This window comes from Dendropsophus ebraccatus, chromosome 1, assembly GCF_027789765.1.
Source record: "Dendropsophus ebraccatus isolate aDenEbr1 chromosome 1, aDenEbr1.pat, whole genome shotgun sequence".
NCBI classification, from domain to species: domain Eukaryota; kingdom Metazoa; phylum Chordata; class Amphibia; order Anura; family Hylidae; genus Dendropsophus; species Dendropsophus ebraccatus.
In genome coordinates, this window is record NC_091454.1 from 5099387 (window position 1) to 5243565 (window position 144179).

Here is a 144179-nt window from a genome sequence, read left to right on the forward strand (position 1 = left end):
GTGGATGGTGGGATAATAGAGACTGTTACACACGTGGATGGTGGGATAATAGAGACTGTTGTACACATGTTACTAGTGGATGGTGGGATAATAGAGACTGTTACACACGTTAGTGGATGGTGGGATAATAGAGACTGTTACACACGTTAGTAGTGGATGGTGGGATAATAGAGACTGTTGTACATGTTACTAGTGGATGGTGGGATAATAGAGACTGTTGTACACGTTTGTGGATGGTGGGATAATAGAGACTGTTGTACACGTTAGTAGTGGATGGTGGGATAATAGAGACTGTTGTACACGTTAGTGGATGGTGAGATAATAGAGACTGTTGTACACGTTAGTGGATGGTGGGATAATAGAGACTGTTGTACACGTTTGTGGATGGTGGGATAATAGAGACTGTTGTACACGTTAGTAGTGGATGGTGGGATAATAGAGACTGTTGTACACGTTAGTGGATGGTGGGATAATAGAGACTGTTGTACACGTTAGTGGATGGTGGGATAATAGAGACTGTTGTACACGTTAGTACTGGATGGTGGGATAATAGAGACTGTTGTACACGTTAGTAGTGGATGGTGGGATAATAGAGACTGTTGTACACGTTAGTAGTGGATGGTGGGATAATAGAGACTGTTGTACACGTTAGTGGATGGTGGGATAATAGAGACTGTTGTACATGTTAGTGGATGGTGGGATAATAGAGACTGTTGTACACGTTAGTGGATGGTGGGATAATAGAGACTGTTGTACACGTTTGTGGATGGTGGGATAATAGAGACTGTTGTACACGTTAGTAGTGGATGGTGGGATAATAGAGACTGTTGTACACGTTAGTGGATGGTGGGATAATAGAGACTGTCGTACACGTTAGTGGATGGTGGGATAATAGAGACTGTTGTACACGTTTGTGGATGGTGGGATAATAGAGACTGTTGTACACGTTAGTAGTGGATGGTGGGATAATAGAGACTGTTGTACACGTTAGTGGATGGTGGGATAATAGAGACTGTCGTACACGTTAGTGGATGGTGGGATAATAGAGACTGTTGTACACGTTAGTAGTGGATGGTGGGATAATAGAGACTGTTGTACACGTTAGTAGTGGATGGTGGGATAATAGAGACTGTTGTACACGTTAGTAGTGGATGGTGGGATAATAGAGACTGTTGTACATGTTAGTGGATGGTGGGATAATAGAGACTGTTGTACACGTTAGTGGATGGTGGGATAATAGAGACTGTTGTACACGTTAGTGGATGGTGGGATAATAGAGACTGTCGTACACGTTAGTGGATGGTGGGATAATAGAGACTGTTGTACACGTTTGTGGATGGTGGGATAATAGAGACTGTTGTACACGTTAGTAGTGGATGGTGGGATAATAGAGACTGTTGTACACGTTAGTGGATGGTGGGATAATAGAGACTGTCGTACACGTTAGTGGATGGTGGGATAATAGAGACTGTTGTACACGTTAGTAGTGGATGGTGGGATAATAGAGACTGTTGTACACGTTAGTAGTGGATGGTGGGATAATAGAGACTGTTGTACACGTTAGTAGTGGATAGTGGGATAATAGAGACTGTTGTACATGTTAGTGGATGGTGGGATAATAGAGACTGTTGTACACGTTAGTGGATGGTTGGATAATAGAGACTGTTGTACACGTTAGTGGATGGTGGGATAATAGAGACTGTTGTACACACACCCTTTGCACACTTGAACGGTTGGGAACTGGCACTGAAAGTCTCTTTCTTGCACTTGCTTGTTGTTCTTTCCTTTGCAGCTACATGAATATAGGAAGATAAAGTTCATTGAAACGCGGTACCGCATGCTATCTGTTACATCTCGTGGGTTTATCCGCTTGTTGTTTTGTTTTGTTACCTTTGTTGCAGTAGTTCTGCCATCGGTGGCTTTTTGTTTCCTTTTGTCTACATGTTACCATAGTGATGACTATGACGCCATTTTGGTGCCAGTAGTGCGGTAGTAATGTGTGTCAGTAAGTTATCTGGCCCCGTTCTCCCCCTTCCCACCCACGACTGGGTCACTTGTAGTTATACACAAAAGCTCGGTGTGACAATATGGAGACTTTGAACCAGGACCCAGCTCGATAGAAGAAACCTCTCATGGAGACTGTCGCAGAACGCAGTCATTTATTAGCTCCATATGTAACGCAGAGACTTCCTCAGGTGCGAATATCATTGAGTCTATGGGATGGGCGGAATCCACTTAAAGTCTTTGCGTGTATTTCGTAGTGGGAACATCCCCTTAAAATATTAAATGTTTCTTATCCTAGCGTCACCGTATACACCAAGGTAATGTCACAGAAACGTACTAAGCAATATTACATAGGACAACCGACAGAACCCCCCCCCCTCCGATCATGTGACCACCGTCTCTATACTCCCCTCATTATACATAAGGGGGTCTATATATCTTTAACCCTCCATTTTCCAGCTTTTACTAGAAGGCGCGGACTTGGCTGCTGTTCGTACAGGTTGCTGATATCTCATACATATGCAGTAGGGTGGATTCCAGGGTCACTACCTGCCTGTGCACATGGCGGCCACGCTACAGCTTCTCTCCCAGAGGCCTGTGCACATGGCGGCATCACTACAGCTTCTCTGCCAGAGGCCTGTGCACATGGCGGCTACACTACAGCTTCTCTCCCAGAGGCCTGTGCACATGGCGGCCACACTACAGCTTCTCTCCCAGAGGCCTGTGCACATGGCGGCTACACTACAGCTTCTCTGCCAGAGGCCTGTGCACATGGCGGCACCACTACAGCTTCTCTGCCAGAGGCCTGTGCACATGGCGGCCACACTACAGCTTCTCTGCCAGAGGCCTGTGCACATGGCGGCACCACTACAGCTTCTCTGCCAGAGGCCTGTGCACATGGCGGCACCACTACAGCTTCTCTGCCAGAGGCCTGTGCACATGGTGGCCACACTACAACTTCTCTGCTAGAGGCCTGTGCACATGGCGGCTACACTACAGCTTCTCTGCCAGAGGCCTGTGCACATGGCGGCTACACTACAGCTTCTCTGCCAGAGGCCTGTGCACATGGCGGCTACACTACAGCTTCTCTGCCAGAGGCCTGTGCACATGGCGGCTACACTACAGCTTCTCTGCCAGAGGCCTGTGCACATGGCGGCACCACTACAGCTTCTCTGCCAGAGGCCTGTGCACATGGCGGCACCACTACAGCTTCTCTGCCAGAGGCCTGTGCACATGGCGGCCACACTACAGCTTCTCTCCTAGAGGCCTGTGCACATGGCGGCCACGCTACAGCTTCTCTCCCAGAGGCCTGTGCACATGGCGGCACCACTACAGCTTCTCTGCTAGAGGCCTGTGCACATGGCGGCTACACTACAGCTTCTCTCCCAGAGGCCTGTGCACATGGCGGCTACACTACAGCTTCTCTCCCAGAGGCCTGTGCACATGGCGGCACCACTACAGCTTCTCTGCTAGAGGCCTGTGCACATGGCGGCTCCACTACTGCTTCTCTGCCAGACGCTTGTGCACATGGCGGCCACACTACAGCTTCTCTGCCAGACGCCTGTGCACATGGCGGCTCCACTACTGCTTCTCTGCCAGACGCCTGAGCTTCCAGGATATTGTAATACACACTACAGATCTAGGATCCTATAGGTTATTCTTATGGTTACTGATATTTATAATACTCCCCTGATGAACGTAAGAGGAATTATCTACAGTGGATCATCAACCTGATGGGACATACCAGCTACTGTCAGGCCCCGCCCCCCTGACTCCCACTGTTCCTGGTAGATGAGTGGGCAGCATGAAACCCCTGGACGGAGAATACCCAGCATGCATCACACCGCACTGCAGTATCATATTACACAATGGCATCTTCTCATTTACTGTAACTTCTCTTTCCATTTCTTATATCCCTCATATAACTCCGTCCTGTTCCTCTTTCTTGATTTTCAGCTCCCTGTCCTCCATTCCTGCGCGATACATGAGGCAGTATGAGCGCTGCCCGTATACTCCGAAACAATGGACTCCATCCTTACAGGGAGGTAAACAGCGGTGAGGAGCGGCAGCACTAAACCTAATGAAAATAGAAGAACAGGCGTCTATAGGGAATTCTTTACTGTATGACAAGAACTGGCAGTCTTTTGTTTTTTTTTAGACAATTCACAGAATCCCTTTAAGAGCTCACAGAGCATTAATCGTACAGATCAGGGATCAAACATGTTACTATATTAGCAAAGAGAGTATACAAGATCCAAAGACATGATGGCGGCCTGGGCCGGATGGAGAAGATGAGGAAAGTGGATGAAGAGGAGACTGTGACCTCTGACCGCGGCTGATCAGCGCCATAGTCATTTACAGGGTCCACAGATACGCAGCCGCCACCTTTATTCCTTATGAGGCCATGCTGGGAGTTGTAGTGTCACACACTTTAACCAGACAGGTATATTTATAAGGGTAGCAGTTATATCCTGCTGTGCGCTATACGGCTTATATGTCATGTGTGGGAATTTAATGTGTCGCTAGGACAAGGCCGGAAGCCTGTCATCCCTTATAACCACTGTGCCTTATGTTGCCCATAGCAACCAATCAGATTGTGTTTTCTTCCTTCTAGTGCAGGCTAGAAAGTGAAAGCAGTGATATGATTGGCTGAAGCAGAGCCATAACAACCAGTCTTTCCTAGTGTGGTCACGTTGCTACCCGCAACCAGTGGTTCACCCTGGTGACAGTCACCGACCGGACACATTGTCACTCCATTTGTATTTATTTGCTGTACAGTTCAGGTTGAGGACCCTGAAAAAGAGCAGTGATTGGTTGCTAAGGACCCATAGTAACCAGTTTCTGGTAAGGGTTGGAAAATGAAAGCAGTGATATGATTGGTTGTTCCACAATGTGATCACTATGCCCTCTAATTGATTAATATAACAGCTACATCCAGAGGGCGGGGCTAGACAACTTGTCATGTGATTTCCTCACACCCATAAATGAGGAGAAAACATACAATAAAGACTTTAAAAATTTATTAAAATGTTTCAACAACAAGAAAGATGTCTCCCCGTCCCCTCCAGGTTGGTGTAAAGTACAAAACTATTTTTCTATTGGTGTAAAATTCGACAAATGTTAATGGAGAAGAAAATGTCTTTAACCTGAGTGTCCTCATATCCTACACGGGGCGGACATGTTGTGGCTGAACCAATCAGATGGGCGGGAATGAGTGACATCACTGTGGCTCTCTATGACATCATGACCCTAATTGCGCTGATATCTTACATCCATGCTTTGCCATCTACGACCAGACTGGTTGGTTTTTCTTACAACATGGCCGACCTCACACAAGACATTGGCAACGGAAATACAAGAGCACATTACGGCCGCACATAAACACAAAGGAGAATATAGAGAGCGGGGGTGAAACATGGAGCCGATGGCGTCGGACGTTCATCTCCTCGGCTGCTGCACATCAATGGGAAGCATAGGGCAAAATGGAAAACTGCTTCACATTTCCTTGTGGCATAGCGGGTGGTCGGTGGTCACACCTGCAAGAAATAAGTGATTATAATAATTTAAATGAACACTCCCCTTACAGGGAATCTGTAAGCATGATATTATAGAGCAGGAGGAGCTGAGCAGATTGATATATATCACTGTGGGGTAAGAGTCAGTATAGTTGTCTGTTACTAATTACAATCTGAGCTTTTCATGCTAAGGAGTCCAGTAGGCGGTCCTATTACTGGGTGACACCGCCCACTGGACTCCAAAGAATATTAAAAGCAGGGATTTCATTAAATAATCTACAAGTTATACTGACTCTTTCCCCACAATCTGCTCAGCTCCGCCTGCTCTCTAACATGGTGCCGATAGACTACAGCGCATCTTCACTGTGACCGATTCAATTTAAGGACGCAGATAATTTTTGTTTTAGGGTTTTCATTTCTTGATTTTGTCAATGCCGTGATATGTGGGGGAATCCAATTGTATTTTTAATGTTGTTCTTAGAGGGTGGAGCACCCCTTTAACCCTACTCCCCTGCTCTGTAATTGGTTCATTAGGACCCCCCCTGCACTCACCTATCTGCTCAGCTGCTGTACATATGCAAAGTAGTTCCTATTGATGACGTTCAGGGTGGTGGTGAAGCAGCTCTGCAGTAGATTGGGGACGCTGCAGCCAACTTTGCTGGCTAAGGTCATGGTTATGGCCAGCGTGGACTTCTCCAGGTCCATCCCGGGGGGGAGGTTCACCAGTAAACTATTGACGGCATCCTTAAAGCGCTGAAAAGTAAATCCAGGTACAAAAGTTCATTACTAGGTAAGAGTATGGGGGCCATATTTATTAAAGAATAGCGGCAACATATTCCGCCTCGCTGTACACAGCTTGTCATCACTCAGATCAGTTCCAATCTAAAGTGCAGGCGGTAAGATGGAGGCCAGGCATTGCTCCGCCTCCCGCGGTTTGTCACCTCCCCCCTCACAGCGGCATGTTATACGTACGTCCTCCGTCAGCGTCTCGCTTAGAATATCGTGCACTAAACTTTCCACAACTTCTGGTTTGATTCTCCCTTCTTGTTGGAAGCGGTCACCCATCTCTGCCAACTGGACGCCAATCCTGCGGCACAGCTCCTCATCCACAACAGGCTGCGGGCCTGCGAAGGTGAACGGACCATTCAATATTGTGGGCACAGAGGGGGCCTAATACTATATAAGGGCTACTGGCCTGAGGAGGAGAACGGACCTTTCAGTACTGTGGGCACAGAGGGGCCTAATACTATATAAGGGCTGCGGGCCTGAGGAGGTGAACGGACATTCAGTATTGTGGGCACAGAGGGGCCTAATACTATATAAGGGGCCAGGGCCTGAGGAGGTGAATGGACCATTCAGTATTGTGGGCACAGAGGGGCCTAATACTATATAAGGGCTGCAGGCCTAAGGAGGTGAATGGACCACTCAGTATTGTGCGTACATAGGGGCCTAATACTATATAAGGGCTGAAGGCCTGAGGAGGTGAACGGACCATTCAGTATTGTGGGCACAGAGGGGCCTAATACTATATAAGGGCTGCAGGCCTGAGGAGGTGAATGGACCACTCAGTATTGTGGGCACAGAGGGGCCTAATACTATATAAGGGCTGCAGGCCTAAGGAGGTGAATGGACCACTCAGTATTGTGCGTACATAGGGGCCTAATACTATATAAGGGCTGAAGGCCTGAGGAGGTGAACGGACCATTCAGTATTGTGGGCACAGAGGGGCCTAATACTATATAAGGGCTGCAGGCCTGAGGAGGTGAATGGACCACTCAGTATTGTGCGCACAGAGGGGCCTAATACTATATAAGGGCTGAAGGCCTGAGGAGGTGAATGGACCACTCAGTATTGTGGGCACAGAGGGGCCTAATACTATATAAGGGCTGCGGGCCTGAGGAGGTGAATGGACCACTCAGTATTGTGCGCACAGAGGGGCCTAATACTATATAAGGGCTGCGGGCCTGCAAATGGTAAATAGACCAAGCGGAACTATACAATATTTTGGCAGTTTGGTTGTAGTTAGCGTAGGCCGTCAACGCTGTCCATATCACTGTGTATCAATATTCCGCTAAGTGGAGCCAGCAGGGACTACAGCACAACCGCTCATTGGCTTCTGTGCGGTCACATTGTCCATTACATGTGCAGGACAGTGCGGATCTACCATATCCACAGAAGGGGGAGACATAGTGAAGAGCTGTAAACAATATATACCCCTCTTATATGTAGATAAGACCCTACCCCGACTTTTCTCTCTGTCTCCCCCCTCCCTTCTGAGACAGCTGATGTAAACAAGTCCCTGGCAGGCTGTATCTGCAACATTGTAGCATCTTTGTAATGCTGGGAGGGTTAATCACAGTGACTTAATCAGCAACTTGACCTTAGAATAATCCTCCTAGCATTACAAAGAAGATTTAATGTTGCAGATACAGCCAGGGACTTGTTTACATCAGCCGTCTCAAAAGGGAGGGGAGACAGAGAAAAGATCACATTTTTGTGTCTTCAGCAGAAAGCAGCAGCTCAGAACTGGGGAAGGAGGCTAAATTGATAATAAAAGGTATGGAAGGAATTGTTAGTCTCACCATGGACTGCAACATATCAAACGTTATGTTTGAGTGGAATACCCCTTTAAGTATACAGTATTATCATACATGGAACCTTGTCTGATAGGTGTATTGGCTAAAGAGTGGGGGTGGGGTCCTCCTGTCTGATACATCAGCGCAGGGAGAACGTCTTCTTTCTCCTAATCTACATTCTTACCTCCATCTGTCTCAAGATAAATAGAACGGGCTACAGATTCATGGCTGTCCGTCTCCAGATCATGACCGAGTGACTGCTTAATAGACCGGAGCTCAGCCTTAAACTCCACATCCACAGATTTCTGACACTCCAAGAAGGCGACAAAGATCAGTTCTGTATTCATCCTTATAAGAAGGGACCTGAGGGAGGAACAATAGTGACACATACTATAGTAACCGATCTATAGGGAGCAGTATTATAGTAGTTATATTCCTGTATATAGGAGCAGTATTATAGTAGTTATATCCCTGTATATAGGAGCAGTATTATAGTAGTTATATTCCTGTATATAGGGGGCAGTATTATAGTAGTTATATTCCTGTATATAGGGGGCAGTATTATAGTAGTTATATCCTTGTATATAGGTGCAGTATTATAGTAGTTATATTCCTGTATATAGGGGCAGTATTATAGTAGTTATATTCCTGTATATAGGAGCAGTATTATAGTAGTATATTCCTGTATATAGGGGGCAGTATTATAGTAGTATATCCCTGTATATAGGAGCAGTATTATAGTAGTTATATACGAACTGGAGAGAATGGAACCGCTGCACATCCCATCTATGGCTGATACTAATGCCGCTAGGCCTATATTAAAAATCAACACCAGAGTGTCTGTATATGAATTGAATTGATTTGGGTCTGGTCCTGTGACATTGGGGTTGCAGGGCCGTTCCATGGCCTCCCTTTCCTGCACGTGCACGCTTTGCGGGGTTGGCGGTCGCTGACCGACACGGTGTGGAGTTAGTGTACGGACCCGTGTGGACCAGAGGACCTGCGCGGTGGTACACGGGGCAATATGGCTTGATCAATTCATATACAGACACTCTGGTGTTTATTTTTAATATAGGCCTAGCGGCATTAGTATCAGCCATAGATGGGATGTGCAGCCGTTCCTTTCTCTCCAGTTCGTGTATTATAGTAGTTATATTACTGTATATAGGAGCAGTATTATAGTAGTTATATTCCTGTATATAGGAGCAGTATTATGGTAGTTATATTCTTGTATATAGGAGCAGTATGATAGTAGTTATATCCCTGTATATAGGGGGCAGTATTATGGTAGTTATATTCCTGTATATAGGAGCAGTATTATAGTAGTTATATCCCTGTATATAGGGGCAGTATTATAGTAGTTATATCCCTGTATATAGGAGCAGTATTATAGTAGTTATATCCCTGTATATAGGAGCAGTATTATAGTAGTATATTCCTGTATATAGGAGCAGTATTATAGTAGTTATATTCCTGTATATAGGAGCAGTATTATAGTAGTTATATTCCTGTATATAGGAAGCAGTATTATAGTAGTTATATTCCTGTATATAGGAAGCAGTATTATAGTAGTATATTCCTGTATATAGGAGCAGTATTATAGTAGTTATATTCCTGTATATAGGAGCAGTATTATAGTAGTTATATTCCTGTATATAGGAGCAGTATTATAGTAGTTATATTCCTGTATATAGGGAGCAGTATTATAGTAGTATATCCCTGTATATAGGGGCAGTATTATAGTAGTTATATTCCTGTATATAGGAGCAGTATTATAGTAGTTATATTCCTGTATATAGGGAGCAGTATTATAGTAGTTATATTCCTGTATATAGGGAGCAGTGTTATAGTAGTTATATTCCTGTATATAGGAGCAGTATTATAGTAGTTATATTCCTGTATATAGGAGCAGTATATAGGAGCAGTATTGTAGTAGTATATCCCTGTATATAGGAGCAGTATTATAGTAGTTATATTCCTGTATATAGGGGGCAGTATTATAGTAGTTATATTCCTGTATAGGAGCAGTATTATAGTAGGTATATTCCTGTATATAGGAGCTGTATTATAGCAGTTATATTCCTGTATATAGGAGCAGTATTATAGTAGTTATATTCCTGTATATAGGAGCAGTATTATAGTAGTTATATTCCTGTATATAGGAGGGCAGAAATATAATATTTATGATATTTTTAACAGACTTTTCCCAGCCTCCCTCCTGATGATGATGATGTATGAATTTCCTAGCTGTGGCTCAGGTACTTATCCATTGTATACATGTGATATCTGGGGGGTTATTCAGGGATTTTTTCTATCTGAATAATATGATGATTATTTATACACTATCTGGCTTTGTGGTCTGTTATGTGGAAGTAACTTGTACCAACGTCTTGTGGAGATCTGCCAAACCAGTCAGAGGGGGGAAAGAACTAGAGATACAATTACACAAAATCAATGGCAGACAGAATGAATAATGTTTTTCAACTAGGACACTTAAGACTTTGCAAATAAAATGGTGTGTGTGCCCCTTTAAAAGCAGATTATCACATGACAATATCATAATATATCTGCTAAATGCTCCATCTGCCAAAGAGGTCACATCTTTAAGGGTCCTACATCCATATGGAGAAGAGAGGTCCCCAGACCCATCTACCACCAATGCAAAGCAGCCCCCCCCCCCCCTAGGTGCCATGTATTATACCGTGATGGAGGATGAGGGGGTTATTATATACAGTATAATGACCTGTTGTATGGAGAAGCACCGTTACCTCCAGCAGCTTGTTCTCTCTCTCTGTATATGTATGTGTGTGTGTGTGTGTGTGTGTGTGTGTATATATATTTATTTAATTTTTTTTTTTTTTTTATTTAGTGATGTCACAGTCCTCCACACACATATATATATATTCAGTGATGTCATGGGTCTGTGGGGACCAGGAAATACCCAGAACACACGAGGGACAGAAGCTGCTGCTCAGGGATCTTCTCCCAAACCGACACATTATACAGAGGACCGAGAGATTATATCTCATCATGTGTGATACTGCCTGCTGAGCTGTGTATCTAATCCTATCCGGTGTGATACTGACTGCTGAGCTGTGTATCTAATCCTATCCTCTGTGATACTGACTGCTGAGCTGTGTATCTAATCATATCCGGTGTGATACTGACTGCTGAGCTGTGTATCTAATCATATCCAGTGTGATACTGACTGCTGAGCTGTGTATCTAATCCTATCCTCTGTGATACTGACTGCTGAGCTGTGTATCTAATCCTATCCTCTGTGATACTGACTGCTGAGCTGTGTATCTAATCATATCCTGTGTGATACTGCCTGCTGAGCTGTGTATCTAATCCTATCCTCTGTGATACTGACTGCTGAGCTGTGTATCTAATCATATCCAGTGTGATACTGACTGCTGAGCTGTGTATCTAATCCTATCCTGTGTGATACTGTCTGCTGAGCTGTGTATCTAATCCTATCCTCTGTGATACTGACTGCTGAGCTGTGTATCTAATCATATCCGGTGTGATACTGACTGCTGAGCTGTGTATCTAATCCTATCCTCTGTGATACTGCCTGCTGAGCTGTGTATCTAATCATATCCAGTGTGATACTGACTGCCGAGCTGTGTATCCAATTCCATCATCATGTGTGATACTGACTGCTGAGCTGTGTATCTAATCCTCAGACTCAGGGAAGATTTGAGTTCTGTAATGTGTCGGAGGTCAGAGGGACCCCAATATACAGCGGCATCACAGGTATATATATACACACACACACACACACACACACACAAACACACACATATACACACATACACATATACACACACACACACATATACACATACACACACACATACATACACACACACATACATACACATACACACACACACATACATACACATACACACACACACATACATACACACACACATACATACACATACACACACACACACACACACACACATATATACACACACACACACACACACACACATACATACATACACACACACACACACACACACACACACACACATCTATCGGTCACCCGCAGCCCCCAGCCAGGACCCCTCTGCGGAGACATCAGTCATTCGGCTCTGCTGCCTCTGTGCCCCCCGGTCCGGACCCTCATAGACCCTGAGACCCCCGTGGCCGCCCGGAGAGCTGAGTGTGAGGCCGGGGAGTGAGAGGGAGACACGTACCTGCAGCAGCCCCGCTCCTCTCTATTCTTCCTTCCTTATTGTCCTCCTCCTCCTCCTGTACAGCACGCCCCCGCCACGCCCCCTCCCTGTACAGCACGCCCCACAGGCTTAGATACAGCGGATACCATTACATGTACACCATACAGTATCACACACCCCAGGCTTAGATACAGCAGATACCATTACATGTACACCATACAGTATCACACACCCCAGGCTTAGATACAGCAGATACCATTACATGTACACCATACAGTATCACACACCCCAGGCTTAGATACAGCAGATACCATTACATGTACACCATACAGTATCACACACCCCAGGCTTAGATACAGCGCATACCATTATTTATAAACCATACAGTATCACACACCCCAGGCTTAGATACAGCGGATACCATTACATGTACACCATACAGTATCACACACCCCAGGCTTAGATACAGCGCATACCATTATTTATAAACCATACAGTATCACACACCCCAGGCTTAGATACAGCGGATACCATTACATGTACATCATACAGTATCACACACCACAGGCTTAGATACAGCGGATACCAGGATTAGATGCAAAGGTCAGCCGGCAGCACCACACAAGATAGGATTAGATACACAGCACAGCCGGCAGTATCACACAGGATAGGATTAGATACACAGCTCAGCAGACAGTATCACACAGGATAGGATTAGATACACAGCACAGCCGGCAGTATCACACAGGATAGGATTAGATACACAGCTCAGCCGGCAGTATCACACGGAATAGGATTAGATACACAGCTCAGCCGGCAGTATCACACAGGATAGGATTAGATACACATCACAGCCGGCAGTATCACACAGGATAGGATTAGATACACAGCACAGCCGGCAGTATCACACAGGATAGGATTAGATACACAGCTCAGCCGGCAGTATCACACGGGATAGGATTAGATACACAGCACAGCCGACAGTATCACACGGGATAGGATTAGATACACAGCACAGCCGACAGTATCACACAGGATAGGATTAGATACACAGCTCAGCCGACAGTATCGCACGGGATAGGATTAGATACACAGCTCAGCAGACAGTATCACACAGGATAGGATTAGATACACAGCTCAGCAGACAGTATCACACCGGATAGGATTAGATACACAGCTCAGCCGGCAGTATCACACGGGATAGGATTAGATACACAGCTCAGCAGACAGTATCACACGGGATAGGATTAGATACACAGCTCAGCCGGCAGTATCACACGGGATAGGATTAGATACACAGCTCAGCAGACAGTATCACACGGGATAGGATTAGATACACAGCTCAGCCGGCAGTATCACACGGGATAGGATTAGATACACAGCTCAGCAGACAGTATCAGGGTACAAACCCACACACCATATACGCAGCAGATTAGATCTAAATAACTGAACACAGCCTCAAATCTGCTGCGTATACGGTGTGTGGGTTTGTATTCTCACACAGGATAGGATTAGATACACAGCACAGCCGGCAGTATCACACGGGATAGGATTAGATACACAGTATCACGGGGTTTGCTGTGTTCCTGTAACCTCCAGTGATGTCTGCCTGACAACCAGCCAGATAGGCCCCGCCCACTGGAGCTGGAGAACGGGTTGTACAGGCCAGGGCTGCAGGGGCACAGCGGGCGGTTCATACCTTCTATCTATATGGGGAACAGGGAGCTGGTGCTGTGACGTCATCTCCTCCGCAACAGATATATATATATATATATATATATATATATATACATACACCCGGTATACAGTGACCTCACCGAGCTGCAGACTATTACACCCCTGATCTCTCCTCCTCATACATAGTGATATATCCTGCAGACTATTACATCCCTGTCCTCTCCTTCTCCTGATACAGTGATATATACCCTGCAGACTATTACACCGCTGACCTCTCCTCCTGTTACATAGTGATATATCCTGCAGACTATTACACCCCTGCCCTCTCCTCCTCCTGATACATAGTGATATATCCTGCAGACTATTACACCCCTGTCCTCTCCTCCTCCTCCTGATATATAGTGATATATCCTGCAGACTATTACACCCCTGTCCTCTCCTCCTCCTCCTCCTGATATATAGTGATATATCCTGCAGACTATTACACCCCTGTCCTCTCCTCCTCCTCCTGATATAAAGTGATATATCCTGCAGACTATTACACCCCTGTCCTCTCCTCCTCCTCCTGATATATAGTGATATATCCTGCAGACTATTACACCCCTCTTGCTGAATGTCACTCTCCTCCTCAGGTGTCAGCCAGGTTTCCCCATATACAGGTCACCGGGGTCAGAAGAGGATTGTGCAACCCCACTCACCCTTCCCTGCAGTGACGTCACTATACCCCCACCCCACGAAAGAGAAAGTGAAAGAGACCGTGTAACATCCACGTGTGACATCTGCACCTGACGGGACCTTCCAGCAGCCGGGAGGATGGCGGCTTCTTCATTGTGTAATAATTCCTTACAGGAACTGGTGTCCCCAATCTATTACTCTCTGGTATCAGCCATGTCAGGCTGGGGGGGGGGGGGTGACTGTAGGACAGGTATATACAATCTATTACTCTCTGGTATCAGCCATGTCAGGCTGGGGGGGGAGGTGACTGTAGGACAGGTATATACAATCTATTACTCTCTGGTATCAGCCATGTCAGGCTGGGGGGGGGAGGTGACTGTAGGACAGGTATATACAATCTATTACTCTCTGGTATCAGCCATGTCAGGCTGGGGGGGGGAGGTGACAGCTGATTCCTCTCCTGGTCAGGTGTGGTGGTGCAGGTGGAGCTCTCTGCTGCTGGGATCGCTCTGAGTCTGGTGCCTGAGGCCTGCTCCCTTCTGCCTGGGGGGAGTGGGCTTTGGGATGCAGGAGGAAGGCGAGTCCCAGGCTTCTGTTTCCCGGGGTAGGCCGGCGGGGACGGATGGTGCACAGCAACTGGCCTATTCGGAGGGGGTACGGAGATCTGGCGGGGGTCGCAGTGATGCTTCCTCTGCCCCCCCTCTGGTTTCTAGCTATAGCCGGGAGGCTGTGCTGGAGGTGAAGGACTGGGGTGTGAGGAGCCCTGAGGAGACGACTGATGTTTATGGATCCAGAATTGCTTATTTTATCAAGACATATGAACTGAATGGCAAAGAACTGTGCAAACTGCGTGCGGAGTTGAGATGCGCCCGAGTCCAGGTGAATACAGCATCTGGGCGTAAGCGCACGGATGCCAACAAGGTCATAATGAGACTGAAGTCTGAGATCAATATGTTGGAGAAGGAAAATATGGATATTCAGAGGAACAGCGGGCCCTTCCAGGAGAAGCTGCTGAACCAGGCCAGGTTTGACCAGATGAACAAGGGGTTAAGCCAGAGTGACTACATGGAGAGAGCGGAGGAGGCCGAGGCTCCTGATGTGACCCAGGGGTCCCAGAGTGGGATCTGCCCCGGACAGCCCTCAGCTCCAGGACCCAGAGGCCTAGACGGTGACGGCAGCGACCCAGGAGGGGACCTGATGGCAGCCATCATACAGATGGAATCTCCGGTGCGGGTGGTTGGACCAGAAAGGGGTGAGTCGACATTTAATGCACCCCTTTCCCCAGCTCCACCTAGTAGGTGCCCTGTGGTGGGCTCTCAGCAGGGGATGAGCGGTGGGCAGAGTATGAAGGTTCCCTCAGTAACATCACATGATGCTGTTTCGGCTTGTGGTAGCAGTAAGAGTGTCAGGGCGATTATGGCTGTGAAGCCGGACATTGTTGGGAAGGTTGGCGGCCCAGCGGGTGGCTGCATGTCTCTGGCATCGGGGGGCCACAGCAAATCGGACAAGGTTAAGGCTGTGGACCCTGTGTCAGAGATTAGGAGCAAGGGCGCAGGTGAGCGGTGCCACGGGGTGCCGGGCGGTAATGCAGGCTCTGCGGTGGGGTCTGCTGTCGGGGTGTCACCTGTGGTGGTTTCTAGTGGGGGAACCGTGTCGGCTGCTGGGACAGGTGGCACCTCGGCAGAAATAATAAAACCGGCCACAGCTGGACTGGCAAATGCTGCCGCTAAGGCAATGAAAGCCCTTAAAGTGACTGCTCCCACATCCACTGGGACCATGCAAGAGACTAAACATGCTGCTGATGGTGGGACAACATCCGGATAAACTACAGCTGTAAAGATGGCGACGAGTCATGTGACCCATGAGGTGGAGGGGGTTCCTGGCGAGAAGTTGAAGCCTGCTGCTGTTACAGCGGTGGACGGAGACTTGCCAGGTTCTCCCGGTGAAGCTGAGGTCACTCCTATCGGTGACTGCATTAACCTGTCTGTGCTTTCTGGTCCAGGACTGAATGGTGGTGTGAATGGTGGAGAGGGAGCGAGGGAGGATGGGGAAGATGATGAGAGGATGGATGTTGGGGATCGGAGGATGAGTGGAGGGGGCGGATGCATGGTTCCTGTGGAGAGAGATGCTGGTGTGGTTGGTCCGTCTGAACCCCCGGCAGCGGCGGTGAGGAGCTATGCGAGTGTTGCTGCCGGGGCACGTAGGCTGTATGAGAGAGCTGCACCCCCTGGTCCTGGGAATAGTGACATCCAAAGGCGCTTCTTGGAGGCCTTGCGGAGGGGGGATAGATCTATCACTGTAGAGGGTAGAGAGGTAGAGCTGTCTTTCTGGATAGAGAGGCATGGCTTAGCCGCCTTCCGAGAGCAAAGGAGCGGGGAGGAGTCATGGTCACTCCCCACAGCCGGGTCCGGGGTGGCCAGGAGGAATGTGGTCCGTCTTAGGTGGAGGGGCAATGATCCCTGTCCTAATAGAACTAAAGTAGTGGAGCTCCTCCTCAAGATGGATTTCAGGGCTAATGACATCTTTGCCCTGATACATCCTCATGGTTCCCCGATTTTCGATGTCAGTTTTGTCCGGGCTGAAGGGCTTGAGCTTTTTTGGTCTCGGTACGAGCTGGCAAAGATAGAACCCGAATGGAGAGACTTTGCTGTCCAAGCAGTCTCCCGTCAGAACAACATCAAGAAAGTGACGGTATTAACATGTAACGAATCTCTTTCTTGCATAGACATCATGACCTGGATTGGGCGTTACGGAGAGGTGGTCAACATTCCCCAGAAGAACAGGGATGAGTTTGGTATCTGGTCGGGGGCCTGGACCTTCATGGTCAAGTTGAAGGTTTCAGGTAATTCTGTCACCCACATTCTCTCTTCCACTTTCTTGGGGAGGGACAGGATTCTGGTCTTCTACCAGGGGCAGCCGAAGTTCTGCCATAGGTGCGGTGACCCGACACACTTTAGTGCACAGTGTAAGGTGCAGAAATGCGCCCTGTGTGGAGGGATAGGACATCTTGCTGCAGCCTGTGGGGACATTCGTTGCAGCCTGTGTGGTGATCTCTGTCACCCTTTCAGCTGCTGTCCGGTCTCCTTTGCCAATGCGGTCCAAACTTCAGTTGGGGTTAGCCGTGAGGCTGACCCTACTGGAGAGGGTACCAGCAGAGGCAGGGAGGCTACTGGTCCAGGGAAAAGAAAATTAACACCATCCAAGCTGAAGCGTATGGAGACACGCCAGAGGCAAAGGGAGGGGGAACCTCAGGTGGCAGCTGAGGAGGTTCCTGTACCTGAGCCTGAGGTGGTGGATATTGCTGAGGACCTGAGGGACAGTGAGTTGGAGGAGGAGTCCAGGAGACTGAATAGAGAGGAGGAGAGGGCCACTACTGCAACCTCCTCTCCCGCAGAGAGTCTGGATGAGGAAAGCAAACAGTGGCTAGAGAATAAGAGAAGATCGGGTGCCAGAAAAAAGAGAAAGAGGGTGAGAAAGAAGGAGTCTTCTTCCCTTGAGTGGGATCATTCCGTTCCCCTCACCCTTGTCCAGATACCAGCGGAAGGACCTACTGGCTCCCCTCTGGTAGGCTGCCCTAACCGGTACCGGGCCCTCAGGGATATTTCCTCCTCTAATGAGGGGGCTGGGGAGTCGGTGCCGGTGTCTGAAGTGAGGTCTCTGAGAGGTGTCAGGTCTTCCTCTCAGGTAACGGGGGGAGGACTTGTCTCAGGACCATGTGGTGTGCAGCGGGTGACTTGTGTGGAGGAGGGAACACGCCCTGTAAATATGGATGTGTCTGTGTGCTTGAAAAGGGGGAAGGAAGGAAAGTCTGATGAAGACATTAAGCACAAGGAAGGGGGAGGGGAAAAAGAGGGCTGTCAAGCTTGATCACCCATGATGGCGGCACCCTCCCCGTTGACTCTGGCGAGTATTAACGTCGCCAGCATAAAGTCAGATACGGCAAGATTTATGGCCTTTGATTTTCTCGGTCGAATACAGGCGGACATTTTCTTTTTGAAAGAGACCAGACTTACAGATCTAGCAACTATACATAAGGCGAAGCGTGAGTGGAGGCATGGCCCCTCTCACTGGTCTCTTGCGGCCGAGCCGTATAGCAAGGTGGCGGTTCTTTTTAATACCGCACAGGTTGAATGCAGATGCTTAATCGAGCTAGAAATGGGGAGATGTCTGGTATTAGACGTCCTCATGAGGGGACAAGAGCTGCGCCTCATAAACATCTACGGTCCACAAACAAAATGGGACCGCAAAAGTCTCTTTATGAGGATTAAGCCTCTACTTTTTACTAGCCAGCAGGTCATCTTTGGAGGGGACTTTAATACTGTAACAAGGTCCCGAGATAGAGGAGGCTCCAGAGATCGGCTAGGTTATGATAGCGCCACTCTGAACAGCATAGCCAGTGAGACTCGTCTGGTGGATGTCCACATCTGACATACTCCAGACCACAGTGGGTTCACCTATTTTAGGGGTAGAGAGGTCAGGTCTAGGATAGATAGGTTTTTTGTTAAGGAGGAGGAGGCCGTCTCTTCACCTCTACAGGTGGTGGGAGGTAGAATTCTCCGATCACTGTTTGATTGTTTTCTTTGAATGTTTCAGAGACCCCCAGGATGGGAAGGGGATTGTGGAAGCTGAATTAGTCTCTCCTGGAGGTCGAGGAAATCAGACAATCCTTTGAGGAGTTTCTGCAGAGCCAGGTACCATTGCTGGACTTATGCAGCACTAAGTCAGAGTGGTGGGAGATGTTCAAAAAACGGGCGGCGAAATTCTTCCGCCAGACCGCAAACCTTAGGAGTCTGAATAGGGATTGCCTCTATCGGGCACTAAGGAGGAAACTCGACTGGAGGTGACTGAGAGGAGATCTCCAGAGTGAAGTCTTTGCTGAAGACGTGCCAGTATGATAGACACATGTCTTTGGTCTTCGAAAGGGATTTCTGGAAGTACCGCTTGCCCGACCCTTGTCGAAGCTGTAAGACGTCAGTGGATTGTAAGTTTGTGTCAGGCCTGGTCGATAGTACAGGATCTCTAAACAAGTCCAGATCAGGGATATTGGAGGTCATCAGAGCTTTCTACTCGCATCTCTTAGGAAAGAGGGATCTTGATCGAGGCAAGTCGTCGGCTTTCCAGGCTAAAGTCATTTCCTAGTCAGGAGTAGACCCCTCTCAATGTTTTGAGAGAAGAGGAAGTCAGGCTGGCAACTGAGAGGCTCGCCCTCAAAAAGTCACCAGGGCCGGATGGCTTAACGTCCGAAGATCTTTAAGGACGCTTTGGTACCCCTCTTGACTGAGGTAATTGAGTGTCTCTCCTCGGGCACTCTGCAGAGGTCGATGAGGAGGTCGGCTCTGAGCATCCTGTCAAAGGGTAAAGCCCCGTCCCACATTGAGAATTGGCGTCCCATAGCGCTTCTCAATGTGGACAGAAAGATCCTGGCAAAAGTGCTATTCAACAGGTTCACCCCAGTTCCTTTCCGGGGTCTCAGCACTGTTCTGTTCCCGGTCGTAGCACTTTTAGTGCTGTGCTTGGTGTCTGCGAGGCCGTGGAGCAGGGTAGGGCTGGTCACTGGAAGGGGTTTCTACTGTCCTTGGACCAAGCAAAGGCTTTTGATCGGGCTGATCAATAGTACCTCTGGTCTACTCTTTTGAAATAGGGTCTGCTGAGGGGGGTTCGTGGATTGGCTGACAACATTGTACGCAGGAACTGAGACTTTTCCATTGGTGACCGGTTGGGTGGGCCGCCCTTTTGGGGTGGAGTCTGGTGTGTGTCAGGGCTGTCCTTTAAACCCTCTGCTTTATTGGTTTGCCATCGACCCCCTTCCTCTGAAGGATAGAGGGTGGACCGTTGGCGGGGGTGAGGATGGACCTGGCGGTGCCGGATTCTGCCTTGAGGGCAGTGGCGTACGCCGATGACGTCTCCATTTTTCTATCCTCCTAGGGGGAGACTGAGTGGGTGATGTCTGAGGTGGATTGCTACTCTGAGGCATCTGGGTCTAAAATCAACCGTGACAAGTGCAAAAGTCTTTGGTTGGGAGGGGAAGACCCTTAGTTTTGTCTCCCGGACACCCTCCCTGTGCCCCAAGAATCTGCAAAAATTCTGGGCATCGAATTTGGTCCCGGGGATTACCCCACACGGGAGAGCAGACTGGAAGATGTCTCCAAAAGAGTGGAACAGTGGAAAGGTTGGTCTTTGACCTTTAGGGAAAGGGTCTTCTTGATCAAGTCTTTCTTGCTCCTGTTGTTAATCTACTTGGGCAGTGTGAGCCTTTTGCCGGAACCCCTCTGGACGCGGGTCTACGGTCTGTTCTTCCTAATGTTGTGGGGGAACAGGCTTAACCTAGTTAAAAGGGAGGTCACTTACCGCATGAGGAGACTAGGCGGGATGGGTATGGTCAACCCGGTGGTGTTTTTAATGAACACCTTTTTAAAGACCAATGTTGCGAACCTCTGGAAAGAGAGGGCTCCTCTGTGGGTAGTCCCTTGCAGGAAATGGTTTCAGCCTTTCTTCCAGGAATGGGAGATAGGCGGTCAAGTGAAGGATCTTCGCACGCCACACGGGCATCTCCCAACTTATGCTGCACTGGTTCTGAAGGTCATCGGGCGGTGGGGGCTGGGAATGTGGGAGGTGAGAACTCTCCCAAGGAAAATCCTCGATAAGAGGGTCTTACTGAGCCATTTCCAGAAACCATTGGCCCTCAAGGATTGCCCAGGTGGGGATCAAGGGATTGGGTTGTCACTTAAAATTTACCCAGGATCCCCTTAATGTTTTGCATATGTAGGTATAGAGGGATTGGGGAGGTGGAGGTTTATAGTTTTTGTTTATTATAGATCTTTAAAAAAAAAAAAAAAGTTGTTTGGTTATTTTTTATTATTTTCATGTCTGTCTTTGCTTCCTGTAGTCGGTTATGGAAATTGCTGGACAGTTCTGAAGAATATTTAGCTTATTTGGATTTTGTTATTTATTCTGTTGGTTATTTTTTTTGTATTTTATTATGTACATGTCTGAGTATTTGGCTGTATATAATGTGTGTATATATGTGACTGTGTGGTATTCTAGACTAGACAGGGTTATATGTATAGGATCTGTATATGCCGGAATAGGCTCATATTTCTTTTATGTATTTCTGTTATTTCATTTGTTTATGATTTATTGTTATGGTTATTATGACGGTTTATGTGCTGTATTTTTGATATAAAATAAGAGTTACAATCTGTATACAACCTCCTATTACGTGTTAAGTCATTTACACCGAAAAAGTAAAACAGGAAGTGTTGTCATGGGGACAGAAGTGAAGCTATCACTCACACTAGGACAGTCAGGCCTTCCATATTGTAATGTGGTATCAGGAAATCAGACAGGAGACTGAGGTATCGCTTCTGAACCTTTATATATAAAACAGCAAAACTTTTTCAAGTATTAAAAAAATAAGTTAATTGACAAAAAAAAAAACCAAAGTGATAACAGTGTCTGCGCAAATTCTCAGGGCGATAAGACAGCACCCAGTGACTGTGCTACAGGAAGGAGAGGAGCCTGACCACACCCACCCGGGCACCGAGGCAGAGGGGCACCCAAATGGGTCACTACCACCACCATCATCTCATCCCCCTACAAGACAAATGTGAACAGAAGCTCCGGGCCGCTTGGGGGTCGTGCAGAGCAGCAGGTGTCATGGCTTCCCAATGTGGTATGACAAGTCTATAGCAGAAGATGATGTATATGATCAAGGTGCAGAGAGGGCAGGATCCATAATCCCATCTCTTCTATTGGTTATTGTACAATTCCAGGCAGGCATTATGGCAGGACGGCCATGGTATCTGTAATTCATCACTGCACGTTAGGAATCTCAGCTATACAGGGCACCAGTCCTGGCACACGCCTTATTGTGCTATATGCCCAGTGTATGGCAGTGAGGGGCTCCTCAGGTCATACACAGAGTATAATGGATTATATCCTCCATGATAAGGAGAAACATCAGCAGAAGTGAAGCTACGCGGGCGATTCCCTTACGTCCCATCGCAATGTATTATCGCCCCTATAACCAGGGAATATTTTTATGAAAAGAAACAAAGGTTAACCCCTCCTAGAGTAAGTATATAAGGTCGGCCTCCTGCACGGTGCTGTTGCTCTCTCCTGGGTGCCACCATTTTCATGTAGTCATAGGCGTCCTGGAAGTTGGGAGGCCACTAATAGTCAGCCATTATGCTAATATTGAGACTACAGGGCATAGATTGTCCCATACTTAAGACGACTGGTTGATTTTGGCTAACACTCAGAATCTTCTTTTGTTTCATATGAACTCCATCATGGGCATCCCTTCAACTCAGATGGTTAGTCAACGAGGACATAATCGGAATCTGCTCCTTCCACAATAAAGACTTTTTTTTGAGGTTCATCAGACACTCCAATGAGAAGTAATATCTAATTCCACAAAGGTTGATGCACATCCCAAAGGAGAGCTCAATATCTCATTACTCCACCTCGGGTATGTTAAAAAAGTTCATGAGGGTTTTGGGGCTGCTTTATTCAGAAGTCGTTCATTGGGCCCTTTGGCACATGAGGTATCTCCAAAACGATAATAGTCAAGGACTGTAGAAGAGAAGAAAACCTCTTTGTGTTGTTTCATGGAAAAAAAATAAAGCTTCTAAGCTTTCTATATCTCATTAAATATTGGAGTGTATCAACCTGGCTTATCCTCAGCAGATCTTTTACCAGGGCTGGTTCCACTAGAGCGGTAACCACATGTTGGGCAGAATGTAGTCTGGTTCCCTTAGAACAGATTTGCCAGTCCGCCACTTGGTCTTCTCATTCCACCTTTATTTAACACTATAGACTTTTTGTCCTTCATTCTGCATGGACGACCCTTGCTAGGTTGGTCCTGCCGTGCATCGAAGCCCTCCAATGGGGGGATACTACTTGCTAATTCCCCATACATTGTGATGCCAATGGAACATAAGGGAAGCTTCCATTATAATGTTCATGTGTTTTGCCTGAGACCAATTGGCATCACAAGGCTTCCTCCCTTACGTTATTTCTTACTTTATTATTAGACTATGGAGGTCGTAGGTGTCACCTTATACACTTCCTGTAGGCGGGGTTAACCTTTGTTTTGTTTTTCATTACAATAATCCATCTCAGCATACAGCATAAACTGTGATGCCAATGGGTCTTGGGAAAACACATTATTATAAGGCTAGTTTCCTATGATGCTGCCAACTAACTAGAAAACTCTTAAAGGAGAAGTCCTTTTAAAGCAGGGATGGGAACCTGCGTCCCTTCAGCTGTTAAGAAGCGACAATTCCCATCATACGAAAGCTTCAGCTCTCCAGACATGATTGGAATTGTAGATCTGTAACAGCTGGAGGGCCACATGTTCCCCATTCCCATATCTAACAGCCTTCTACACAGGCTGACGGGCTTAAAGGGGGGGTGTCTGGACTTAGAAAAACATGGCTGCTTTGTTTCAGAAACAGCACCACAGACAAATTGAGGAGAGGGGCGGTACTGTTCCTCTAATCTAATAACCCCTTAAATGTGTCCCTCTTCCCATACACTTACACCCCTATTACACATAGCGCTATGCAGCCCTCTCCACCTGATTACAGAGCTCTGGAACACTTATGTGTTGAGCCACTGCTCGATTGCTTTAGTCTTATCAGGCCTTAAGAGAAGGACTTCCCCTTTAAGAGATCTCATCATTACCATTACATACAGAACCAGTGATGTTACATGAGCCGCCATTAGTCCTCTGCCATCTCCTTCTTGCTCTCTATAGATACTACTTTGTCGGGAAGCTTTGCGATGGTGGCAGTGATCAGTGATGACTGTTATTGCGCCTGAAAACACAAAAACCACTGATGCATTGTACAAAGACAGCAGGTCATCTGGACAAACATCCGCGGCACAATTAATATTCGCTATGTAACATAGTATAAAGGTGTCGAGGCCTCAGAAACGTGAAGACATTCAGTTGTATCATACAATGCAGCAGGCTTATTGGTAAATCGTTAAAAAAAAAAAAATAAAAACGCAACACGATCCACCCCTTTAAGAACAAGACTCATGGCTCTATTGCTCTTGTTGCCACATTTAAACCGACCAATAGGAAACATCGACGTTGGGACACGCCCAGCAATGACAATTAGCATTGGCTGGGACAGACTAGTGGCGACCAATCAGATGTCAGCACTTAAAAAGGTGAAATCAGCCACAAGCGCACAACCCGATCTAATTACACGAGACCCAATGTCACCGAAGTGTCAGGGAAGGAATATTAAAAAGAAAACCTTTGGAGGATGAAATAAAAAGCATGGCTAAAAAACAACCGCCCCATGCAGCGCTGTGACGGAAGACCCTTTAAGAAAACACTGAGGCGTAAAAACTTATTCCGGTGTCCATAGCGCAGGATACAATGGCTTATCTGTGAGACCGGGGTCGTAGTGATCAGGGGAGGGGTCTTCAGATGCTCGTGGAGATCGGGGGAGGGATCGCTTTCCCGTTGACTTCCAATCTGTCTTAAAACAAAACATTAAAACACGCGACAATCCTTTCAAATCTTCTATAGAGAACGAAGGAGCCGGAAAACATAACTGAGGAGCCACCTGGTGGCCAAATACCCCAACTGTGCGTGAGCAATAGATTCTCCGCTGTCAGCGGTGGGGGAGTAGCATGTGGCCCGCGCTCGGCACCACTCTACATGGCAGCGTATTGTAAACCTGAAGAGACTGCAGCTCTGGACTCCTTCTCAGTGACGGACTGTAGACCGAAAAAAAAAAAAAGTCTCTTAGAATGACAAGAACCGCCTTAGTTCTCTGCGGCAACGCACTCTAAAGTGCTGTGCAAGGGTTAAAGGTCATGTAACATCTCCATGGGAGGGACTAGGCAGCTGTGTGCTCACCCCCATGTATAAGACAAAGCACCCCATCACAACCAGGGGTCACCAGACGTGTCAGAGGGGTCACCAGCCTCAGGACCAGTTTAGGTTATAGCCTTTTGATAACATCACTTCCTCCAAGTCCTTATCCTCCTCCTTCTCGCGCAGTCTCTGCTCCTCCAACAGTGCCACCAGTGCATCCCGCTGCTCCACCACGTCCAGCATCTCGTTCAGGATCCGCTTCTCATCTGACAGCTCCTGCTCGCTTTTCAGCTGATCTATGGGGTGAGAAACACAAGTGTGGTCATCTCCGGGGTCACTCTAGGTCACAGGGTGAAGGGTGAAGCCCAGGGGTCATACACGTCCAGGGTTTGGGTCTGGATTACTAGAAACACACATGTACGGAGAAGGCAATGGGAAGAAGACTGGACTATGAGAAGGGGTATGGCCATCACACTCTAGGCTCCGCCTATAATCCAATCAGCAGTGATCATGGCTGGTTATAATCACTCCTGTTTGGGACATTGGGACAGATCAGAGAGGGACAGGCGATCAGCAGTGGGCGTGGCTGGATATAATCACTATATATCACTACAGCTTGTGATACCTCTGACAGATAGGGAAGGGGCGGGGGATCAGTAGTGGGCGTGGCTGGATATAATCACTATAGCTTTTGACATCACGGAAAGATAAGGATGGGGCGGGGGGGATCTGTAGTGGGCGTGGTGGATATAATCATTATATATCACTATAGCTTGTGATAACACTGACAGATAAGGAAGAGGCGGGGGATCTGTAGTGGGCGTGGCTAGATATAATCACTATATATCACTACAACTTGTGATACCACTGACAGATAGGGAAGGGGCGGGGGATCAGTAGTGGGTGTGGCTGCATATAATCACTATAGCTTGTGACATCACTGACAGATAAGGGAGGGGGGGGGGTCAGCAGTGGGCGTGGCTGGATATAATCACTATATATGACTACAGCTTATGACTCACCCTCCACGGCCATCCTCTCCCGCAGCTCCTGCTGTAGGCGGCTCTGCCGATCCTCTAGCTCCAGCTCCCGGGCACTGAGGAGACACAACCAGGCAGGTATCTAAGCCAGCCATCATAGTCTATTACAGGCCCAGCGTTAGGAGTAGATACATGGCTCAGCCAACAGAGCCACACGTGAAGATTACATACAGTGAGATGGAATTTGATGGAATTAGATAGAGATCAGCAGACAGCAACATGCATGACAGGCTTAGCTACACACTTTAGCAGACAGTATCACACAAGATCAGCTTAGATACACAGCTCAGCAGACAGTCACACACATCATAGCACTAGATACATCAGCTCAGCAGACAGTATCACACATGACCGGCTTAGATACAACGTATCATCAGATACCACCACACCACAGGCTTACATCCGAGCACTTACAATATCATGAGCTCGGACTCGTATCGCACCAGCGCGTTCTTCTCCTGCACCAGCCGGAACCATTCCTGCATCAGTTTGGGGTCGTCCTTCTTGCCCATCCCTGTAATAGATACTGAGTGTTATCACCGGGGGTCAGAGACAGGAGGAGACGTGTGATGGAGCAAAAGAAACATGAAGCCAAACATGGGGGGGGCGGTCACAGGCGAGCAGACAGCAGGGGGCGACACTCATCTGAATCCACACTGAACAGCCTGCGGGGCTACTGTCTCCTATCCAACCGGCATCTGGAGGCCTCGCTGACTATACCAGGAGCGCACTGCAGGGGGCGACACTCAGCTGTATCCACACTGCAGAACAGAGGGCAGGACACATCGGGCCTGCGGGGCTCCTGTCTCCTATTTAACCGGCATCAGGAGGCCTCAATGACTCCACCATGTGTGTATGACTGTGGGGCTCCTGAATCTACCAGTGATGGGGGATATGTGTATGATTTGGGGGGTCCTGGAGCTGTGGTCCGATCCTTTGTATTCGGGGTGACAAGCGATCACCAGGAGTCTGGCGCCGGCTTCCTCTCCTCCATACAGGACCATCCAACTGAGATACCATCTTACAATGCTGATCACTGTCCATTACCCGCAGACAGGAAAGTATCCCACCGCCAATGGCTGGAAACCACACAAGACCCTAGAGTCGTCCTCTTCAGATGATCAGTAAGTGTCCCCCAGCCAGGACCCACAGTGATCGGCTGTAATCTGTGAGTAAACCTGGCGGTAAGTGCTCATCTCCCTGCGGCGCCACCACCAGGAGAACCTCAGCATTACACAGCCTCTATTCCTATTGGTGGGCTGTGTGTGTAATGCAGGACAGGTCAGGTCCTCCAGGGATGGAGACGCTCTTGGTAACTTCTCTCCACTATGAGACCCTGAGGCCTCTCCCCTCTCTTCTAGGATATATGGAGGTGTAGGACAACCTCAAGGAGGCAGCAAGTCCACAGCAAAGACAAAGCGACAGCACAGAGAAGCGGAGGAGACCCCCGGCTGGACAATATGGAAGGGTCCAAGCAGATGATGCGTCATGCAGTGTGGCAGCAGCCGGGCAGGCAATGGGTCGGGGGATGGGGATGCCGGTCACATTGATGAATTGTACAGCTGGTGGGGATGTGACAGGGTATAAAGCTACGTTACCTTCGTGGACACAGCAGGGGCAGAAGGAGATAGGTCTGCGGCGTGGAGTCCCCACAATGGGATCAACTTGAGAGAATGACATATGGGGCAAATAGATGGTGGAGGCAGAAACAGAGAGCGGCAGTGGGGGATGGGGGGGGGGGGGGAGGGGGACGGACAAGACAGGGAGAAAGCAGAGAGTACAAAGAAAGTGAGAGCAGGAAACAGCAAGAAGAAAACGTAGGAAAACAGACCCCGCAGCGGGTCACAACATACCGCACCCGCCAATTACCCCCTGCTTGGGTAGGCTGAGGCAGGTCTATATTAGTTACCCCCTGCAGGGCGAGGCAGGGGCATATCTTCCTCTAGTTGCTCCCTGCAGGTGCAGGTCTGCCTCTAGTTACTCCCTGCTGGGGGGAAAGGGGGGCAGGTCTGCCTCTAGTTAGCCCCTCACACTCACAAGTCTATACACATCTTCACTGGCCAAGCAGTGACACCTACAGGCTGCCCAGGGTATGACGGCCTGAACACCCAACACCTCGGGGTCACTGTGAGGATTTGGGGTTTAGAGAAAAAAAAATATATAGAAAATCAAAATTTTTAAGATTTTTTGTTTTCTGAACATTTCCCTCCGCAGAGACCAGGGTGTTGTCAGCCGCTCCGTCAGTTCTAGAATCCCGGTATGAAGACAACATGGCCGCCACGTACCAGATATTATGAACCTGGCTGGATAACACAGCTCTGATACACAACGCCAAACCCTCAGCAGTTATATGAAGTGCCTATCGTGTACTGATACTATAAAGATTATAACCATCCACAGAATCTGATGGGTGGGGGCCGACCACAGGGACCCCTCATCATAAGCAAAGGGGTCCCTCATATGTACACACACACACACTGACCCAGATCCTGTCGATGGGCAATAGACTATAACCTGGGGATCAGTAAGCTCCTGGGCTCCCCCTGGTGGTGGCCGCTGGTAGCAGAATTATAACACTATTTCAGTGCGGAGGATTTGGAGGATTGATCCCTATGTACACGTCCTGTAGCAGCACTGACCTCAGCGGGGGAGGAAAGCAGTAATGATACATATATGTGTATAGGCCGCTCTATATAGATGGGACATACTCTATCCACAGCTCACATAGTGCGACATCCACAGTCTCAGCAACCATGGAGCTCGGGATCAGGAATCACGTTATTACAGTGACACTACAACCCCCCACATCCATGAGGAGATATCTGTGGTGTAGCCACAATATAAAGCAATAGGCCTGGGTGGTAACACTATGCGGTCATGATGATGACAGTCCATACAAATAGATCATCAACAATGTATTACCAGGAGCTGGGGATCATCCCAAGACAATTACACTCACCGGCCACTTTATTAGGTACACCTGTCCAACTGCACGTTACCACTTAATTTCTAATCAGCCAATCACATGGCGGCAACTCAGTGCATTTAGGCATGTAGACATGGTCAAGACAATCTCCTGCAGTTCAAACCGAGCATCAGTATGGGGAAGAAAGGTGATTTGAGGCCTTTGAACGTGGCATGGTTGTTGGTGCCAGAAGGGCTGGTCTCAGTATTTCAGAAACTGCTGATCTACTGGGATTTTCACGCACAACCATCTGTAGGGTTTACAGAGAATGGTCCGAAAAAGAAAAAACATCCAGTGAGCGGCAGTTCTGTGGGCTGAAATGCCTTGTTGATGCCAGAGGTCAGAGGAGAATGGGCAGACTGGTTCCAGCTGATAGAAAGGCAACAGTGACTCAAATAGCCAACCGTTACAGCCAAGGTAGGCCGAAGAGCATCTCTGAGCGCACAGTACGGCCAACTTTGAGGCAGATGGGCTACAGCAGCAGAAGACCACACCGGGTGCCACTCCGCTCAGCTAAGAACAGGAAACTGAGGCTACAATTTGCACAAGCTCATTGAAATTGGACAGTAGAAGATTGGAAAAACGTTGCCTGGTCTGATGAGTCTCGATTTCTGCTGCGACATTCGGATGGTAGGGTCAGAATTTGGAGTCAACAACATGAAAGCATGGATCCATCCTGCCTTGTATCAACGGTTCAGGCTGGTGGTGGTGTCATGGTGTGGGGAATATTTTCTTGGCACTCTTTGGGCCCCTTGGTACCAATTGAGCATGGTTGCAACGCCACAGCCTACCTGAGTATTGTTGCTGACCATGTCCATCCCTTTATGACCACAATGGACCCAACATCTGATGGCTACTTTCAGCAGGATAATGCGCCATGTCATAAAGCTAGAATCATCTCAGACTGGTTTCTTGAACATGACAATGAGGTCACTGTACTCCAATGGCCTCCACAGTCACCAGATCTCAATCCAATAGAGCATCTTTGGGATGTGGTGGAACGGGAGATTGGCATCATGGATGTGCAGCCGACAAATCTGCGGCAACTGTGTGATGTCATCACGTCACTATGGACCAAAATCTCTGAGGAAGCTTCCAGCACCTTGTTGTATCTATGCCACCAAGAATTGAGGCAGTTCTGAAGGCAAAAGGGGGTCCAACCCGTTACTAGCATGGTGTACCTAATAAAGTGGCCGCTGAGTGTATATGGGAACTGGACGGCGCCCACAGATGCCAGCGGACAGGTGTGAGGGTCACAATTATCAGTGAGGAGCAGCTCTCGTGTGTCTCCTCTGACCTGTCCTTATGGCAGGCCACAGACATTCACAGGACGTGTGTAGGTGACTTCTCCCAGATCTCTGTAATGATGGAGTCTGAGCCCCCTCGGACCCATCACAAGTCCTGACAAGGGAAAGGTCCTATAGACTTTATATTACTTCTCACTCAATAGACACACCACATGTTAGGCTTAGATACACCACATGTTAGGCTTAGATACACCTGCTGAGCAAACACTATTAAACAAAATAACCTTAGGTACACTGTAACAGACAGCATGACACATGATAGGATTAGATACACCAGCCGTGAAGACAGTATTATATACAAGTTTAGATACTCAGATATTTCTTGTGATTGTCATAGATAGACAGCTCAGCAGACAGTATTATACATGACTGGCTTAGATACACAGATCAGTGGTGAGTATTACACACGACTGTCTTAGATACACAGCTCAGCAGACAGTAATATACATGACTGGCTTAGATACACAGATCAGTGGTGAGTATTACACACGACTGTCTTAGATACACAGCTCAGCAGACAGTAATATACATGACTGGCTTAGATACACAGATCAGTGGTGAGTATTACACACGACTGTCTTAGATACACAGCTCAGCAGACAGTATTATACATGACTGGCTTAGATACACAGATCAGTGGTGAGTATTACACACGACTGTCTTAGATACACAGCTCAGCACACAGCTCAGCAGACAGTATTATATGACTGGCTTAGATACACATATCAGTGGTATTAGACACGACTGTCATAGATACACAGCTCAGTGGGGAGTATCACATGTGATAGGCTTAGATACACCAGGACATTAGAGCAGGTTATTACACCGGATGCTGCTTTGCTAGCGTTTCTTCTTGGTGTTTCGGGGTTTAGGAGCCGGGGGAGGAAGTCTAGGGTCAGGGGTCGGGGAGGTATAAAAGGAGGGGGCGCAGGTTAGTATCGGGGGTGATTGGGCATACATACCACCCAGGTGCAAATCGATGAGGTCACTGTAATAAGACTCTCCCCAATAGTCTACAATAAGGAATTGTGAAGAGAGTTATTGCATTGACAACACAGAAGGCGACAGAAAGACAGAGAGAGAAAGAGACAGAGAAAGTGAGAGGAGATGGTTAATGTAGTGACAGACAAAGATGGCAGCTGAAGGTGTGAGAGCAGGGACAGCTGTGTGAGAGGTACCAGCAATAGGGAGGTCAGTGATAGCTGGAGGGAGGGTGAGGCTGGCGCGGGCAGGAGGGAGGGTCAGGGTGAGGCTGGCGAGGGAAAGATGGAGGGTCAGGGTGAGGGCAGGAGGGAGGGTCAGGGTGAGGCTGGCAAGGGCAGGAGGGAGGGTGAGGTAGGCAAGGGCAGGTCAGAGGGTCAGGGTGAGGCTGGCAAGGGCAGGACGGAGGGGGTCAGGGTGAGATTGGTGAAGACAGGATAGAGGGTCAGGATGACGCTGGTGAGGGCAGGATGGAGGATCAGGGTGAGGTTGGTGAGGGCAGGATGGAGGATCAGGGTGAGGTTGGTGAGGGCAGGAAAGAGCGTCAGGGTGAGGCAGGCGAGGGCAGGATGGATGTGAGGCTGGTGAGGGCAGTATAAGGCCGGTAAAGGCCGCAATGGAGGTTTATGGGAGTTGGGGGACACAGGGATGATGTAGCAGAGCTCTGGTTATAGTTCCCTATAGTAATTACAGGGAAGTCCAGGAGAGCAGTGTGATCGGAGGCCGAGAAGATGAAGAATAGAAGAGACAGAAGAGGCAGAGGACATCATCATGCATCACAATGTGCAGACAGTACAGATGGAAACACTGCAGCGGGGGGCGCACACCTAGCACCGGGACCCCCTGGTACTATACTGTAACCCCACAGTCACTGTGTATATTATAACATATGGAGGTATAATGTATATCCTGCAGAGTCCTGATTCTTTATAGCTTCAGCTTCTTATCCCAAAGCTCCAAATCCATCACTATAGGAGCTGCTGGGTAGATATCCATACAGCACACACTCGGCTCTGCAATATCTCTCTATGCAGCGCACACTCGGCTCTGCAATATCTCTCTATGCAGCGCACACTCGGCTCTGCAATATCTTTCTATGCAGCGCACACTCGGCTCTGCAATATCTCTCTATGCAGCGCACACTCGGCTCTACAATATCTCTCTATGCAGCGCACACTCGGCTCTGCAATATCTCTCTATGCAGTGCACACTCAGCTCTGCAATATCTCTCTATGCAGCATCTCTGCTATAAATCTGTATGTAGTGGAGGATCTGGAGCTTTGTATGAGAAGCACAGAGCATATGTCTCTGGGAATCCTAGTGATGTGACCATCATGGAGGAGTCGGGTTACATGTTTATAAAGGACAAAAAAAAACAAAATCTGAAAGTCACAGAGTTGAGAAATTACAACAATTATTCACAAACAGAAGTAAAGAGGAGACGCTGTGGCCTGGGAGCAAGAAGGACTGGGCTATATACCCCTCTATAACACACTATACAGGAGCATGAGGCGTCTACAAAACAGTCATACACCTCTCCCCCTGCCTAGGAGCGCCGGCCCGCCTGGCCCCCTGCCTAGGAGCGCCGGCCCGCCTGGCCCCCTGCCTAGGAGCGCCGGCCCGCCTGGCCCCCTGCCTAGGAACGGTCTCGCCCCCTCCGCCCGTGTAGCCCCCTGGATAGTGCAGCCACTACTGACCACAGCCGTTATTAGAGTTATTTCCCATCTTGGCCACTGAAAGCAGTAGCCGCTAATATCCGCTATGGTAATAGCCATAACCGATGTGTACACAGCCCACTCTATATTCCAGGACATAATCGTACATGATGGATAAAAGGGTTTATTAGAGGAGATCCACCTCCCACCACAGGAATCCATTAACCCAAGAGCCGATTGTGTAAGGATGCTCCACAGGATGACGGAACAGGCGCAGCTGGATGTGCTGCAGCGCCACTCGGAGGCCGCCCTGTGTATCTGCAGTCCTGACTGTGAAACACGAACCTGACATTGGTGAAACATGTAACACACTGGGTGAGACACATAGTATAAAGATACGCAGGTTAGCGATTAGGTAAGCAGTATTAGCCCCCCGATTACTGGGACATGATGGGTTCTTGGAGGTCATAGGTCGCCCTATCTCTTCCGTCTGCCAGCTGCTGTGTGTGGGGCACAAAGGACGCTACATCTTACTATATCAGTGTTCACACCAGGGATTCTCAGAACTGAGGAGAGTGAATATACATTATTATACATGGACAACACCGATGATCTGTAAGATGTAAAGATGGAGGAGATTAGCCGGAACGAACAAGCGCCGGGGTGATGCTGTCCGGAAGGGATGACAATACTGTGGTTAGTATACACACTATATCTGCGCTGTGTACATGGGGCGCTGCAGTGTCTGACATTATATACCGTAACAGATGTATAGGACATTACCGGCTTCTCCGCGCAGCGCCTTCTCCACCGCCACACCCCGCTCCTCCAGCTGACGCTGCTTCTCCTCCACCTGTTCCAGCTGACGCTGAATTATCTGCAGGTGACATAACATGGTCAGGGATACAGTGATGCTTCGGCCTGACTTAATGTGACACAAAGCTGAGGATTTGTTACAATGTAAGGGAACAATCCGTGCAGGAGGCGTCGTCTACCGGGGGTGTGCCTCTAGGGAGCATAATCCAGGTGGGCTGTCACCCTTTAGGGGGCATACACTGGGGGGTCACCCTCTAGTGGTGCGTAGTCCGGGGGGGGGGGGGGCGGCACTTCTAGAGGACATCCTCTGGGGGGGGGGTCACCTCTAGGGGGCATCCTCTGGGGGGGGGGGGGGTCACCTCTAGGGGGCATCCTCTGGGGGGGGGGGGGGGGGGGTCACCTCTAGGGGGCATCCTCTGGGGGGGGGGGGGGTCACCTCTAGGGGGCAACCTCTGGGGGGGGGTCACCTCTAGGGGGCATCCTCTGGGGGGGGGGGGGGTCACCTCTAGGGGGCATCCTCTGGGGGGGGGGGGGGTCACCTCTAGGGGGCATCCTCTGGGGGGGGGGGGGGTCACCTCTAGGGGGCATCCTCTGGGGGGGGGGTCACCTCTAGGGGGCATACTCTGGGGGGGGGGTCACCTCTAGGGGGCATCCTCTGGGGGGGGGGTCACCTCTAGGGGGCATCCTCTGGGGGGGTCACCTCTAGGGGGCATCCTCTGGGGGGGTCACCTCTAGGGGGCATCCTCTGGGGGGGTCACCTCTAGGGGGCATCCTCTGGGGGGGTCACCTCTAGGGGGCATCCTCTGGGGGGGTCACCTCTAGGGGGCATCCTCTGGGGGGGTCACCTCTAGGGGGCATCCTCTGGGGGGGTCACCTCTAGGGGGCATCCTCTGGGGGGGTCACCTCTAGGGGGCATCCTCTGGGGGGGTCACCTCTAGGGGGCATCCTCTGGGGGGGTCACCTCTAGGGGGCATCCTCTGGGGGGGTCACCTCTAGGGGGCATCCTCTGGGGGGGTCACCTCTAGGGGGCATCCTCTGGGGGGGTCACCTCTAGGGGGCATCCTCTGGGGGGGTCACCTCTAGGGGGCATACTCTGGGGGGGTCACCTCTAGGGGGCATACTCTGGGGGGGTCACCTCTAGGGGGCATACTCTGGGGGGGTCACCTCTAGGGGGCATACTCTGGGGGGGTCACCTCTAGGGGGCATACTCTGGGGGGGTCACCTCTAGGGGGCATACTCTGGGGGGGTCACCTCTAGGGGGCATACTCTGGGGGGGTCACCTCTAGGGGGCATACTCTGGGGGGGGTCACCTCTAGGGGGCATACTCTGGGGGGGTCACCTCTAGGGGGCATACTCTGGGGGGGTCACCTCTAGGGGGCATACTCTGGGGGGGTCACCCACCTGTGCTCGGTGCAGCCTCTTTAGCTCCTCCTGTTTCGCTTGTCTCCGGGCGGCCTTTTGCACCCTCTTGGTGAGCTTTGCGCTCAGCTCTTCGTCCGTGTAGGTTTTCTGAAGGAAGGAGAAGATGTGAGACCCCCAGCGACAAGATCCCAGGCTCCAAGAAGAGGAGGCTACAACACCAACACCTCTCAACTACTCCACCCCCGCCCCCTCCCTGCCCATTCCACTATGGCCGCCTCACCTTGGTGTCTACAGCATACATGACTTTGGGAAGGATGACACCATCATGCAGGAATAAAGGGGGGAGGTGACCCCAAGAAGCAGGATAGGATTAACCAGTTAGGGACAGAGGAGACAGATGAGCAGCAGAATGATGTCACTACCTTTGATGAATACGATCGTCTGAACGCCAGAGCGTGGGGGACATAGACCGACTGAGACAACACAAACCGCACGGATGGGGGAGGGAAACCAAGCAAATTAATCAAAGTTAAAGCAAATGAAAATTAATCCAGGAAACGATAATTAAACAATAATGATGAGAAAACAAACTAAATACAAGCAACGTCATTGGCTGCCAGGGAGAGTTACAGAGGATTATGGGAAACCTGTCAGACCACACCAGCCGTCCTATGTTGTCCATGTTCTATCGGTATAGGGGAATGCTGGGTAGCATCCAATATGGCCGCCATTAGGGCGTATCACTGTATAACTGGGCATACCAGGAGTCTGGGAAAGCTGGGTGACATAAGAGGACGACTCTGGGACTAGATCACTAATGTCCTACAGATCAGCAGCTGTTGTAAAACTATAAGTCCCAGCATGCCTAACCAGGCGACCTGTCCCGACATGCTTGGAGTTGTAGTTTCACAACAATATAACGTACAAACAGTAATATATAATCTACCACGTCTCCCTGGCAGCACAAAAGCTTATAGAGAAGCGCCCGGTCAATGGAGCCGCGCAGGCCGCCCCCGATACCTGACAGAGGCCACAATGTGTGTATATACTCCTATATCAGCTGCACTGTGTATGCTAAAGACATGGCGGGAGGCAGCATCTATCAGGTGCCAGGAGCAGCACATGGGGCTTTATAGACCTGACTGCTTACCGATATAAAAATCACATATAAAACCAAGGCAGAAAGCAGCCAATCAGATCCCTGCTTATATACCAGCTGGACAATATAACTGCTACAGGCCCACAGCAACCAATCAGATCCCTGTTTATATACCAACTGAACAATATAGCTACAGGCCCATAGCAACCAATCAGATCCTTGCTTATATAGCAGCTGGACAATATAAGACTAATACAGGCCCAAAGCAACCAAAATCACTGATGTCTTCTATCTTGGCCCATAGCAACCAATCAGATCATACCTTATAATCTTGTCTGCGTATTAAAAAGGTGAAAGCAGGGATGAGATAGGTTGCCATTGGCAACGGCTATGTCTGTCCGGCCTTGGTCTTTATATGAGGTGCGCAGTGTTGCCAACTTTAGTCCTTTGGAGGTGAGTGACAATTATAACACTGGCTGGCCTGTTAGAACGTGTCAGTATATTATATAATGATATTGTTATAATGTTTTGTCATTGTTTAGTAGAATTATATATCATTGGCAACTCTGCATATAAAAAACACAAAGTAATGGACTGAGGCGGCAAAACAGAAACTATCTATGCATGTGTGAGTTTATATATTTATGTATGTGCGAGTTTATATATTTATCTATGTGTGAGTTAATATATACAGTGGTACCTTGGTTTAAGAGTAACTTGGATTAAGAGGGTTTTGCAAGAAGAGCTCACAGGTTTTCAAAATAGTGACTTGGTGTAAGAGCATTGCTTTGGTGTAAGAGCTCCCTGTGCTGGGTGGGAGGGGGAGCTAAGGAGGGGCATGGTCTGCATAGTGGGGTCTACAGCCCTGTACTCTGACCCAGGAAGTCTCCCTCAACTTCCAAATCATAGCAGATGCACTTCAGGCTGGGGCTTACATCAGGGGACAGGACTGTGGAGGTAATCTCTTCATAGCTATAATAACCCCTCTCTCCCGGGGACAGAGAGTGCTGCTATATTGTGCCCACATCTGCCCTGCTCATTCCTTCATGCTTCCTACAGTCTCTGACAGCCCTTTCTCAGCCCTGTTTCCCATTCTCTCCATTACTGAACTTACACTCAGGTATACACACTGCTGCTATAATGTGCCTGTACTCACACTCAGGTATACACACTGCTGCTATAATGTGCCTGTACTCACACTCAGGTATACACACTGCTGCTATAATGTGCCTGTACTCACACTCAGGTATACACACTGCTGCTATAATGTGCCTGTACTCACACTCAGGTATACACACTGCTGCTATAATGTGCCTGTACTCACACTCAGGTATACACACTGCTGCTATAATGTGCCTGTACTCACACTCAGGTATACACACTGCTGCTATAATGTGCCTGTACTCACACTCAGGTATACACACTGCTGCTATAATGTGCCTGTACTCACACTCAGGTATACACACCACTGCTATACACACTGCTGCTATAATGTGCCTGCACTCACACTCCGCTATACACACTGCTGCTATAATGTGCCTGTACTCACACTCTGCTATACACACGGCGGCTATAATGTGCCTTTACTCACACTCAGCTATACACACGGCAGCTATAATGTGCCTGCACTCGCACTCAGCTATACACACTGCTGCTATAATGTGCCTTAACTCACACTCAGCTATACACACTGCTGCTATAATGTGCCTGCACTCACACTCAGCTATACACACTGCTGCTATAATGTGCCTGCACTTACACTCAGCCATTCACATTGCTGTGTAGAGAGGTTTCTTTCACTGTCCTCCTGCACAGCTCTGTGATTCTCACTTCCTGATTGGTCAATGCTGAACACACACCCCCTTCCCCATTGCTGTCATGTGACCACACAGACCTCTGACAGCAGCTCTGCTTCTCTATTCTAACCTGTTGTACTATGCTACTGCATTATGGGGATCTGCAGGTCCATCCTGTATCTACAAGCTGCTGCTGCTGTGTTATATACACCACATGCTGATTGCTATACTGTATAGTAACTTATAATATCAAACATCCAGCTGTTTCAAAGATTTTTGGGGGGTGGAACCAATTGTCTGCATATCAGTGATTTCTTATGGGAACATTTGCTTTGGTGTAAGAGTGATTTGGATTACAAGCGAGGTCCTGGAACGAATTATACTCCTAATCCAAGGCAGCACTGTATTTATGTGTGTATATATAATATTACAGACACCTACTCCTCCAGTATACAGAGTATAGCAGCAGGCAATTCACATACAGACGTCTCCATTTTGCCGGCTCGTGATTTACAAGATTAATACAATCAGCTGGTCTGGTAAAATGAACCATTAACAATGCGCCAGGACCTGGCGGCGAGCGGACGGCAGAGCAGACAAGACAACGACAGACTGGGAGGCTAGCTGTGACACAAATAAGCCTAGTACATTACACGAGTAACAAACATGAACATTTCAACCATCGTATACCGGGGAGGGGGATGCGTTACGGCACTGCCACCCAGTTATGGAGCATAAAAGCTGCAAAATATGTTTCTATCATAATTTGCAGCTTTCCCTCATACCAAAAGGGGGCAGGGGGCACTGCCAATGGATCTGTATATAAAATAAGCAATCTACCCCAATAGGTGTGTCCATGCCCCCTGGCTGTGCCATGTGACCTATCAAGATGGTCACCAGGCCTTGGCGCCATCACTAGGGAGTTTCCATTTGTGCAGAACACTGTGGTAAGGAAGGTGGGTTGGAGGACATAGCCCTGGATCTATGGCCTATCCTCAGGAATATGGGAGGAGACTGTCATTTCAGCCTTTACTCACTCAGCGAGAGCTACATACTGTATCTAGTACTATACAATAATAACGTCTCAGCCACGCAGGACACGATACCTCATCTCTATCCACATGGAAACTGGTGTCAAGGTAGCGCTGAGGGACGGAAGGGTCAAGTTATGAGAATAAATTATCGAAGAAAAAAAATTCTGGAGGCTGAAAGTGTGAACCACGTGACCACTTACCTCCCGCTTGGACTTCTGTGAGGACTTTTCCAAGACGTCATCACTAGAAAGATCCGAATCTTCAGAGAAACTCAGGTGACGTCTTAGGGGAAGTTCTAGGAGACATGATTGAGAGGAGAGAAGTGAGAACGGGGGCCTGTACAACGAGATCCACACTTTACAAGGATCAGGAAACCATCATGCGGCCATTACCTGCTCCACGAGCCACATTGGGCACTTTGACCTTCCCGGAGTCCACGGTGTTGGTGCTAGAGGGAGTGCTCGGTGTAGACTTCTCATCTGAAGACTTCTTCTTCTTCTCTTTCTTATAGCCAGAGAAGACAGACTTCCACAGTGACTTAGGTTTGGTGCCATCGTCAGGTTTATCAGACAGCCGGCTTGCCTCCCCTTTTGACTTCTTCTCCTTCTTTCTCGGGGAGAACAATGAAGGCCTCTTCTTGGGTTTTCCACCAGCGGACCCTTCGGAGGAGGTGGCGGAGCCCTCAGCGGCCGGAGGCGAAAGGAAGAGTTCATTGGAAGTCTCCAGTCTGAGCGTGGTAGCCTCAGGTAGAGCTCTGGACTCTGCTAGTTTGGTGGAAGACAAGCCTGACCCCCTATGAGATGCCTGCACTGTCTCCAGCTGCTTCATCTTGGTCAGCTGGTGTGCCATGGCGTCCCTCAAGGCCGCACTTTTCACCGACTTCTCCCTTGCCCTCATCCTCTCCTCAGCCAACTCTTTCACTTCAGGAGTCAACTGTGGAAGAAGCCTTTTCCTATGGTGGCCTCTCTCTAAAGATGGAAGTTCACCATTTTCCTTAGTCAAGGGAAGTCTCTGGAGTTTTGCCCGACTAGTTGGTGGAGTAAAGAACCTCTCCTGGAGGCTGGAGTTATCCGTTCTCTCATCGTAGGTGTCTTCCACATCATCTGCAAAGGGAATCTCATCTACGCTCTCCACGAAGGACTTCCGAACCTCTTCCAGTTTTGGTGGGTGTTGAGGAGGCTCTGGAGATGTCACGTTTGTGGGAGGTTGTTGTAGTGTTGGGATGGATTCGGGTCCATTCTGCCAGGAGGTTAGGCTTCTTTGGAGCGTAGCCGGTTCTTCTCCCTGTGGTGGAGGGGGTGGTGGACTAGAAGGTGGAGTCAGCAGAGCAGAGTCGGAGGTGTTGAAGCTTTCGCTGGCCACAGTTCGTGTATTGGAGTTACTGCCATTCAATCCGAGGCCTGAACTAGTAGACAGGTCCCTCCTTTCACCTTCGGAGCTCTTGAGCTCCTTCTCAGATGGTGATATAGGAGTGAGCGGTGACAGTAGCTCTATGTCCAGTCTATTGGGATTGGTTTTTTTCAGGACATGCTGAACTTTAGGCGTTGGAGACTTTAGATCATCCGGAGTAGTTTTAGACACCGGGGTCTTAGGAGCAGAAGGATTCATGGATGGAAAACTGACCTCCGATGCTCTACTCCGCTCCACCGGTGTCAACCCGAGACTACGTCGAATCTCAGCACTTTTTGACCAAAACTCCTCGATGAGGTCAATGCGTTTCAAAGCCTCTTCTGAACTGGGGCTGGCCAACATATCCGTTTTCCCTGCAGGGCTGGTGAAAGGCAGTTTGGCTAGTGGGGTGGAAGTGATGAGCGGACTTGGCTGTAGACATACGGGAGGCTTGGTGGTGCTGGGGGCAGTGACCCCGTCTGCTGAAGGCAAGGGCTGAGAGCAGATAGGAGAGGTTGGTGACCTAAGAGGGCGAAGCAGAGGTGGTATTGTTGGGGACTTCACAGGAGATGTGGGAGGAACCAGTTCTTGAGTCGGGGTCGGTTGGGAACGGACTGGAGAGACAGGGGTTAAAGGCTTTGGCTCTAATGGAGTTGTTGCTTTACTGCCGGTGTGAGGGATATAAGGTTCAGGGAAGAACCTGATGCTCGGTGACGTCAGCTCCTTTGGAGACAACACTGAAACCTGTAGAGAGAAAACTCTGATCAATCCAAGAACCACTACATCACCTGACCACTTGGAGTGCTTAACCTCCCAATGAAGCTCAGTATCTAAGGGAATAGTTAGGAAACCATGAAACTTTACCCCAGTGACCACTCGCACCTTCTCACTCTCGGCTTTAGGGCTGCAGACGGCCAGGACTGCGGGATCAGGGGTCACTGCGACCGAGCTGGAACCTCTGTCCGACTCTGCAGGAAAACACAAAGTCAAAGTATGTACATCTCTAACAGGATGTTACCATATGGACGTGTATCGGCACAGAGAGGACCCTCCAAATGTGGCCACATTATTACCGTTCTTTAGACTGAGAGCCACGTGTGAGCCCTCACCCTCATCCAGTCTAAGCTTCAGTCTTCCGGACTGTTGAATCCGCTCCTCGGCTTCAGCGTCTGATGGGATGTCGTCATCTGGGTAACAAGATATAACGTGTATAACACATATGCATGTTTCTCCAAAGTGTGTTTTGACTTGCACATGCAGCGCCGTTTGTGTGTTTTTTTCTTTGCATGTACAAGATATAACGTGTGAAAGATAGGAAAGAGAAGGGAGTCCAACCCCCGTTCAGTCTGTGGTGCTTTGTGCATGAACCACTGCCAATCCACACAAGGTCCCTGCTGCTGAAACAGGAGGAGGTGCCCCCCCCATCCCCCCCTATACATCAACTCTGGGCACAGCCATATGTTCTGATTAAGGGGGTGGCAGCTTATAACTCCAAGAACAATAGAATTAGACAACTCAACATGGCGGACCCCTTTCTCCCTTAAGTGCATCTGTCCAGGGAGAGTCGGGGGGGTCTTTATACACAATATACAGAGAGGCGATCCTGCCACCTTCTCTCTAACATGTATGGAGGCCTAAAGAAACATAGAATAGGACAGAACAGGCACAGATACCAGAAGAGACAGCGAGCAGAGACCACGTACCGTCACCAAGATCCGCAGACGTGTTCCCATCACCTCCGGCTCCCGCCTCTGCAAGATCGGTCCCCAGCACCTCCGCCTCGGCCTCTTCATCCTCACAGGCAGCTGAGGGAGCGGGGCAGGAGATGGGAGCGGCGCAGAGACCACCAGGGAAGATAAAGAGAGACGTTAGAGGAGAGGCAGCAGAGACAGAGGAGGCAGCAGAGGAGTCACACACAGCAGGCCGCACACTGGCCTCCGGGTTAGTTCCTGGAAAGTCTCACATTAGTTAGCTCTGCAGACAAGAAGCTGTGGCCATCTCCTGCCAGAGGGGGCGCTGCACAGTAATAGTGTCCACTGCAGCAATGTACGCTGGGGCTTGTAGTCCACCAGCACCTAGTAATACCAAACCTAATCTACAGGAAGTAGTAACAATTCCTTCATACAGTTACTATCCTGCAATTCTTAGGATCTGATCTACATCTCGAGCTCCGCACAGCGGAGCGTCCGTCATCTGTATTTTACCATCAGTGTTATGGACTGACCACAGCCATAATACAGAAGGCAAAACATGAACGCCTGCCTATGGGGGCGGGGCATAAGTCATTGCCATATTGAGAACACTGTGCAACGCTGCCGCCTGCTGGGAGAAAACAGGTAACACATAAAAGCCTATTTAAAGGGTAACTCTTAAAGGGGCTTTTTTTTGCTTTTGAATCAACCAGTGTCAAAGTTATATAGATTTGTAATTTACTTCTATTTAAAAATCTCCAGTCTTCCAGTACTTATCAGCTGCTGTATGTCCTGCGGGAAGTGGTGTATTCTTTCCAGTCTGACACAGTGCTCTCTGCTGCCACCTCTGTCTATGTCAGGAACTGTCCAGAGCTTTGCTCCAGGGATTTGCTGCTGCTCTGGGCAGTTCCTGACATGGACAGAGGTGGCAGCAGAGCGCTGTTCCAGACTGGAGAGAATACACCCCTACCTGCAGAACATACAGCAGCTGATAAGTAATGAAAGACTGGAGATTTTTAATTAGAAGTAAATTACAAACCTATATACCTTTCTGACACCAGTTGATTTGAAAGAAATAGAATTTCGCTAGCGTGCCCCTTTAACTACTGCAGTGCCCCCAATATCCCACTATGACCACTTGACACACATCCTGTGTTCTGGTCACCTTTACTTACAGCACTGAGAGGTGAGATATTGGGTTTTACTACAGAGCAAGTTAATTCTCAGATTTTCAGTGGTTTTAAAGGGGGTTATCCAGGCTTAGAAAAACATGGCTGCTTTCTCCCACAAACAGCGTCATCCCTGTCCTCAGGTTTTTTAGATGAGGTAAATATTGCTGAATTGCAATACTACATATATGCTGGCGGAGGGAGATGGCGCTGTTTTTGTAAGCACTGTGTTTTTCCTTACCCTGGAGATCCTCTTTTGATATGTTGCTGCCCATGGTGTGACTAACAATTCCTTACATGTTTGCTATTATCTATTCAGTCTCCTTCCCCCAGTCCTGAGCTGCTTTCTGCTGAAGACACAAAAATCTCGGTGAGCCTTTCTATGTGTCTCCCCCTCCTCCCTTCTGAGACAGCTGATGTAAACAAGTCCCTGGCAGGCTGTAGCTGCAACTTTGTAGCTTCTTTCTAATGCTGGGTTAATCACAGTGACTTCATCAGCAACTTGACCTCAGCTTAACCCTCCCAGCATTACAAAGAAGCGTTGCAGATACAGCCAGGGACTTGTTTACATTGCTGTCTCAGAAGGGAGGGGAGAGGAGGGGGGAGACAGAGAGAAAAGCTCACACACAGATTTTTATGTCTTCAGCAGAAAGCAGCAGCAGAAATCTGGGGAAAGGAGACTGAATAGATAGATAATAGATAAGTATGGAAGGAATTGTTACAGTCATCACGGGCAGCAATGTATCAAAAGTTATGTTTGAGTGGAATACCCCTTTAAGGTTAGGGCCAAACACAGTCCTGGGTAACAAAGCTGCACATGTTTCTATGTCCCAATGGCGGTCGTCACAGTGACACAGCGCCACATCTGGACACAACCTGTCATGGAGCAGCCCAATCCTTTAGTTTCCTTCTGTAATGTGGCAGACAACGCAGCAAAGGGTTAAAATAAAGCACTAGAATTATAATGAATACAGTGGAGGGGCCCATCAGGTCACTGTCATGTCCTCCACTTGCTGCCAGTGAGTGGAAACATCTCCCGGGGCGTTGATCCACTGTGACAACCCCTCAGCGACGGCCAGACACGACCAGGACGCCCCCAATCACTGACAGCAGGCAGAGCTCTCAATGTCGTATTCAGCCATGTTATCCAGGCTACAAGGCGGCAGATCCAAATTCTCTAACTAGCGTCAGCCGAAGGTGTAGGACGAGACCCCGGCTGGATAATGAATCATCGATAACCAGCGGCCTCTGGTGACAGGAACCATGCGTGGGGGGCAAAATGGCGCAAATCAAGCAAGAGCAGAAAGAGCATGCAGGGCGGGTGGCGGGGCAGCGACCACAGTGCTCTACTACAGGAGGGGGAGCCATCTCCCCCCATCATCTACCTCCGGAGACGCTCTCCAGCCACGCTCTTACAGGATCATGGCGGTGGGAAGGGAGCTGGAGCACTGCGACAAAATGAATAGGGGAAAAAAAAAACATATGAGTATATATGTGTCATGTGACCCGGAGGTATGAGAGGTAGACCTTCTCATCAGGGAGGGAGATGCTGGGACTTGTAGTTCTTGTCGGTGGGTACTCATCACAGTGTTATATGACCTTACCTGCCAACCTACACAAAAAGCTAAAAGGTTAACATGGCGAGTGTTATTGTGTGTCAGGTTCTCCGCGCCGCCAGCAGGAGGCGTTACCTTTAGAAGGAGAAGACGTGCCCACTTCTTCCCCCTCGGTGTTAACCCCTTCCTGCTCTTCCTTAACCTTGTGGACGTGCGTCCAGTGGACGTCCGCTTTAATCTCCATGGGGTCCACGGGGGTGAGCGCCTGCTGCAGCTTCAGGTTTCCGGCTGGACAGAGGCACGAGGAGGATGGAGGAGGCATGAGGTACAGGACAGACAATGAGAACAGAGACAGCAGAGACAGATATATCAAGATAGGCGATAACAGCAGAGGTGACGGCCTCCAGCAAAACTACAACACCCATCATGCCGTCTGGATAGCCAAAGCTCCAACTGTCCAGGAATGATGGGAATTGTAGTTCTGCAGCAGCTGGAGGGCGGCAGGTTGGTATAGAGAGCAGATGCAAGATATAGATATAGAAAGCAGGGTGCAAGGGTTAATATCAGCACCAGCAACCCCACCATCCCTATCACCTACAGAAGACCAGGTGACCACCTTATCCCATCTAACCCTTGTATAATGGATCCAATATGAGGATCTCTGCTTACTGTCAGTGAATGGAAACTCTCCCCAATGTTCATCCTCTTATATATATCATGGATTCGTAACAGTGTGTCAGCACAGGTAAGAGTTATTAGGTCGGACAAGGAAATAAGAACCAATTCACTGACAGCAAGCAGAGATCCGGAACACACCCCACATATTAGATGTCACTCTGTACAGACCAGACACATGAGCACAGGCTATTAGTATATATTGTATACCTGTATATACTGTATACTCCCAGCAATGACTGACACATGCAGTTATAGGGGACTCACTGATTGGCCGAGCATAGGACTCGCAGCTACCTGCAGCGGCCAATCAGATCCCAGCTCCTTGTAGCACATGATCTGAGGTCTCCTGCACTATCCGGGCATCTCCAGAACTACTACTCTTAAACTATATAAGAGCACCCCAACCTGATGAGATAGAACGGCACCATGCAAGACCCCAGCTGCAGGTCATGTGATCGCCTCCCAGGAGGTTATTACCCATCCAGCCTTGGAATTAGCCCATGCAGGGAAAAGATTAATTCCATATCAGAGGCCATGCACACAGGAAGCATCCTGCACCACTGACCGCTCTCAGGGCTCCACATCTCACTGCTGCCCCCTGCTGGACTCTGGCAACACACATGTCGTCTGGTGTCCTACAATGCACTGCAGCAAGCGTGGGATCTCAGCTAAGGTGCTGCAGTGTCAGTGATCACAGAGGAGGCAGGAGATGTGAGCGCAGCTCTGGAGGTGAGCGGAGTAGATGATGACATGGAGCAGTGGTGAGAATGGTTCCCAGTGTTAATAATCCTTGCTGGGAATAAGGGGGGAAGGGAGGCAATATAAAGTGGTGGCAGCGGAGGGATACCTTTAAATGTACCAACTGTGTCTTCATCAGAGATACGCTGAAGCCATAGACCCTGCTGGAGCTCTCTCTCCCAGGGGCAATACTCACCCTCTGCACAAGAGGGCGCAATGGAGTCACCCTCCCCGTCCCCACAGAGAGAGGGAGAGAGATGCAGAGAAAGACAGAGATGAGAGAAGGAAGTCATGAGACAACAGATCCTCGTGCTTCACTCCATGAAGGGGATCCGGAGGGGGGCTCACACACCACCCCCAAATACATGAGACCACTGGCTGTATCCTGTCCAACTCCAGATGTGGGTATACTACAATGTATAGTATGGAGAGACAGCCTGACAGTCATCAGGGGGGTTGTAGTTTCTGTACTCTACTATAACAGCTCCTGGGAAAGTTGGGTGATCAGCAATAAGCACCGAGCTGTCACCCAGCGTCTCCAGGGTCCTAAAGGGCAAATGAACATCTATGTATAAGGCGCTGCTCTCTGGAGGCCATATTGACTGTCATCTCCCACATATAGATAGAAGGACAGAATTAGGGATAAGTCCGGCATTAAACGCTTTATTATATACAATCCCAGGAAACCCTAATAGGGATCATTCGAGAATTACCACACACACCGTCTCCCAACCAAGTCAGAAGACATATACTGTGCTGACTATGAGGGGAGGGGATCTCATGTCTGTCAATGTACTAAATCTATACTGACCTTCACTAGATGCCTCCTCATCTTCATATTCCTCCTCATCTTCCTCCTCTTCACTGACACCAGGCTCCCCAGCATTGATGTCTTCCATCTCATCCGCACTCTTTCCCTTCAGTTTTGCATGAATTTTCACAGCCTCCTTCCAGGGCACACCACCGAGATCAGAGGACGGGAGGAGATCATCACCTTCCTCCTGATCCTCCTCCTCCTCCTCCTCCATCTCAGACTCAGAGCTACTGTAAGGAGGAAAGCCAACACATTTAGCACACTAGTAATAACACAGTTATATCCCAGTAGTATCTAACTGCTATAGTCCTGCTCTCCCCTGTGTGCTCCCACCTGCTGGCGGCCTCCTCTTCCTCCTCTCCTCCTTTATCCAGCAGGCTGCTGAGGTTGTGTTCGGCCAGCGTCTCCTCCGGCACCTCCTCCAGCTCCTCTTTCTGCATGGACACTCTGTAGTTCTCCAGCTCTATCCTCTCGGGGGTGGCTCGCAGTCTCTTGGCTATAGTGTGATCCTCTACACCGTTTATAGTAGGACCTACAAGACAAGAACACAGCGTGGGGTGAAAAGACAGACGGACAGCAGGCGCTCCGGGGGGGATGGATCTGCCTGACATCTATCACCAGGAATCCTTACACCTTGGAATCTGGACGGTTTCCACTAGGTGGCGGTGTAGTTACTGTACGTGCACTCATACTTTGTATGGACTCTATCCATATCCTTAGGACCCCACAGTGTGATGTATGTGCTGTGCTTCTGTATTTACTGCAGCTTCCCCTGGGCTTTCTGTATCTATCTGTATAGTCCTGGACGTCTACATGTGAATCACCACCGCCCGGCAATATTACACTGGAGAAACTGAAATATCCCTTTTTATTACAGTATATAATGTGCAGCGTAAATAAAAATAAAGATAATTCATATAATTTGTGTTTCTGAAGAGAAATAATAATAAATTTAAAATCTTAAAAATGAATTGATTCCAAACCCCTATAATTATTATAAAGCAGTGAGGCGCTGTGCTGCGATCCAGCCAGCAAAGCAAATTCATGTCCAAGAAACACTATAAAAAAAAAAATTGCCAAATTTCTGTACCTTCAAAAGCGATAAGGTTTATTGATGGAGGGGGAGGGGGGGAAGAGGATGTATTTTAATAATGTTGTCCTTGCTGCTGCCCTCTGCAGGTGAACAATGATATAGCATTCTGCACAATGCGGTGTTACTGGCTGGATCATATACTGCCGCCCTCCAGCTGTTGGCAGAACTACAATTCCCATCATGCCTGGACAGCCAGAGCCTTAGCCTGACCTGAGTTGGCACCTGTAGACGCTATACATCTCAGCTGTTACTATAACAAAAGGAGGTGTCCCCAGTTTCTACAGTCACATCCGGAGCTGCACTCCCCCCGGTTTCTGGCTTCTGCGCTGTTCACATTGGGCTCTCTCTAGTAGCGGCAGGAGGAGTAAGGTCAGTGCAGCTTTGGGTGTGAGTGGATTATAACATGTGAATCTTTCCATCAAATGACATAGAGAAGTGAAGCTACACCAAACATTTAAAGTGACGGCGCCCCCGGAAAACAAAAAACTCAGAAACCAGGGGAAAAAATGAAAGCTTTAATTTATTAACTTAAAAAAGTGCAACAGAGAAAAGTGGAGGAACACAACATTACAGAGCATGACACAGGAAGATACGGAGACAGGGCACAAGGGGTGGAGCCTTAGGGGTCACATGACAACAAGGCGCTAAGAGGGGGCTGGGATCCAGTTACATCCTGTACCGTGCTCCAATCACATCCAAAGCTGCATCCACCATTACACTGCCAGGGCATGATGGGAGTCGTAATGACAGCAGCTTTGGAGGTGACTGGAGGACGACATACGATGTAACTAAGGATTAATACAATACAAGAAATGCTAAATATTACACAGTGTAACCCGTGGAGTCATATGGTGCGGCTGCTGTGCTGTGCTGGGGGGGTATAACATTACTGCGATGCTTCGGGGAAGGGGGACTGAGATCCCTCATATCTACAGGGGATCGGCTGTGTTGCTGCGGTTTTATAGCTCACGTAATAGCAGGACATTTATTAGGATTAGGAGTAATGGTGAGTACACCGACATTTAAAGGGATATGCGCCTCACGGTCTTCAGTACCAGCAAGAACACAGAAGAGTCCACGTTACTATGGAGACGGAGGATAGAGGAGGACACTTACATGGTGACAACACAGACAGAATGAAGCACAAGGATTATACAGCCAGTAACACTGATATATACTATTATACTGAGGCCCGCCCATCCTAACAAGTCATAGAAACCTCTGGGTATCCATAGCAACCGCTGAGCGTCACATGACCGCGAGGCAGGACGGATATTTGTAATAAACCTGTAACCCAACCAGGTAAATGAGAGCAAGAACATGGATCCCGCCATATACGTAATATAACACTGTACATCTACAGCATAGTACCAGGATACAATAACTGGTGCCCACCGGGAGCACCGACACCACACACAACCACCATACACACTAAACACCTCAATCCAGTGTCCTACAGCACAATGGCCGCCATCTACAGGGTAATACAGCACAATGGCCGCCATCTACAGGGTAATACAGCACAATGGCCGCCATCTACAGTGTAATACAGCACAATGGCCACCATCTAGAGCGTAATACAGCACAATGGGCGCCATCTACAGTGTAATACAGCACAATGGGCGCCATCTACAGTGTAATACAGCACAATGGGCGCCATCTACAGTGTAATACAGCACAATGGCCGCCATCTACAGGGTAATACAGCACAATGGCCACCATCTACAGTGTAATACAGCACAATGGCCGCCATCTACAGGGTAATACAGCACAATGGCCGCCATCTACAGTGTAATACAGCACAATGGCCGCCATCTACAGGGTAATACAGCACAATGGCCGCCATCTACAGTGTAATACAGCACAATGGCCGCCATCTACAGGGTAATACAGCACAATGGCTGCCCGCCATCTAGAGCGTAATACAGCACAATGGCCGCCATCTACAGGGTAATACAGCACAATGGCCGCCATCTACAGGGTAATACAGCACAATGGCCGCCATCTAGAGCGTAATACAGCACAATGGCCGCCATCTAGAGCGTAATACAGCACAATGGCCGCCATCTACAGGGTAATACAGCACAATGGCCGCCATCTACAGGGTAATACAGCACAATGGCCACCATCTACAGGGTAATACAGCACAATGGCCGCCATCTACAGGGTAATACAGCACAATGGCCACCATCTACAGGGTAATACAGCACAATGGCCACCATCTACAGGGTAATACAGCACAATGGCCACCATCTACAGGGTAATACAGCACAATGGCCGCCATCTACAGGGTAATACAGCACAATGGCCGCCCGCCATCTAGAGCGTAATACAGCACAATGGCCGCCCGCCATCTAGAGCGTAATACAGCATCTCCTGTGTGTACAGAGAACAGGACGGTCAGGAGGCCACCAATCCTAATACTGACAGGATTTCTGCCGCACAACCAGAATATTCTTACAAAAATCTGAATAAAGGGATAGTAGAAATTTTTGTAGAGCTGGCCGGAGAGCCAATAATCAGATGGGAACTACCTGGGCTCTGCATGTTAGGCAATATAACCCGGGTAAGCAGACTGGCAGCCATGACACCCCCTGCCCACCAGCAGAGCTCAGCCGCCCGTCTCAGTACTATTTTTTGCCAATAAAATTCAGCAGATTTCTTGTAACAGAACACACGCTAAAATATATATATATATATAATTTATTTTTATTTATTTTTTTTAATATATATACATACACATAGAATAGCTGTGCATATATATATGATATAGATATATAGATAGAGAGATAGACATATATACACACACAGTTATTCTGGTGACACTAAAAAAACAAAAACTATAAAAAAAGACAATAAAAACCTGCAAAAGGTTCTGCCGATAATGTAACAGGTCATCAAGTATAGATATATAAAATAACACAGGAACGAGGGCCTAACACTATAACAACTACCAGCACATCCTAAACTCTGTACCGATATTTCACAACCAAAGCTTAATCACATTACAACGTAAACCAGTAATTCTTTCAGTGCCCAAAATATGGAGGGAAAAAAAAGTAACAAAAATCTGTGTATAAAAGTATAAATAGAAATTGTGATGAACCGATACTAAAATAGTGCAAAACAAAAATAGTCATTTGTATATTTCAAGTATCAAACTAACAATGTGCCGAGACCAAACTAACGGGACAGCGGCCCCAATACCTGCAACATATAACAGTATAACAGGACAGCGGCCGCCCTCCCTGTAACACATAACAGGACAGCGGCCGCCCTCCCTGTAACAAATAACAGGACAGCGGCCGCCCTCCCTGTAACACATAACAGGACAGCGGCCGCCCTCCCTGTAACAAATAACAGGACAGCGGCCGCCCTCACGGTAACAAATAACAGGACAGCGGCCGCCCTCCCTGTAACACATAACAGGACAGCGGCCGCCCTCCCTGTAACACATAACAGGACAGCGGCCGCCCTCCCTGTAACACATAACAGGACAGCGGCCGCCCTCCCTGTAACACATAACAGGACAGCGGCCGCCCTCCCTGTAACACATAACAGGACAGCGGCCGCCCTCCCTGTAACACATAACAGGACAGCGGCCACCCTCACTGTAACGAATAACAGGACAGCGGCCGCCCTCCCTGTAACAAATAACAGGACAGCGGCCGCCCTCCCTGTAACAAATAACAGGACAGCGGCCGCCCTCACTGTAACAAATAACAGGACAGCGGCCGCCCTCCCTGTAACAAATAACAGGACAGCGGCCGCCCTCACTGTAACAAACAGGGCAGTGGCTGCCCTCACTGTACAATATAATAGCGGCCTGATCTAATAACTTCTCACAGCAGAAACTAAAAAAAAAAAAAAAAACACACCCCACTATCACACTCTATAAAACAGTGTCCCGCCTTTGGTAGTGGCTACAAGGTTACCCGTTCTTCCTTCTAACATCTCAGACAAGAAATAACCGCATTCTCACTACAACTCCCAACATGCGAAGAATAAAATGACAGCAATATAAAACATAAAACAAAGTACTAACCCTGGGCTCAGTGAGGAGATGGTCACATCCCTGCGGCTCATCAGTCTTACTTATATTACCCAACGCCGTAATCATTGGAATTGAATAATAAAATCTATATAAGTGGCTGTTTTGTTCCATTCTTCTCCTCAGGATGTGTGCGCTATTACAAAGTCTGAGCTGCAATACCGTCCAGGGGTGGTGCTGTTTCTAAAAGAAAGCAACTGTGTCTAATTCTGGATAACCCTAAGGTAACCTGTCACCTGGAAGTTCAAGGCTGACCCCACTTTACCCCCTCAATGAACCGCCCAATGCTCACCCCTCCTGCTGTTCCTGCTACCGCTCCAGATGCCGGTCCCATCGCCAGGAAATTGCTGCTGCCTCCTCTTTATGCTCATTATGCCAATAAGCAGAGATGAGTCCGATGTCCATATGAAGTCAGGATGCGTCAGGAACGGCATCCGGAGCGGTAGCAGGACCAGCAGGAGGGGGTTAGCATTGGGCAGTCTATTGAGGGATAGGGTGGGTTCGGCCCTGCACTCCTGGATGACAGGTTCCCTTCAAAAGAAGGATCCACCACCTACACCAATAAAAGATAGAAAGTCTCTTACCGTTCTGTGTCCACAGCTTCTGTGTAAAGCTATGCGTTTCCATGATATCAAGGGACAAGCCCTGTGTAGTCTGAATCTGCAGTCATGCTTTGTGTAACCTGCCCAATGTATAACAGTAATGAAAAGGAGCCTGACTGCAAGGTCTGACTACATGGAGCTTGTCGTCTGTTACCTTGGAGACACACTGTTCTGTACAGGAGCTGGAGACATAGAACAGCAGAAGGTTTTCCTTTTTAGACTATATGACAAGTTGCTTCCTATTTTCCTATAAGATGACTGCCACGTAGTAGAGATGACACCAGGTACAAGTCACATGACTGGACGTGATGTCTATTAATGAACACTATACACAATCACTACAACTCACAGCCCAACAGATCAGCAGGAGAATGAGATATCCCGGGGAATCCCCTCAGGGCACCGGCGACCAGGGAAACTCCCCCAATATCTGCATTAGAATCTCAGACTGGACATAGAGAAAGGGAAGACCAAACACCGTCAGCTGGCACATGAAAAAACAGTCCAATGGGTCTTGGCAGAGCAGACTCTTTACGGAGGACACCAGTCTCGGTAGCCGCCGCGCCAGGGAACACAGGCTCACAGCGCGCCGCAGGAAGGAACTGCGGGTACCTGGAGTCTTCTCTGCAGCAGCAAGGGGCAACATGGGGGCTCGTCCGGGATCTTCAGCATCGGGGGCGTCCTTCCCGGCTCCTTTATTCTCCTGCAGAATCAGAAATATTAATCATTTATGTATATAAAGTATTTGTGTCAGTCGTTACTGTACTTCTGGTATTCTATTCACACACCAGGAGGCTTAGGAGGACGACCGGCCCCAGGGCAAAAATTATATACAGAGATGAAGGGACAGGACTATTATACAGGCAGCTGTATCACTCACCTTGCTGACCTGTGCCGGAGCAGCAGCTCTCTTCCGCTGACTGTAGCCGGAACGTCTGTAACAGTAGTGCGGTTTGCAATAAAATTTCCCTATGGGGGGGGGGGGAAGAGAAAATGTAAAAAAAAATTAAAAACAGCAGAGAAGCCGCATAGAACAAGCGATGCAGAGAGGAATGGGAAGAAATGGGTGAAGCTTTGATGCGGCAGCAGTGTCCAAGCTGTGGGCAGGGTGCAGGGAGCAGGGGGAGAATGGCCTGTCAGCCGGGCATCGTCTGGGCGTAACAATGTGGCAGTGTGTGAAGGAACAAAGAGATGTCAATGTCACATACAGCACAGAGGAGGCAGCGAGGAGTGCGGCTGCTGCTTAACCCCATCAGGAACATTGTCTACCACCCGCAGCAGGCCTTCTCTTTAGTTTCCCCAAGTATGTGTAAGGTGTGCCACCCCTATAGCCCTTACCGTCCTCCAGGTCGTAGGCGTAGCAGGACAGACGCAGGGTGGTATTGCAGTAGTCACATTTAAAGCAGCTCCGATGGAAGAATTTCCCCTCTGCGCTCAGACGCTCCATGACGTACACTCTCCTGTGACAGAAGTAACATACGTCGCTGCCCCCCAGGTTCTGGGGAAATTCTTTCCTGAAGGACCCCTGCATAGAAACAGAGGGCAGGAAAGTGTTAATACGTGGCTCTAACACTTCACTATCCTGTGAGGACATCATCATATAGTGTCAGCAGAGCTCAGGTCTAATTCTCGACTGAACACCAGGGGGCGCTGACGTTAAACAAAACAAACAAAGCAAATTTATCATAGATATTAACAAAACAAAAAAAAAAAAAAAAGTGAAACACTAAAGATAAATGAGTTGTGGTACATATCAGCACGGGAACGCCGCTTACCACTTTCTTCCCAAACAGAGGCTTGGGGGTCTCCTTCCTTTGCAGCTGATTGGCTATCTGCTCAGCCAATGAGCTCACTCCACCTGTATAAAGCTTTATGTATTTCTATAAGGGATAAGAAGGAATCCAACACAAAGAAAAAAACAAAAAGAATGGCAGGTGAGAGGTGAAAGGGCAGAGGTCACACCCACACGGGGGGGGGGGGGGGGCGCAGTGTCAGGGTGAGTGGGGGTCACACACACCGTGCTGAGGGTGATACGGATTAGTAGATGGTATCCATATCCAATCCAATGAGTTGCCAAAACGCTTCCACTCGGTGGTCAAGCATGGAAACCTGGCGCATTCCGGTTACAAGAGTCATGTGACACGGCAGCAGCTCAATCCCTAGGATCCTTATATCCTGCTGTACCTCTTCCCGCGTCTCCAGCGGTTAGCAGCACGTTCATTCCAATACCAACCAGCGTGGTGAAGCAGTATGTGAGTGTGTTCCCTTATATCTGCCATCACCACTAACATGGCGGCAATGGAGGAGACAGTCTGCCTGTGCGGCTCTGTGGCGGCCATCCAGGGTGACCATGACATGCACATGCGGTAAAGCTGTACACACACACAGCACGTCGGGAACACGCTACCTGACGGATTTCATCATATGAAGGGGACAAGGGGCGTTCGGTGGAGCGCAAGGCCATTGAATTCTGCCACTGCTCTACCGGGGAGCGGCAGGCGGGCTCAGAGTCCAGCTGGGGGGTACAGAGAGGTGTCAGCGCCGGACAGGGACAAAGTCAGCGCCAAACTAACCAACTCTGGGGGATGGGAGCAGGATGGGATATCTAGGGGCCACCCTTAGAGTGACTACAGAGGTATACAGCACTCACTAGCACCACCTAGTGGTAGAAATGGAAGCTGACACTGCGTATCTGATAAATGACTGGGGGGCTGCATTTAAAAACATGTCAGTGAATGGGAACCTAAAGGGGTATTCCCATCGGAGACTGTTATTCCCTATCCTGAGGGGCACTGGCTGATTATGGGGTGATCGCTTCCATAGAGAATGAATAGAGCCCATCTTATATACATCCCAATACCAAAAACCTGCCCTGTTACAATGTATCAGGATAGGAGATTTATAGTAAGATCACGCTAACACACTAACAGCTCAGCTGCAGGAAGTTATCAGGTCAGAAGAGGTGATCAGTGAGTGAGAACTGATTTAGAAAGCTGAAGAGAGAGGAAAGCAGGATGCCTCATACTTCCCCATCAGTCCCTTGTTGTGTAATAAAAGGATTTGATGAGGAGAGAGGTGCAGGATGCCTCATACCTCCACATCAGTCTTTTATTGTGTTATAGAAGGTTCTGATGAGGAGAGAGGTGCAGGATGCCTCATACCTCCACATCAGTCTCTTGTTGTGTTATAGAAGGTTCTGATGAGGAGAGAGGTGCGGGATACCGCATACCTCCCCACTGTAGATGAGAGTGTAGATGTAGCCTATCAAACACAAAGCAGTAAGGTGTCATCACTGCAAAGCACACAGGTCACACCCTTGCCATTACCCTCTCTAGGCTGGCACACCTCTCACCACGGAAGCTGGACGACAGCGGGCTCCTCTGTGGATGGGACAGAAAGAGAAATAAAAAGAGCAAACACAACAAAGAGAAAAATCTGTATACAAGAGGAATGATATAGGGTTTTAAAGAGAGGGAGCGGCACCACCGCACACAGGGCAGAGTGCGCCAAACTCCAGATGTGCAGGAAAGCCGTGTGAGTGTACACAGTGCCCAGAGACATCCGCCATATTGGCGTAGGTGGTGACGAATGCGCAGCCGTGGTTAAGAGGTAACGCACCAAGCAGGTGTAAGGCAGGGAGCAGCCATGGCACACCAAGAACCAAACCAGGCAGGCTGGTAATACCGTGCCCGCACCATGACAGCCTCACAGACAAGACCACTGACCCATATTGTGACCCCCAAAATAACCCGTCAGCATCAGCCTGAAAAGTGCGTCCCCTAAGTCCCAACCTGGAAAAATCCATCTCCTTACTAAAGCATGAAAGGGTTAAAGCAGTGACCTTTGGAGCTGCATTCAGCACTCTCCTCACCTCTCAGCTATGTAGTGCTGTGCTGTGGTATCAACACTACAATCACAATGCAATACGGCAGGAGAATTGTGAGCGCAGCTCTGGAGGTGACCGGACTTTATTTGCAGCCAATGAAGGTGAATGAACCATCGCCCGCAGCCGATTGTCGTTCACTGGAGTTGTGGCATCTCAGGTAGCAGCTCATAGGCACGGGACGTGGGTCATTGCCAGGCAGAAGCTGTGAACCCCGGGGGAGGTAACCCCCCAGTCACCTGCAGGTAGGAGCGAGGCCACGTCCCCGTACACAGCGTGATGACCTTTTTAGGGCAGGTCCGGGGAACCTCGGTGGTCCTGGGCTTTATGAATGACGGAGGGGAGAAAGTGCAAGAATGTAACAGAGGATGGTGGACCGTGGGGGAGTACAGCATCTGCAGGAGGGGAGATCCTTAGAGGGGAACTACCTATTTATAATCCCTTTAACTAGAGAGGAGGAAACCAATTATACAAATCCTTAAACCTTGTGATAGCTCTTTACAGCAAAGGAATAGATTAACCCTTCAGTAACTTACAGGTTGAAGGAACAGCAGACAAATTATTGTTTGCCCACTATAATCTATGTAAATTACCAGTCCCCTGGTCCAAGCATGTCCCACCAGCCCCTCCCCCGGCAGAGAGATTGCAGAAGACCCAAAGTAGTACCATAATAATGGGCTCGGCAGCTGTGGTGAACCACATGTCCCAGCATGGGCATGCAGTCTGGGGACACCTTGGCCTGTATAAGGGTCTGTCTGGGGGTGCATGAAGCGGGGTGCACACTCCTATGCGGCTCCTTGTTACCTGTTTCCATTGGGGCTCGGTCTGCCGGAGGGCAGCCTGCTCCAGTAAACGCTGCTGATAGGGCAGGAGGGGTTTCTGGGGGGCATCCAGGAGGGACATGAGGAGGTGACAGAGGAGGAGAGGACATAAAGAGAGGGGAGAAAAGAAAAGACATGAGCAACACAAAAGAGAGTGGAGTAATGGCTGCACAATGTGACTACAGGGTAGTAGAAACCAGTGACATAATCAATGTATCCGACCCTGACAGCCATGATAACATGGAGATCACCAGAGATCCAGCAACGGCCAAAAATCCTGGACTCTCCAGCATGTAATATGGAGGGCCTGAGGACTGGACAGATGGATATAAAAGGGGAGGTCATAGGGGCAGGGTGGTCTGTGCACTCATCGCCCCCATGTCCCAATGTTATGTGATGACTGATCCCTTTAAGTCCCCAAAAAGACAAAAGCATATGCACAAAAAGGTAGCACATCATAATAATACTTTATTGAGACAATAACAAAATATACAGAAAAATACCATAAACTATGCAGGGGTAAAGCAATAAGGGAGACAAACCCCAAACACTACCCTACATTAAAAACACTTAAAATGTCAACATGAGACCCGCCGGCGTACCAGCAAGGTCTAACAACCACTCTGACCCCGGACCATATGGGTTCTAACAAAACTGCCTAAGCAGTATCCCTATGACATATGACATCAAGAAAAATAATTAATATGAACAAAGGGTAGATAAATGAAACGATCACCATGTGCAGTCCAAAAAATAATAAGAAGCGGGTCAGATAGGCAACAGTCACCCCACACGTTCCGCGGCTTCCTCAGGGCTGATCCCTGAGGAAGCCGCTGGGCGGCGGAACGCGTGGGGTGACTGTTGCCTATCTGACCCGCTTCTTATTATTTTTTGGACTGCACTTGGTGATCGTTTCATTTATCTACCCTTTGTTCATATTAATTATTTTTCTTGATGTCATATGTCATAGGGATACTGCTTAGGCAGTTTTGTTAGAACCCATATGGTCCGGGGTCAGAGTGGTTGTTAGACCTTGCTGGTACGCCGGCGGGTCTCATGTTGACATTTTAAGTGTTTTTAATGTAGGGTAGTGTTTGGGGTTTGTCTCCCTTATTGCTTTACCCCTGCATAGTTTATGGTATTTTTCTGTATATTTTGTTATTGTCTCAATAAAGTATTATTATGATGTGCTACCTTTTTGTGCATATGCTTTTGTCTTTTTGGGGAGTTGTCTGTTACTTATATGCATTGGTTTAGCACTCCTTACTTTTAGCGGTGCCCACTATTCCTATATATATATTACTGATCCCTTTAAGTAACTAGAGGCCTCTTTAATCCTTAAACGGTGAAAAAAAAATGTTCCAAATCATCAGGTAGAAAAAAGTTATAAGCTGCTGTACGTCCTGCAGGAAGTGGTGCATTCTTATCATTCTGACACAGTGCTTTCTTCTGCCAACGCGGTCCATGTCAGGAACTGTCCAGAGCAGGAGAGGTTTTCTATGCTGCTGCTCTGGACAGTTCCTGACATGGACAGAGGTGGCAACAGAGAGCACTGTGTCAGACTGATGAGAATGCACCACTTCCTGCAGGACATACAGTAGCTGATAAGTACTGGAAGACTGGAGATTTTCTAATAGAATATAATTTTTTTGTAAAAAAAACTATAAGTGGAATCTGACATCATTATCATGCTGTCCGAGTCACCAGGGCGGTCCCCGTGGCTCTTCTCCACCTATCCTGACTGACAGAGCTCTCCCTGTTTGGGTATAGAGACAGATCTATCAATCAAAGCTTGGGTGGCCTGACGACCCCAGCAGCATGAAAGGGATGACAGGCTCACTAGGACAAGAAAACAAAATGTGATAGCGGTCAAGTGTAACGCTGCCCCCTACCTGTTTCCGCAGTCCAGTGTTTGGGGCCGGCGCATTCTCCTCAAATTTGGCCAGCAGCTGAGTCGCCATGGATTTCACCTTGTTCTGGTTTCCGACAGCAGCATCGATGCGGCGGTCAGTCAGGGCGCTGACTAAGGAGGGTCTCTCCTCCCGCAAGGATCGAGGGCCTTCCTCCTAGGAGTGACAGGGATAAACACTGAGCACGATAACCTTCTCCCGTTCTGTGTACGCAGCTCCTATTATGGGCACTGAACACAATGAAACCTCTACAGAGCCCGTAATGAGGCATGAAGCCATGACACTTACGTCTTCTGATTGGCTGGTCTTCCGTCTCTTGCCCGAGCTGTCCACCTCTTTCTCTTTCTTGTCCTATATAAAGAAATGAGCGAAAGGGAAAGGGTTAACTGAGAGAAAACTGTAGTGACAAGTGGGGGGTTCAGACTCCCAGACCCCATCACTGTGAGCATGTGACTGTCGGCCCTACCTTAGGGGTGCGTTTGCGGGAGATGGTCTGGCCCAGCTTGCTCAGGAAGGAGATGGGGGACTTGGTGCTGGCCAGCAGAGCTGCCTTCTCATCCAGGTTCTGCTCTGCGTCCTCTGTGGATACAACACCATGAATCTGTTCCTCTCTGATACCGATCACAGACATAAGAGACCCCACCCCCAGTCTAGAGCCCCTCTTACCAGAATTGGTGGTCTCCTTGAACATCTCATAGAACTGGCTGAGATACACCACCATGGATAACTTGTCAGGCTCCCCGACAGACGCCATCTCTTTTCCAGTCATGATGGGGGAGATTCCCAGCTCCCGCTCCGCGATATCGAACGCCAGCTGATTGTTCTTCTCTACATTCCTCTCATCCAGTGAGCCAAAGTCTCTGCCAAGGGGGAGGAGCAAAGGAGGTCACATGATCAATATATGTAATGGCGCAGTCAAAACCTGTCCTGACCCAGCCCCTGTTCCCACAGCTGCAGGGTGTGTTACAATGTATCAGCGCAGTATGGACGCACTGCAGGGTGTGTTACAATGTATCGGCGCAGTGTGGACATGCTACAGGGTGTGTTACAATGTATCGGCGCAGTGTGGACGTGCTGCAGGGTGTGTTACAATGTATCGGCGCAGTGTGGACATGCTGCAGGGTGTGTTACAATGTATCGGCGCAGTATGGACATGCTGCAGGGTGTGTTACAATGTATCGGCGCAGTGTGGACATGCTACAGGGTGTGTTACAATGTATCGGCGCAGTGTGGACGTGCTGCAGGGTGTGTTACAATGTATCGGCGCAGTGTGGACATGCTGCAGGGTGTGTTACAATGTATCGGCGCAGTGTGGACATGCTGCAGGGTGTGTTACAATGTATCGGCGCAGTGTGGACATGCTGCAGGGTGTGTTACAAACAGCTGTCTGTGGATGGATACCTTGCTGAAGTGGTTTCCTTGACTGGAGAACGCTTTGGCTTGGTTGTTCCTTCCCGGAGGAAGGTCTGGCTAGTTCACTGACGTCGAGACATGTGATGGTGTCTCTGCAGTGTTCTTTTGCATATTCGATTTCCCAGGGGGCAATGTTCTAGAATACACTGACGTTGAGACACGTGATGGTGTCTCTGCGGTGTTTTGGTTGATCTCCCTGAGGTCAACCAGCGTCCTTTTACAATTTATCGGCGTAGTATGGACATGCTGCAGGGTGTGTTACAATGTATCGGCGCAGTATGGACATGCTGCAGGGTGTGTTACAATGTATGGGTGTAGTGTGGACGTGCTGCAGGGTGTGTTACAATGTATCATATACACACACACACAATGTATGCGTGTGATTATATTATATATATATATATATATATATATATATATATATATATATATATATATATATATATATACACACACACACACACTAGTAGAGCACTTTCGTCGTGCTGCCTCGTATTACCGGACAGGCAGAAATCACTTACAGGAAATAGTGATTCTGATGCCCAGAGGGCAGGGGTGACATGGCAGGTAGGACGCTGGGTTACCCCGCTCCTGGCAGCCATTGTTCAGCTATATTACACCTCTACACATAGTAACAGAAACAACAACACAGAATACGGAGAGTGAAGGAGATGGTGTCACTGTGTTCATTTAACAACCTAGCACAATGTGTCACATGACCCCTTTGTCTCTTACATAAGCTCCGTCCGGTACCGGTGGATGATGGCACACAGGGCTAGGCCGCTTTTCCAGGACATAGTGAGGTCAGTGACACTGACTCCGGCGTAGCCCTCCGTCTGTTTCTGACACCAGCTCAGCAGCTTCCCGGTGCGCGCCACCGACTCTGCGGAGAAGGAAGATGGCGATTATACAGGGAAAGTACACAGGAGTCCTGACAGGGAGGGGAGACTCCAGCACTCACCATTCCGGCCCAGTTTAGGCGTCCTCTGGGCGTTCACTAAATTCCCAATCTCCAGATTGACGTCCTTCATTTCTCCTGAATAGTACAAGTGTCGGACCTGAGGTCAGAGGTCAGAAAACCAGTCAGGGGGGATATGAGGGGAATACAGTTTATGGGGAGTACAGACACTCTGCTACAGAGTATACGGATGTTACCCCCATATCCATACAGTGAGGACACCACAGGGACAGACACCCCCAACCACAGACAGAGCTACAGATCCGGGGAGAACGGGGCTCACCTGGCTCGGCCGCAGGAACTGCAGGTTGACATTGGGGTAGCGGGTTGTGGGGTCAATACTGTAATGACTGAAGTTCTTGCTCACATTTTCTGGTGTTGTCTGAGGAAGTAACCTGTATATACTCTCCCTGAAAGGAGGAGGAACAGCATCATTGAGAACAGTGCCCTACACACCGGCATGCAGAACAGTGAGCGCAGCTCCGGAATATAATACAGGATCAGTAATGTAATGTATGTACACAGTGACCCAACTAGCAGAATAGGGAGTGCAGCTCTGGAGTATAATACAGGAACAGTAATGTATGTACACAGTGACCCCACCAGCAGAATAGTGAGTGCAGCTTTGGGGTATAATACAGGAACAGTAATGTATGTACCCAGTGACCCCACCAGCAGAATAGTGAGTGCAGCTCTGGAGTATAATACAGGATGTAACTCAGGATCAGTACAGGATATATAATGGAATGGTATAATGGAGATGGATAGACTGTTTGATACCTCTCAGCCAGCACTTCTAGAGGACTCGCTCCATGGGCCCAGCTTCGTACCATCCAGGCAGAGTCCATAGCAGCTAGGAAGCCTCGTGCGATGCCGGTTCCCATTGGCCAGAAAGGCTTGTGGATACAATGACATACACGTTACGGGGTATAATACATGAGGCTATTATACATCGATAAAAGTCTGTCTATACATAAAAGGATCTATGAAATCACAGCAGTACGCTGACCTCTAACAGACTGTCGCCGACTAGAGCCACCAGCAGCCGCTGACCATTCCTCTCCCGCACCAGACCGGCATTTTCTGAGGCGTACATGCAGGTGAAGTCAAACATGGCCACGTCCGGCTGCCCGTAATGATTGATGGCAAAATCCAGTGTGGGCAGCTGCTGATGGGTGGAGAAGCGGGCGGCCTCTGTGGCGTAGTTCTGCAGCGCCTCCTGATCCACGTTGGCACGTGACAACAACATCTCTGTGTCTGCGTAATCCTGGGAAGGGGAAGAAGCCAAAGAGGATATGGTGAGAACAAATACAGCCGGGCTGTGCACTGGAGTCACCTATATACAGTATAAGGATACATGTCCTGTCTATTGCAGAGTCTGACCTGTGACCTATCACTGACCTGTATGATGACCCCTTTCTCCAGCAGACTCTGCTTCTTCGCCGTCATGACAAAGTAGTGAGTGTCATCCTTGTAGTAGACGATGTTCTCCAGGTCGATCCCTGTGAGGGCAGAAGAGATCACGGTCATCCAGCTTTATATCTAGGCAATGTGGAGCAGTGACCCCTCAGGACACAGACCTGTCGCCTCTCGCAGCTCCTGGAAAAACTTCTGATTGAAGATGAAGGCGACACCGCTGATCTCCTCCACCTTGGCCTCCGCTGTTGTGTTCCGGTTAATAAAGTTGGCCGTGATGGCGATGGCCAGCTTGCCCCGAAATTCTTTTCTTCGGAAACCTGACAAAAGTGAGAAAGTAAATAGATGAGAGGTGAGAGCCGGTGGCGTACTGTCAGATCCAGCCGTAACCTCAGGGATGCTCACCGGCCAATGTATTCCTCCGGCCGTCTGCGCCAATGATGACATCAAAGTCATACTCTGATACAGTGTGACCTTTGGGGTGGACCTTTGCTCTCCAGCCAGTGCCTGGGAAAACAGGGGGGGGGGGGGGGGGGGGGGGGGGGGGTCAGTGACATCACCGTGTAGTAATGTTAAAGCATTCTGCTTTACTGATTCCGGAGTGTCACTGAACTCCACCGTATATGCCTAATGGAGAACACCCATCTTCAACATGCCCCCCAGTGCCCTCTCACCCATCTACAACATCCAGCCCCTCACCCACCTACAACATGCCCCCAGTGCCCCCCCCCACCCATCTACAACATGCCCCCCCTCACCCACCTACAACATGCCCCCCAGTGCCCCCTTACCCACCCTCAACATGCCCCCAGGGCAACCTTATCCACCTACAACATGCCCCCCTCACCCACCAACATACCCCCTTACCCATCTACTACATGCCCCCCTTGCCTCCTTACCCATCTACATGCCCCCTTATTGCCCCTTACCCACCCCACCAGGTGCTCTGATAACTCACGCTCATTTTCCTGATCCTCAGGAGGCTCCACTAACCCCTGGAACTCGACGTTGACGTGGATCTCGATCCCGAGGATGAGGGAGACCTTCAGAAGGATGAGCTGTAGCTGACGAATACCTAGGATAGAATGGAGAAGCGGGGCCAGTGGTCAGACTGCCACTGAGGTGGGATGTGCCCGGGGGCTTTATGATGCATCTGATGGGGGCAGATCCCAGACCACCAGCACCCACTATATCCCCTCCTCACTCATGCCTGGCTACAAGTTCCAGCTACGACATGAGTGACAGTGGCTGCTGAGACAACAGGGTGCGCCCTCTCCTGGCTGGATCAGGTACTGCGCCCTGTGCTGCCCGAGACTCCAGGATTAAAAATCAAAACAAGCTGAGGAGGAGAGTACGAATGTTTGGACTGGCCGGGATCACACTCCATCTTGCTGCGGATTCCTGAGTGCTTGGCATGGCTGCCGGCCTGTACTGTGAATACTCGCCAGGGAATGTCTGTGCATCTGACACCGCCGGCAGCCATTAACCCCGGAGAGGAATGTAAATCCACACCAAGGAACAAAACAATGAAATGTATACAGCGGGGGCGCAGGGAAAGGTCAGGTGGCTGCCCGGCCACAGCCAGAGACCCCTGGGTAATGAGAATACATATGTTTATATAATGCGTACATTCCCATACATATTACTGCCTGCGTCCTGAGCCGCCCTCTGACATCATTGCCTTAAAGGGTCTAAATCATGGCTGGGAAAGCTAGGCGGCAACCATGATGGCTTCTATATCTCAGACACTGTGGCTTGTTACATCTCATAATCATATATCCTAATATAGGCTGGAAAAGATGGGTGACAACTCCCAGAGAAGATATCGCTATGAAGTTCCTATCGCCTGCAGAGAAATCACATTATGTCATGTGTCAGACGAGAGCCAGCGGATGAAGTCACCGCAACATGTCAGGTGCAGTGTGCAATGTCGGCCACAGCCACTAGATGGCGGCATGTGGGATACTCACTGATGTGATCAATTGCTCCGGCACAGAATTTCCCGTAGAATTTCTTGGCCCCAAGACCACGTAAGTCGTGGATGGTGAACGGCCACAAGTGCAAGACGTTGTTCCTGGAAAAGGCGTCCCTTTTCTCCACCACCACCACCTTAGCCCCGAGGAAGCTGAGCTCAATGGCGGTGCGAAGCCCACAGGGTCCTGCACCGATTATTAGACACTGAAAGAAGACAAGCAGCGTTTATACGGCGACAACGTTAAAATATAAGGGTATAGGGCAAGGCTTGGCTAGATTGGTTCTGAGTGACAAATGAGTTGCCCAGAATAAAAAAAAAAATAGCCGCCCTAAAAGGGGTACTCTAGCAAAAAAAAAATAAAAAAAATGTCAGGTCTTCCAGTACTTACCAGCTGCTGTATGTCCTGCAGAAAGTGGTGTATTCTGTCCATTCTGACACAGTGCTCTCTGCTGCCACCTCTGTCCATGTCAGGAACTGTCCAGAGCAGGAAAGGTTTACTATGGGGATTTGCTGATGCTCTGCACAGTTCCTGACATGGGCAGAGGTGGCAGCAGAGAGCACTGCAGGCCATACAGCAGCTGATAAGTACTGTGAGACTGGAGATTTTAAAATAGAAGTAAATTACGGATCTGCATAACTTTCTAACACCAGTTGATTTGATTAAAAAAAAAAAAAAAAATTGTCGGAGTGCCCCTTCTACAAGACAGAAACCTATCCCACATTTATCAATAGGAATACCCCTTTAAGGGCGGTGTCCCACCTTGGTGTTGCTGCAGGCCTTGCCCTTCTTGTAATCCTTGTGACTCCCCCTCTTGTCCAGCTTCGACCACAGGGCCTTGGCCTTCCAGTAGTTGAGTTTGGACTTGAGCTTGTGGTAGAAGGATCGGTAGTCGCGCGGCTTCAGCTCTAAGTAGTCACATAATTCCTGGAAGCTCTTCAGCGTCCCCTTGCAGGTCGTGGCCTGGACAAAGCGGTCAAACAGGACGTGGGCTTGGTTTGTCTTATCATTGCGGCTGTCCTCCATTGCTCTAGGCTGGGCCGGGACCCACCGTCTTGTCTCTTTCCTGAGGAAGGCTTCTTCAAAGGACCGCCATCTCTAGCCTGAAACACGGAGGAGACAGAGGGTCAGGTGACTTATACAGCAGGTAACCGAAAATACAAGAAAAAGTAAGAACAGATGATGAATGGGGGGGCTGCAGGTAAACCACTATACAACAATATACTGAATAATACAGGACTGTATGATTCTCATTATTCTCACCCCCGGTATTACCTGACCCACACCTAACATCGAAGGCTCAAGGAGGACGACACCAGATCATACAGTCACCTCTCACCCCAGCCTGCCATGGCTGATACCAGAGAGTAATAGATTGTATATACCTGTCCTACAGTCACCTCCCCCCCCAGCCTGACATGGCTGATACCAGAGAGTAATAGATTGTATATACCTGTCCTACAGTCACCTCCCCCCCCAGCCTGACATGGCTGATACCAGAGAGTAATAGATTGTATATACCTGTCCTACAGTCACCTCCCCCCCCCAGCCTGACAAGGCTGATACCAGAGAGTAATAGATTGTATATACCTGTCCTACAGTCACCCCCCCCCAGCCTGACATGGCTGATACCAGAGAGTAATAGATTGTATAAACCTGTCCTACACCTCCCCCCCCAGCCTGACATGGCTGATACCAGAGAGTAATAGATTGTATATACCTGTCCTACAGTCACCTCCCCCCCCCCCAGCCTGACAAGGCTGATACCAGAGAGTAATAGATTGTATATACCTGTCCTACAGTCACCCCCCCCCAGCCTGACATGGCTGATACCAGAGAGTAATAGATTGTATAAACCTGTCCTACAGTCACCTCCCCCCCCCCCCCAGCCTGACAAGGCTGATACCAGAGCATAATAGATTGTATATACCTGTCCTACAGTCACCCCCCCCAGCCTGACATGGCTGATACCAGAGAGTAATAGATTGTATAAACCTGTCCTACAGTCACCCCCCCCCCCCCCCCAGTCTGATAAGGCTGATACCGGAGAGTAACAGACTGTATATAGACGTAGTATTAGAGTAGGGGCAGTGGGGTCAGATATACTTATATCCAGACATATAAGCTCCTTCCTGCAGTCTCGCCTTCCCGTCAGCGTTTCCCAATCTTTGTCGCAATGCCCCCCCCCCCTTGCCGGCCATCTGGGTCATCTATTTCAGCCAGACCATTACCCAACATCCTGAGCAGGAGACGGCATGTCAGGGGTTAATAGTCAGAGCCATTGTGTGAATCCAAGTCATGTGCGTCCCATCAGTTACGGATCCTGATAAACCTCTGATCCCCCGGCGGCGGCTGCAGGATCTGCGGTTACTTTGGCGCAAAATCAGACGTTCTGGAGAAACGTAATTAAAACACAACTCGCTCCTAATAAAACAAGTGGTCCCGTCCTCCCCGGACGCTGCGGTGGTTTTGGCGCGTGTGGCAGTGAGGAGGGGGGGGGGGGTATGTGGAGTCGCGTCCAACGTAAATAGGAGATGGCTGAGCATTGTGTGCAGCCATTATTATTCCTCCAAACAGTTCGCTATCGGCAACGCCGTATCCATGACCCCACGCATTTTACGTTACAATGTAAGACGGATAATATGGACCAGGGTCAGGAGTAACCGTGGTAACAGCGACAAACGTAACCATCACATCCGGATCCAGACCATACCTGGAAACCAGGGGGAAGAGAAGAATTCCCGATCCCTGACTGACCCCGCAGGAAGGGACGCAACCCCTGGGCCCAACTGCAGGAAGCACCAGGATTTCCTCCTTAAAGAGCCAGCAGCCTTATATCTGTGTATTAAATGGGTACTCCAGCAAAAATCCTTTTCTTACAAATTTAACTGGTTATATAGATTTGTAAATTACTTCTATTTAAAAATCTCCAGTCTTCCAGTAGTTATCAGCTGCTGTATGTCCTGCAGGAAGTGGTGTATTCTCTCCAGTCTGACACAGTGCTCTCTGCTGCCACCTCTGTCCATGTCAGGAACTGTCCAGAGCAGGAGAGGTTTTCTATGGGGATTTGCTGCTGCTCTGGACAGTTCTTGACATGGACAGAGGTGGCAGCAGAGAGCACTGTGTCAGACTGGAGAGAATACACCACTTACTGCAGGACATACAGCAGCTGATAAGTACTGCGAGACTGGAGATTTTTAAATTACAAACCGGTATAACTTTCAGACACAAGTTGATTTGAAATAAAAAAATTTTTTTTGCCAGAGTACACCTTTAAGCATGCCACCATCTACTGGTCCCTGTTATCAGCCTTGTCCAGCTGATCGCCACCTTCTCACCAGGTGGCGCTATATGGGACAGATACGACTAAACGCGGCACAGAGCAGCCATATAAGGCAGGTGGTGTTTATGGCTGATGCCAGAGAATAATAGCAGGGGAGACATAAGGTCACGGCGGATAGCGAGTGTGCCCTCAGATTTATATGGGCACAAAGTGTTTCCACTATAAACCTGTACTAGGACTCGGTGCCCCAGAGCAGCGCTCATCAAGAAGACTCATTTTTCCGCTGCTTCTCGGAAAGCTCTGACCTACTTTGCCCCTCAGAGTTATGGGACGTTCAATATTTATACAGGAATGGCTGAGAGAGAGGGTGGAATAATCCCGGACCCCAGAATAGAGTGACAGGACGTCAGATATAGGGGGTCTTACAGCAGAGGATGACCCCCGGACCCCCGCGGCCAGCCCAGCTGTGCGCCAGATTGCGGAGGATTAGATGTGTGACAGGACGGCTCATAGAGAACAGGTGTCTGGCACCACCCCGCGCCAGCTCCGATCATTCCCAAAGCCGCAGACTTACAGTTCATGATCTGCTGATGACCCAGGAGGCAACAAAGGGTTAACATGACAATCCCGGCTCTGCTGAACCTATTTCTAAGCGGAGGCAATAATCCCGGCCTGGAGCATACCGCCATATAGTGACAGGGAGCATTAGCTCCTCAATGCTTTTGTCAAATCAAATGGAAACAGTCAGCAAGTTGCTATATTACCGGCTACACATGGGGGATATAAGAGCGTATCCACACAGCGGGAATCTGCAGACTGCGTGTGAGCGCCGCAGTCACCTGACGTTACCCCAGCGGCGTGCTCACCAGGTAAGGATGTGGCGGCCATTGTTACAGGATCTCAGCAGACTGTGTGGGTGGCAGCGCCTGACAGCTCTCATAATAGAGCTCTGCGCATAGAGATGGCACAACGCGGAGCGCTGCTAAGGGTGATGGCGGGTGAGGATGCCGCACATTACTACTGACAGAGAGGGGGGACCGCCATCCTGCCCCCCTATAATCACATCACAGACAATGACACAGGGGGCCTCCATCCTGCACTGCCCCCCTATATACACATCCCATACAATGACACAGGGGGCCGCCATCCTGCACTGCCCCCCCATATACACATCCCGTCCATTAATATTTATGACTGTCATTACAGAGATTATCAATGATAAATAAAGCAGAGATGCAATCCCAGACACCACCACTGGACAGGTGAGGCGCTGTTCCTGAACGAAGCCGTCATGTTGAAGCCTACACAGGCCTGTCTAGAAATACTCTGTGCTGTGGGAGGATTCTGCCCCCTCTCCCCATGTAATTCAGTATGTGAAATACAACATAGTCTACACACTCCCCCCCCTGAAATGCTCTGTGCTGCTGGGACCACAGAAGCACATGATCTATAATTACCGTCCCCCGGGTCTCGGCTTCCTGCCATCATGTCAGGGTCCCGGGGGGGGGGGGCTTTTTTTCCGCTCTTCAGAGACACCTATGATGAGTACCGCTCACACACACGTAATAACATGGCCGTAGACACAAGTCAGCCACCATGATCCTGTGCGATCATCTCTTCAGCCAGAATAATAAGTCAATAGATAGAATAGAAGAATGTATGAATCCAATATACCACCACAGGACCCCCGGGAGGCGCTGACCTGACACAACCCCTCATCTCCTGACCGCAAACTTCTCCCATATTCCTGTGTAAAAACCGCCAGTCAGCCCCAAATCCTGCACTGTCAGCGTCCTCACCTCACAGCTCCTCACGTATCGTCCTCGGCGCCTGCCTAATGTCCTAACATGGAGCTGGACACCCGGCAGACGAGAAGGGCGGCCATTCAAACGCCCCGAGTGTGAGGTGATCCCAGAAGTGTCCTGGCTCACATCCCTCACACCTTCGGCGGCCATTATTACAAGGCGACAATAGGAGAGAAGCGTTATACAAGTGCGGTATTCTATCAGGTCTCTATGTTTCGCCTCACAAATCACTACAGAAACTCGAAATACACAGCTCTGTAGATATACCGAGCACAGTATTATGTGAGGCGACTACTGGGTTTATATAGTGATTTGTGAGGCGTAATATAATATAATGGTCACCTCACATAGTACCGTGGTCAGTATACCACAGTATGCTATAGTACCGCGCCTAGGGCTGTGGATATTGGGTTTATATAGTGATTTGTGAGGCGTAATATAATATAATGGTCACCTCACATAGTACCGTGGTCAGTATACCACAGTATGCTATAGTACCGCGCCTAGGGCTGTAGATATTGGGTGTCTATAGTGATTTGTGAGGCGTAATGTAATATATTGGTCACCTCACATAGTACCACGCTTAGTATACCTACAGGGCTGTGGATTTTGGGTTTGTATAGTGATTTGTGAGGCGTAATGCATAGTGTGGAATTATATCGGGTCACTATTATATTCTACTACACCTAATAAATCACTATACAAACCCCAAACTACTCTGAAATATCAGTAACCGAACCCTGAGAGGAAACCTAGCAACTATGATCGCCGTAAAGAGGCCTTTCACAGCAACCAATCAGAAAGGAGCTTCCTGCTGTGGAATAATGAGACCAAGAATTTGATTGGTTGTTATGAGCAACACCTCCTGCTCTATATCTTTACTATGGAAAGAGGCAGCCATGTTGTTCCTAGGCCACTATACATTTCTCTCTCTATCTATCTATCTATCTATATATATATACACACACACATACACACATATATATATATATATGTATATATATATATATATATATATATATATATATATATATATATGTGTGTATGTATATATATATATACACATACACATATATATATATATATATATATATATATATATATATATATATATATATATATATATATATATATATATATATATATCTCTATCACTGACATAACATGTATGCTTTACATCCAATCCACATCTAACAGCCAAGGAATCACCCAACAATGGTGACAGTATGGCTAACACTCACGAGTGGCGGTTTTCTTCCCCTCCCATAATAAATGCCGCCATTTATCATAACTAAGCGATTCTAATAAATTTATTTATTCAGATGTCCCATCCAGTATACAGGACACTGCGCTCCTCACACCCCGGCCGTGCCGCCAGACAAAGAGGCATTTATCAGGCCGGATCCCTGTACAGGCCTGCCATTGATGGAGCATCAGATCTCACGGAGGAAAACACACAGGAATCACAGTAATGGAGACGAGAGGCGACGACCGCCGCAATAAACCCTCCATTACTGCGTGAGTGTAATGTGAGATACAATGGAGATCGACAATCATCGGCTCACGGCGCTATAATGTCACTGAGCAGCGGATAGATGTAAACTCTAATGGAGTGTCACCGCGCCAGAGACATGACACCAATGCTGAACAGTGACATCTGTCCTGTCACCTCATCCCAAATCAATATCACAGCAAAGAGGAACACGATACAGGGGATCAAAATACAATGACAGCACCGATAATGGCTGACAACATGACATCTGATTATTAACCCAGTACTGTGTGTAACCCTGGAGATGAGACCACAGATACATACTAGAATATAACTACTGTAATACCGCCCCATATATACAGGAATATAACTACTATAATACTTCCCCTATATACAGGAATATAACTACTATAATACTTCCCCTATATACAGGAATATAACTACTATAATACTTCCCCTATATACAGGAATATAACTACTATAATACGGTTCAGGGAAGAAAGAGTGCTGCACCTCACACCTATGGCTGATACTAGTACCTCTCGGCTGCATAAAAAACATCAGATTTCTGTATGTGAATTGATCAAGCCACACTGCCCCATGTACCGTGTGCAGGTATCTGATACACATGGGTCCCTACACCAAGACCACACTGTGCCAGTCAGTGACCACCACCCCCGCAGGCGTGCACAGTCAGGGAAGGGAGGCCATGGAATGGCCCTGCAATCCCCATGCCACAGGACCAGACCCAAAAATGCCACACCAAAACCCAGCCAGCACCACCGGCGGAGGAAGCTGCCCCCAAACAGCACAAGTCTGGATAAGGTATTGCACTCACCATAGCTATCAAAGATAGAATGGGACAGACAGAAAGGATTAAAACCATGAGCACTCAGGTGTCTCCTGCTAATTGCGGCCATGTGGGTCTCACCAGGAGGAGTGCAAAACACGGAGAAAAGAGAGAAACAAAATACGGTTCAGAGAAGAAGAAGAGTGCTGCACCTCACACCTATGGCTGATACTAGTACCTCTCGGCTGCATAAAAAACATCAGAATTCTGTATGTGAATTGATCAAGTCACACTGCCCCATGTACCGCGTGCAGGTACCTGATACACATGGGTCTCTACACTAAGTTCACACTGTGCCAGTCAGCGACCACCAACCCCTCACCACAACTATAATACTGCCCCTATATACAGAGATATAACTACTATAATACTGCCTCCTATATACATGAAAATAACTACTATAATACTGCTCCCTATATACAAGAATATAACTACTATAATACTGCTCCTATATACAGGAATATACTACTATAATACTGCTCCTATATACAGGAATATAACTACTATAATACTGCTCCTATATAAAGGGATATAACTACTATAATACTGCTCCCTATATACAGGGATATAACTACTATAATACTGCTCCTATATACAGGGATATAACTACTATAATACTGCCCCCTATATACAGGGATATAACTACTATAATACTGCTCCCTATATACAGGAATATAACTACTATAATACAGCTCCTATATACAGGGATATAACTACTATAATACTGCTCCTATACACAGGAATATAACTACTATAATACTGCTCCTATATACAGGGATATAACTACTATAATACTGCTCCTATATACAGGAATATAACTACTATAATACTGCTCCTATATACAGGAATATAACTACTATAATACTGCTCCCTATATACAGGGATATAACTACTATAATACTGCTCCTATATACAGGAATATAACTACTATAATACTACTCCTATATACAGGAATATAACTACTATAATACAGTCTTTATTGATGTATATGGAGACAGTGATCACACAAGTGATGTAGAAAGATCCTGAGATTGCAGATGACTGCAGTGCGGGGCACATAACATCTTGTACACATGTCAGCTGGCATATGTCTCAGCGATGAGCTTGGCCCTCGGGCAGCTTCCTGTGTTCTCCTCCATCCTCTCTGCCCGGTCACAGGGTTTATTTTAGGGCAACGCTGTAATGCGGGGGCCGCCATTCCTGTGTTTGTAAACAGTTGCAGCATTGTTTGCTCACACCCCTCCTCTTGACCCAGTGAGTCTCTTCGGGTTTTATCCAGGGCCCGGGCCTTAGCGCAGCAGTGTGCAAGCCGTAGGCGGTGAGGATAAAGACTGTGAGCGAGAACGGCACAGTGTGCTGCTGTACAAGTCTTCAAGCCAGGGAATTGGGGATAGAGCATCAGCTTCTTGTATCAGGCACCAATGTGGCCTAAACTGTATAAAGTGTATTAGGTGGTAGGAGAACAGTAGTGACCAGCTATTATATATAGTAGTATATCCCTGTATATAGGAGCAGTATTATAGTAGTATATCCCTGTATATAGGAGCAGTATTATAGTAGTTATATTCCTGTATATAGGAGCAGTATTATAGTAGTATATTCCTGTATATAGGAACAGTATTATAGTAGTTATATTCCTGTATATAGGAGCAGTAATATAGTAGTTATATTCTTGTATATAGGAGCAGTATTATAGTAGTATATTCCTGTATATAGGAACAGTATTATAGTAGTTATATTCCTGTATATAGGAGCAGTATTATAGTAGTTATATTCTTGTATATAGGGGGCAGTATTATAGTAGTATATTCCTGTATATAGGAGCAGTAATATAGTAGTTATATCCCTGTATATAGGAGCAGTATTATAGTAGTTATATCCCTGTATATAGGAGCAGTATTATAGTAGTATATCCCTGTATATAGGAGCAGTATTATAGTAGTTATATTCTTGGATATAGGAGCAGTATTATAGTAGTATATTCCTGTATATAGGAGCAGTATTATAGTAGTTATATTCCTGTATATAGGAGCAGTATTATAGTAGTATATTCCTGTATATAGGAGCAGTATTATAGTAGTGATATAGTAGTTTCCTCTTGACAGGTCAGATAGTAAATTACTTAGTAGAGGGCGACACTGAGCTTAGTAGAAGAGAATATGTAATCTGCACCTTTATGTGAGCACAATAACACTTGCATTGTTTGTGTTATTATTAGAGGTGGAGTTGCCCTTTAATTCTCCATAGAGAACTATGACGCCTCCTGTAGGGATCGCGGTCTAATGATTTCCGCTTAGTGATCGCCTCTCCGTTTTCTTTTCTTCACCCTGTACTTAAGATTGTTTCTTTTCCTGTTTAGGGAGTGGGCAGAAGCGGCTGCTTTGTTGTAGCCTGCAGAACACGGTGTCACTAGATACGTGTCATAGCACAGAGAGTTACATCAAACAACGGCTTTACAATGAGCTTTGATAAAACATCTGGTTATATCATGAGTCAGTGAATGGCACCTCTCCTGCTGCACCATCTCCCCGGCCACCGGGGGCGTATGTTCACGGGGGGAAGAGCTTTACTATGAAAAGGTCCATAGTGCAGATAGAATATATCAATGATGACATGTGGTAAGACATGAGACCTACACACCTTATACTGCAGGAACAGCTATTCATCTAACACTGTTGTCCCCCTGAGCATCATGTGTATAGAGAGGTAGTCACAGCCCCGCCCCCTGTATATCCTGTGTATAGAGAGGTAGTTACAGCTCCGCCCCCTGGATGACATCACTCATAATGACGTGATCACTGAGCTTTAGGAAAGTGGGAAAACATTCAATATGGCTGCCACTACAGGGGCTGTTACCAAGCTTTCCCAGGAGCTGTATAGAGAACAGACTGGCTCATCCTCCATTCCTGTATGTCAGGGGTCTGGGAAAGCTGGGTAACAGCAGATGGAAGTACTGGGATAGAAGCCGGAGGATGCGTTCGTTTCAGCAGAGACCTGTGATATGTGACAGGTACATAACAGGCCGCACATCGGAGAAGACAGGAGACATTTATGAGTTCTCAGCAAACAGGGTTATCACACAGAGACATTTACAGGGCGGCCAGACACCATCGCAGCTGTGACCCTGATCTCACTACACAAGAAGGTTTACTATGTACAGTGAAGCAGGAGGCTCAGGATGAGCGCAGCTGATGCCACCCGCATATAGACAACTGATGGCAGAGATGTATGGAAGCAATAGACTGTCCATCTATAGGTGGGCGATGTCCCCTGAGGAGCAGGAGCCTCCCGGCCATATATACCAGGATTAGGTGTATGGAGTGTAATATGATGGCGGCTGGGAGGATTATACCGGTAATTATAACCTGCCGCATCTAATCGTCACATAAAGCTCCAACTGCAGCTATAAAAGACGTCTCCTCCACCATGAGGAGAACACACAGGCCGCCGGGGTGGAGGGCACAACAGTGCTGGGGGCTCCGCACACTGTATCACTGAGGGCAGGGTTAGATACACAGCTCCACAGACTGTATCACTGAGGGCAGGGTTAGATACACAGCTCCACAGACTGTATCACTGAGGGCAGGGTTAGATACACAGCTCCACAGACTGTATCACTGAGGGCAGGGTTAGATACACAGCTCTGCACACTGTATCACATATGGCAGGGTTAGATACACAGCTCTGCACACTGTATCACATATGGCAGGGTTAGATACACAGCTCTGCACACTGTGCCACACATGGCAGGGTTAGATACACAGCTCTGCACACTGTGCCACACATGGCAGGGATAGATACACAGCTCTGCACACTGAGCCACACATGGCAGGGATAGATACACAGCTCCGCAGACTGTGCCACACATGGCAGGGTTAGATACACAGCTCCGCACACTGAGCCACACATGGCAGGGTTAGATACACAGCTCCGCAGACTGTGCCACACATGGCAGGGTTAGATACACAGCTCTGCACACTGAGCCACACATGGCAGGGTTAGATACACAGCTCTGCACACTGAGCCACACATGGCAGGGTTAGATACACAGCTCTGCACACTGAGCCACACATGGCAGGGTTAGATACACAGCTCTGCACACTGAGCCACACATGGCAGGGATAGATACACAGCTCTGCACACTGAGCCACACATGGCAGGGTTAGATACACAGCTCCGCAGACTGTGCCACACATGGCAGGGTTAGATACACAGCTCTGCACACTGAGCCACACATGGCAGGGTTAGATACACATCTCCGCAGACTGTGCCACACATGGCAGGGTTAGATACACAGCTCCGCAGACTGTGCCACACATGGCAGGGTTAGATACACAGCTCTGCAGACTGTATCACACATGGCAGGGTTAGATACACAGCTCCGCACACTGTATCACAGATGTCTGGGTCCTGTAACCCACAACACCCGAGATACTGAGGGGGCGAGAGGGCGAGGAGGACGCCCAGACCAGAACCCGGAACATTCCTCTAATGGGATGGGAGAGTGTCCCAAACCTGCAGCCCATCCCCCGACTATATACCCCTACAATGTAATATATCCACATCTATATACCCCTACAGTGTATTGTATCCACATCTATCCACCCCTACAGAGTACTCATATATATATATATATATACACATACACACACACACATATACATATATATAGGGGTGACCCCGGTTACCGATGACAGGCAGCTGTAGGGTTAATGCTGAGCTGGATGTGCGGCCTCCTTCCAGTCTACATGCCGGGGACCTATTGTCTCCATATTTGGCGCGGAGTGTCACCTCGCTGGCAGCGGCACAATAGAGGTACAACACCTGCCTGGGCCGAGTATACGGAGGGCACACCTGTAGTGATCCCATCACCCGTACACAGCACTATAGTATATAGCATCCTGCGGTATATATGTATTACATGAGATCAGGGGCAGCAGACAGCCTACCTGCTGATGGTCTCCACAATGCATCCCCAATGTGTTACCTCAACTGTATCAGGTTATGTGTGACCGTGGTGTTATATACAGAGCCATCACAATATACAGATATAAAGGAGGAGGCAGCGTCATACAGAGCGGTGACAGCTGCCGGGAGAGATAACATTACTGACACCATCACATGGAGGACGGCCGGAGATCATGACTGTATATACTGTATCCATCGGCCCCCTGACCGTATACTATATACTGTACAGTATCCATCATACTCCTGACCGTATACTATATACTGTACAGGATCCATTATCCTCCTGCCTGTGTACTATATACCGTACTGTATCCATCAGCCCCCTGACCGTATACTATATACTGTATATTATCCATCATACTCCTGACCGTATACTATATACTGTACAGTATCCATCATACTCCTGACCGTATACTATATACTGTACAGGATCCATTATCCTCCTGCCTGTGTGCTATATACTGTACTGTATCCATCGGCCCCCTGATCGTATACTGAGCACTGGATCCAGGAGCCTCAGAAGATGCCCCCGGCATCGCAGAGGGAAGAAATCACGCATATAACATATGAAAGACTGCGATACATCATATCCTATAGAGAGCACATAGGCTTGGATACATTACACACTGCTGACTAACGTGTGATACCTCATGCTGAGCTATAGTATCTAATCCTTTAATGTGTGATACCTCATGCTGAGCTATAGTATCTAATCCTTTAATGTGTGATACCGCATGCTGAGCTACAGTAACTAATCCTATAATGTGTGATACAGTCTTTTAGAACGGTGTATCTAACCCTAATGTGTGATACTGTCTGCTCTACTGCTGTATCTAATCAATTTCTGTGTGATACCACTAGCCTTGTACTGTTTGCTGAGCTGTGTACTCTGTACTGTGTGATACTCTGTGCTGGGCTGAGTATCTAAGCCTATCATGTGACTGAGACTGCTAAACCAGTGATTTTCAACCAGTGTGCCGCGGCACAACACATGGTCGGGTGTGCCACGGGGAAAGTTCCCCAAACTATGGTGCCCCTGTGTTTTGTTTCCCGGCAATGTGCAGCGATCAGTGGCGGATTATAATTATGGTGGAGAGAAGCACAGGAGAGAAGCACAGGAGAGAAGCAGGGGGAAGAGAAGCACAAGAGAGAAGCACAGGAGAGAAGCAGGGGGAAGAGAAGCACAGGAGAGAAGCATGGGGGAGAAGTACAGGAGAGAAACATGGTGGAGAGAAGCACAGGAGAGAAACATGGGGGAGAGAAGCACAGGAGAGAAGCAGGGGGAAGAGAAGCACAGGAGAGAAGCAGGGGGAAGAGAAGCACAGGAGAGAAGCATGGGGGAGAGAAGCACAGGAGAGAAGCAGAGGGGAGAAGTATGGTGGAGAGAAGCATGGGGGAGAGAAGCACAGGAGAGAGGCAGAGGGGAGAAGTATGGTGGAGAGAAGCACTGGAGAGAAGCAGGGGGGAGAAGTATGGTGGAGAGAAGCACAGGAGAGAAGCAGGGGGGAGAAGTATGGTGGAGAGAAGCACAGGAGAGAAGCACAGGAGAGAAGCATGGGGGAGAGAAGCACAGGGGAGAAGTATGGTGGAGAGAAGCACTGGAGAGAAGCAGGGGGGAGAAGTATGGTGGAGAGAAGCACAGGAGAGAAGCATGGGGGAGAGAAGCACAGGAGAGAAGCCGGGGTGAGAAGTATGGTGGAGAGAAGCACGGGAGAGAAGCAGGGGGGAGAAGTATGGTGGAGAGAAGCATGGGGGAGAAGTATGGAGGAGAGAAGCACAGGAGAGAAGCCGGGGTGAGAAGTATGGTGGAGAGAAGCACGGGAGAGAAGCCGGGGTGAGAAGTATGGTGGAGAGAAGCACGGGAGAGAAGCAGGGGGGAGAAGTATGGTGGAGAGAAGCATGGGGGAGAAGAAAACAGGCCCAGGTTTCACACCGAGTATAAATATATTTAGAATCTATATTATTAACTATATGTATAATATGTCCTGTTTTAGTGTCATTTTGTGCCATTTTGGTTGGTGGTGTGGCCCGGGATTTTTTAAGTATAAAAAGTGTGCCGCGGCTCAAAAAAGGTTGAAAATCTCTGTGCTAAACAATGTGTCTAATTCTACCAAGCATGATGCTATCTGCTGAGCTACAGTATCTAAGCCTAAAATCTATGATTGTGATACTGTCCGCTGAACAGTGTATCTAATGCTAACATCTGACCTTATCTTGCGGCAGCCATGTTGGAGCCTCCCCGATGCCAAGTGGTGGTGTCTCTTTTCCTGTGATAAATGACAAGTGTCACATAACAGGGATACACTACGGGGGAGGGGAGAGGACAGCGCTGTGTGAACACTGTCACATCTCCTGAACAAACAGGAGCCAACATTACACCAACAGGCTGAGAAGTCGTGTACTTGGGGATGCTGGGTGACCAATATGGCCACCATTACACTGCAGTGTTCAGCCGGGTAACAACCAACATGGCCGCCATTACACTGTAGTAGGGCTGGGCGATTAATCGAATTAATTCGATTAATCGCCCAGACAGTTAGAATCGATTTGATTTTTTGTGAAAATCGTAAATTCGATTTTCACAAAAAATCATTGCGGGCGGCGCGGTAAAGTGTCGGGTCCGGAGAGAGTTGCAGGACGGCGCGGTGAGGTGCAGGGCCGGCGGTCAGGAGAGATGTGGTATCGGCGGCTCCAGCCTCTTCACAGAGCCGCGGCTGACCTCTCCCGCCCCTTACACGTTAGTGCCGCGCTGAGCTGCGTCCCGCTCTCTTCCTGTCACACGTGCAGGTCCTGTTCTGTGGAGGAGGCGGCAGGGATCGCAGCAGAAGGAGAGAACGTCGCTGCCCGCTGTACAGCTCCAGGACCCGCAGCGACGTTCTCTCCTTCTGCTGCGATCCCTGCCGCCTCCTCCACAGAACAGGACCTGCACGTGTGACAGTAAGAGAGCGGGACGCAGCTCAGCGCGGCACTAACGTGTAAGGGGCGGGAGAGGTCAGCCGCGGCTCTGTGAAGAGGCTGGAGCCGCCGGTACCACATCTCTCCTGACTGCCGGCCCTGCACCTCACCGCGCAGTCCTGACACTTTACCACGCCTGCCTAGTCCCCCTCAGCTGCCCCATACCCCCTCAGTGTCCCCTCAGCTGCCCCATACCCCCTCAGTGTCCCCTCAGCTGCCCCATACCCCCTCAGCTGCCCCATACCCCCTCAGTGTCCCCTCAGCTGCCCCATACCCCCTCAGTGTCCCCTCAGCTGCCCCATACCCCCTCAGTGTCCCCACAGCTGCCCCATACCCCCTCAGCTGCCCCATACCCCCTCAGCTGCCCCATACCCCTGAGTGACCCCCAGCCGGCTTCATATCCCTCAGTGACCCCCAGCCTGCCCCATACCCCTCAGTGACCCCCAGCCTGCCCCATACCCCTCAGTGACCCCCAGCCTGCCCCATACCCCTCAGTGTCCCCTCAGCTGCCCCATACCCCTCAGTGACCCCCAGCCTGCCCCATACCCCTCAGTGACCCCCAGCCTGCCCCATACCCCTCAGTGTCCCCTCAGCTGCCCCATACCCCTGAGTGACCCCCAGCCTGCCTCATACCCCTCAGTGACCCCCAGCCTGCCTCATACCCCTCAGTGACCCCCAGCCTGCCCCATACCCCTCAGTGACCCTTAGCCTGCTTCATACCCCTCAGTGACCCCCAGCCTGCCTCATACCCCTCAGTGACCCCCAGCCTGCCCCATACCCACTCAGTGACCCCCAGTCCACCCCATACCCCCTCAGTAGTACTACTACACCCATCATCTATACCCGTACTACTACCACACTCCTCATCTTTACCTGTACTATTACACCCCTTATCCACTATACCCTCACTACTACTCCCTACCTAGATGAAGGCACAAAGAAGATCGCCTATACTATATGGGGGCACAGAGTACATAGGGCACATATTTGGGAAAACTACTTATATGGGGCACACAATGTGTTTGTCTACTACATGGGGGCACAGGAGGAGCACTGTTACACTGGGAAACAATATAGTTGTCTCAAACGTCAATAAAATCGTATCTGATGCTGCAGGGAGAAAAATGTCCTATTTATTTAGCAAAAACAAAAAAAATCGAGATTTAAATCGAGAATCGTCCAAAATTTTTTAAAAAAATCGAGATTTTATTTTTTGGCCATATCGCCCAGCCCTACACTGTAGCGTCCATAGTGACCGGCCTCGTGACAGCCAACATGGCCACCATTACAGTGACAGTCATGTAGAGCTGACTGCATGTACATGTGGTAAAATAGTGGGACGAGTGCCCTGTATCGGCCATAACAAGGTGGACCTGCCGCTCAGGGCCCTCAGACAGCCAGATGACGAGTCTTGTGGCAGCCATATTGTCATCAGCTGGGTGAGGCCGCATATCTTCTGAAGATTGGGTGGGACCAGGGACCTCAGAATTACTAGAAATCTGACATTTTCCTTACACACAACAAGTTACAACGAGCAGGAGGCAGCACGAGCTGTGACAGGAAGAGAGTGCCGAAACTACAACAACCAGACAGGCCGATGCGAGCGAGAGAGACATGACGGGACCGGAGAAGTATGCAACCACGTAACCGCGACACCGGGGCCCAAGAGCGAGGGCAGGAGGCGAGACACCGAGGCCCAAGAGCGGGGGCAGGAGGCGCGACACCGAGGCCCAAGAGCGGGGGCAGGAGGCGCGACACCGAGGCCCAAGAGCGGGGGCAGGAGGCGCGACACCGAGGCCCAAGAGCGGGGGCAGGAGGCGCCAAACCGAGGCCCAAGAGCGGGGGCAGGAGGCGCCAAACCGAGGCCCAGGAGCGGGGGCAGGAGGCGCCAAACCGAGGCCCAAGAGCGAGGGCAGGAGGCGCCACAGCGAGGCCCAAGAGCGGGGGCAGGAGGCGCCACAGCGAGGCCCAAGAGCGAGGGCAGGAGGCGCCACAGCGAGGCCCAAGAGCGAGGGCAGGAGGCGCCACAGCGAGGCCCAAGAGCGAGGGCAGGAGGCGCCACAGCGAGGCCCAAGAGCGAGGGCAGGAGGCGCCACAGCGAGGCCCAAGAGCGAGGGCAGGAGGCGCCACAGCGAGGCCCAAGAGCGAGGGCAGGAGGCGCCACAGCGAGGCCCAAGAGCGAGGGCAGGAGGCGCCACAGCGAGGCCCAAGAGCGAGGGCAGGAGGCGCCACAGCGAGGCCCAAGAGCGAGGGCAGGAGGCGCCAAACCGAGGCCCAAGAGCGGGGGCAGGAGGCGCCACAGCGAGGCCCAAGAGCGAGGGCAGGAGGCGCCACAGCGTGGCCCAAGAGCGAGGGCAGGAGGCGCCACAGCGAGGCCCAAGAGCGAGGGCAGGAGGCGCCACAGCGAGGCCCAAGAGCGAGGGCAGGAGGCGCCACAGCGAGGCCCAAGAGCGAGGGCAGGAGGCGCCACAGCGAGGCCCAAGAGCGAGGGCAGGAGGCGCCACAGCGAGGCCCAAGAGCGAGGGCAGGAGGCGCCACAGCGAGGCCCAAGAGCGAGGGCAGGAGGCGCCACAGCGAGGCCCAAGAGCGAGGGCAGGAGGCGCCACAGCGAGGCCCAAGAGCGAGGGCAGGAGGCGCCACAGCGAGGCCCAAGAGCGAGGGCAGGAGGCGCCACAGCGAGGCCCAAGAGCGAGGGCAGGAGGCGCCACAGCGAGGCCCAAGAGCGAGGGCAGGAGGCGCCACAGCGAGGCCCAAGAGCGAGGGCAGGAGGCGCCACAGCGAGGCCCAAGAGCGAGGGCAGGAGGCGCCACAGCGAGGCCCAAGAGCGAGGGCAGGAGGCGCCACAGCGAGGCCCAAGAGCGAGGGCAGGAGGCGCCACAGCGAGGCCCAAGAGCGAGGGCAGGAGGCGCCACAGCGAGGCCCAAGAAAGTTATTGGTTCAGCACGGTGGCTCAGTGGTTAGCACTGTAGCCTTGCAGCACTGAGGTCCTGGGTTCAAATTCCACCAAGGGCAACATCTGCAAAGAGTTTGTATGTTCTCTCCGTGTTTGCGTGGGTTTCCTCCGGGTACTCCGGTTTCCTCCCAAAACATACAGATTGGTGAATTTAGATTGTAAGCCCTATAGGGGACAGGGAGTAATAATTGGCAAAACTATGTGAAGTGCTGCGGAATCTGTGTGCGCTAATAATAATAATTATTATTATTATTAGTATTAGTATTATTATTAGTATTATTAGTAGTAGTATTATTATTATTAGTATTATTATATCAGCGGTGGCGACCATGTCAGCTCCCTGGGCCCCGGCCGCTACATGATCTGCTGCCAAGTGCCCAAAATAGTCTTCGACACTGAGCGACAACACATACAAGAGACTGTGGCCATAACCTTCTATAGGAGACATGTGACCGTCTCATGACCTCTCACCGGGATTGCTCCACCCCAGTATACAATATATCGGATTACTTTTAAAGGGGTAGTACTAACAGTCCGTAAGGCTGGGACCCCCGGCTGGTGAATTAATCACATATAGATGGCGCCCATCTCCTCACAGTCTGATAATCCAGCAGTGACATGGAGCTATAGCCCAGCGAGGGAAGCGTGATGTCATAATCCCCGGCTGTCATCACCTGCACAGCTGCCGTGACGCTGCGTCTATCCGACACCAGATTACCTGCTACTGATTCACAGTCAGAAGCTGGGGATTATGGGTGAGAGTGGGCTGGGGGCCGGAGGATTAGAAGGTAACACCAATAGATTCCATGTCCTGGACCCCGGAGGTGAGGACAGCGCACTGATCCCCGCACTACTGACCTTTATAGCAGATTACACAGTGACCACATATACTGATCCCTCCACCCAGCTACATCCTGTATAAGGGTAGCTTCACACTTACCGTATCGCTGTATATTTAACGCTGCATTTTTATCACTGTGTGTTTGGTGCGATTTTTACATGCGAGTTTTGATTTTCACATGATTTTCATGTGAAAATCAAAACTCACATGTAAAAATCGCACCAAAAACGCAGCGATAAAAACACAGCGTTAAATATGCAGCGATACGGTAAGTGTGAAGCTACCCTTATACCCCAGAGCTGCACTCACTATTCTGCTGGTGGGGTCACTGTGTACATACATTACTGATCCTGAGTTACATCCTGTATTATACCCCAGAGCTGCACTCACTATTCTGCTGGTGGGGTCACTGTGTACATACATTACTGATCCTGAGTTAAATCCTGTATTATACTGCAGAGCTGCACTCACTATTCTGCTGGTGAGGTCACTGTGTACATACATTACTGATCCTGAGTTCCATCCTGTATTATACCCCAGAGCTGCACTCACTATTCTGCTGGTGGGGTCACTGTGTACATACATTACTGATCCTGTACTGATCCTGTATTATACTCCAGAGCTGCACTCACTATTCTGCTGGTGAGGTCACTGTGTACATACATTACTGATCCTGTACTGATCATGTATTATACTCCAGAGCTGCGCTCACTATTCTGCTGGTGAGGTCACTGTGTACATACATTACTGATCCTGAGTTCCATCCTGTATTATACCCCAGAGCTGCGCTCACTATTCTGCTGGTGGGGTCACTGTGTACATACATTACTGATCCTGAGTTACATCTTGTATTATACCCCAGAGCTGCACTCACTACTCTGCGGTTGGGGTCACTGTGTTTCCCTATGGATATCTCCTGGATAATGTTGGTGTGTGTCAGGGCCAGGAAGGGGTTACTGGTCAGGATGAGTAGAGGATTCCAGGGTGGATGGCGGTGTGCTCTGAGGTCATGGTGACACTGGGCGGTAAGCACATCACTCTATATAGAAAGGATGAGTGTACAGTAATAAGCCAGCTGCTGCAGCACCTGTGTCAGTCTTCACCGATGGGGGCGCTGTGCACTGACTATATCAAGTGGTATGGGGGTATACTGGGTGAGGACCCCCAGTGTGGTGGTATCCCTGGTGACCTCCCCCCCCTGTACGGTGGTATCCTGGGCAATGACCCCCAGTATGGCGGTATACTGGCTGACACCCAGCTTTCCCCTTGTACCCCGGGCATCCTTACACTTCCTGCCCCTCCTCAGTGATGCCGCCATGTGGTGTGGCCGCGGTGATTATCCTCCGGAGACGTCTCCTCATCCTCCTTCCATTTATGTCATTTTTAGCCCATCGACTGTGGGTGCGTGTCACTGCCTGACTATAATAAACACAGCGGGGGAGGGGCCGGCCATTATCTGTCTCCTGAAGAACATGGAGCGCTGCTGCCAAACCCACAACCCCCTGCAGAGACCGCCCCGCCTGGACACCGAGGGGTTAACGTCTCTGGCGTAATTATAGACCGTAACACAGCAGCATATGCGTGGCACAGAAACTATATATATATATACACACACACACACATCAAACCTCCTATAGGATCAAGGGAGGTGCAGTGACTGCAACCAAACCAGACAAGGGTGCAAAATTATCAACAACCAATCACAGCACAGCTTTCATTTCTTAGTTCTTACCCATAGCAACCAATCACAACAAAGCTTTCAATTGGCCAGAGTAGTGTAAAAAATGTATACTGCGCTGTGATAGGTTGCTATGGGTAACCGAGCAGTGTAAGAAATGAAAGCTGCGCTGTGATAGGTTGCTATGGGTAACCGAGCAGTGTAAGAAATGAAAGCTGCGCTGTGATAGGTTGCTATGGGTAACCGAGCAGTGTAAGAAATGAAAGCTGCGCTGTGGTTGGTTGCTATGGGTAACCGAGCAGTGTAAGAAATGAAAGCTGCGCTGTGATAGGTTGCTATGGGTAACAAGTACAATATTGATAAAACAGACCCAATGGCTGGCGTGTAGCCGTGATCTCAGATGGGAGGGTCCCGGCTTACGATGGGCGGAGCTTTCGGCGTCCTCCATACATCCATTACCGGGATTAGCCAGATGACTAAAGGAGGAAAACTAAACTAAGCCGGGAAGATTAGGTTTTTTGGAAGACGGAGGAAAATGCGGTTTTCTCTATTTATTCTGCGATTAAGACGTTTTATTCATCGATCTCCATCCCCTGATGTGTGAAAGGCGTCGTCCTCAGTATACAGCCCTGAAACGTAGCTATGAAGAGACAATGATACAAAGAGGCAGAGACTGGGAGGGTAGATGCAAAGTCGCATGAGGGCATCCCCATCCCAGAAGCCTCTGAGGCTTTATCAAAGTGGATGGAGGGCAAACATTAATGTCCCCCAGACTTCATCAGACAGTATCAGAAGACCACCACACCTGGGATGATATCTACCCGCCTGCAACTTTGCATCTACACTCCAAATAGGATGCACTGAGTAACCCTTCAGCAATGTCTGCCCATCCCCCCCCCCCCCCCCCCCCGAGGATATAGAACGTGATGACATCAGAGCCCTGTGTATACCTTTGCATCCCTATTTATAAGGATCTACAGTGCCGTTCATCCTGAGCCCCCTGCTTCACCAGTATAAGGTCACAACCATAGGAGAGGTGGGGAGGACTGCGGCTCTCAGAAAGCTGGATGGCAGCCGTCAATGTCATCCAGCCTCCCGCAGAAACAAAACGAATGGCTGCGTACATGAGGAAACATCTCCGACAGGAAGACGGGACAGGAAAGACGCGCATTTAGCGGATAAATTATTCATGGAAACTTCTCATTCTGCCATCACTTAATCAGAGCAAGAAAACAGTGCGGGAAACGGCAGGAGAAAGACGACGTGGTCAGGTGACCGGGAGGATCTGGAAGCCATTTCAGTCAGCTGCTAGGTGGCGCTGTGCTATTGCTTCCTCTCTGTATTGGTGGACAATGAAGGAACTTTATGGGTTAAAGCGGTAGTTCAACCCAAAAAAAAATTTGTTCAAAACTGGTGCCAAAAAGTGCCAGAGATTTACGTCAATTAAAAAAATCTCCAATCTTCCAGTACAGCTGCTGTATGTCCTGCAGGAAGTGGTGTATTCTCTCCAGTGTGACACAGTGCTCTCTGCTGCCACCTCTGTCCATGTCAGGAACTGTCCAGAGCAGGAGAGGTTTTCTATGGGGATTTGCTGCTGCTCTGGACAGTTCCTGACATGGACAGAGGTGGCAGCAGAGATCACTGTGTCAGACTTGGGAGAATACATCAGTTGCTGCAGGACATACAGCAGCTGATAAGTAGTGGAAGACTGGGGATTTTTCGATAAAAGTTAATTACAAATCTCTGGAACTTTCTGGCACCAGTTGATTTGAAAGAAAATTTTTGGTGAACAATCCCTTTAAAGATGTCCGTTCCGGGTTGTGACCAGGTGTACAGGTAGATGGCGCAGCGTTCGAGTAAGATAAGAGAGCAGAGGACAAACACCCCCCTGCCGCTTTGTCCTCTCCCAAAGTTACACATAGAGGACTCTGTGTACATGGTTGGAAGGGACAGAGGAGTCCAGATCAGGGATGGGGGACCTTCAGCTGTTGCAAAACTACAAATCCCAGCATGCTATGGCTGTCCAGGCATGATGGGAGTTGTAGTTTGTGGCTGAAGGTTCCCCCACCCCTGGTGTAGGAAGAGGGCACGTGCATGCTCAGTGTGCATGTGTGTGATACATAGAGGAACCCTCTGTACACACCGCACAGCCTGTTATAAACCATACACACCGGTCACATGACCAGCCGAGAAGCAGCACTCCCATATAACGGTGACGAGAGAAAAACACATGGCAACAGGCGGCGGCCGCCCCACCAACAAGGCAATGAGTCACTGAACACGTCTGATCACTACTGATCCTGCACACGGGTCATCCGGCTCTCCCAGAGTCCTGCAAGGCAGAGCTGTGTGAGCTCAGGGGGATGAGGTTACCCAGCGTCACCCGATCCTCCATCCCTGGAGATCCATTACACCCTGACCAATAGTGACCCAGATGTGAGCTGCAGGGGGCGAGTAACCGGAGACCACCACACCCCGAAATATACCACACAGGAGCCCGGCAGTCAGTATATATAACATCCACCTGTGGGGTCCTGCCACCCCCTATACTAGAGGTTATATCAGCGGTATAAGGATCCTTACTGTCTCTGAAGCACAAGGCTCCCTCTCCTCATCTCACTGCTTAGTGTAACCCCTTCCTGGCTGCTCCCAATCCCAGCGCATCAGTAACCCCTTCCTGGCTGCTCCCAACATCAGCGCATCGGTAACCCCTTCCTGGCTGCTCCCAACATCAGCGCATCGGTAACCCCTTCCTGGCTGCTCCCAATCCCAGCGCATCGGTAACCCCTTCCTGGCTGCTCCCAATCCCAGCGCATCAGTAACCCCTTCCTGGCTGCTCCCAATCCCAGCGCATCAGTAACCCCTTCCTGGCTGCTCCCAATCCCAGCGCATCAGTAACCCCTTCCTGGCTGCTCCCAATCCCAGCGCATCGGTAACCCCTTCCTGGCTGCTCACAATCCCAGGGCATCAGTAACCCCTTTCTGGCTGCTCACAATCCCAGCGCATCAGTAACCCCTTCCTGGCTGCTCCCAATCCCAGCGCATCAGTAACCCCTTCCTGGCTGCTCACAATCCCAGGGCATCAGTAACCCCTTTCTGGCTGCTCACAATCCCAGCGCATCAGTAACCCCTTCCTGGCTGCTCCCAATCCCAGCGCATCAGTAACCCCTTCCTGGCTGCTCCCAATCCCAGGGCATCAGTAACCCCTTCCCTCCATATACAATTTTTACTAATGTACTGTGAATCATCTGGCGGCGCAGCAGTGAGGAGTAAGTGTCTCCTGTGACTGGTCAGACATGTAAGGGTAAGGATATCCCTATGTATATACTGCTGAGGGGGGACACCGCTCCTGCCCCCCGGGATGTAGAGGATGAGATATCTGTGCACTAGGGAGGGGGCTCAATACTGCCAGTAACAGGTGAATGTAACACCGCCAGGCTCCTTGGAGATGACAGGCGCCATGACACTTCATGCTGGGGATTCCACTACAGTAGCAAGGTGAACAAATCCTTGAAGGCCCTTTACACAAGGTGAGCCATATGACGGGCGGGGCTGTGACAACCCTGTGTATACAGAGCACCCCATATAATCTACAGCCTCAGCCATGTCAGTTCCTGGAAAGCTGGGTGACAACTCACATGAGTAAGAGCAGCAGCAGCCGGCAGAGCCTTTACCGACCTTCATATGGCGCCTGGTGCTGGTGCACGGCCGGTCACATGACTATGCAGAACGTCTCATTACGGCCCAAGATCATTCAACCAGAAAACCACAGAAAGCTTTTACAAGAACAAACAGAAGAGAAAGCAGAACGAGGCAGCGGCAGCACAGCCACCAGGGGGCGTGAGGTCCCAGCACCTGTATCAGGACAGCCATGGGCTGATATACACAGGTCACATGATTAGGGGGCAGCTCAGTATATAGAGGGTTATCCTCAGGGACCTCCCCAGGGCCACTCCTGGGAGCACAGGTGCAGCAGACCGGCTGAATAGGCCTCAGCCTCCTTTATCCTCATTGTACAACACACAAAGCCGGTTACGGTGTCTTATAACGAGAGAATGAGACCGATCCCGGCGAAAGCAAACGGCAGCGTGTACAGAGGAGCGTGCCCCCCCCCACCATACCCCCCAGTGCTGCTCCTGCCAAGGCTCTGGGTATAAATAGCCGTGACAGAAGGAATCTGCCGCCTCAGTGCCAGGGAGAGCCGCCAATCACAGACCCCCGAGGACCCCGCAACATGAATTATACATTACATCCAGAAGCCTGCACCGCCCACCGCCGGGGAGAATGGAGCGCCGGCTCCGCGGCCCAGCACCGCCGGGGAGGATGGAGCGCCGGCTCCGCGGCCCAGCACCGCCGGGGAGGATGGAGCGCCGGCTCCGCGGCCCAGCACCGCCGGGGAGGATGGAGCGCCAGCACCGCCGGGGAGGATGGAGCGCCGGCTCCGCGGCCCAGCACCGCCGGGGAGGATGGAGCGCCAGCACCGCCGGGGAGGATGGAGCGGCAGCTCCGCGGCCCAGCACCGCCGGGGAGGATGGAGCGCCAGCACCGCCGGGGAGGATGGAGCACCAGCACCGCGGCCCAGCACCGCCGGGGAGGATGGAGCGCCGGCTCCGCGGCCCAGCACCGCCGGGGAGGATGGAGCGCCAGCTCCGCGGCCCAGCACCGCCGGGGAGGATGGAGCGCCAGCACCGCCGGGGAGGATGGAGCGCCAGCACCGCCGGGGAGGATGGAGCGCCGGCTCCGCGGCCCAGCACCGCCGGGGAGGATGGAGCGCCGGCTCCGCGGCCCAGCACCGCCGGGGAGGATGGAGCGCCGGCTCCGCGGCCCAGCACCGCCGGGGAGGATGGAGCGCCGGCTCCGCGGCCCAGCACCGCCGGGGAGGATGGAGCGCCGGCTCCGCGGCCCAGCACTGAGGGAGATGGGGAGGATGGAGCGTCAGCTCCGCGGCCCAGCACTGAGGGAGATGGGGAGGATGGAGTGTCAGCTCTGCGGCCCAGCACTGAGGGAGATGGGGAGGATGGAGTGTCAGCTCTGCGGCCCAGCACTGAGGCTCCTGTATAACCCAAGTATCCGGCTGATGTATCCGAGCGTCACATGACCAGGAGAAGAATAATCCCACAGAGCAGGAGGTAAACAAGAGCGGACGGCTCCTCCACTTGCCACACACTACAGGCCCCGCACCGGCCCGGGCAACTGATCACCACAGACCGGGCCCCAAATTATCATCAGCCAGGGGCCACCACTACTAATCACCACCAACAAGGCCCCTCACCATCACCGACCGGCCGTGGCCCCTCACCATCACCGACCCCCACGGCCGTGGCCCATCACCATCACTGACACCCACCCTCACCGACCCCCCACGGCCGTGGCCCCTCACCCTCACTGCCCCCCACGGCCGTGGCCCCTCACCCTCACTGCCCCCCACGGCCGTGGCCCCTCACTGCCCCCCACGGCCGTGGCCCCTCACTGCCCCCCACGGCCGTGGCCCCTCACCCTCACTGCCCCCCACGGCCGTGGCCCCTCACTGCCCCCCACGGCCGTGGCCCCTCACCCTCACTGCCCTCCACGGCCGGGGCCCCTCACCCTCACTGACCCCCCACGGCCGGGGCCCCTCACCCTCACTGACCCCCCACGGCCGGGGCCCCTCACCCTCACTGACCCCCCACGGCCGGGGCCCCTCACCCTCACTGACCCCCACGGCCGGGGCCCCTCACCCTCACTGACCCCCACGGCCGGGGCCCCTCACCATCACCGACCCCCCACGGCCGGGGCCCCTCACCATCACCGACCCCCCACAGCCGTGGCCCCTCACCCTCACTGACCCCCACGGCCGTGGCCCCTCACCCTCACTGACCCCCACGGCCGTGGCCCCTCACCCTCACTGCCCCCCACGGCCGGGGCCCCTCACCCTCACTGACCCCCACCTGTGCCCTCTATGGCTGATCTGCAGGTTGGTGCAGGTGCAATGCTCTGCAGGTCACATGATGCCGCAGGTGTGTGACCCCAGGGGCTGTAGGTCCCAGCAGTCACTATCCGCAGAGCTGCCGGACATGCTGAGACTTGTGGTGCCACACAGCAGCCCAAGGTCACATGAAGCTGAGGAGGAGCGCAGGGAACCGCATTCCAGCACACACACAGGCTGCGGTACCGCAGCCCCCACCCCACTGGGGACATGTGGGGGCATCGGGATACTGGGTGACGGGAGAGACATGTGGGAGCTGTAAGGGTTAACCGCCCCCTGCGGGACAGAAGGGGTTAATAGTGATGTAACAGCACAGCCATTCCCAATGAGGGGCCCCGCGGGGGAGCCGGGGCCACAGCCGGAGCCTTACCTCTAAGCCGCATCCCGGGGAAGAGACGGCTCCTCCCTCCCGCCCGCCGGCCGCCCGTGCTCACAGCGCCGCAGCTCCAGCACTTCTCCGGGCAAGTCCTCGCTGCAACATCGTCTCCAGCAGCAGAAGCCGCAGCACTGAGCGCTAACCCCGCCCCCCGGAGCCGACCACCCGGCGGGGGGAGAGAGGGGGAGCAGAGCGACTCACAAACACAACGTCACCTCACCCACCTCACTGTACATGGACTACTCCAACACTACAAGGTACCCCAATAGTCATTCTACCAATATATATGGGGTACGGACTGAACACGAACAATGGGCTCCCCCCACAAAGTGCTGGGATGGTTCAGTCCACACCGTAAGGCGATTAGCTGAAATGGAGTGTGAAAAATATCATTGACCTAAAGGGGCGGGGACACGAGCTAGGATGAAAGGACCAATGGGAAAGCGGGACTTACCACCGGCCCCGCCCACAACTGAAAGACTTAAAGGGGAAGTCTATTATTATTATTATTATTATTATCATCATCATCATCATCACCACCCATTATATAGGTGTTACTGTACAGATCTAGTCCTGTATTATTATTATTATTTTTTTTTTTTTTAAATATATTTAGTTATTTATTACTACTATTGGTATCTTTACTATGTCACGACTGTGTGACTGGAGTCATATAATAATAACAATACGGGTTAGCATACAATTACACATTACACATACAGAATGTAACATAAAATCAAGAAGAAACAACATAAATAGAGTAAATGTCCGTTACATAGGAAGAGAGGAGTGACACTGTTACATAGTGAGGGGTGACACTGTTACATAGTGAGGGGTGACACTGTTACATAGTGAGGGGTGACACTGTTACATAGTGAGGGGTGACACTGTTACATAGTGAGGGGTGACACTGTTACATATCTCATTATGTACATATATAATTATATACAGTATATACCCAGGTTATACCAGCTGTACATATATAATTATATACAGTATATACCCAGGTTATACCAGCTGTACATATATAATTATATACAGGAGATACCCAGGTTATACCAGCTGTACATATATAATTATATACAGTATATACCCAGGTTATACCAGCTGTACATATATAATTATATACAGTATATACCCAGGTTATACCAGCTGTACACATATAATTATATACAGTATATACCCAGGTTATACCAGCTGTACACATATAATTATATACAGTATATCCCCAGGTTATACCAGCTGTACATATATAATTATATACAGTATATACCCAGGTTATACCAGCTGTACATATATATTATATACAGTATATACCCAGGTTATACCAGCTGTACACATATAATTATATACAGTATATACCCAGGTTATACCAGCTGTACATATATATTATATACAGTATATACCCAGGTTATACCAGCTGTACATATATAATTATATACAGTATATACCCAGGTTATACCAGCTGTACATATATATTATATACAGTATATACCCAGGTTATACCAGCTGTACACATATAATTATATACAGTATATACCCAGGTTATACCAGTTGTACATATATAATTATATACAGTATATACCTAGGTTATACCAGCTGTACACATATAATTATATACAGTATATACCCAGGTTATACCAGCTGTACACATATTATATACAGTATATACCCAGGTTATACCAGCTGTACACATATAATTATATACAGTATATACCCAGGTTATACCAGCTGTACATATATAATTATATACAGTATATACCCAGGTTATACCAGCTGTACACATATAATTATATACAGTATATACCCAGGTTATACCAGCTGTACACATATAATTATACAGTATATACCTAGGTTATACCAGCTGTACACATATAATTATATACAGTATATACCCAGGTTATACCAGCTGTACACATATTATATACAGTATATACCCAGGTTATACCAGCTGTACACATATTATATACAGTATATACCCAGGTTATACCAGCTGTACACATATAATTATATACAGTATATACCCAGGTTATACCAGCTGTACATATATATTATATACAGTATATACCTAGGTTATACCAGCTGTACATATATAATTATATACAGTATATACCCAGGTTATACCAGCTGTACATATATAATTATATACAGTATATACCTAGGTTATACCAGCTGTACACATATTATATACAGTATATACCCAGGTTATACCAGCTGTACACATATAATTATATACAGGAGATCCCCAGGTTATACCAGCTGTACATATATCATTATATACAGTATATACCCAGGTTATACCAGCTGCACATATATAATTATATACAGTATATACCCAGGTTATACCAGCTGTACATATATAATTATATACAGGAGATCCCCAGGTTATACCAGCTGTACATATATAATTATATACAGTATATACCCAGGTTATACCAGCTGTACATATATAATTATATACAGTATATACCCAGGTTATACCAGCTGTACACATATAATTATATACAGTATATACCCAGGTTATACCAGCTGTACACATATAATTATATACAGTATATACCTAGGTTATACCAGCTGTACACATATAATTATATACAGTATATACCCAGGTTATACCAGCTGTACACATATTATATACAGTATATACCCAGGTTATACCAGCTGTACACATATAATTATATACAGTATATACCCAGGTTATACCAGCTGTACACATATAATTATATACAGTATATACCCAGGTTATACCAGCTGTACACATATAATTATATACAGTATATACCCAGGTTATACCAGCTGTACACATATTATATACAGTATATACCCAGGTTATACCAGCTGTACACATATAATTATATACAGTATATACCCAGGTTATACCAGCTGTACACATATAATTATATACAGTATATACCCAGGTTATACCAGCTGTACACATATAATTATATACAGTATATACCCAGGTTATACCAGTTGTACACATATAATTATATACAGGAGATGTATAATATATACCAGTATTCCCCACATCCCTATATACAGTAGCTGCTTATGTTATAGCAGGTGGTACCTGGCAGCGCCCCCTGTGGTGTGGCCGGGCAGTGACATTCCTCTAGGAACGGCTCAGGTGATCTTGTACGTCTCTCGGCCAAGGACAATCACGGCCTCTTAGACCTAATGGGATTAACCAGAGAGAAGAGACCATCTGACGCCGCCACCTCCTGCAAATCCGCCAGATCAGAGGAACGACGGCCAGCGCCCCCCATAACACGTCCCCGGGGGGCTGCTCACACAAGGCGGAGATATGACATCATCCTGGAGTGGTGTGATGTCACTCTATGGGGACCTGGGGCCTTGGCCATCCTGTGGGTGGTATATAATATTATGCAGTATAAGGTGGCAGCGGCGGGTGGGGGGAGGGGGGCACAGACGACTCTTTGTCTGCAACAACAAGAAACAATAACTCCTCGTGTCTTATTCCTTGTGACTGATCAGAAGCGGCCGGCTGGTGATGTCACACTGACAGCACTGACATCAGGGGCGGTGACCGTGTCATACAGGACAAGACCATGCACCCAAACACTGATCCTGTACTTAAAGGGGTCGTCCATCTGAGGTCTGTGCTGTATTCTCTGAGGTCTGACACAGTGCTCTCTGCTGCCACCTCTGTCCATGTCAGGAACTGTCCAGAGCAGGAGAGGTTTTCTATGGGGATTTGCTGCTGCTCTGGACAGTTCCTGACATGGACAGAGGTGGCAGCAGAGAGCACTGTGTCAGACTGGAGAGAATACACCACTACCTGCAGGACATACAGCAGCTGATAAGGACTGGAAGACTGGAGATTTTTTTTTTTTTTATAAAGAAGTAAATCTGTATAACTTTCTGACACCTGTTGATTTAAAAACAACTCTGGAGTACCCCTTTAAATGTTTTGAGTGTTCTAGCAGGAGGACTTCTATCTGAAACAATAGGGACAAAAAGGCAAATCCTATAAAAAGCAGCGGCCCTAATATCCCACACGGATCCCTCTATGTAATAATAACACAACGAGTGTATAATACCGCATGAAATCCTACCCGAGGGGAGAGAAACAGGGACAACTCATACACCCCCATATATACTGTATACAACTACTAGTGTCACATGACTAACCATGTGACATAGAGAGAGCGCCATATACTGCTATGATACAGATGGATGAGATATATATATATATATATATATATATATATATATATATATATATATAGCTATGGTACTACAGGGCACAATATACCGCCATACAGGGGGATGAGGACCAGCCAGCAAGCAGGAGATACAATGAGGAAAGTTGTTGTACACAGCGTCGCTGTCCCTTTAAATTTCCAAATAATTCTTGTCTATTAATTTGCATAAATTAGCATATTACTAGGAAGCTGTGTAGGACTGTACAGTATGAGGCTGCAGTGTAGTGTGTGAGATCAGCAGATCTGCCAGCATATTACTGCTATACCCAGAGCTGACCCCCCGGATCACAGCGCCCCCTTGTGAGGAGAGCAGGAGCGCTGCATACAATCCACTCATCCTGAGAATGGAATCATACTGAGTGCACGCCTCCATGCTGACTGTTTCCCCTGTGGCAGAAGGAGACAGTCAGCAGCAGGCATAACTAGTAATGGCTGGGCCCCATAGAAAACTTTTGTTTCGAGTCTGTGCACAGGGACAGATGGGGGCGCTCCCACCCTCCCTCCAGGACTCAGCAGCTGTGTAGTGTGGAGGCTGGCAGAGCACAGTGTGGCGGTGTCATCTGCACCAGAGCCATATACTGTATTATAGGCCGGACAAGCTGGGAGCCCTGTCTGCTGCCCGGTGACATCACCCTGCCTGTCCATCAACGCCCGCCATCAATATCGCTATACTCTCCTGTTATCTCCTGATATACAGAAGTGTCTGCACCAATGCCCCCCCGACTGACCAAGGGAAGAAGAAACACCACAATGAGTCAGTGCATTGTACTATTATTACTACTACATACTACTATTACTACTGCTACATACTGCTACTATTACTACTACTGCTACATACTATTACTATTATTACTACTGCTACATACTATTATTACTACTGCTACATACTACTACTATTATTACTACTACTGCTACATACTACTATTACTACTGCTACATACTACTACTATTATTACTACTGCTACATACTACTATTACTATTATTACTACTGCTACATACTATTATTACTACTGCTACATACTACTACTATTATTACTACTGCTACATACTACTGCTACATACTACTACTATTATTACTACTGCTACATACTACTACTATTACTACTACTGCTACATACTACTACTATTATTACTACTACTGCTACATACTATTATTACTATTACTACTGCTACATACTACTACTATTATTACTACTGCTACATACTACTACTATTATTACTACTGCTACATACTACTACTATTATTACTACTGCTACATACTACTACTATTCGGAAACTGGAGAGAATGGAACGGCTGCACATCCCATCTATGGCTGATACTAATGCCGCTAGGCCTATATTAAAAATCAACACCAGAGTGTCTGTATATGAATTGATCAAGCCATGTGCTCACATGTCTGGACCTTATGTCTTCCCCATTCTGTGAGAGCAGTAATGGTAAGTGTAATACCATATCCATACTTGTGTCGTTTGGGGGCAGCCTTCCCCGCCGGTGGTGCTGGCTGGGTTTTGGTGGGGCTTTTTGGGTCTGGTCCTGTGACATTGGGGTTGCAGGGCCGTTCCATGGCCTCCCTTCCCTGTACGTGCACGCTTTGTGGGGTTGGCGGTCGCTGACCGACACGGTGTGGAGTTAGCGTAGGGACCCGTGTGGACCAGAGGACCTGCGCGGTGGTACACGGGGCAATATGGCTTGATCAATTCATATACAGACACTCTGGTGTTGATTTTTAATATAGGCCTAGCGGCATTAGTATCAGCCATAGATGGGATGTGCAGCCGTTCCATTCTCTCCAGTTCGTATACTACTACTATTATTACTACTATTACTACTGCTACATACTACTACTATTATTACTACTATTACTACTGCTACATACTACTACTATTATTACTACTATTACTACTGCTACATACTACTACTATTACTACTGCTACATACTACTACTATTATTACTACTGCTACATACTACTACTATTATTACTACTGCTACATACTATTACTATTATTACTACTGCTACATACTACTACTATTACTACTACTGCTACATACTATTACTATTATTACTACTGCTACATACTACTACTATTATTACTATTACTACTGCTACATACTACTATTACTACTGCTACATACTACTACTATTATTACTACTATTACTACTGCTACATACTACTACTATTACTACTGCTACATACTATTACTATTATTACTACTGCTACATACTACTACTATTATTACTACTGCTACATACTATTACTATTACTACTGCTACATACTACTACTATTACTACTACTGCTACATACTATTACTATTATTACTACTGCTACATACTACTACTATTACTACTACTGCTACATACTATTACTATTATTACTACTGCTACATACTACTACTATTATTACTATTACTACTGCTACATACTACTACTATTATTACTACTATTACTACTGCTACATACTACTACTATTACTACTGCTACATACTACTACTATTATTACTACTGCTACATACTATTACTATTATTACTACTGCTACATACTATTACTATTATTACTACTGCTACATACTACTATTACTACTGCTACATACTACTATTACTACTACTATTACTACTACTGCTACATACTATTACTATTACTACTGCTACATACTACTATTACTACTACTATTACTACTATTACTACTGCTACATACTACTATTACTACTGCTACATACTACTACTATTATTACAACTATTACTACTACTACATACTACTACTATTACTACTGCTACATACTACTACTATTACTACTGCTACATACTACTACTATTACTACTGCTACATACTATTACTATTATTACTACTGCTACATACTACTATTACTACTGCTACATACTACTACTATTACAACTATTACTACTGCTACATACTACTACTATTATTACTACTGCTACATACTACTACTATTATTACTACTGCTATATACTACTACTATTATTACTATTACTACTGCTACATACTACTACTATTATTACTACTATTACTACTGCTACATACTACTACAATTATTACTACTATTACTACTGCTACATACTACTACTATTATTATTACTACTACAGTAATACCATCTCACTCTGTGTGGTAGTAATACAATCTCTCTGTGTGGTAGTAATACCGTCTCTCTCTGTGTGGTAGTAATACCGTCTCTCTATGATAGTAATACCGTCTCTCTCTGTGTGGTAGTAATACCGTCTCACTCTGTGTGGTAGTAATACCATCTCTCTGTATAATAGTAATACCGTCTCTCTCTATGATAGTAATACCGTCTCTCTCTGTGTGATAGTGTTACTGTCTCTCTCTGTATAATAGTAATACCGTCTCTCTCTGTATAATAGTAATACCGTCTCTCTCTGTTTGATAGTGTTACTGTCTCTCTCTGTATAATAGTAATACCGTCTCTCTCTGTATAATAGTAATACCATCTCTCTGTGTGGTAGTAATACAATCTCTCTGTGTGGTAGTAATACCGTCTCACTCTGTGTGGTAGTAATACAATCTCTCTGTGTGGTAGTAATACCGTCTCTCTCTCTATGATAGTAATACCGTCTCACTCTGTGTGGTAGTAATACCGTCTCTCTATGATAGTAATACCGTCTCTCTCTGTGTGTTATAGTGTTACCGTCTCTCTCTGTATAATAGTAATACCGTCTCTCTCTGTGTGGTAATAATACAATCTCTCTGTGTGGTAGTAATACCGTCTCTCTCTGTGTGATAGTGTTACCGTCTCTCTCTCTATGATAGTAATACCGTCTCTCTGTGTGGTAGTAATACCGTCTTTCTCTATGATAGTAATACCGTCTCTCTCTCTATGATAGTAATACCGTCTTTCTCTATGATAGTAATACCGTCTCTCTCTCTATGATAGTAATACCGTCTCACTCTGTGTGGTAGTAATACCGTCTCACTCTGTGTGGTAGTAATACCGTCTCTCTCTGTGTGGTAGTAATACCGTCTCTCTCTGTGTGGTAGTAATACCGTCTCTCTCTGTGTGGTAGTAATACCGTCTCTCTCTGTGTAGTAGTAATACCGTCTCTCTCTGTGTGGTAGTAATACCATCCCTCTGTATAATAGTAATACCGTCTCTCTCTGTGTGGTAGTAATACCGTCTCTCTCTGTGTGGTAGTAATACCATCTCTCTGTATAATAGTAATACCGTCTCTCTCTGTGTGGTAGTAATACCGTCTCTCTCTGTGTGGTAGTAATACCATCTCTCTGTATAATAGTAATACCGTCTCTCTCTCTCTGTGTAGTAGTAATACCGTCTCTTTTTGTGTGGTAGTAATACCGTCTCACTCTGTGTGGTAGTAATACCGTCTCTCTCTGTGTGGTAGTAATACCATCCCTCTGTATAATAGTAATACCGTCTCTCTCTGTGTGGTAGTAATACCGTCTCTCTCTGTGTGGTAGTAATACCATCTCTCTGTGTGGTAGTAATACCGTCTCTCTCTGTGTAGTAGTAATACCGTCTCTCTCTGTGTGGTAGTAATACCATCCCTCTGTATAATAGTAATACCGTCTCTCTCTGTGTGGTAGTAATACCGTCTCTCTCTGTGTGGTAGTAATACCGTCTCACTCTGTGTGGTAGTAATACCGTCTCTCTCTGTGTGGTAGTAATACCATCCCTCTGTATAATAGTAATACCGTCTCTCTCTGTGTGGTAGTAATACAATCTCTCTGTGTGGTAGTAATACCGTCTCTCTCTGTGTGGTAGTAATACCGTCTCTCTCTGTGTGGTAGTAATACCGTCTCTCTGTATAATAGTAATACCGTCTCTCTCTGTGTGGTAGTAATACCATCTCTCTGTATAATAGTAATACCGTCTCTCTCTGTGTGGTAGTAATACCGTCTCTCTCTGTGTGGTAGTAATACCGTCTCTCTCTGTGTGGTAGTAATACCGTCTCACTCTGTGTGGTAGTAATACAATCTCTCTCTATGATAGTAATACCGTCTCTCTCTATGATAGTAATACCGTCTCTCTCTCTATGATAGTAATACCGCCACTCTGTCCACCACACCTCATTACACATCAGGGAGGACATGAGAACGCTTCGCCCAGGTGAAAGAAAACATGAACTCCTTCCTGGCCCTGATGCATGATGGGAGCAGCTATCAGAATAGAATAAAGGGATGTACTGTAACCTGTCATGTAAGCTGTGCCTACCCGGTGAGTCAGGGATGACTGGCCGCCCTGTTGTACTGATATCAGCCGTGTCTGGAGTTGCCCTTTAAATCTTTCCTCCCCACTCTGTGACATCAGGCTTCTTACCTCAGGTTCTTCCCCGTCATCCCATCATGGCGGCACTCCGGTGGCTGTCACCTCGCGGTATGACACACGCTCATGTTGTGGCTGCCAGGAAAACACGATTATCCCCAGGGACCCCCCTCTTCTATGAGGCGCTGATATGTCCCCCCCTCTGGTCCTCCGCAGTCATCTTACATCCTGGTTACCATGGTGACGGAGGCCCCCCCTTCTGGTTCTCACCCCCGGGATACCCTCATCTTCCTCGCATCGTCTCCTGGATCCCGGCCTGGTGGTATCTCCCTGCCTGGGGGTCACTGGGTAATCCTATAGGGATCATCCATAAGGAACCCAGCTTTCCCAGACTCTGCACGGCACATCTGCCACCAGGGCGGATGATTATTATAGTTACTGATTCATACATAACCATCAGGAGTCTGGGAAAGCTGGGTAACAATACCAATAGGAAGCAGAGAGGATGCTATATAATGTCACTCAGCTTTCCCAGACTCCTGAATGGCAGGTCAGCCTGTTTATAAGGTCCGGGGTGTGTCATCTATATACAGGATGTTATTTCTATGTATATATATAAGTATACTGTATAATCACTGAGGTATCAGCCCCCCCCCCCCCCCCCATATATATCACCGCACTGTAGAGCACAGGCTTTATATAGACTATAATACCGCAGCCGCCTCCTCTCTCACCAACAATCACTTATTATCCCATTGTCCATGTGACCTCAGCTCCAGGTCCATTACTTCTCACAGCTGAGGATCTGTTACAGTGTATCAGTGCAGCATCTCCTCCCCCTGTGCTGAGGGGGTGTTACAGTGTATCAGTGCAGCATCTCCTCCTCCTGTGCTGAGGGGGTGTTACAGTGTATCAGTGCAGCATCTCCTCCTCCTGTGCTGAGGGGGTGTTACAGTGTATCAGTGCAGCATCTCCTCCTCCTGTGCTGAGGGGGTGTTACAGTGTATCAGTGCAGCATCTCCTCCTCCTGTGCTGAGGGGATGTTACAGTGTATCAGTGCAGCATCTCCTCCTCCTGTGCTGAGGGGGTGTTACAGTGTATCAGTGCAGCATCTCCTCCTCCTGTGCTGAGGGGATGTTACAGTGTATCAGTGCAGCATCTCCTCCTCCTGTGCTGAGGGGGTGTTACAGTGTATCAGTGCAGCATCTCCTCCTCCTGTGCTGAGGGGATGTTACAGTGTATCAGTGCAGCATCTCCTCCTCCTGTGCTGAGGGGATGTTACAGTGTATCAGTGCAGCATCTCCTCCTGTGCTGAGGGGATGTTACAGTGTATCAGTGCAGCATCTCCTCCTCCTGTGCTGAGGGGATGTTACAGTGTATCAGTGCAGCATCTCCTCCTCCTGTGCTGAGGGGGTGTTACAGTGTATCAGTGCAGCATCTCCTCCTGTGCTGAGGGGGTGTTACAGTGTATCAGTGCAGCATCTCCTCCTCCTGTGCTGAGGGGGTGTTACAGTGTATCAGTGCAGCATCTCCTCCTCCTGTGCTGAGGGGGTGTTACAGTGTATCAGTGCAGCATCTCCTCCTCCTGTGCTGAGGGGGTGTTACAGTGTATCAGTGCAGCATCTCCTCCTCCTGTGCTGAGGGGATGTTACAGTGTATCAGTGCAGCATCTCCTCCTGTGCTGAGGGGGTGTTACAGTGTATCAGTGCAGCATCTCCTCTTCCTGTGCTGAGGGGATGTTACAGTGTATCAGTGCAGCATCTCCTCCTCCTGTGCTGAGGGGATGTTACAGTGTATCAGTGCAGCATCTCCTCCTGTGCTGAGGGGGTGTTACAGTGTATCAGTGCAGCATCTCCTCCTCCTGTGCTGAGGGGATGTTACAGTGTATCAGTGCAGCATCTCCTCCTCCTGTGCTGAGGATGTGTTACAGTGTATCAGTGCAGCATCTCCTTCTCCTGTGCTGAGGGGGTGTTACAGTGTATCAGTGCAGCATCTCCTCCTCCTGTGCTGAGGATGTGTTACAGTGTATCAGTGCAGCATCTCCTCCTGTGCTGAGGGGATGTTACAGTGTATCAGTGCAGCATCTCCTCCTCCTGTGCTGAGGGGATGTTACAGTGTATCAGTGCAGCATCTCCTCCTCCTGTGCTGAGGGGATGTTACAGTGTATCAGTGCAGCATCTCCTCCTCCTGTGCTGAGGGGGTGTTACAGTGTATCAGTGCAGCATGTCCTCCTCCTGTGCTGAGGGGGTGTTACAGTGTATCAGTGCAGCATGTCCTCCTCCTGTGCTGAGGTGATGTTACAGTGTATCAGTGCAGCATCTCCTCCTCCTGTGCTGGGGGGATGTTACAGTGTATCAGTGCAGCATGTCCTCCTCCTGTGCTGAGGGGCTGTTACAGTGTATCAGTGCAGCATCTCCTCCTCCTGTGCTGAGGGGCTGTTACAGTGTATCAGTGCAGCATCTCCTCCCCCTGTGCTGAGGGGGTGTTACAGTGTATCAGTGCAGCATCTCCTCCCCCTGTGCTGAGGGGATGTTACAGTGTATCAGTGCAGCATCTCCTCCTGTGCTGAGGGGATGTTACAGTGTATCAGTGCAGCATCTCCCCCTGTGCTGAGGGGATGTTACAGTGTATCAGTGCAGCATCTCCTCCCCCTGTGCTGAGGGGATGTTACAGTGTATCAGTGCAGCATCTCCTCCTGTGCTGAGGGGGTGTTACAGTGTATCAGTGCAGCATCTCCTCCTGTGCTGAGGGGGTGTTACAGTGTATCAGTGCAGCATCTCCTCCTCCTGTGCTGAGGGGGTGTTACAGTGTATCAGTGCTGCATCTCCTCCTGTGCTGAGGGGGTGTTACAGTGTATCAGTGCAGCCTCTCCTCCTCCTGTGCTGAGGGGATGTTACAGTGTATCAGTGCAGCATCTCCTCCCCCTGTGCTGAGGGGATGTTACAGTGTATCAGTGCAGCATCTCCTCCTGTGCTGAGGGGATGTTACAGTGTATCAGTGCAGCATCTCCTCCTCCTGTGCTGAGGGGGTGTTACAGTGTATCAGTGCAGCATCTCCTCCTCCTGTGCTGAGGGGGTGTTACAGTGTATCAGTGCAGCATCTTCTCCTGTGCTGAGGGGGTGTTACAGTGTATCAGTGCAGCATCTCCTCCTCCTGTGCTGAGGGGATGTTACAGTGTATCAGTGCAGCATCTCCTTCTCCTGTGCTGAGGGGGTGTTACAGTGTATCAGTGCAGCATCTCCTCCTCCTGTGCTGAGGGGGTGTTACAGTGTATCAGTGCAGCATCTCCTCCTCCTGTGCTGAGGGGGTGTTACAGTGTATCAGTGCAGCATCTCCTCCTCCTGTGCTGAGGGGGTGTTACAGTGTATCAGTGCAGCATCTCCTCCTCCTGTGCTGAGGGGGTGTTACAGTGTATCAGTGCAGCATCTCCTCCTCCTGTGCTGAGGGGGTGTTACAGTGTATCAGTGCAGCATCTCCTCCTCCTGTGCTGAGGGGGTGTTACAGTGTATCAGTGCAGCATCTCCTCCTCCTGTGCTGAGGGGGTGTTACAGTGTATCAGTGCAGCATCTCCTCCTCCTGTGCTGAGGGGGTGTTACAGTGTATCAGTGCAGCATCTCCTCCTCCTGTGCTGAGGGGATGTTACAGTGTATCAGTGCAGCATCTCCTCCTCCTGTGCTGAGGGGATGTTACAGTGTATCAGTGCAGCATCTCCTCCTCCTGTGCTGAGGGGATGTTACAGTGTATCAGTGCAGCATCTCCTCCTCCTGTGCTGAGGGGGTGTTACAGTGTATCAGTGCAGTATCTCCCCCTGTGCTGAGGGGATGTTACAGCGTATCAGTGCAGCATCTCCTCCTCCTATGCTGAGGGGGTGTTACAGTGTATCAGTGCAGCATCTCCCCCTGTGCTGAGGGGGTGTTACAGTGTATCAGTGCAGCATCTCCTCCTCCTGTGCTGAGGGGGTGTTACAGTGTATCAGTGCAGCATCTCCTCCTCCTGTGCTGAGGGGGTGTTACAGTGTATCAGTGCAGCATCTCCTCCTCCTGTGCTGAGGGGATGTTACAGTGTATCAGTGCAGCATCTCCTCCTCCTGTGCTGAGGGGATGTTACAGTGTATCAGTGCAGCATCTCCTCCTCCTGTGCTGAGGGGGTGTTACAGTGTATCAGTGCAGCATCTCCTCCTGTGCTGAGGGGATGTTACAGTGTATCAGTGCAGCATCTCCTCCTGTGCTGAGGGGATGTTACAGTGTATCAGTGCAGGATCTTCTCCTGTGCTGAGGGGGTGTTACAGTGTATCAGTGCAGCATCTCCTCCTCCTGTGCTGAGGGGATGTTACAGTGTATCAGTGCAGCATCTCCTCCTCCTGTGCTGAGGGGGTGTTACAGTGTATCAGTGCAGCATCTCCTCCTCCTGTGCTGAGGGGATGTTACAGTGTATCAGTGCAGCATCTTCTCCTCCTGTGCTGAGGGGTGTTACAGTGTATCAGTGCAGCATCTCCTCCTCCTGTGCTGAGGGGATGTTACAGTGTATCAGTGCAGCATCTCCTCCTCCTGTGCTGAGGGGGTGTTACAGTGTATCAGTGCTGCATCTCCTCCTGTGCTGAGGGGGTGTTACAGTGTATCAGTGCAGCATCTCCTCCTGTGCTGAGGGGATGTTACAGTGTATCAGTGCAGCATCTCCTCCTGTGCTGAGGGGGTGTTACAGTGTATCAGTGCAGCATCTCCTCCTCCTGTGCTGAGGGGATGTTACAGTGTATCAGTGCAGCATCTCCTCCTCCTGTGCTGAGGGGGTGATACCGTGTATCAGTGCAGCATCTCCTCCTCCTGTGCTGAGGGGGTGTTACAGTGTATCAGTGCAGCATCTCCTCCTCCTGTGCTGAGGGGATGTGTTACAGTGTATCAGTGCAGCATCTCCTCCTCCTGTGCTGAGGGGGTGTTACAGTGTATCAGTGCAGCATCTCCTCCTCCTGTGCTGAGGGGATGTTACAGTGTATCAGTGCAGCATCTCCTCCTGTGCTGAGGGGGTGTTACAGTGTATCAGTGCAGCATCTCCTCCTCCTGTGCTGAGGGGATGTTACAGTGTATCAGTGCAGCATCTCCTCCTCCTGTGCTGAGGGGGTGTTACAGTGTATCAGTGCAGCATCTCCTCCTCCTGTGCTGAGGGGGTGTTACAGTGTATCAGTGCAGCATCTCCTCCTCCTGTGCTGAGGGGATGTTACAGTGTATCAGTGCAGCATCTCCTCCTGTGCTGAGGGGGTGTTACAGTGTATCAGTGCAGCATCTCCTCCTCCTGTGCTGAGGGGGTGTTACAGTGTATCAGTGCAGCATCTCCTCCTCCTGTGCTGAGGGGGTGTTACAGTGTATCAGTGCAGCATCTCCTCCTGTGCTGAGGGGGTGTTACAGTATATCAGTGCAGCATCTCCTCCTCCTGTGCTGAGGGGATGTTACAGTGTATCAGTGCAGCATCTCCTCCCCCTGTGCTGAGGGGGTGTTACAGTGTATCAGTGCAGCATCTCCTCCTCCTGTGCTGAGGGGATGTTACAGTGTATCAGTGCAGCATCTCCTCCTGTGCTGAGGGGATGTTACAGTGTATCAGTGCAGCATCTCCTCCCCCTGTGCTGAGGGGATGTTACAGTGTATCAGTGCAGCATCTCCTCCCCCTGTGCTGAGGGGGTGTTACAGTGTATCAGTGCAGCATCTCCCCCTGTGCTGAGGGGGTGTTACAGTGTATCAGTGCAGCATCTCCTCCTGTGCTGAGGGGATGTTACAGTGTATCAGTGCAGCATCTCCTCCTCCTGTGCTGAGGGGGTGTTACAGTGTATCAGTGCTGCATCTCCTCCTGTGCTGAGGGGGTGTTACAGTGTATCAGTGCAGCATCTCCTCCTCCTGTGCTGAGGGGATGTTACAGTGTATCAGTGCAGCATCTCCTCCCCCTGTGCTGAGGGGATGTTACAGTTTATCAGTGCAGCATCTCCTCCTCCTGTGCTGAGGGGGTGTTACAGTGTATCAGTGCAGCATCTCCTCCCCCTGTGCTGAGGGGATGTTACAGTTTATCAGTGCAGCATCTCCTCCTCCTGTGCTGAGGGGGTGTTACAGTGTATCAGTGCAGCATCTCCTCCTCCTGTGCTGAGGGGGTGTTACAGTGTATCAGTGCAGCATCTCCTCCTCCTGTGCTGAGGGGATATTACAGTGTATCAGTGCAGCATCTCCTCCTCCTGTGCTGAGGGGATGTTACAGTGTATCAGTGCAGCATCTCCTCCTCCTGTGCTGAGGGGATGTTACAGTGTATCAGTGCAGCATCTCCTCCTCCTGTGCTGAGGGGATGTTACAGTGTATCAGTGCAGCATCTCCTCCTCCTGTGCTGAGGGGGTGTTACAGTGTATCAGTGCAGCATCTCCTCCTGTGCTGAGGGGGTGTTACAGTGTATCAGTGCAGCATCTCCTCCTGTGCTGAGGGGGTGTTACAGTGTATCAGTGCAGCATCTCCTCCTGTGCTGAGGGGGTGTTACAGTGTATCAGTGCAGCATCTCCTGTGCTGAGGATGTGTTACAGTGTATCAGTGCAGCATCTCCTCCTCCTGTGCTGAGGGGGTGTTACAGTGTATCAGTGCAGCATCTCCTGTGCTGAGGATGTGTTACAGTGTATCAGTGCAGCATTTCCCCCTTTGCTGAGGGTTTGGGTTTGTGGTTGTTCGTTGGCTGATGTGAACACGTCCCTTGTCTGCGGCCTTTATTATGGAGGACGTTGCGGTCCAGCAGTCTGACCATCTCTCCTCTGCCGGCTTTATTGCTGTCACTGATGAGACTTTTCATTACAAGATGCAGTAACATTAGTCGCTGACAGCTTCATGTCCTGCACTGACCGATGACAAATGTCTCACCATCCGGAATATTCCACACACATCTCCTGCCTCGGCTTGTGTATCTAAGCCTTCTCTATCTGATACGTCATCTATATATCTCTAGATCTAATCCTAAAATGTGTGATACTGTACACTAAGCCGCTGTATCTAAGCCTATAATGTGTAAAACTCTCTGCTGCGCAACTGTATCTAATCCTATGTGTGATACTGTACACTAAGCCGCTGTATCTAAGCCTATCATGTGTAAAACTCTCTGCTGCGCAACTGTATCTAATCCTATGTGTGATACTGTACACTAAGCCGCTGTATCTAAGCCTATCATGTGTAATACTGTCTGCTGAGAAGCTGTGTCTAATCCTATATGTAATACTGTAAACTAAGCCTTTGTATCTAAGCCTGAAATGTGTGATACTATATACTAGATACAGAGTATCTAAGCCTGTAACATAATATAATAATAATATACTATCTACTGATCTGGTGTATCTAATTCTTTAATGTGTGATACTGTACACTAAGCCGATGAATCTAAGCCTATCATGTGTGATGCTCTCTGCTGAGAAGCTGTATCTAAGCCTATAATGTGTGATGCTGTCTATTAAATCTCAATATCTAATTTTCTCATGTGTGATACATTCAGATGAGTTGCTGTATCTAAGCCTGTCATGTGTCTTATATATGCACAGGTTACAGGTCCGCAGCCCGTCCACCATCATGTCGGTAATGTGCGGCGGCTGCTGCAGGGGGCGTCACCTGGGATGAACTCAGTAATTGGATTGTCCTGTTCCTGGCTGAAGACATCGGCCAATAATGGTAATGAAGCGGCAATTACCGGACGCCCTGAGCCGCGCTTACCTAGACGTTAACACAACCATACCCGCCTGTACCTTATACACCTTCTCCTGACATCCTCTGTGCTGTGGTGACCTTCCCCCCCCCCCCTGTAATATCAGCCCCCTCCTCTCCTGACATCCTCTGTGCTGCTGTGACCTTCCCTATAAGACCAGCCCCCTCCTCTCCTGACATCCTCTGTGCTGCTGTGACCTCCCCTATAGGATCAGCACCCTCCTCTCCTGACATCCTCTGTGCTGCTGGGACCTTGTGACCTCTCCTATAAGATCAGCCCCCTCCTCTCCTGACATCCTCTGTGCTGCTGTGACCTCCCCTATAAGACCAGCCCCCTCCTCTCCTGATATCCTCTGTGCTGCTGTGTCCTCTCCTATAAGATCAGCCCCCTCCTCTCCTGACATCCTCTGTGCTGCTGTGACCTCCCCTATAAGATCAGCACCCTCCTCTCCTGATATCCTCTGTGCTGCTGTGATCTCTCCTATAGTATCAGCCCCCTCCTCTCCTAACATCCTCTGTGCTGCTGTGTCCTCTCCTATAAGATCAGCCCCCTCCTCTCCTGACATCCTCTGTGCTGCTGTGTCCTCTCCTATAAGATCAGCCCCCTCCTCTCCTGACATCCTCTGTGCTGCTGTGTCCTCTCCTATAAGATCAGCCCCCTCCTCTCCTGACATCCTCTGTGCTGCTGTGTCCTGTCCTATAAGATCAGCCCCCTCCTCTCCTGACATCCTCTGTGCTGCTGTGTCCTGTCCTATAAGATCAGCCCCCTCCTCTCCTGACATCCTCTGTGCTGCTGTGACCTCCCCTATAAGATCAGCCCCCTCTTCTCCTGACATCCACTGTGCTGCTGTGTCCTCTCCTATAAGAACAGCCCCCTCCTCTCCTAACATCCTCTGTGCTGCTGACCTCCCCTATAAGATCAGCCCCCTCCTCTCCTGACATCCTCTGTGCTGCTGTGACCTCCCCTATAAGATCAGCACCCTTCTCTCCTGACATCCTCTGTGCTGCTGTGACCTCCCCTATAAGATCAGCACCCTTCTCTCCTGACATCCTCTGTGCTGCTCTGACCTCCCGTATAAGATCAGCCCCCTCCTCTCCTGACATCCTCTGTGCTGCTGTGACCTCTCCTATAGTATCAGCCCCCTCCTCTCCTGACATCCTCTGTGCTGTGGTGACCTCCCCTATAAGATCAGCCCCCTCCTCTCCTGACATCCTCTGTGCTGCTGTGACCTCTCCTATAGTATCAGCCACCTCCTCTCCTGACATCCTCTGTGCTGCTGGGACCTCTCCTATAAGATCAGTCCCCTCCTCTCCTGACATCCTCTGTGCTGCTGTGACCTCTCCTATAAGATCAGCCCCCTCCTCTCCTGACATCCTCTGTGCTGCTGTGACCTCTCCTATAAGATCAGCACCCTTCTCTCCTGACATCCTCTGTGCTGCTGTGACCTCTCCTATAACACCAGCCCCCTCCTCTCCTGACATCCTCTGTGCTGCTGTGACCTCTCCTATAGTATCAGCCACCTCCTCTCCTGACATCCTCTGTGCTGTGGTGACCTTCCCCCTGTAATATCAGCCCCCTCCTCTCCTGACATCCTCTGTGCTGCTGTGACCTCCCCTATAAGATCAGCCCCCTCCTCTCCTGACATCCTCTGTGCTGCTGTGACCTCTCCTATATTATCAGCCCCCTCCTCTCCTGACATCCTCTGTGCTGCTGGGACCTCTCCTATAGTATCAGCCCCCTCCTCTCCTGACATCCTCTGTGCTGCTGTGACCTCCCCTATAACATCAGCCCCCTCCTCTCCTGACATCCTCTGTGCTGCTGTGACCTCTCCTATAACACCAGCCTCCTCCTCTCCTGACATCCTCTGTGCTGCTGTGACCTCCCCTATAAGATCAGCCCCCTCCTCTCCTGACATCCTCTGTGCTGCTGTGACCTCTCCTATAGTATCAGCCCCCTCCTCTCCTGACATCCTCTGTGCTGCTGTGACCTCTTCTATAAGATCAGCCCCCTCTTCTCCTGACATCCTCTGTGCTGCTGTGACCTCCCCTATAAGATCAGCCCCCTCCTCTCCTGACATCCTCTGTGCTGCTGTGACCTCTCCTATAGTATCAGCCCCCTCCTCTCCTGACATCCTCTGTGCTGCTGTGGCCTCCCCTATAAGATCAGCCCCCTCCTCTCCTGACATCCTCTGTGCTGCTGTGGCCTCTGTGTAGTTAGCCGGCCCCCTCCTCTCCTGACATCCTCTGTGCTGCTGTGACCTCTCCTATATTATCAGCCCCCTCCTCTCCTGACATCCTCTGTGCTGCTGGGACCTCTCCTATAACACCAACCCCCTCCTCTCCTGACATCCTCTGTGCTGCTGTGACCTCTCCTATATTATCAGCCCCCTCCTCTCCTGACATCCTCTGTGCTGCTGTGACCTCCCCTATAACATCAGCCCCCTCCTCTCCTGACATCCTCTGTGCTGCTGTGACCTCTCCTATAACACCAGCCTCCTCTTCTCCTGACATCCTCTGTGCTGCTGTGACCTCTTCTATAAAATCAGCCCCCTCCTCCCCTGACATCCTCTGTGCTGCTGTGACCTCTCCTATAACACCAGCCTCCTCCTCTCCTGACATCCTCTGTGCTGCTGTGACCTCTTCTATAAGATCAGCCCCCTCCTCTCCTGACATCCTCTGTGCTGCTGTGACCTCTCCTATAGTATCAGCCCCCTCCTCTCCTGACATCCTCTGTGCTGCTGGGACCTCTCCTATAACACCAGCCCCCTCCTCCCCAGACATCCTCTGTGCTGCTGTGACCTCCCCTATAAAATCAGCCCCCTCCTCTCCTGACATCCTCTGTGCTGCTGTGACCTCTTCTATAAGATCAGCCCCCTCCTCCCCTGACATCCTCTGTGCTGCTGTGACCTCCCCTATAAGATCAGCCCCCTCCTCCCCTGACATCCTCTGTGCTGCTGTGACCTCTTCTATAAGATCAGCCCCCTCCTCTCCTGACATCCTCTGTGATGCTGTGGCCTCTCCTATAAGATCAGCCCCCTCCTCTCCTGACATCCTCTGTGCTGCTGTGGCCTCTCCTATAAGATCAGCCCCCTCCTTTCCTGACATTCTCTGTGCTGCTGTGGCCTCTCCTATAAGATCAGCCCCCTCCTTTCCTGACATTCTCTGTGCTGCTGTGGCCTCTCCTATAAGATCAGCCCCCTCCTTTCCTGACATCCTCTGTGCTGCTGTGGCCTCTCCTATAAGATCAGCCCCCTCCTCTCCTGACATCCTCTGTGCTGCTGTGGCCTCTCCTATAAGATCAGTCCCCTCCTCTCCTGACATCCTCTGTGCTGCTGTGTGACCTCCCCTATAAGATCAGCCCCTCCTTTCCTGACATCCTCTGTGCTGCTGTGTCCTCTCCTATAAGATCAGCCCCTCCTTTCCTGACATCCTCTGTGCTGCTGTGACCTCCCCTATAAGATCAGCCCCTCCTTTCCTGACATCCTCTGTGCTGCTGTGTCCTCTCCTATAAGATCAGCCCCCTCCTCTCCTGACATCCTCTGTGCTGCTGTGGCCTCTGTGTAGTTAGCCGGCCCTCTCCTTGCTGCTGCGGCCAGTGAGGGGTTACATAGTTATCTCAGCCTGTCAGATCTTCTCACACATGGAGCTAATTACCATCCTTCTGGAATGATAGCTGGGCCGACCAATCAGAGGCCTGGGCGGTGATGTCATCCGCTGTGCATGGGGCATCCCTGGGGAGCTGATGAAATCCAGAGCCCTATATGTCATAACTAACCAGATACACAGTAACCATGACAACGCCTCATGTATCCCAAATAATGATTATAATCAGCCGGACAATTATCCTGACTCCACGGATCACGGATAGGAGTCCGACATCTGCAGGTCACATGGGCCCCAGCACCGTCATGTCAGCTGCAGTGACTGAGATCTCCACTAGGTGGGGCTGACTCCTCCATGTCCCAAATCTATCACAGCCATGTAATCCTATACTCCAGAGCTGCACTCACTATTCTGCTGGTGGGGTCACTGTGTACATACATTACTGATCCCGAGTTACATCCTGTATTATACTCCAGAGCTGCACTCACTATTCTGCTGGTGGGGTCACTGTGTACATACATTACTGATCCTGTATTATACCCCAGAGCTGGATCGCTCTGATCCTCTATAATCCCCCTTAAAAAGTTTGTCCTTTATTATTCAGAGATGATTCATTATACAGGACTGCAGCACAGGAAGAGTCACTCCTCCCAGCCAGAGCAGAGCGCACTGCGGGGTATTAGGCCATATGGCTGTTTAATATGTTTTTTTATTACATCAACAGATCCTTCACCACTAACTCCCCCCTCCCCATTATATATAGGGAGCAGTATTATAGTTATATTCCTGTATATAGGAGCAGTATTATAGTAGTTATATTCCTGTATATAGGAGCAGTATTATAGTAGTTATATTCCTGTATATAGGGGCAGTATTATAGTAGTTATATTCCTGTATATAGGAGCAGTATTATAGTATATTCCTGTATATAGGGGGCAGTATTATAGTAGTTATATTCCTGTATATAGGAGCAGTATTACAGTAGTTATATTCTTGTATATAGGGGGCAGTATTATAGTAGTTATATCCCTGTATATAGGGGGCAGTATTATAGTAGTATATTCCTGTATATAGGAGCAGTATTATAGTAGTTATATTCCTGTATATAGGAGCAGTATTATAGTATATTCCTGTATATAGGAGCAGTATTATAGTAGTTATATTCTTGTATATAGGAGCAGTATTATAGTAGTTATATTCCTGTATATAGGAGCAGTATTATAGTAGTTATATTCCTGTATATAGGAGCAGTATTATAGTAGTTATATTCCTGTATATAGGGGGCGGTATTATAGTAGTTATATTCCTGTATATAGGGGGCAGTATTATAGTAGTTATATTCCTGTATATAGGAGCAGTATTATAGTAGTTATATTCCTGTATATAGGGGGCAGTATTATAGTAGTTATATTCCTGTATATAGGGGGCAGTATTATAGTAGTTATATCCCTGTATATAGGGGCAGTATTATAGTAGTATATCCCTGTATATAGGAGCAGTATTATAGTAGTATATTCCAGTATATAGGAGCAGTAGTATAGTAGTTATATTCCTGTATATAGGAGCAGTATTATAGTAGTTATATTCCTGTATATAGGAGCAGTATTATAGTAGTATATCCCTGTATATAGGAGCAGTATTATAGTAGTTATATTCTTGTATATAGGAGCAGTATTATAGTAGTATATTCCTGTTTATAGGAGCAGTATTATAGTAGTTATATCCCTGTATATAGGAGCAGTATTATAGTAGTTATATCCCTGTATATAGGGGCAGTATTATAGTAGTATATCCCTGTATATAGGAGCAGTATTATAGTAGTATATTCCAGTATATAGGAGCAGTATTATAGTAGTTATATTCCTGTATATAGGGGTCAGTATTATAGTAGTTATATTCTTGTATATAGGAGCAGTATTATAGTAGTTATATTCTTGTATATAGGAGCAGTATTATAGTATTGATATTCCTGTACAGTCTTGTGATCTGCCTGTCTTGTCTAGTTCCTCTTAGCTGTATACAGATAATTCCTATTTATAGCCCTGGGGATGAGTGGTTTATGCGGTTCTGACTCTCCTGATAGAGAAATGCTTTTAATTTGGATTCTGAGCATGAGATATCCCTGTCTTACATGTCACCAAGTTATTATTGGGTTAACCCCTCAAGCAGACGCGTCCCGGGCCCCCAGCACTATATCTGGGCTGCACACACATCTGTTTTGTTGTAGCTGCAGCTATCCTGATAAGAGGTCAGTGTTATAGAGGTCTCCCAGCTCCCTCCACGTTAGGCTTAGATACAGCACCCTGTAAGGATGAGATGCAGTAGCTGAGCAGACAGTGTCACACATGATAGGCTTAGATACAGCATCTAAGCAGGCGGTATCACACTAGATACATTGGGGCAGTATCTGGTAGTTATGTTCTTAGGCACATATAAGGAAATAGTGCAGCATCACATGATAAGGAATCCAATGCTGTGTGATCAGACACCAGGCGTGGCTGCCCCCGGGGTCACATCGCAATGATTGCTGCCTTATATTTACTCCCTGAATTTCATAACATGTATGGAGCAATGAGATCGCCATCTACTGGACAGTATGGAAATGATATCGCCATCTACTGGACATTATAGGAATGATATCGCCATCTGCCGGACATTATAGGAATAATATCGCCATCTACTGGACATTATAGCAATAATATCGCCATCTACTGGCCAGTATAGGAATGATATCGCCATCTACTGGCCAGTATAGGAATGATACCGCCATCTACTGGACATTTTAGGAATGATATCGCCATCTACTGGACATTATAGGAATGATATCGCCATCTACTGGACATTATAGCAATAATATCCCCATCTACTGGACATTATAGGAATGATATCGCCATCTACTGGCCAGTATAGGAATGATATCGCCATCTACTGGCCAGTATAGGAATGATACCGCCATCTACTGGACATTTTAGGAATGATATCGCCATCTACTGGACATTTTAGGAATGATATCGCCATCTACTGGACATTATAGGAATGATATCGCCATCTGCCGGACATTATAGGAATAATATCGCCATCTACTGGACATTATAGCAATAATATCGCCATCTACTGGCCAGTATAGGAATGATATCGCCATCTACTGGCCAGTATAGGAATGATACCGCCATCTACTGGACATTTTAGGAATGATATCGCCATCTACTGGACATTATAGGAATGATATCGCCATCTACTGGACATTATAGCAATAATATCCCCATCTACTGGACATTATAGGAATGATATCGCCATCTACTGGCCAGTATAGGAATGATATCGCCATCTACTGGCCAGTATAGGAATGATACCGCCATCTACTGGACATTTTAGGAATGATATCGCCATCTACTGGACATTTTAGGAATGATATCGCCATCTACTGGACATTTTAGGAATGATATCGCCATCTACTGGACATTTTAGGAATGATACCGCCATCTACTGGACATTTTAGGAATGATACCGCCATCTACTGGACATTATAGGAATGATATCGCCATCTACTGGCTAGTATAGGAATGATAGCGCCATCTACTGGACATTGTAGGAATGATATCGCCATCTAATGGACATATTAGAAATGATATCGCCATCTACTGGACAGTATGGTAACTAGGTGATCACTGGATTGCGGGGAGGGGATAGTGTTTGATTCTGGTCTCCTATCTGTCATCATATCAGTCTTTATGACTTAGTATTTGGCGCTCCCGGGGTTATGTCCGTGCTTCTCCGTCGCTAACACTTTATATCGGTTCATGTGACACAAGAAAAGTGGAGGAAGATAAAAGGTTTATTTGCTTTATTACTGACAAAAACCACAACAAATCCAATGTAAACCTCCTCATACATCTTCCGCTATACTACACCACACACCCACTGCTATCTACAGGCAAAGCAGCTGTAATCTGTGGGGGCATTCTGGACTGGTATTGGGGGTCATTATCACACTATCATGGAGCCTCCCTGACATAACATGAGGTCACACGGGTCCTGACTTTCATAAAGTGCTGAACTTTTACAACATCTGGTGTCCAACCCACAATAATTCACATATCAGGTGAACAGAGCAATGTGCAATGTTGGGGTACACTGGGGCACCCTTCTATGCCCATCATGTGGGAGTCAGATATAGATAGACCCACAATGCCACCTAGTGGAAATATTTAGATATCTTGTTATAAGGTGGTGCCATGTAACTATGCCCCTTGGGGTCTGGTCATGCTGGGAGAGATTCAAAATGTTAATATTTGTCAGCTCCTGTGCCCGCACCATCACAAGGGGGAACTATTTACATAAGTCTTCTGTGCTGGTCTTGGTTTACAATGTAGGGGTATGATGCTGTATGATCAGATTGTCAGCTCTGTGGCCATATCTATGCAGTGAGCTTGGTTCTGGTATCTTATACAATGTAAGCACCGAGCTTGGTTCTGATATTGTATCTATACTGTAGACACCAAGTCTGGTTCTGATACTTTATACTGTAAGCACCAAGTTTGGTTCTGATACTGTATCTATACTAGAAGCACCAAGCTTGGTTCTGATACTGTATCTATACTGTAAGGACCGACCTTGGTGCTGATACTGTATCTATATTGTAATCTTGGCTCTGGTGCTGTATTTATATTGTAAGCTTGGTTTTGATACTGTATCTATATTGTAATCTTGGTTCTGGTGCTGTATCTATATTGTAAGCTTGGTTCTGATACTGTAGCTATATGGTAAGCTTGGTTCTTTTAACATAGCCATGTACTGAGATTGATTCTATTACACACACTTTATGCATGGTGTTGTTTTTGTAGCTATGTACTCAGCTTGGTTCTGGTACCATATGTGTATAACAAGCTGTCATCTGTTACTATATCAATGTGCTAAGCTTGGTTCTGGTACCATATTTATGCACAAGGCCTGATTCTACAATCCAATCTATATATTTAGGTTGTGGTAAAAGGTTTGGAGATCACCTATAGCATACCGCATGTAGTGCATAGTAGATGTGTGCATTGCTATGCACTAACTTTGCACAAACTAAAGGTCAGCTGTCACAAAGACCATGCAGTCTGATCTGGCAGCATCGTGTTATAGAGCAGGAGGAGCAGAGTGGTCAATGTGTATATCTAATGTATACAATAATGAATGGATGGGGATACAGATGAGTAAAATGTAGTCAGTGTGCACAGGGGTGTAGGTTATATGTGTGATCATTGTATAATACTGGGAGAGTCTGTATGTGATGCACCAACACTCTGATACTTATGGCTCAGGTATTTTTGGCTTCACATTTTAGACGAGAGCAGTAGTGCTGTCATGTGGTGATGTCATGTGGTGGTGACATCATCGACATCTGTCTGGATGAAGGTTACAAAATAGGTCCTGGGCTTCCTCTACATATCCCACTTACTACTGTCTGCAGAATATGATCCCCTCATGAATACAATGCATACTATGTATAAGGAGAGAAAAGCCATCAATAATCAGAAAAGATAATAATAAATAATTAATAATACGACAATCATATAACAATTATATTAGGTCTCACGGATGATAAGTTAGCAGTGATAATGACAGCCATAACTTCTATAGGACTTCATAATTGTCAGGTAGGTGGGGTACTGACATCTGGGACCCCCCAAATCCTGGTCCTGACGCTTAGAGCCGCACACAATAAAAGTTATGGATAATTTCCTATAGAAAACATAAGGTCTTCAAGTATCTGTGTTACCAGCAAGCGGCTGCGCCATCTGCTGGTGATAAAGTGTTACTGCACCGGAAGAGAATGCGGGATGCGGAGAACATCCCAATGACACTAAAGTTACAGAGAATTGTGCAAAACCAATGTCTACAGCACAGGGGACGTGTACCATGTGACTACGCAATGAGCTGCGGACGTGTCCCTGTGTCGTACATACATTCAAACAGTAAATAATTCACATTACAGCAGAGACCCCGGGCCCGACGTCACATCGTCCAGATCCACATCCGAATGGACATAGATGAGCAAGCTGGCTGTAGTCCCCCTAAACACAAGAACAATGGGGAGATCCAGTATTATTGTTTATATAGAATACACACAGCTGCTGCAGAACCTCTTCACATAGTGGTCTGTCCATCATACTCACCAGTGGAAGGCCGTGTTCCCGTACGTACACTGCACATCATCCCACGACACCTGGAACGTACAGAGAACAGGTATAGCACCATATACCGTCACATGGTGCACATATACCGCACACCGAGGATAATGGAGGAGGCCTCACCTTACACACACACGAGTCATTGAAGAAATACCATCTGCCGTCCCTGGCGCTCCTAATGTAGGCGCTAAAGTGACCGAAACCCGCCGTCCCGGAGTGTGCGATCACCGCGAACAAGCGATAGGTATAGTGTGTCTGTGAGGGAGGGAAACACAGGGGTTGTGATTAGATACAGCCACTTGGCAAATAGTATCACATATGATAAGATTAGATACAGCGGCTCAGCAGAAAGTATCACACATAATAGGATTAGATACAGAAGCTCAGCAGACAGTATTACACAGCATAGGTTTGGATACAGCGGTTCAGCAGAAGGTATCGCGCATAATAAGATTAGATACAGCAGCTCAGCAAGTAGTATAACACGTGAAAGGATTAGATACAATGTCACAGTAAGTAGTATCACATGTAATAAGATTAGATACATGGCTCAACCATACCTCCCAACCGTCCCGGATTCCGCGGGACAATCCCGTTTTCGGGGTGCTGTCCCGCGGTCCCGGAACGGCACCCAGTGTCCCGCATTATATGTGGCCCCAGCGAAAAAAACAATAAACCAGTAACTCACCTGTCCTCCGGTCCCAGCAGCTCCTCTCCCAGCAGAGGGCGCACTCCCGTCATCCTCCGGGGCGGGCAACGGAGTATACAGACACTGACTGTGCCGGAAGTGACCTGCAGCCTCTATTATGAATCACTTCCGGTACAGTCAGTGACTCTGTACCCCGCTGCCCGCCCCGGAGGATGACGGGAGTGCGCGCTCTGCTGGGAGAGGAGCTGCTGGGACCAGAGGACAGGTGAGTTACTGGTTTATTGTTTTTTTTTCGCTGGGGCCACACTAATAGGGGGTATTGGCTACTCTGTGGGGCACTATATGGGGGATTGGATACTATGTGGGGCATTGGCTACTATGTGGGGCATATATGGGGGATTGGCTACTACGTGGGGCACTATATGGGGGATTGGCTACTATGTGGGGCATAGGCTACTATGTGGGGCATATATGGGGGATTGGCTACTATGTGGGGCACTATATGGGGGATTGGCTACTAAGTGGGGCATATATGGGGGATTGGCTACTATGTGCGGCATATATGGGGGCATTGGCTACTATGTGGGGCATATATGGGGGCATTGGCTACTATGTGGGCACTCTATGGGGGTTTGGCTACTATGTGGGGCACTATATGGAGGGATTGGCTACTATGTGGGGCACTATATGGGGATTGGCTACTATGTGGGGCACTATATGGGGATTGGCTACTATGTGGGGCACTATATGGGGATTGGCTACTATGTGGGGCACTATATGGGGATTGGCTACTATGTGGGGCACTATATGGGGAGATTGGCTACTATGTGGGGAACTATATGGGGGATTGGCTACTATGTGGGGCACTATATGGGGGCATTGGCTACTATGTAAGGCACTATATGGGGGATTGGATACTATGTGGGGCACTATGTGGGGGATTGGATAATATGTGGGGCACTATATGGGGGCATTGGCTACTATGTGGGGCACTATATGGGGGATTGGATAATATGTGGGGCACTATATGGGCGCATTGGCTACTATGTGGGGCACTATATGGGGATTGGCTACTATGTGGGGCACTATATGGGGGGATTGGCTACTATGTGGGCATATATGGGGGATTGTCTACTATGTGGGGCACTATATGGGGGCATTGGCTACTATGTGGGGCACTATATGGGGTATTGGATAATATGTGGGGCACTATATGGGGGCATTGGCTACTATGTGGGGCACTATATGGGGGATTGGCTACTATGTGGGCACTATATGGGGGCATTGGCTACTATGAGGGGCTCTATATGGGGGCATTGGATACTATGTGGGGCACTATGTGGGGGATTGGACACTATGTGGGGCATTGGATTCTATGTGGGGCACTATAATCGGGGATTGGATACTATAGGGCATTTTTGGCGGGATTGGATACTGTATAGGGCACTATTCAGTCAGTAGCATGTGGTGACTGTAGGGGAGTGGCTATGGAGGGTTGCTATGGGGGCGTGTCTATGGAGGGTTGCTATGGGGGCGTGGCTATGGAGGGTCGCTATGGGGGCGTGGCTATGGGGACCGCTGCGCACATGTCCCTCTTTGCAAAAGTTGGGAGGTATGGCTCAACAACCAGTGTCACACATGATAGGATTAGATACAGCGGCTCTGCAGACAGTACTACGAATGACAGGATTAGATACATAGTTCACCAATAGTATCACATATGATAAGATTAGATACATAATCTCAGCAGACAGTATGACATATAATGGGTTTAGATACACAGCTCAGCAGAGAGTATCACACAGGGTAGGCTTAGATACACTGATAATATCCGGTCCCTCTCAGGTCTCGCTCACCGTCTGCTGCTTGTCTCCTGGAAGCTGTTCTGGGCTGAGGATCTCGATCAGATCTAGAACCCGGGGGAAGGATAAGGTTCTGTTAATCTTGCGTGGTTGGGAACTTGTCTTGCACAGACGGTTGAGGTTAATGGTGAGCGTGCGTGGCAGAGAGCGGAGGTGAGTGACCTGCGGGACAATGAGACTGTCAGCGGCGGCCTCTCATACTGTCTAACCATCCCTCCCCATACATCAGTGAATGGACGGCCTCATATACTACATCAGGCCTAACCCCGCTGGGCCCCAACCTGCTGCAAAACTACAACTCCCAGCATGCCCTGCCTGGGGGATACAATGCTCCTTGTAGGCGGAGCTTAGAATATTGCGCGGCTCCGGTTACCTTACTCGCCCGGCTGTTCTTTCCGCACTTCGGGCAGAAATTCTCGTCGTCATAAATCTCCTGACAGCGGAAATATTTCCAGAGCCTTCTTTCCTAATATACAGAGGGACAAGAAGGGTCAGCGGGTCCCATGATGGAGAGAAGCGCACCAGATACCCCTCCCACTCCAGACCCAACTCTATGGACCCCTCCGACCAATTCATTGTGATTGGAGCAGTCGCCATAGCAACTGGACAGATTATACAGAGGAAAATTAGAAAGTGAAAGCAGCGATGGGATTGGTTGCTATGGGAACTCATAAAGGATCTTATGGTGGTCGACATGTCCCGCCAGTGTGTCTATGACTCTATGGTCTTTGGCTCACCAGCGTCATCTTCCTTTGATATTTGGAGTGGGGGACGGTGATCGGCAGAGACAAGAGGTCGCGGTGGGCGGAGTGCTGGTGGTGACATCTCTCACATGTGACTCGTTCCTCCAGGGCGATAGAGTACAGCGACCTCAGCTCCTCCTCCTGGAAATAATAGACATTGATATGATATACAGTATGGTGTACGGTAAGGGGTGTAAAGGAGGGGTTCGGTGTACGGTAAGGGGTTTAGAGGAGGGGTTCGGTGTACGGTAAGGGGTTTAGAGGAGGGGTCCGGTGTACGGTAAGGGGTGTAGAGGAGGGGTTCGGTGTACAGTAAGGGGTTTAGAGGAGGGGTCCGGTGTACAGTAAGGGGTTTAGAGGAGGGGTCCGGTGTACAGTAAGGGGTTTAGAGGAGGGGTCCGGTGTACAGTAAGGGGTTTAGAGGAGGGGTCCGGTGTACAGTAAGGGGTTTAGAGGAGGGGTCCGGTGTACGGTAAAGGGTGCAGAGGAGGGGTCGGGTACTGTAAGGGGTGTAGAGGAGGGGTGCGGTGTACGGTAAGGGGTGTGGTGTACGGTAAGGGGTGTAGAGGAGGGGTCCAGTGTACAGTAAGGGGTGTAGAGGATGGGTCCGGTGTACGGTAAGGGGTGCGGTGTACGGTAAGGGGTGTAGAGGAGGGGTCTGGTGTACGGTAAGGGGTGTAAAGGAGGGGTCCGGTGTCCAGTAAGGGGTGTAGAGGAGGGGTCCGGTGTACGGAAAGGGGTGTAGAGGAGGGGTCCGGTGTACGGAAAGGGGTGTAGAGGAGGGGTCCGGTGTACGGAAAGGGGTGTAGAGGAGGGGTCCGGTGTACGGAAAGGGGTGTAGAGGAGGGGTCCGGTGTACGGAAAGGGGTGTAGAGGAGGGGTCCGGTGTACGGAAAGGGGTATAAAGGAGGGGTCCGGTGTACGGTAAGGGGTGTAGAGGAGGAGTCCGGTGTACGGTAAGGGGTGTAGAGGAGGAGTCCGGTGTACGGTAAGGGGTGTAGAGGAGGAGTCCGGTGTACGGTAAGGGGTGCCCGGTGTAGAGAAGGGGTGGTGTACGGTAAGGGCTGTAGAGGAGGGGTCCGGTGTAAGGAAAGGGGTGTAGAGGAGGGGTGGTGTACGGTAAGGGGTGTAGAGGAGGGGTCCGGTGTACGGTAAGGGGTGTAGAGGAGGAGTCCGGTATTTACCAGGTGAGGCTCCGGCATGTTCTGGAGAAGATGATTCCAGAAGGAGGAGAAGACGTCGGCCATATCAGTCTGGGTAAAAACTGTGAAATGACAAAAAAACACCATTTCTGTATATTCTTCTATGTGCACCCCATTATTGCGCTGTGCACCCCTCAACTGTACTACGAACCCCACTATTATACTGTAGACTCTGCATCATACTCCCACACACTCACAGTTCCCTCTCAGCCTGTGGAGGCAGCGCAGGACACGGTATGGCGGTACAGCATCTTCTTTACTGTTCTGCATTTCCTCAAACAGGGCCAGAAGCTCATATGGCAGCCGCTTCTCTGCCGGGAGGTTGTCATCTGGTCCCCCGACTCTGCAGGAAACACGCTGCCATTATCCTGTACCCCAAGTGTCAGTGTGTCACTATCCTGCACCCCAAGTGTCACTATCCTCTACCCTAAGTGTCACTATCCTGCACCCCAAGTGTCACTATCCTCTACCCTAAGTGTCACTATCCTGCACCCCAAGTGTCACTATCCTCTACCCTAAGTGTCACTATCCTGCACCCCAAGTGTCACTATCCTCTACCCTAAGTGTCACTATCCTGCACCCCAAGTGTCACTATCCTCTACCCTAAGTGTCAGCGTGTCACTATCCTGTACCACAAGTATCATTATCCTGCACCCCAAGTGTCACCATCCTGTACTCCCAAGTGTCACCGTCTTGTACCCCAAGTGTCACCATCCTGTACCCCAAGTGTCACCATCCTGTACCCCAAGTGTCACCATCCTGTACCCCAAGTGATGACCCATTCATTCTTGCACAGGGGGCGCTGTGTGACCGAGCAGCGGAGAGATTCCTCCATATTATATGCCAAGAAGTTGCCCGGCTATAATCCCATGTGTCTCTACTGTGACTCCTATTACTACTGCCACATGCAGACACTGAACATGCAGGAAGTGCTGGAAGATTTCAGCTCTAAAGCTGCAGAATATTCTAAAAAATAAAAAGGAAAGCTTTCCTCACCGGCACAGGATATCGGTGAAGTCTTTGTGCATGTAGAGCGCCTGGAGCAGCGGATTAAGGCAGCTGGTAACCCCGATATTACAGAGTCCGACGGCTCCTGAGCAACAGGAAAAATCACCATATATAACAGGGAAGGAATAACTAATATCTGTAAAGCCTGGATGGGGATCTGTCAACCCTCCAGCTCTGGTAAAACTACAACTCCCATCATACCTGGAGAGCTAAAGCTTAGACTGTGCAGAAATGATGGGGGTTGTAGTTATACAACAGCTGAGAATGAGAGCCAAACTGTGAAGGGGAAGAAGACTGGAGCAAGCAAATACATACATATAACATGTACTTAAAGGGGAACTCCTTAGACTGCTGAACACCAAAGATACCTAGAAATCACATAAACGTATAACTTTATTCAAATAACTTACCATTCCGAAACTTTCCTGAGGAATAAGACAAACACTTTACAGGGGGCTGAGCTGTGCAGACAATTTGCCGAGAGCCTTCACTTTCTAGCAGCTGTAGCTCTACATAGCCGTCATTGTACATCCTGCTCCAAAAGTCATTGTAAAGGCAACCTACAACACATAGGTACAATATATATAACTACTATAATACTGCTCCTATATACAGGAATATAACTACTATAATACTGCTCCTATATACAGGAATATAACTACTATAATACTGCTCCTATATACAGGAATATAACTACTATAATACTGCTCCTATATACAGGAATATAACTACTATAATACTGCTCCTATATACAAGAATATACTACTATAATACTGCTCCTATATACAGGAATATAGCTACTATAATACTGCCCCCTATATACAGGAATATAACTACTATAATGTGTGTAAGGTAGACGAAGACAGCACTCACCCGGTCTGTATCAGCTCAGTTTATTCCATGCACCGCTGGTGGCAGGGAGGGAGAGGTGAGGACGCGCACTGGGACGGCCGTTTCGGGGACACGCCCCCTTTGTCGACCAGATAAGGGGGCGTGTCCCCGAAACGGCCGTCCCAGTGCGCGTCCTCACCTCTCCCTCCCTGCCACCAGCGGTGCATGGAATAAACTGAGCTGATACAGACCGGGTGAGTGCTGTCTTCGTCTACCTTACACACAGCGTACTACTCCCTCATCATCTTGCACCCCCGGCGCTTAGCCGTTTTGCATCGCAGTGTATCCTGCCAATTATAATCCGTGGATCCATTAGCATTGGACTATTGTGCAGTGGTGCGGGTCAGCTGTTTCTCCTCCTTGCAATAACTACTATAATACTGCTCCTATATACAGGAATATAACTACTATAATACTGCCCCTATATACAGGAATATACTACTATAATACTGCTCCTATATACAGGAATATAACTACTATAATACTGCCCCTATATACAGGAATATAACTACTATAATATTTTTCCCTATATACAGGGATATAACTACTATAATACTGCTCCTATATACAGGGATATAACTACTATAATACTGCTCCTATATACAGGAATATACTACTATAATACTGCTCCTATATACAGGAATATACTACTATAATACTGCCCCCTATATACAGGAATATAACTACTATAATACTGCTCCTATATACAGAAATATAACTACTATATTACTGCCCCCTATATACAGGGATATAACTACTATAATACTGCTCCTATATACAGGAATATAACTACTATAATACTGCTCCTATATACAGGTATATAACTACTATAATACTGCTCCCTATATACAGGAATATAACTACTATAATACTGCTCCTATATACAGGTATATAACTACTATAATACTGCTCCTATATACAGGGATATAACTACTATAATACTGCTCCTATATACAGGAATATAACTACTATAATACTGCTCCTATATACAGGAATATAACTACTATAATACGAACTGGAGAGAATGGAACGGCTGCACATCCCATCTATGGCTGATACTAATGCCGCTAGGCCTATATTAAAAATCAACACCAGAGTGTCTGTATATGAATTGATCAAGCCATATTGCAACGTGTACCACCGCGCAGGTCCTCTGGTCCACACGGGTCCCTACGCTAACTCCACACCATGTCGGTCAGCGACCGCCAACCCCGCAAAGCGTGCACGTGCAGGGAAGGGAGGCCATGGAACGGCCCTGCAACCCCAATGTCACAGGACCAGACCCAAAAAAGCCCCACCAAAACCCAGCCAGCACCACCGGCGGGGAAGGCTGCCCCCAAACGACACAAGTATGGATATGGTATTACACTTACACAAAATTCTGATGTGTTTTTTATTTAGCCTAGGGGCACTAGTATCGGCCATAGGTGTGAGGTGCAGCACTCTGTTTCTTCCCTGAACCGCATTTTGTTTCTCTCTTTTCTCCGTGTTTTGCACTCCTCCTGGTGAGACCCACATGACCGCAATTAGCAGGAGACACCTGAGTGCTCATGGTTTTAATCCCTCCTGTTTTTTCCCATTCTGTCTGTAGCAGCTATGGTGAGTGCAATACCTCATCCAGACTTGTGCTGTTTGGGGGCGACCTTCTCCGCCGGCGGTGCTGGCCGGGTTCTGGTGTGGTGTTTTTGGGTCTGGTCCTGTGGCATGGGGGTCGCAGGGCCGTCCCATGGCCCCCGTTCCCTGGCTGTGCACGCCTGCGGGGTTGGTGGCCACTGACTGGCACGGTGTGGACTTAGTGTAGGGACCCATGTGTATCAGATACCGGCACGAGGTACATGGGGCAGTGTGGCTTGATCAATTCATACACAAAATTCTGATGTGTTTTTTATTTAGCCTAGGGGCACTAGTATCAGCCATAGGTGTAAGGTGCAGCACTCTGTTTCTTCCCTGAACCGCATAACTACTATAATACTGCCCCCTATATACAGGGATATAACTACTATAATACTGCCCCTATATACAGGAATATAACTACTATAATACTGCTCCTATATACAGGGATATAACTACTATAATACTGCTCCTATATACAGGAATATACTACTATAATACTGCTCCCTATATACAGGAATATAACAGCTATAATACTGCTCCTATATACAGGAATATAACTACTATAATACTGCTCCTATATACAGGAATATAACTACTATAATACTGCTCTTATATACAGGAATATACTACTATAATACTGCTCCTATATACAGGAATATAACAGCTATAATACAAGGTGAGAGCTGGATGGATGGCACTACAGGGAATCCCACACCGTGAGCAGTGCTATGGACGGCTAGCTCCAACCTGGATATGGTTACGGCTAGTGGAGGTGCTCGGCGCCAAAGGAAAACAGTCCAACATGGAACAGGTAGAGAAATAGAGGCGGTCACTCACCACTTAGTATGCCGAAAAAGAGTCCTTTATTCATCCAGGAATGAACGTAGCAGGGAAGGGGGAAGGTGGAGGAGCGGGTGCAATCAGACAAACGTTTTCGCGGTCTCCCGCTTCGTCAGGTCTGGCGTGTTACACACGGATGAGGGTGTGTTTTATAGGTCATGTGACACATGTGAACAAAGTGCAGACAATATTCATTACAAAAAACACATATGAAAAACACATTAAAACCAAGCCGTAGTAACATACTAAAATAGAAGGGCGTTAAGGTCATTTCTCTCGTTGAGACCGGACACTCCTGTGGCATCCAGACGGATGATCCATTTGGTCTCACATTTCAACAGTGATTTTAGCCAATCACTGCCGCCGCTAGGGGGATTGACTCTTTCCAAGCCTATAACTCTTAGGCATTTGGCATCATTGGCATGATCATTACGTACATGGTTGATCAGGCGAGGAACCCCCTTCCTTGATCGCAGTGAATAGAGGTGTTCCTTGAATCTGACCCACATAGCTCTTTTTGTTTTGCCTACGTAGTATCTGTGGCAGGGGCAGATGATTGCATACACGACATGCGTGGTTTTACATGTTATAAATTGTTTTATAAAACATTCTACCCCTCCTAAGATAATGTATGACTGTGCCAACACTTGGGGGCAGTATTGACACTGTCCACATCGTTTATTGCCTGAGGGCAAGGATTTGTTAAGCCAAGACTTAGTGCGATTAATTTTGCCGGCCGATAATGTGTCCCCTATGGTTTTACTTTTCTTAAAAGTGAACATGGGCTTATTAAGGGCAGCGCTTTTTATATCGTCATCTTGTTCTAAAATGTGCCAGTGTTTTCTGACGATGTTTTTTAGAGTTTCATTCATAGGGGAATTCTGGAAGGAAAATGTAAATCTTTTAGAGCTGTCATTCTGGTAATTAACCACTTTATGTTTAGATTTACGCAGAGAATATATTGTTTCTTTCTTCAGATATGTGGACGATGTGTTCATTATTTGGAATGACTCATCTGAGACATTCCACGACTTCGTCACATATCTGAATACTCATAATTCAGTTAACATGCTTTTTACATCTAATTTCGGCGGTGATAAGCTTGATTTTTTAGATGTTAAAATTGAAATTATTAGCAATTCCATTCACACATCGGTGTTCCGCAAGGAAACAGCATCTAACGCCTTGCTGCACTACTCTAGTTCCCACCCCTCATCCGTGAAAAAATCTATACCCTTTAGCCAAATGGTCAGAATCAGACGCATCAACAGTCATGACGAGTCCTTTCACATTCAAGCAAATGAATTACGCAGACGTTTAATGACGAGAGGGTATCCCTCTGACGTCATTAATGATGCATACATCAAAACATGCAGTATGAGTATTTCTTCTCTGCGTAAATCTAAACATAAAGTGGTTAATTACCAGAATGACAGCTCTAAAAGATTTACATTTTCCTTCCAGAATTCCCCTATGAATGAAACTCTAAAAAACATCGTCAGAAAACACTGGCACATTTTAGAACAAGATGACGATATAAAAAGCGCTGCCCTTAATAAGCCCATGTTCACTTTTAAGAAAAGTAAAACCATAGGGGACACATTATCGGCCGGCAAAATTAATCGCACTAAGTCTTGGCTTAACAAATCCCTGCCCTCAGGCAATAAACGATGTGGACAGTGTCAATACTGCCCCCAAGTGTTGGCACAGTCATACATTATCTTAGGAGGGGTAGAATGTTTTATAAAACAATTTATAACATGTAAAACCACGCATGTCGTGTATGCAATCATCTGCCCCTGCCACAGATACTACGTAGGCAAAACAAAAAGAGCTATGTGGGTCCGATTCAAGGAACACCTCTATTCACTGCGATCAAGGAAGGGGGTTCCTCGCCTGATCAACCATGTACGTAATGATCATGCCAATGATGCCAAATGCCTAAGAGTTATAGGCTTGGAAAGAGTCAATCCCCCTAGCGGCGGCAGTGATTGGCTAAAATCACTGTTGAAATGTGAGACCAAATGGATCATCCGTCTGGATGCCACAGGAGTGTCCGGTCTCAACAAGAGAAATGACCTGAACGCCCTTCTATTTTAATATGTTACTACGGCTTGGTTTTAATGTGTTTTTCATATGTGTTTTTTGTAATGAATATTGTCTGCACTTTGTTCACATATGTCACATGACCTATAAAACACACCCTCATCCGTGTGTAACACGCCAGACCTGACGAAGCGGGAGACCGCGAAAACGTTTGTCTGATTGCACCCGCTCCTCCACCTTCCCCCTTCCCTGCTACGTTCATTCCTGGATGAATAAAGGACTCTTTTTCGGCATACTAAGTGGTGAGTGACCGCCTCTATTTCTCTACCTGTTCCATAACAGCTATAATACTGCTCCTATTTACAAGAATATAACTACTATAATACTGCTCCTATATACAGGAATATAACTACTATAATACTGCCCCCTATATACAGGAATATAACTACTATAATACTGCTCCTATTTACAAGAATATAACTACTATAATACTGCTCCTATATACAGGAATATAACTACTATAATACTGCCCCCTATATACAGGAATATAACTACTATAATACTGCTCCTATATACAGGAATATAACTACTATAATACTGCTCCCTATATACAGGAATATAACTACTATATTACTGCCCCCTATATACAAGAATATAACTACTATAATACTGCTCCTATATACAGGGATATAACTACTATAATACTGCCCCCTATATACGGGGATATAACTACTATAATACTTCCCCTATATACAAGAATATAACTACTATATACAGGAATATAACTACTATATTACTGCCCCCTATATACAAGAATATAACTACTATAATACTGCTCCTATATACAGGGATATAACTACTATAATACTGCCCCCTATATACGGGGATATAACTACTATAATACTTCCCCTATATACAAGAATATAACTACTATAATACTGCTCCTATATACAGGAATATAATTACTATAATACTGCTCCTATATACAGGAATATACTGCTATAATACAGCTCCTATATACAGGAATATAACTACTATAATACTGCTCCTATATACAGGGATATAACTACTATAATACTGCCCCCTATATACAGGAATATAACTACTATAATTCTGCTCCTATATACAGGGATATAACTACTATAATACTGCTCCATATATACAGGAATATAACTACTATAAAATACTGCTCCTATATACAGGAATATAACTACTATAATACTGCCCCCTATATACAGGAATATACTACTATAATACTGCTCCTATATACAGGGATATAACTACTATAATACTGCTCCATATATACAGGAATATAACTACTATAATACTGCTCCTATATACAGGAATATAACTACTATAATACTGCCCCCTATATACAGGAATATACTACTATAATACTGCCCCCTATATACAAGAATATAACTACTATAATACTGCTCCATATATACAGGAATATAACTACTATAATACTGCTCCATATAACTACTATATACAGGAATATACTACTATAATACTGCTCCTATATACAGGGATATAACTACTATAATACTGCTCCATATATACAGGAATATAACTACTATAATACTGCTCCTATATACAGGAATATAACTACTATAATACTGCCCCCTATATACAGGAATATACTACTATAATACTGCTCCTATATACAGGGATATAACTACTATAATACTGCTCCATATATACAGGAATATAACTACTATAATACTGCTCCTATATACAGGAATATAACTACTATAATACTGCTCCTATATACAGGGATATAACTACTATAATACTGCTCCTATATACAGGAATATAACTACTATAATACTGCTCCTATATACAGGAATATAACTACTATAATACTGCTCCTATATACAGGGATATAGCTATTATAATACTGCTCCTATATACAGGGATATAACTACTATAATACTGCTCCTATATACAGGGATATAACTACTATAATACTGCTCCTATATACAGGGATATAACTACTATAATACTGCTCCCTATATACAGGAATATAACTACTATAATACTGCCCCCTATATACAGGAATATAACTACTATAAACATTTTGTTTCTCTCTTTTCTCCGTGTATTGCACTCCTCCTGGTGAGACCCACATGACCGCAATTAGCAGGAGACACCTGAGTGCACATGGTTTTAATCCCTCCTGTTTTTTCCCATTCTGTTTGCTGCAGCTATGGTGAGTGTAATTCCTTATCCAGACTTGTGCTGCTTGGGGGCGACCTTCTCCGCCGGCGGTGCTGGCCGGGTTCTGGTGTGGTGTTTTTGGGGCTGGTCCTGTGGCATGGGGGTCGCAGGGCCGTCCCATGGCCCCCGTTCCCTGACTGTGCACGCCTGCGGGGTTGGTGGCCACTGACTGGCACGGTGTGGACTTAGTGTAGGGACCCATGTGTATCAGATACCGGCACGAGGTACATGGGGCAGTATGGCTTGATCAATTCATACACAAAATTCTGATGTGTTTTTTCTTTAGCCTAGCGGCACTAGTATCAGCCATAGGTGTGAGGTGCAGCACTCTGTTTCTTCCCTGAACCGCATAACTACTATAATACTGCCCCCTATATACAGGGATATAACTACTATAATACTGCTCCTATATATAGGGATATACTACTATAATACTGCTCCTATGTACAAGAATATAACTACTATAATACTGCTCCTATATACAGGAATATAACTACTATAATACTGCTCCTATATACAGGAATATAACTACTATAATACTGCTCCCTATATACAGGAATATAACTACTACAATACTGCTCCTATATACAGGAATATAACTACTATAATACTGCTCCTATATACAGGAATATACTACTATAATACTGCTCCTATATACAGGGATATACTACTATAATACTGCTCCTATATACAGGAATATAACTACTATAATACTGCTCCTATATACAGGAATATAACTACTATAATACTGCTCCTATATACAGGGATATAACTACTATAATACTGCCCCCTATATACAGGGATATACTACTATAATACCGCTCCTATATACAGGAATATACTACTATAATACCGCTCCTATATACAGGGATATAACTACTATAATACCGCTCCTATGTACAGGAATATAACTACTATAATACTGCTCCTATATACAGGGATATAACTACTATAATACTGCCTCCTATATACAGGGATATAACTACTATAATACTGCCTCCTATATACAGGGATATAACTACTATAATACTGCTCCTATATACAGGAATATAACTACTATAATACTGCTCCTATATACCGGGATATAACTACTATAATACTGCTCCTATATACAGGGATATAACTACTATAATACTGCTCCTATATACAGGGATATAACTACTATAATACTGCCTCCTATATACAGGGATATAACTACTATAATACTGCTCCTATATACAGGAATATAACTACTATAAAACTGCTCCTATATACAGGAATATAACTTCTATAATGCGGTTCAGGGAAGAAACAGAGTGCTGCACCTCACACCTATGGCTGATACTAGTGCCCCTAGGCTAAATAAAAAACACATCAGAATTTTGTGTATGAATTGATCAAGCCATACTGCCCCATGTACCTCGTGCCGGTATCTGATACACATGGGTCCCTACACTAAGTCCACACCGTGCCAGTCAATGGCCACCAACCCCGCAGGCGTGCACAGCCAGGGAACGGGGGCCATGGGACAGCCCTGCGACCCCCATGCCACAGGACCAGACCCAAAAACACCACACCAGAACCCGGCCAGCACCGCCGGCGGAGAAGGTCGCCCCCAAGCAGCACAAGTCTGGATAAGGTCAGGGGCGGTCTTGGCATTTCTGGGGCCCCAAGCAAAGTTATGTCTGGGGCCCCCCACTCGACACGCATTCCAAAACAATAGACCGCTGTGTGTTGCCCCCAGTAGTATATACCCCTTGTGCGCTACCGCCAGTAATATATACTCCTTGTGTGCTGCCCCCAATAGTATATACCCCTTCTGTCCTTCCCCCAGTAGTATATAGACCCCTGTGTGTTCCCCCAGTTACATATAGCCCCCCCGTGTGCTCCCCCAGAAGTATATAGACCTCCTGTGTGCTGCCCCAGTTGTATATAGACCCCCTGTGTGCTGCCCCCAGTTGTATATACCCCCTGTGTGATCCCCCACTAGTATATAGGCCCTCTTTGTGCTCCCTCAGGGGTATTTAGCCCCTCTGTGTGCTTCCCCACTTGGATATAGACCTCCTGTGTGCTCCCCCACTTGGATATTGACCCCTGTGTTCTCCTCCAGTAGTATATAAACCCCCTGTGTGGTTCCCCCAGTAGTATATAGCCTCCCTGTGTGCTCCCCCACTTGGATATAGACCTCCTGTGTGCTCTCCAAGTTGTATATAGACCCCATTCTGCTGCCCCAAGTAGTATATAGACCCCCTGTGTGCTGCCCCCAGTAGTATATAGACCCCTCTGTGAAGCCCCAGTAGTCTGTAGTCCCCCTGTGTGCTCCCCCTGTTATATAGCCCCCCTGTGTGCTCCCCCCATTTATATAGACCCCCGACGTGCGCTCCCCCTGTTAAACAGACTCCTGTGTGCTCCCCCTCCCATATAGTATATAACACAATAAAACAAACACTTATACTCACCTGGGTCCAGACGTCTCCTCTTCTCTTCACTCTTGTGGCCGCAGGAAGGTTTTTCCCTGCGATCACAAGAGTGCGGCACCACAAGGACAAAGCTGCCACTTGTGACCGCAGGGAAAACCCTTCCTGCGGCCACAAGAGTGACTGACAGGATGACTGACAGTGACTGACTGAGGCCAATGTCTCCCACCCTGTCAGTGCTGTTGCATGTAACTATGAGCACTCATTACGAGTGCTTATAGTTACAGTTCAGATGGTAGCAGCGAGCGGGGAGAGCGCGGCCCTGTCCAGCGGTCTTGAGCACAAGAGCGGGGCGTGGGGGCCCCCCTGGATGTTGGGGGCCCCAAGCGATCGCTTGGGGTGCTTGGTGCCAAAGACCGCCACTGGATAAGGTATTACACTCACCATAGCTGCAGCAAACAGAATGGGAAAAAACAGGAGGGATTAAAACCATGTGCACTCAGGTGTCTCCTGCTAATTGCGGTCATGTGGTCTCACCAGGAGGAGTGCAAAACACGGAGAAAAGAGAGAAACAAAATACGGTTCAGGGAAGAAACAGAGTGCTGCACCTCACACCTATGGCTGATACTAGTGCCCCTAGGCTAAATAAAAAACACATCAGAATTTTGTGTATGAATTGATCAAGCCATACTGCCCCATGTACCTCGTGCCGGTATCTGATACACATGGGTCCCTACACTAAGTCCACACTGTGCCAGTCAGTGGCCACCAACCCCGCAGGCACGCACAGTCAGGGAACGGGGGCCATGGGACGGCCCTGCGACCCCCATGCCACAGGACCAGACCCAAAAACACCACACAAGAACCCGGCCAGCACCGCCGGCGGAGAAGGTCGCCCCCAAGCAGCACAAGTCTGGATGAGGTATTGCGCTCACCATAGCTGCTACAGACAGAATGGGAAAAAACAGGAGGGATTAAAACCATGTGCACTCAGGTGTCTCCTGCTAATTGCGGTCATGTGGGTCTCACCAGGAGGAGTGCAAAACACGGAGAAAAGAGAGAAACAAAATGCGCTTCAGGGAAGAAACAGAGTGCTGCACCTCACACCTATGGCCGATACTAGTGCCGCTAGGTGGTGTTTTTGGGTCTGGTCCTGTGGCATGGGGGTCGCAGGGCCGTTCAATGGCCTCCCTTCCCTGACTGTGCACGCCTGCGGGGTTGGTGGCCACTGACTGGCACGGTGTGGACTTAGTGTAGGGACCCATGTGTATCAGATACCGGCACGAGGTACATGGGGCAGTATGGCTTGATCAATTCATACACAAAATTCTGATGTGTTTTTTATTTAGCCTAGGGGCACTAGTATCAGCCATAGGTGTGAGGTGCAGCGCTCTTTTTCTTCCCTGAACCCCATAACTACTATAATACTGCTCCTATATTCAAGAATATAACTACTATAATACTGCTCCTATATACAGGGATATAACTACTATAATACTGCTCCTATATTCAAGAATATAACTACTATAATACTGCTCCTATATACAGGAATATAACTACTATAATACTGCTCCCTATATACAGGGATATACTACTATAATACTGCCCCCTATATACAGGAATATAACTACTATAATACTGCTCCCTATATACAGGGATATACTACTATAATACTGCTCCTATATACAGGAATATAACTACTATAATACTGCCCCCTATATACAGGAATATAACTACTATAATACTGCCCCCTATATACAGGAATATAACTACTATAATACTGCCCCTATATACAGGGATATACTACTATAATACTGCTCCTATATACAGGAATATAACTACTATAATACTGCCCCCTATATACAGGAATATAACTACTATAATACTGCCCCCTATATACAGGAATATAACTACTATAATACTGCTCCTATATACAGGAATATAACTACTATAATACTGCTCCTATATACAGGAATATAACTACTATAATACTGCCCCCTATATACAGGAATATAACTACTATAATACTGCTCCCTATATACAGGGATATACTACTATAATACTGCTCCTATATACAGGGAGTGATGGTGGGGAGTGATCGGGAAGAGTGATGGGAGGGAGTGATCGGTGGAGTGATGGGTGGGAGTGATGGTGGGTAGTGATCGGGAGGAGTGATGGGAGGGAGTGATGGTGGGTAGTGATCGGGGGGAGTGATGGGAGGGAGTGATCGGGGGGAGTGATGGGTGGAGTGATGGGAGGAGTGATGGTGGGGAGTGATGGGAGAAGTGATGGGAGGGAGTGATGGTGGGTAGTGATGAGGGGAGTGATGGTGGGTAGTGATCGGGGGGAGTGATGGGAGGAGTGATGGGACAAGTGAAGGGAGGAGTGATGGGAGGGAGTGATGGGATGAGTGATGGGACAAGTGAAGGGAGGAGTGATCGGTGGAGTGATGGGAGGAGTGATGAGGGGAGTGATGGGAGGGAGTGATGGTGGGGAGTGATGGTGGGGAGTGATGGGAGAGAGTGAAGGGAGGGAGTGATGGGGGGAGTGATGGGAGGTAGTGAAGGGAGGAGTGATGGTGGGTAGTGATGGTGGGGAATGATGGGAGGGAGTGAAGGGAGGGAGTGAAGGGGGGAGTGATGGGGGGGAGTGATGGGAGGTAGTGAAGGGAGGAGTGATGGTGGGGAGTGATGGGAGGGAGTGATGGTGGGTAGTGATCGGGGGGAGTGATGGGTGGGAGTGATGGTGGGTAGTGATCGGGGGGAGTGATGGGTGGGAGTGAAGGGAGGTAGTGAAGGGAGGAGTGATGGTGGGGAGTGATGGGAGGGAGTGATGGTGGGTAGTGATCGGGGGGAGTGATGGGTGGGAGTGATGGTGGGTAGTGATCGGGGGGAGTGATGGGTGGGAGTGATGGGAGGGAGTGATGGGATGAGTGATGGGACGAGTGAAGGGAGGAGTGATCGGTGGAGTGATGGGAGGAGTGATGAGGGGAGTGATGGTGGGGAGTGATGGTGGGGAATGATGGGAGAGAGTGAAGGGAGGGAGTGAAGGAGGGAGTGATGGGGGGAGTGATGGGAGGTAGTGAAGGGAGGAGTGATGGTGGGTAGTGATGGTGGGGAATGATGGGAGGGAGTGAAGGGAGGGAGTGAAGGGGGGAGTGATGGGGGGGAGTGATGGGAGGTAGTGAAGGGAGGAGTGATGGTGGGGAGTGATCGGGGGGAGTGATGGGGGGGAGTGATGGTGGGGAGTGATGGGGGGAGTGATGGTAGGGAGTGAAGGGAGGTAGTGAAGGGAGGAGTGATGGTGGGGAGTGATGGGAGGGAGTGATGGTGGGTAGTGATCGGGGGGAGTGATGGGTGGGAGTGATGGTGGGTAGTGATCGGGGGGAGTGATGGGTGGGAGTGATCGGGAGGAGTGATGGTGGGTAGTGATCGGTGGAGTGATGGGAGGAGTGATCGGTGGAGTGATGGGAGGAGTGATCGGGGGAGTGATGGGAGGGAGTGATGGGAGGGAGTGATCAGGGGGAGTGATGGGTGGGAGTGATGGTGGGTAGTGATGGGTGGGAGTGATGGTGGGTAGTGATCGGGGGGGTGATGGGTGGGAGTGATGGGAGGGAGTGATGGTGGGTAGTGATCGGTGGAGTGATGGGAGGAGTGATCGGTGGAGTGATGGGAGGGAGTGATCGGTGGAGTGATGGGTGGGAGTGATCGGGGGGAGTGATGGGAGGGAGTGATCGGTGGAGTGATGGGAGGGAGTGATCGGTGGAGTGATGGGAGGGAGTGATCGGTGGAGTGATGGGAGGAGTGATCGGTGGAGTGATGGGTGGGAGTGATCGGGGGGAGTGATGGGTGGGAGTGATGGGAGGAGTGATGGTGGGTAGTGATGGGTGGGAGTGATGGTGGGTAGTGATGGGTGGGAGTGATGGGAGGGAGTGATGGTGGGTAGTGATCGGTGGAGTGATGGGAGGAGTGATCGGTGGAGTGATGGGAGGGAGTGATCGGTGGAGTGATGGGAGGGAGTGATCGGTGGAGTGATGGGAGGAGTGATCGGTGGAGTGATGGGAGGAGTGATCGGTGGAGTGATGGGAGGGAGTGATCGGTGGAGTGATGGGAGGGAGTGATCGGTGGAGTGATGGGAGGGAGTGATGGGAGGGAGTGATGGTGGGGAGTGATGGGAGGGAGTGATCGGTGGAGTGATGGGAGGAGTGATCGGTGGAGTGATGGGAGGGAGTGATCGGGAGGAGTGATGGTGGGGAGTGATGGGAGGAGTGATCGGTGGAGTGATGGGAGGGAGTGATCGGTGGAGTGATGGGAGGAGTGATCGGTGGAGTGATGGGAGGAGTGATCGGTGGAGTGATGGGAGGGAGTGATCGGTGGAGTGATGGGAGGGAGTGATCGGTGGAGTGATGGGAGGGAGTGATGGTGGGGAGTGATGGGAGGGAGTGATCGGTGGAGTGATGGGAGGAGTGATCGGTGGAGTGATGGGAGGGAGTGATCGGGAGGAGTGATGGTGGGGAGTGATGGGAGGAGTGATCGGTGGAGTGATGGGAGGGAGTGATCGGTGGAGTGATGGGAGGAGTGATCGGTGGAGTGATCGGTGGAGTGATGGGAGGAGTGATCGGTGGAGTGATGGGTGGGAGTGATCGGGGGGAGTAATTACTGTACAGTAACTCATAATATCACAGATTCTGCTGTTTCTGAATGTTTGTTTCATCTCTTCTTCATGTTATTCAGGATAATAATCATTATATTTGGGGTGTGGAACCAATTGTCGGCATTTCTATGATTTCTTATTGGAAAATTTGCTCTGGTATAAGAGTGGATTTGGATTACAAGTGCCGTCCCGGAACTAATTATGCTCCTAATCCAAGGCACCACTAACTATATATATATAAAAATATTGTCATGTGTCTACAGAGGAGCCGCCCTCCAGGAGATTATGGTTAGTGCTGGAATTTCCTTTCATTGTTTTTTTTTTTTTTTTTTTTTTTTTTTTTTTTTTTTAATTCTCAATTTTATTCCTTTTTCCATTTTATAAAACAAACAAACAAGCAGGGGCAACAGCACCACCTTTACAAAGAGGCGCAGGCCCATAAATTGGACATGCAAATACAGATGAATCAAAGAACAATCATATGTCAACAGAACACAGAGCGTCCGCCGCTCCCAGTGGGTGGTAGTGTCGGCACTTACTTAAAAATAAGGGAGTGAGCTAGCGCTCAATCAAAAAGATTCCTAAAAGAAACCGGGGGGGGGGGTAGAGAGGGCAAAGAGTGAAGAAAAAAGAGAAGAGGGGGAGGAGGAAAAAACGGGGGGGAAAGCAGGCGGGCCCCCATGTCAGAGGGGGAGAATAGGGGGGGAGGGGGGAAAGAAGGGGAGAGGAGGGGGCAGTCCCTCACTGTGCCATGAGACTCCGGAATTCAGCCGATTCAGTGAATTGATCCCAATAATACCATGTTTTGTAGAACTGAGAGTCGCGGCCATACAACTGTGCCGTAAGGTCCTCCATTCGTTTGATCTCTTCCACTTTATGTACCCACATAGAGGTGGTGGGGGGATTTACTTGGCGCCAGAGAGCCGGAACGCAGGCCCGGGCCGCATTGACCAGGTGTCGGAGCACCGAACGACGGTAGGATTTGAGGGGGATCTCCGATAAATGCAGGAGAAAGAACGATGGAGAAAAGGGGAGCCGACGGTCGGTGAAGGTGGAGATGATGCGCCACACTTCCTTCCAAAAAGGCACCACCCTAGGACAGCTCCAGAAAATATGTAATAGGGAGCCCTCTCCACCACAGTTTCGCCAGCACAGGGGAGATACGTCCGGGAAGATCCTATGCAGCCGGGTAGGAACCCGGTACCATCTGGAGAGAAGCTTATAACCCGCCTCCTGGAGACGAGAGGAGATGGATGAAGAGTGCGTACAGGTGAGAACCCGCTCAACCTGTGTCGCCGTGAAGGTAATATTGAGGTCTTCCTCCCAAGCGGTGAGGTATGGGAGTGGTGGCTGTTCTGGTGGAGAGCCCAACATGGCATAAATGAGAGAAAGAGTGTGGCGTAGAGGGTCGGAGCCCAAGCAAAGAGACTCAAACTGAGTAAGTGGCCGTGTAAAGCATGAGGGGTTAGGGAGAGACCGGAGAAAGTGGCGAAGCTGGAGTGCTCTCCAGAATCCAAGAGGTAAAGGATCAGTCAGGTCATTGAGCGCAGAAATGGAAAGCCAGGTCTGACCCGTAATGAAGGAGGAAGCCCGAAAGTTGCCCGTTCGGAGCCACGTGCGGAAGACCGGGTCCTCAACACTAGTCGGAAAGGAGGGATTACCTAAGACGGGAAACAGAGGGGAGGGATGTGGGCCCAAGTAGCCCGAGGACAGGTGTTTCTGGCAGACTTTTAGGGTCGGAGCGATGGTAGGGTGTGAGCTCACTAGGCTGGAGGCGCCAGGTAGCCACGGGGCTGCCAACAGGGAAAGAGGGGACAACGCCATTTCCAGGCACACCCATGCTTTCGTGGGTGCATGGCGGTGCCAGTCAACCACTCGAGAGAGGTGGGCCGCAACGTAATAGTGGTAGAGGTTAGGAAGTCCCAATCCCCCCCTTAATTTAGGCCGGTTTAAGACTAGCTTTGCCAGTCTGGGCTGCTTATGTGCCCATATGAACCTGGTGAGAATGGACGAGAGTTGCCGGAAGTAGGACATAGGCACCGCCACAGGTAGGGCCTGGAAGAGGTATAATAGGCGAGGCAAGACGTTCATCTTGAAGATTGAACAACGCCCGAACCATGTGAAGGTGCCCTTGTGCCACCGCAGCAAGTCTGCCTCAATGCGCCGAAGCATAGGTGGAAAGTTTGTCTTAAAGATGTCCGATACTGACGGCGTCAGGTGGATCCCTAGATACGTGAGAGATGAGCGAGCCCAGCGGAAGGGGAAAGAAGATTCCAGCACGGAGACCCCGGCAGCGGGAAGGGTGAGGTTGAGCGCCTCAGATTTCTGCAGATTGATCTTATAATGAGATAGGGCCTGGTATCGCGAGAGTTCTGAGAGGAGGTTGGGGAGGGACACCGAGGGCTGTGTAAGGAAAAAGAGAAGATCATCCGCATACGCCGCTACTTTGTGTACCCTCTGACCCACAGATATTCCAGAGATGTCCGTATTATTCCTAACGTGTCGGAGAAAAGGTTCCAGTGTCAGGATGAAGATGAGAGGGGAGAGAGGGCATCCCTGCCGCGTGCCATTTGAAATAGGGAAGGAGGTTGAGAGAAGGCCGTTGACCGAGACCTGGGCAGTAGGGTGAGAGTATAAAGAGCTAATCCACTCCATCATATGCGGACCGATGCCGATATGTCGGAGGGTGGAGAAGAGAAAAGGCCAGCTGACTCGGTCAAAGGCCTTCTCCGCGTCAGTAGATAATAGAATGGAAGGCAGGGGTGAGGAGCGGGCGTAGTGAATGATGTTTATTGCCCTAGTAGTGTTATCTCGGGCCTCTCTCATGGGCATGAAACCAACTTGGTCTGGATGTATAATGGGTTGGAGGAGGGGGGTCAGGCGAGCCGCGAGGATCTTGGAGAAGAACTTGAGGTCCAGGTTTAGGAGGGAAATAGGCCGATAGTTTTGGCAATGGGAGGGGTCTTTGCCTTCTTTGGGAATTACAGAAATGTGGGCACGGAGAGAGTCGGCAGGCAGGATGGAACCGGTGGAAATGGAGTTGTATGCGGCCAGGAAATGATCTTTTAAGAGGGGGCCAAAGCACTTATAGTAGGGTAGGGTGAGACCATCCGGGCCAGGAGCCTTTCCGGAAGGGGAGGTCTTAAGAGCCCATTCCCATTCCGCGTCTGTGATGGGGGTTTCAATGGAGGAGATGCTGTCCTCGGGAAGGGGGGGAAGGCCAGAGTCCCGGAGGTATGCGGATATCGAGGAGTTGAGTGTCTCAAGATCGGCACGCGTTTGGGTGGGAGCAAGGCCGTATAGATTCACGTAGTAGGCGCGGAAAGCTTCAGCAATTTGGGGGGTTAAAGAAAGTTTAGAGCCGGAGGCCGAGGCCACCTGGGGAATAAAAGATCGGGCTCTTTGCGACCGCAAGGCCCGAGCTAGAGTCTTGCCTGGCTTGCTACCGAACTCAAAATAGTGACGACGGCAGCGCGCCAGTGAAGCCTTTGCGTTCGCAAAGGTCAGATCCCGCAGCTTACCCCTTAAAGTGGCGAGTTCCATCCCAGTATCTGCGGCAAGTGACCTCTTGTGTTGTTTATCTAGTTCCCCGATTTTGGACAACAGGGCCTTTATCTTGGCAGAACGGTCCTTCTTAAGGCGGGTAGCTAACTTAATAAATGTGCCCCGGATGAAGCACTTATGGGCCTCCCATACCATCAGGGGAGAGGAGTCTGCAGTGGTGTTGGTGGCAAAATAATTGGTCAAGTCTGTGCGGATGTTAGCGAGGATCCCGGGATCTCTGAGTAGAGTATCGTTAAGTCGCCAACGCCACGTTCGGGGTTGCGGTGGGTTGAAGGCCAGGGAGATGGAGATCAAGGCGTGATCGGAAAAGGAAATGGGATCAATAGTGGTAGCTGTCACGTAATCAAGGTAAGAGTGAGAGAGAAAGAAATAGTCAATGCGCGAGTAGAGGTTGTGGGGGTTGGAGAAGAAGGTGTAGTCCCTATCCCGGGGGTGATGAAGCCTCCACACGTCCATCAGTTGGTAGGAATGTAGAGTTAGTTTAGTGTGGCGAAGGGACGAGAAAGAAAGTGAGGAGCGGCCTGAGGAGGAGTCTAGAGTCGGGTCTATTGCCATGTTGAAGTCGCCACCGAGAACAACCATACCCTCCAGAAAATCCTCAACTCCGGCAAGACAGCGTTCTAAGAAGGCTGGCTGGCCTGAGTTAGGGAGATAGGCTGTGCCAAAAG

The 144179-nt window shown here is 48.6% G+C and overlaps 3 protein-coding genes across 20 annotated transcripts in view; all 3 read right to left on the bottom strand.

Annotated features, from left to right (window-relative positions):
• Nucleotides 1–5007: 5007 nt before the first annotated feature.
• Nucleotides 5008–12383, bottom strand: LOC138787250 (BH3-interacting domain death agonist-like). The gene is made up of 5 exons (XM_069964467.1): nucleotides 12310–12383; nucleotides 8280–8458; nucleotides 6492–6643; nucleotides 6072–6272; nucleotides 5008–5540 (listed from the first exon to the last, which is right to left on the bottom strand). Exons 2-4 carry the CDS (start codon nucleotides 8440–8442, stop codon nucleotides 6072–6074), a joined length of 516 nt encoding a protein of 171 aa, XP_069820568.1. The 5' UTR covers nucleotides 8443–8458; nucleotides 12310–12383; the 3' UTR covers nucleotides 5008–5540.
• A 9598-nt stretch (nucleotides 12384–21981) lies between these two features.
• Nucleotides 21982–102480, bottom strand: MICAL3 (microtubule associated monooxygenase, calponin and LIM domain containing 3). Of its 16 annotated transcripts, XM_069964382.1 has the most exons (43): nucleotides 92850–92957; nucleotides 66453–66793; nucleotides 65688–65895; nucleotides 64676–64792; nucleotides 64123–64224; nucleotides 63882–64037; nucleotides 63703–63803; nucleotides 63311–63568; nucleotides 63082–63197; nucleotides 62585–62711; nucleotides 62305–62401; nucleotides 62079–62226; nucleotides 60597–60790; nucleotides 60397–60509; nucleotides 60219–60281; nucleotides 59913–60086; nucleotides 58004–58078; nucleotides 57439–57522; nucleotides 56643–56696; nucleotides 55724–55831; nucleotides 55092–55196; nucleotides 54655–54841; nucleotides 54197–54285; nucleotides 53929–54019; nucleotides 47904–48102; nucleotides 47568–47800; nucleotides 46866–46955; nucleotides 45476–45628; nucleotides 45170–45232; nucleotides 42628–42729; nucleotides 41998–42111; nucleotides 41789–41892; nucleotides 39928–41668; nucleotides 39736–39830; nucleotides 39608–39646; nucleotides 36029–36079; nucleotides 35646–35753; nucleotides 34212–34305; nucleotides 31755–31805; nucleotides 28119–28184; nucleotides 26935–27034; nucleotides 26503–26576; nucleotides 21982–25776 (listed from the first exon to the last, which is right to left on the bottom strand). In XM_069964382.1, exons 2-43 carry the CDS (start codon nucleotides 66714–66716, stop codon nucleotides 25592–25594), a joined length of 6693 nt encoding a protein of 2230 aa, XP_069820483.1. In that variant the 5' UTR covers nucleotides 66717–66793; nucleotides 92850–92957; the 3' UTR covers nucleotides 21982–25591. The 16 variants fall into 16 exon arrangements, with proteins under 16 accessions (XP_069820483.1, XP_069820376.1, XP_069820390.1 ...); XM_069964275.1 differs by lacking the exons at nucleotides 31755–31805; nucleotides 45170–45232; nucleotides 92850–92957 and adding an exon at nucleotides 102396–102480; XM_069964289.1 differs by lacking the exons at nucleotides 31755–31805; nucleotides 45170–45232 and having other exon boundaries at nucleotides 41807–41892.
• Nucleotides 102481–117474: 14994 nt separating this feature from the next.
• USP18 (ubiquitin specific peptidase 18) overlaps nucleotides 117475–144179 on the bottom strand; it is a 33625-nt gene continuing 6920 nt past the window's right edge. The window contains exons 1-12 of one of the 3 annotated variants that reach the window (XR_011362328.1): nucleotides 128630–128718; nucleotides 125698–125847; nucleotides 125276–125372; nucleotides 124477–124622; nucleotides 124262–124341; nucleotides 123072–123218; nucleotides 122708–122800; nucleotides 122329–122496; nucleotides 119947–120078; nucleotides 119809–119858; nucleotides 118261–119706; nucleotides 117475–118222 (exon numbers count right to left, since the gene is read on the bottom strand). Coding sequence is in view for 2 of the 3 variants with exons in the window: in XM_069964445.1 (XP_069820546.1) it covers nucleotides 119622–119706; nucleotides 119809–119858; nucleotides 119947–120078; nucleotides 122329–122496; nucleotides 122708–122800; nucleotides 123072–123218; nucleotides 124262–124341; nucleotides 124477–124622; nucleotides 125276–125372; nucleotides 125698–125847; nucleotides 128630–128663 (1182 nt within the window). In the remaining variant the exon portion in view is untranslated. Of the gene's footprint in view, nucleotides 119707–119808; nucleotides 119859–119946; nucleotides 120079–122328; nucleotides 122497–122707; nucleotides 122801–123071; nucleotides 123219–124261; nucleotides 124342–124476; nucleotides 124623–125275; nucleotides 125373–125697; nucleotides 125848–128629; nucleotides 128719–144179 lie in introns of those variants that run through there. The other 2 variants (XM_069964445.1, XM_069964458.1) reach the window with 2 other exon arrangements.

Coding starts and splice junctions, on each gene's coding strand:
- LOC138787250 (XM_069964467.1), bottom strand. CDS start 8,442: ATGAATACAGAACTGATCTTTGTCGCCTTCTTGGAGTGTCAGAAATCT. Junction 6,644..8,279: donor TTATCTTGAGACAGATGGAG/GTAAGAATGTAG, acceptor TCACCTTCGCAG/GCCCGCAGCCTGTTGTGGAT. Junction 6,273..6,491: donor GCGAGACGCTGACGGAGGAC/GTACGTATAACA, acceptor TTTACTTTTCAG/CGCTTTAAGGATGCCGTCAA.
- MICAL3 (XM_069964382.1), bottom strand. CDS start 66,716: ATGGAGGACAGCCGCAATGATAAGACAAACCAAGCCCACGTCCTGTTT. Junction 62,712..63,081: donor CTAGAAGTGCTGGCTGAGAG/GTATCAAACAGT, acceptor TCCTCCTTTCAG/GGAGAGTATATACAGGTTAC. Junction 42,112..42,627: donor GTCTGCGGATCTTGGTGACG/GTACGTGGTCTC, acceptor CTTGTTACCCAG/ATGACGACATCCCATCAGAC.